At 33.8% G+C, this 120,872-nt stretch overlaps 10 protein-coding genes and 2 pseudogenes across 38 annotated transcripts; 3 read left to right on the top strand and 9 right to left on the bottom strand.

Moving 5' to 3' along the window:
• The first annotated feature begins 2,943 nt into the window (after positions 1-2,943).
• Positions 2,944-7,232, top strand: LOC101248170 (uncharacterized). Its single transcript, XM_004251214.5, has 6 exons — positions 2,944-3,610; positions 4,621-4,812; positions 4,989-5,228; positions 5,788-6,005; positions 6,271-6,525; positions 6,640-7,232. Exons 1-6 carry the CDS (start codon positions 3,205-3,207, stop codon positions 6,952-6,954), a joined length of 1,626 nt encoding a protein of 541 aa, XP_004251262.2. The 5' UTR covers positions 2,944-3,204; the 3' UTR covers positions 6,955-7,232.
• A 1,300-nt stretch (positions 7,233-8,532) lies between these two features.
• Positions 8,533-36,366, top strand: LOC101247886 (tRNA ligase 1). The gene is made up of 27 exons (XM_004251213.5): positions 8,533-8,810; positions 10,230-10,670; positions 10,754-10,804; positions 11,229-11,311; positions 12,574-12,673; positions 15,215-15,293; positions 15,960-16,083; positions 17,880-17,986; positions 18,954-19,082; positions 19,857-19,918; positions 19,998-20,162; positions 22,103-22,263; positions 22,368-22,399; positions 23,527-23,684; positions 25,236-25,315; positions 25,961-26,026; positions 26,107-26,393; positions 26,537-26,644; positions 27,483-27,580; positions 27,909-27,969; positions 28,646-28,722; positions 28,832-28,903; positions 29,192-29,268; positions 33,039-33,119; positions 33,978-34,080; positions 35,131-35,289; positions 35,711-36,366. Exons 1-27 carry the CDS (start codon positions 8,649-8,651, stop codon positions 36,101-36,103), a joined length of 3,516 nt encoding a protein of 1,171 aa, XP_004251261.2. The 5' UTR covers positions 8,533-8,648; the 3' UTR covers positions 36,104-36,366.
• Positions 36,367-36,668: 302 nt separating this feature from the next.
• LOC101055607 (Hop-interacting protein THI105) lies at positions 36,669-39,076 on the bottom strand. Its single transcript, NM_001279312.1, is given in 3 exon segments — positions 36,669-36,855; positions 36,948-37,093; positions 38,876-39,076. Coding segments are annotated over 3 exon segments (534 nt in total).
• Positions 39,077-39,858: 782 nt separating this feature from the next.
• On the bottom strand, positions 39,859-45,575 carry LOC101247290 (exonuclease V, chloroplastic). The gene is made up of 7 exons (XM_004251211.5): positions 45,022-45,575; positions 43,350-43,454; positions 42,961-43,082; positions 42,107-42,256; positions 41,813-41,966; positions 41,011-41,087; positions 39,859-40,387 (listed from the first exon to the last, which is right to left on the bottom strand). Exons 1-7 carry the CDS (start codon positions 45,451-45,453, stop codon positions 40,162-40,164), a joined length of 1,266 nt encoding a protein of 421 aa, XP_004251259.2. The 5' UTR covers positions 45,454-45,575; the 3' UTR covers positions 39,859-40,161.
• A 728-nt stretch (positions 45,576-46,303) lies between these two features.
• On the bottom strand, positions 46,304-55,260 carry LOC101245920 (protein THALLO-like). 2 transcript variants are annotated; one of them, XM_004251206.5, is made up of 16 exons: positions 54,927-55,260; positions 54,357-54,448; positions 54,150-54,219; positions 53,319-53,452; positions 52,956-53,087; positions 52,726-52,865; positions 50,974-51,061; positions 50,358-50,534; positions 49,230-49,394; positions 49,011-49,085; positions 48,702-48,841; positions 48,474-48,591; positions 47,146-47,396; positions 46,924-46,987; positions 46,771-46,839; positions 46,304-46,689 (listed from the first exon to the last, which is right to left on the bottom strand). In XM_004251206.5, the coding sequence occupies exons 1-16, from the start codon at positions 55,036-55,038 to the stop codon at positions 46,558-46,560; spliced, it is 1,959 nt and encodes a 652-aa protein (XP_004251254.2). In that variant the 5' UTR covers positions 55,039-55,260; the 3' UTR covers positions 46,304-46,557. The 2 variants fall into 2 exon arrangements, with proteins under 2 accessions (XP_004251254.2, XP_010313518.2); XM_010315216.4 differs by having other exon boundaries at positions 49,011-49,079.
• A 176-nt stretch (positions 55,261-55,436) lies between these two features.
• On the top strand, positions 55,437-59,547 carry LOC101246214 (vicilin-like seed storage protein At2g28490). The gene is made up of 5 exons (XM_004251207.5): positions 55,437-56,489; positions 57,301-57,482; positions 57,587-57,667; positions 57,994-58,434; positions 58,932-59,547. Exons 1-5 carry the CDS (start codon positions 56,183-56,185, stop codon positions 59,454-59,456), a joined length of 1,536 nt encoding a protein of 511 aa, XP_004251255.2. The 5' UTR covers positions 55,437-56,182; the 3' UTR covers positions 59,457-59,547.
• A 1,120-nt stretch (positions 59,548-60,667) lies between these two features.
• LOC101263973 (putative disease resistance RPP13-like protein 1) lies at positions 60,668-65,025 on the bottom strand (annotated as a pseudogene).
• Positions 65,026-67,331: 2,306 nt separating this feature from the next.
• LOC101246991 (serine/arginine-rich splicing factor RS31) lies at positions 67,332-72,696 on the bottom strand. 2 transcript variants are annotated; one of them, XM_010315214.4, is made up of 7 exons: positions 72,541-72,600; positions 70,352-70,492; positions 69,115-69,430; positions 68,808-68,920; positions 68,484-68,719; positions 67,800-68,372; positions 67,332-67,682 (listed from the first exon to the last, which is right to left on the bottom strand). In XM_010315214.4, exons 4-7 carry the CDS (start codon positions 68,901-68,903, stop codon positions 67,646-67,648), a joined length of 942 nt encoding a protein of 313 aa, XP_010313516.2. In that variant the 5' UTR covers positions 68,904-68,920; positions 69,115-69,430; positions 70,352-70,492; positions 72,541-72,600; the 3' UTR covers positions 67,332-67,645. The 2 variants fall into 2 exon arrangements, with proteins under 2 accessions (XP_010313516.2, XP_004251258.2); XM_004251210.5 differs by lacking the exon at positions 69,115-69,430 and having other exon boundaries at positions 72,541-72,696.
• Positions 72,697-73,953: 1,257 nt separating this feature from the next.
• LOC101246506 (two-component response regulator ARR14) lies at positions 73,954-84,952 on the bottom strand. Of its 26 annotated transcripts, none has more exons than XM_069291299.1 (13): positions 84,778-84,918; positions 84,594-84,687; positions 83,671-83,812; positions 82,148-82,491; positions 80,974-81,113; positions 79,980-80,132; positions 79,600-79,863; positions 79,416-79,492; positions 77,492-77,718; positions 77,268-77,406; positions 75,225-75,394; positions 74,358-74,407; positions 73,954-74,255 (listed from the first exon to the last, which is right to left on the bottom strand). In XM_069291299.1, exons 5-11 carry the CDS (start codon positions 81,092-81,094, stop codon positions 75,389-75,391), a joined length of 987 nt encoding a protein of 328 aa, XP_069147400.1. In that variant the 5' UTR covers positions 81,095-81,113; positions 82,148-82,491; positions 83,671-83,812; positions 84,594-84,687; positions 84,778-84,918; the 3' UTR covers positions 73,954-74,255; positions 74,358-74,407; positions 75,225-75,388. The 26 variants fall into 26 exon arrangements, with proteins under 26 accessions (XP_069147400.1, XP_069147382.1, XP_069147385.1 ...); XM_069291281.1 differs by having other exon boundaries at positions 75,225-75,275; XM_069291284.1 differs by having other exon boundaries at positions 75,225-75,275; positions 83,671-84,138; positions 84,594-84,684.
• On the bottom strand, positions 74,935-75,048 carry LOC112940402 (U1 spliceosomal RNA; annotated as a pseudogene).
• Positions 84,953-91,158: 6,206 nt separating the features above from the next.
• LOC101245621 (protein THALLO) lies at positions 91,159-103,118 on the bottom strand. Of its 2 annotated transcripts, none has more exons than XM_004251205.5 (17): positions 102,654-103,118; positions 101,261-101,373; positions 100,760-100,851; positions 100,556-100,625; positions 99,770-99,903; positions 99,058-99,189; positions 98,828-98,967; positions 97,118-97,205; positions 96,511-96,687; positions 94,847-95,011; positions 94,629-94,703; positions 94,251-94,390; positions 94,027-94,144; positions 92,198-92,448; positions 91,978-92,041; positions 91,826-91,894; positions 91,159-91,742 (listed from the first exon to the last, which is right to left on the bottom strand). In XM_004251205.5, exons 2-17 carry the CDS (start codon positions 101,370-101,372, stop codon positions 91,611-91,613), a joined length of 1,959 nt encoding a protein of 652 aa, XP_004251253.2. In that variant the 5' UTR covers position 101,373; positions 102,654-103,118; the 3' UTR covers positions 91,159-91,610. The 2 variants fall into 2 exon arrangements, with proteins under 2 accessions (XP_004251253.2, XP_019066634.2); XM_019211089.3 differs by having other exon boundaries at positions 101,261-101,408; positions 102,654-102,826.
• Positions 103,119-108,724: 5,606 nt separating this feature from the next.
• 20ox-3 (gibberellin 20-oxidase-3) lies at positions 108,725-111,359 on the bottom strand. Its single transcript, NM_001247650.2, is given in 3 exon segments — positions 108,725-109,154; positions 109,724-110,045; positions 110,734-111,359. Coding segments are annotated over 3 exon segments (1,140 nt in total). The 5' UTR covers positions 111,288-111,359; the 3' UTR covers positions 108,725-108,890.
• Between the last annotated feature and the right edge of the window lie 9,513 nt (positions 111,360-120,872).

Raw genomic sequence — 120,872 nt, 5'->3', positions numbered from 1 at the left:
TAACAAGTTAATTAATTCTTCTATTATTTTTTTTCAAACTTCAAATAGGTAGGGCCTAAGATTCAACAAAGTTATCATCTTAGCTTAGGATAGAGACTATACTACAATTATTTTTTTGGCCAAACCATACTAGTACAACTTCTCCCCTATATGAGAACAAAGCTTACCATTTTATCATGTATAAAATTGATGAATAACATTAATAAGTGAATTAACTCATGTTTTTTTCTTTTTAAAAAAATAATTAGAAAATTTATTTCTTAAAAAAACATTTTTAATGACTGAAAAAGGATGGCTGGTTTTCTTATATTGTCATTAATATATTTTTGTCTCATGAAATAGTATTTGGAGATGAGGTAGATTTAAAATTTATTACTTTATATGGTATCACATCAGAGCTTAATCAATTATTGTTATCAATATTGAGCTTCATAATATATTATCTACTTTTCATTTATTCAATCGTAAGAATAAGATGGAATATTGAATTTTCTCATGTGGGACAAAAAATCGATTAGATCGTTTTTTAATATACATGAATTAACTTTCATAGATCCCTAATTCATTTATTTGTGGTTTCTTTATCAATTTCTTATTTTCAGAAGATTTTTCGTTCAATGTTTGGTATCTGCATTGAAGCTCAAGTCACGCTACGTGAGATCTCATTCGAAAAACTCTTTCTACCAAGAATCGTTTTATTATTTAGAGTTCAAATCCAAAATATTCGATTAAAAAAGAAACAATCACATCTACTACACCATATTCTTTCGTAATCTTTTTTTTTATCATTTTTTTACTTCACATGAATTGTGTGAAGTATTTATTGGTATATCAAAATGAGTTGTGAGATTTAATGTAATGTTTATTATTTACAGTCTGTGTTTGGCATCACTTATGCTGGACCACTACACCAACTAATATAATTCATTTTTTTTGGGGCCAATTATTATATCATGGGTATTAGATTCCACGTGCAATTTTTTTTTTTCCAATTATTCTCCTTTTTTATTTTTTTATTCTTTATTAAAAAAAAAGTGCATTTCTTTTTCTTAATTCTCTAATTATTATTTTCATTTTACTCCCCAAAAGTTAACATTCTTTACAATATATACATTCCAGTTTTTTAAGCATGCGCCACACTTTCATTTTAATTGTTGCAACTTTTTTTTAAAAAAATAAATAATTTCACCTATATATATATTATAAGTCGTTCGATAAGGTGCATAAAAATAATATTACATGTATACAAGTTATTAATTTTATTGATACTATTTATCTAAATAGTATGTTCTAATTATATATTATTTGATTTGATATTTTAAAAATGACATGCATTATTTAATATATTTTTAAAAATAATATGTTTATGAATTCCAATCCACAAATATCGTAGAAAAGACGTGAAAAATGTTTTAAGGGACAATTATATCTTTTATCATGCTTGCAACACTAACACTTGCACTTTCTCGGTCCTTTTTTTTAATTGTCATTTTAAACAAATCAAGAAAATACAATATATTTTTTTTATCCATTATATCCTCAATTAATAAGTAAATTGATTCTACAAGTCTATCAATTAATAGGGATAAACTCGTTATGTCAAATTATTTTCTTACGAGTTGTGTCAAGTAAAAAATAGCCAAATAAATGGGACAAGGAGTACTAGTTATGCATGTTTATATTAATTATACATAAATTATTTTAAATTAATTATATAAGAATTATTACTTATGTTTTGTTTAATTTAATATTAAAAATAACATGCACGACATAAACGTATTAATTCACAATGATATCCTCAACAATCATGATGAAAAATATGTAAAAAAGATTTTAAAAAATATTTAAGTCTTATACTAATTCATGCATTAAATTCTCTGTATTACTAATACATAAAAATTTATAATACTTATAACACGTACCTTAATACGCGATAAAATATATAACTAAATAAAAACACAAACCCCCATGCTACGACCCATTTTAGGACGCCGGGAGGAATGGTTTTGGTGGGGCATGGAGGGGACCATATTATTCTTCCATGGTTATAATATTTCAATTTCGAAAATTAGATACGTAGATATTTTAATATATTTTTATCGTATTAATTAAAATATTTAAATTTATAAAATAATTATTTTTTATATATTAATATCGAAAAATTACAAGATATAATACAATTGACTTAAAATATTTTATTATCAGTTAACATCAAGTTGAGATTTTAGACGTACACCATCAAAATTAAAATACTTATTTATTAACTTAAATTAAGTTTGAGTGTTTTGTAATATATTATATTATATATATATACAAAAGCACAATAACAATATTTACCATTCAATATTAATTATAGTATAATAATCGAGATCCTCCGTCCTTAATACAAAGGTTTTGCATTTTGAGAGGTAAATTATACGGATAATTAAATATATACTAATTAATTGCTAATATAATTAGAGTTTAAATTAGTTACCACTCACAATTTCTTTTTAGCTATAATTATGTGTATTTTTCTTTCGTTTTTCTCCTTTCGCATATATAAATACAAAATTATAATATACAAATATATAATAGATATATAAATACAATTCGTTTTTCTCCTTTTTCTAACATACAACTACAAATCGTAACAACAAATTATAATTACATAACCTAATTAAGTTATTTTTAAAGACTACTTATAAATTTCTCAAAATAAAATATGACTTCAATTATTTATTATTATAATGTTAAATTTAAAATTTAATCGAGTTCTAATACAATACGAAAACAACCAAACAATCACTCGGCCCCACCATTTACCCCACCCCCCTCAACTATTACCACCTCACTCTACTCCACTTTCTTCTTTTGCCGTTCTTCGTTACGTGGCTTAATCTCAACCCTTTATCTCTTTTATCTATCACCCCTCTATTTTCCTATAATTACACTTTGATCCCCATACAATTTTCTTCTACATAATAAAACTTCAAACTTTTTCATCATCAATGGCGAAAACAAAATCCAGAAAAAAACTGACTCCATTTCTCTCAATACATAGATGAAAATGAAAAATATATATACATTTTTTGATCATTCATACAGAGGAATCTATGCATATTTGTAGTAGTATGTATTGTATAGTGAGAGAAAGTGAAATAGGAAGAGAGAGAAAGCTCATAGTTTAGTTGTTGAAGTTTTTTTTTTTTTTTTAATTTGGTAATGTCAGAAGTCAACGATTCGTCGGCGGCATGGAGAGAAGGTACAGGTAGTGTTGTTGGTGATACTGAAGTTCGGTATAATTCGAGGTATTCTGCAGTAGGAGGTGGTTACGGAGGTGGGCCGGCGGGGGTGGAGGTGAAAGGTAAAGATGGTGAGAACTGGAAATTTCATGCGTTGGAATTTGCTAAAGGATTTGCAGAGATGAGTGTGGAGTTTGGGAAGGGAGTGAGGGATGTATTGAAGCAGAGTGTGATAAGAGAGGATTCGATACTTGTGAGGAAAGTTGGACCGCTGTGTTGTAATGTTTGCCGGAGATTGAGTTTTTTGAATGAATATTTGCCGGAAGATCGCGATCCGGCACATGCTTGGAGTGTGATATTTTTTGTTCTTTTTCTGGCTTCTGCAGGTACTGTGATTTTAGCTTCTATCCTTAAGGGAATGTAGGATGAATTTTGGTGAACTTGAGCTTACAAAATTTCAAATAGTTTTGATTTTTGAAGTAATACAGAGTCATGCTCTTCCCCTTATTAGTTGTACTATTACTTAGTAGTAGCTTAGTCTCTTATTCTCCAATATATATTACTATATGTTGCTTCATTTGCCTTGTATCTTGTTATTTGATGTCATAAAAGAATTTCTTCTGAGCCGTCGGAATAAGCAAGGTCTGCATACAATCTAACTCCCGTGGACTCCACTTGTGAGATCACACTGAGTATGTTGTTGAGGTTGGTTTGAAGTTAGGCTGTGCAACATGGTGTTGCTTTAGTTATCTGGATACTGATATGTTGTTAGTTTGGATCTGAAAATGGTTCTAGGACTTGTTAAATTGGTCCAAGGGGACAAATTCTGGCCACAGTTGGGTCTGTAATGTTACAAGTTTTGAATCTTTAGTGGTTGTGCTTGGCCTTTCTTACTCATTATTTACTATGTTGATGCGAAAAACAAGACTTATAGGAGTGCATTTAGAAACCATCCTGCTTCTTGAATTCCGAGGGGTGGTAAAATGGGAAGAGAATAATTTACATTATCTCAGCTTAGAGAATTGATTAATCTCATTTGACTTTTATAAGTCTTTGCTGGTTATAATTTCAGAAACTACGTTATTCAGTTGGTGAGAGATTGTCTAGAGGGTTGTTTCTCTGACTGTAGATTTAGGGAACTTTGGTCAGGGGTCTGATATATGTGGATGGAGAAAGGCTTGTCTGCATAAATCAGTCATCCACAGCTTCTCCTTTCAACTTTTAACACCCGAGCTTGTGAAAATTTGATTACTGAGTGGGTTGATAATTTGGCACCCTTTAATTGTTGATCAACTCACCTATGTTCGTAAATGTCCTGATTTTCTTCAGACTGGTTGCTCATGTTCTCCTTTCTACACCTCTACTTATACAATTACTGATAAAGGCTAATCTACAGTGCTTATTGCAAGTAATGATAATATATATCCAACTACATCGGTCAAGAAAGTGTGTGTACATCCTCCAAGTGCTAGTCGAATTTCTCTTCCAGACGGTAGACATTTGGCTTATCAGCAGCAGGGTGTTCCTGCTGAGCTGGCTAGATTTTCAATGATTGCTCCGCATTCTTTTGTCTCGTCTCGGATTGCAGGTATTGTACTAATTATTAACCGTTAAACCTTTCCAATCAATTCTATGTGTCCGTCTTCCTATTCTCTGCTTTCACCTCGAACAAACAGAGATTAAAATGGTTAATTTTGGCAAGTCAGTTATACAAGCTTTTGCATGTGTATTAATGGTGTGTGTTTGTCTCCCCAAAACAAGCAGGAATACCTGGCATTAAGGATTCTCTACTGCAAGAATATGGTATTCGCTTGGTAACATATGATCTTCCAGGATTTGGAGAAAGTGATCCTCATCCTTCCAGGAACCTTGAGTCATCAGCCATGGATATGCTACACTTATCCTATGCAGTCAATGTTACTGACAAATTCTGGGTGGTGGGATTCTCAGGTGGATGCATGCATGCTTGGGCCGCCCTTAGATACATCCCTGACAGGATTGCAGGTAAGATGGTCTTTTTCTTTGTTTTTACAAATTGTTTGCCATTCCGTCTCCAGTTCACATGCAAGGTTCCTTAGAGAAATCATTCTAGCCACCTAGCTGGCTGTTGTCAGCCTGTCAAAGTCAACGTGTTTGATGTTTATCACCGAGATTTGGAAACTGTACAACTCTATAGCATCTTCTCAGGGGAAAATGGACACAATAAAATTTGCCCAAGAATAAGAAGTATTGACCAAGTCTGTGAATCCTGCCAAATGAGTGATACACTACAACTAACATAATGCTTATATTAAGAGAAGTGCCACAAACGCCTAAACATACTTTTGCAGTTGGAAAGGTCACTAGTCTGCTACAGTGGGTGAAAGAAGGCCTCATGATACTGTTGGTGCTCTTTCTTGATTCTGGGTCCTTAGGGTTCTTCAAACACTTCATTGCATCTGTGATTTATGGCGAAGATTTCAAAGCCCCATTATACTTTATCTATTAAACTCAACATGCAAAACAACATTTAGATTCGGTTCATATTCTCTCAGTTGAATCTAATTCCTGAGTGGATTTGCAGGTGCCGTCATGGTCGCTCCAATGGTTAGTCCATATGAACCAAGAATGACCAAGGAGGAGAAAAGTAAAATGTGGAAGAAATGGACAACAAAGAAGAAAAACATGTATATATTAGCTAGGAAGTTTCCAAGACTACTTCCTTACTTTTACCGTAGAAGCTTTCTTAGTGGAGTCCATGGCCAGATTGAAACACGGCTTGCCTTGTCTCTTGGAATAAGAGTAAGTAACCTTGATGCTTGACCAACAACTATGAAATAGTTAACAAGAGTTACACCGCTAAATTGATTGTGCACATCTTATTATTATTCATGAATGGAACAAAGCTAAAGAGAAATCAAATCACGAAAATGCTGTTTACCCCTTTATTTGTAGTTAAAAGAAGAACATTGTTTTGTAAGAGATTTTGTGGAGGTTGAGTGGCTTTGGTATATTTATTTTCCCAGATCAACATTTGCCTAATCAACAGAATGACTAACCTTTCCAGGATAAAGCTTTGCTGGAGCATCCATTGTTTGAAAAGTCCTGGCAGAGAGATGTAGAAGAATCTGTTCGACAAAAGAATGCAAAACCATTTGTAGAGGAAGCTGTCTTACAGGTTTCCAATTGGGGATTTAGTCCTGCAGACCTCAAAGTACAGAGGACACGCACTGGGAAGGGTATTATGCATTGGATTAAATCTCTATTTGGTCAAACAGACGAAATCTTGACTGGATTCCTTGGTCAAATACATGTATGGCAGGTTAGTTCACATCCTCCTTTACCTGTTTTCGTTCCCCTTATTCAAGATAATTCCTCATGATTTATAAACATATTTACGAACAACATGTGTAAAGTAACCAAATTTTATCATCAGGGAATGGAAGATATGGTGGTACCGCCATCCACAAGTGATTTCTTGCAGCGAGTCCTACCAGATGCAATGGTACATAGGCTCTTATACGAGGGTCATTTTACTTATTTTTACTTTTGTGATGAATGCCATAGACACATATTTAGCACTGTTTTTGGAAATCCTCAAGGACCTCTTACCCCAGAACCAGAACCAGATCAATCTCCCATCCAAAACGATGACGTAGAGATGCAAGATACAATTCTGGGTGATGTTGCCACTGATGAAGAAAATGTATCTATTGTAGTTAATCCTGATAAAGAGGATTACATCGACTAGCTTGGTCGCGAAGATTGTCCAACTGTCCATTATCTATATGGACAGTGTAGTTCCTTCCTAGCTTTGTGAATAATACGAAGCATAGATTACCTAGGAGGAAATAGTTACTGGAAAGATCAGTTATTAATACAATTTTATGTAGTGTCTGATCTACTTATTATTATTACAAGATCACAGCTATAAAGATGAGAGTCTCATTATAGTTTTCTTTTAAACATTTTTGTATTAAAAGGTCCAAGAAAGTTTGGAATAAAAGACATTATTTCCACTGTTTCTAATTATGGTGTACTGAATGTTGAAAAACTATTATTTTCCTTGGCTGATATTAGAAGGTTCGAGTTTGGATACCGAGTTGTCTTTGTTAGAGAGCGATTTATCCTATCGTGGAATTTTTTCGTGCGAATTTGGATTTTATCAAGCTTTTAATGTGAATATCAAAACGGCCTGAAAAAAAAAGAAAAGAGAATGAGTCAACTAAAAGAAAGGTCAATTTTATTGGTGAATGATGAAAACATGCCACATTCACACACAAGAATGAATCAACTAAATTAATGATAAATCCTTGAAGCAACTCATGTTATAAACTTCATAAATTGCAACATTTTAAAACCATTAAAATCTTTTTTCTAGCAAATGAATCATTAATCTCCTCTGAAACTAATCAAGTTGCTTTTTAAAGAATTAATAATTTAAACAACGAAGATAAGACAATTATAATCCTTTCTTATTAAAAGGAAAATGGCTCAAATATGTCATCGAATTTTTAAAAAAGGTTTGACTCATTTATGTCATTACCGTTAAATAAAAGATTTATTCATGCCATGATTTTTTAACTGTGGTTTTGTAAAATCATTTTTGACACGTGACCAATTATAATTTGGCCACGTCAATAATAAAATCAAAATTTTGAAGAAAATTGACTTAATTTTTTTTAAATTAAATAAATTGATGACGTGACCGAATTATAATTGGCCATGTCATCAATTTTTTAATAAAAAAATAAAATAAAAAATCAAAATAATTTTTAAAAAATCAAAATAATTTTTTTTTGATTTTTTTATTAAAAAAATTGATTTGTGGCCGAATCAGAATTGGCTATTTGTCAAAAATGGTTTTGCAAAATCACCATTAAAAAATAATGACATGAATGTGCCTTTTCTTTAACGATAATAACATAAATGAATCAAACTTTTAACTGATGATATAAATGAACCTTTTTTAAAAGTTCAATAGCATATTTGAGCGTTTTTCTTTAATAAAATATGAAAAAGTAATGGACACAAAAATAACAAGGTCGATAAATTTTACATTTAGTGGATAATTTTGTTCTTTTTCACTAAATTTAATGGAAATTACCAAAAAAAAATTCTCTTTAACATATTTAGCCGCTGATTCGTCTACAACATCATCTACCGAATATTGAAATTGCACATAAAATTGTCGAGTAATGGAGCATTAATTATAAATTAAAATAAAAGAAATAATTTACATCTATGATTTCTTTTTTTTTCCATTATTTATTTTGATAAAACATTTTTAATAGTTTAAAAATATTTTTAATCCTTTTTCGTTTATCGCATCATATTGTATTGTATTTGTGTATATGGAACCCAATTGGAGAGTGCCGGTTCCCCCTGAAATTTTCTGGCTTCATCTGTATACAACAGTTGAGTCTTCCTTTTCTATAGCACTGAATGTCGGTTTTCGTTCACTCTTTCACTGCTAAACTCCATCTCCCTCACAATCTCTCTTCTTCTTCTTCCTCATATTTCCCTTCTAGAATCTTCTTTCGCTTTCAATCTCGTTCCCTCACACACAGTACCTCGCTATTCTCTTCACTCATGCCAAACAATCAGGTATGTTATTACTCCTTTTATCTCAATTTATGTTATACTTGTGTATTGAGAGTTGATTAAATGTTAAAAAAAATTATACGAGCATGTTAATGTGATGGAAGAATTACTTTTTAAAATATTAGGTTGAAGTTCACCCAGTTTTGAATCTGTGAGAAATGAAAAATGTTGTGTGAATTGGAATGAAGAGAGTATGATTTTATATATTTATTGGATCATTGATGTAAGTTTTGATATTGGTATATTGGTTCGAAATGTTTAGTTTTGAGATTGTATTATAAAAAGAACAATTTTTTCTCCACATAAATTGGGGGAGGGATAGAGGGAGTATTACATTTGTTGGGTTATTGATCAAGTTCTGATATTGGTATGTTCATCTTCTTTTTTGAGTTTTTGGGTACGATTCTTTTCACATAAATTGGGAGGGACAGAGGGTATATTGTCCTTTTTGTTTTTGTTTTTGGTTCTGAATGTCCAATTTTGAGATTGCATTCTAAAAGAACGAGTCGATTCTGTGATAATCTTCGGTGTTGTCACTATGATCTTGTTGGTTAAATTTTAAATATTCTAATTCCTCAAATGCACATGGAAAGGTTGAGCTCGTCGCACGTGGCTTGCCTAGTGTGGTTTACCTCTCATGTATAGTTTGCGAGCTATTGCACAAGAGCTGGGTTTACCTTTTCCGCACCTAAAGGGTAGTGACTGCGGGTTCCCTTGTCATAGAAAATAATAATTAGGGAGTGGTATAGCTGATTCAATTCGTTCAGGAGTGAGGGATAAATTGTTGTAGTTTCCTTAACTATTAATCTTGGATGTTGCCGTTACTATCTTTTTGGTTAATTTTAAGCTTTTCTATTTCTGTGAATGCAAATGGAGAGAGACATATATTGAGGATTGGTATAGCTGATTCAACTAGTTCGGAATTGAGGGGTAATTGTTGTTGCTCCTTATGTGTCAATATTTTTCATTAAGAAATCCAATAGTTTCTTGAAAATGGAAGTCAAATAACTACTGGCTAACTAGGAAGGAGAGTTAAACACCACGGTGCAGTGTGTTCTGTTTTAAAGCTTTGTTCTTGTTTTGTGCTTATATGATCACCAAAGCTAGAAATGCCTTTTTTATATTTGCTTTGCTGATTTTATCTAAATCTTGCTACTTCCTAGTGGAGTTTCAGACCATGGCAGTTGTGTTAAACCTTTTCTTTTTTTTGTAATTGTTTCTCTTTGTGACATCATCACACCACCTTACATCTGTGCTTCTTGTGCCACTACACATGTGTTTGTAGTTTAGTTGATTAGGTGGGACTGAGATAGTTGTAGAGTATGCACTCTGTCAATCTTTTTCTATCTTTTTTGTTATGTGTTTGTAAATGCATCTAAAATTTGGATCTAGTTTAATAAACTTTAATTTTCTGATTTGCAGAGAAAGGGTGGTTATAAAGAAAAAAAATGGCAAGTGAGAAGTTCCAATAGGGTACCCGGTTCGTCTTCAAATGTCGAACCTGCATCTCCTGCAACTACTGGAGCCATTGCTGACCGTCTAAGTTCCTTGAATATTACTGAAAGTGGTGCACAGTGTAGTGTTCCAGTTGCATCTCTTCAGTTTGGCAGCGTTGGATTAGCACCCCAATCACCTGTGCAGCATCAAAAAGTCATCTGGAAACCCAAGTCATATGGAACAGTGTCTGGAGCCCCAAAGATTGAAGCTGTAAAAACACCAAATGAACAAAAAAGTGCTCTTTTGAGCAAATTATTTAAGGGTAGTTTATTGGAAAATTTTACTGTAGATAATTCCACATTCTCAAAAGCCCAAATAAGGGCCACTTTCTACCCAAAATTTGAGAATGAGAAATCAGATCAGGAGGTAGTGATCTCTCCAACTTCTCTTTCTCTGAGGTTCGTGACACTTAAATGTGGAAATTCAAGCATTGTAGTATGGTTTTTCAGATTAGGACAAGGATGATAGAGATGGTCTCCAAAGGCTTGGCTACGGTGGAGGTAGGACTCAGGCTTGTTTGGCTTTTGATGTTATGCTAATTTAAATTCCGTTTATTCTTTTTATTGAGAAGGTACATTTTCCTTGAACAGGTCTGATTTTGAGTTAAAGTTTATCTTACAGTTCTCGGTCCTTCATCAAAACATCACTTTAGGAAGTTAGATTTTTTTGATAACCGAGAAATCCGTCTGTGACCCGCCCTTTGGACCAATCACATCCTTCTAAACTCGGTAGATAGTGGGCCCGCCCCTTACCCTAGGAAGTTTAGATTTTTATAAGATGAAGGCACCATTTTCACTACCTTGGTCGTTGTTCTAGCTGGGGTATCTAGTCATAATCTCTTTTTATATTCTGTTCTTCAATTTTTAGAACTTGTTTCTTATAGGTGTTTTTTACGCTGCTTATGCGGGAGCTTTTTTTTTTCAGGTCTCTCTTAAGCATTCTGGATCTCTTTTTATGTATGCTGGGCATGAGGGTGGAGCATATGCCAAGAATAGCTTTGGAAATATGTATGTTTTGCTTATTAGCACGGCATATATTTTTGGTTTTAACATGTTCTATTTTTTTGAAACTGGTAAATGTCTATTCCTCAGCATTGAGGACATGCTGGGCACCATCAAAAAGTGTTAGATAAAAAAAAATAAAATAGAGATCTTGATAAATCTACAAAAAGATCTATATCCTCTAAAGCTACTTCTTTACATCAAAACTAGAAAGATACTATACAATTCCATTTAACTTTCTAAATGGGATTAGATCTATCTTCATAAAGCATCCCATTTCTCTCTCTAAACTGTCCACCAGATGCATTGTGGTATGATCCTCCACCACATCTTTTGACTTTTGCTGCCTCTTCTTTTCATCTAGCAGCTAAGCAAATCTGCAGTATGCTCCAGCATAATCCAACCTGTCTTTGTTATGTTGAGAAATAGAGACCAAAGCTAAAAGTGCCGTGTAAAAACAGATGACTAACATTTCTCATTGCATAAGAAGCACCTGGAAACTGTAATGGCCCTCTTTTTCTTCAAAACTTCTTGTGTCAGGCATGCTCTTTTAACCACCAGCCAAGTAAAGCATTTTACCTTGGTTGGGGCTGGACTGTGCCATAAGTTTCTCCATATTTTTGGTTGCCCCTATACTGTACCCTTGCTATAGGAGGTAAGGTCTATGTCCCCTTCTTATGTATTTCTATGTTGTTATAATAAACATGGTTTAAAAAAAAAGTAGTTGAATACCTGCACGCCACCATGTTTTGTATACAAAGATATTGGTGTAACTTTTGTTTTTTTGTTACTCTTAATTGTACGCTCAGTGGTTGTTGGTTCAAACAATCTTGTCGAGTTATGGCTGTGCTATTGTTAAAAAGCAATGGAGCTCAAGAGTGACTTCATATGACATTCATCTTCTGCTTTGTAATGTGATAAACTGATCAACTACATTCTTGATGGTTTATATTGTGCACTGATGCTTCTTATGTTGTGCAGAGAATGATATAGGCCTGTGGGCTATGTCGCTCGGACTCTTCAAAATGCTTCCCTGGGTGCACATCCGATCCTCCAAAAGTAGTGCATTTTTGGAGGACCGACTTGGGTGCGGCAACTTTTTGACGAGTCTGAACAACGTAGCCTGTGGTACCATTTACAGCAAAATCATCCATTCTACACTTCCGTGGCCTTCTATATTGTTGGATCATCTAGTACCTGGCAATCATTATGGTGGTTAAACTCTTTGAATCTCAACTAAGACTTGCTGTAATATTTTCATTTTGTAGCTATACTGCCGTTGGTGTCTTTGTTCTTGGACGGATGTTTCGTGAGACATGGGGTACTCAAGCAAGTAAGAAGCAAGCAGAGTTCAATGAGTTTCTTGAGGTATTGAACTAAAAATTAGTCCTTATGTAGGAGAATTCATTGGACATACTATATAAACATTGCTGATTTTTTTAGTTCAATGTTTTCTGATCACGAATGAGCCTCAAGAAACTCATCAATGATAAATATAGTCTGAACTAAAAGAGCTTGCTGCTGTACAGTTTCAAGGAAGACTTGGTGTAGTTTATCTGGAGAAAATAAATATGGCGTTTAGTTTATTTTCAAAAACTTCAGCTTTGTTCAACCTCATGCTTTTTTTTTTTGAGAATGATAACTTTTTTTCCTATTTATCCACAGGTATACTACATCAAAGTAGCCCCCCTTCCAAAAATATTACAGACTAGACTGACTCCATTTGTGCTTTTTGTCACAAATAGTCTATAACATCAAAAAGTTCTTCTGCCTGTACTAAAACTTTTTGTTTACACCAAAAATAATAAAGAGCTATACAATTCATCTTAAAGTTCTGCAAATTGTTCTTCTTTCCCTCGAAACATCTTTGATTCCGTTCTTTCCACACTGTCCACCATATACAAGCTGGGACAATCCTTCATCTCTCCTCCTTAATTGTAGTATTACCTATATTGATCCAACAATTTAGGAGTTGTGCTACCTCATGCACTTGAAAATCCTCTTTATCTGACTATTACAGAAGTGATTTTTACTGTTTTCTTCCTTTGGTTTTTACTTGTAGTAGTTTTTGTCCCTCAAATTTCTTGTCTTTCCTGATCTCCTATCTTGTTCTATCTTTTTTCTTTCTGGCCTTTGTTCTGTTTTTTTTCCCCAAAAGAAACAACAACAGGATCCTCCTTTCTGTTACGATTAACAACAACATCGACAAGTCACTGTTTTTTTATCACATATAAACTAGACAATCAAGTCAAGCAAAGCCAACCTACATCCTTTTGCTAAAGTTGCAGTAGTATGCCAGTGTTTCAACAAAGAAAGACAAGTATCAAAATTAAGTTCTAATAAATTGGAGTTGATAGCCTCAGATGTATACACGGACCAGTATCGTCTGTTTGATGTGCAGAATTAATTTGATTCACTGACTGATTACAAATTATATGCGTGCCTATTGTTTAGACCAGATGGAGAGTCCAACCCTGTTTTTCCTTACTTACGCAAAATGTTATATAGTCATAAAATTAGATTAAAAAGGATGTGCTGCCAAAAACTGGAATGGAGTCTAGGATTTGTCATCATGGACAGAAAAAAATTCTGCACCTTCACCATCATTTAAACACAATTGTCCATGTGTAGATGAATCCATATAACCCAGACAACTGAAACTTTTTGTAAAATGAATCCTGGTGATCATCTAGTACTTCTTAACAAGCCTTGGATCTACAGGGTTGACACAAAAAGGGGAACGGTTGAAAGAGTTTGTTTAATCGAGAGGAAGAAAGTGAAACCAAAATTTTGGGTGAAGGTAGAAGATAGTTTCTTAGTTGATGGAAACACATCCTCAATGGTTCAAAATGCTATAGAATATGGGTGAAGGATAGAAAATCGTTGGATCAAGTGCTTCTGGGTAATAGCTTGTGTGGAGAACTTTGAGCATGAATAGGGTATGCAGCGATAAGCGAGGTGGAATTGGATTGGGAAAAACCTAGTTTTGTATGAGAAAAAAGAACAAAAAGAAAAAGACTGCGGATTAGCTTGATAACATGTAAAGCCAGAAAACTATTCCCATGCTTGTCGGAGTGAATGGCAAGTTGGCAACCATATCCTCTTTTTTGATCACAAGAAGTGAAATTATCTGCCCCCAGGGCTTTGGCCAGTAGTAACCAGATTTGTCTACTGACAAAAGTGTGTTATTTAAAGGGTATACGGGCAGACCCATTATCCATTGATTTTCAAATCGTGACTATGCCCCACATAAAGTTTCTCTGGTTAGTAAAAAGAGAAGTTTGAGAATTAGTCTATGCAACTAGGAGTTGGGCACTCAATTCATTTTTTAAACAAATTCGAATTTCTAAACTGTGTCGAGACCAGAATCAAACTGCCTTTTCCAGGATTTTACCTAACTATGTTACTCTGTAAAATCATTGAAAATGTCGACGAACTTGAATACTAGGAGATGATGGTTGTTAGAAAAAAAAATAATAAAGGAGTCTGAGATGAGACTTTAAATAGTTCACGGGATTTGGTTAACCTCTATGTGTGAGCAGCTGCTTAGAGTAGATCTTGCACTAGATTCTGGGGGAATAGTTCTGTTCCCTATATTTTAAATTTTGATAGTGCAAATCATTTTATTGGTGCGATCATCTCTTTAGTGTGGTTGACTAGGTTGCATACAATCACTGTTAAGATGACATCACTTAGTTGGAACAATCACCCCTGAGAATATTACTAGGATGTAATGCCAATTTTCAGAGCATTGTCCATTTCATCCTCAACAGGTGTTAATTTTACTCTCTTGCATCATTTTTCATTTTTGACTCTACATTTTGTCACTCTAGTGCAAAACCATTGTGAAAAAACTCTTGCTATGAGTTCTTATAGAAGATCCAAATTAATAAACCTTGGATGTTGCAGCGCAATCGCATGTGTATATCAATGGAGTTGGTCACGGCGGTGTTGGGGGACCACGGACAACGCCCACGAGATGATTATGGTAAGGTTTCAAAGGAAGCCTAACAATTCCATGAAATTATATCTTTAGAGTTGTCATATTTCTTCAGTTCCAAAAAAATAAATATTTGCAGTTTCAAAAAAGGAAGTGGTCATATGTCTTGGTTTCAACGCCCAGCCTGCAGCCTGGCGCACACCTTGACTAATTCCATGGGTACAATACCTCCCACTAGTACGAGGTATCGAGTAACTCTGTCCCCCAAAGCTGGGACAGATGGGAAGAAATCACCTAGTTTTTTTGCTTCCGATGGGATTTGAGCCTGAAGCCTCATCTCCGCAACCCACTTTATTGACCACTAGGCCACACCGTTGGGTGCTCTTTAGCATTTGAAAAGAGTACTTGACTATCTTTTTGGGTGAAACTGGCTATGTGTTGGTCTTGAGAGATGACAATATTAGTTGTGTTGAACTTTAAAAACTTAAGGATCTGTAGGTGCTTTCTGTGTAGGAGAATCCTCCATAGTTTTGGAGGCTACATGAGAACGTGGATTTATGTACAGTCTGAGCACCACATTCTGATTGTCTAAAATGTACTTGTTTGTTGGCTAGGTTGTTTATGGTCATGTGTTTGTAATTGACTGTTGCGGCTTGCGACATCTATCAGATTGCCACCTTTTGCTGATACTTTTTCTGATCTTTCTTTGAACAGCGGTTGTGACTGCAGTCACGGAGTTGGGAAGTGGAAAACCAAATTTCTATTCAACTCCCGATGTAATTGCTTTTTGCAGAGAATGGAGATTACCAACAAATCATATATGGCTGTTCTCAACAAGGTATGCGTTTAAGTGTGTGCTGGTTTCATTCTTATTGTGGAAAATATTTGTGTCACAGTTGATACAAGCAACCATTGGGTTTATGAACTTTTAGTTTGGCAGTTAAAGTACAGCAATATGGAACTGACTTGTGGCAGGAACATTGTAAAGTAGTTAACAGGATATTGAAGGTTATCTAGCAGCTGCAAAAAACAAAATATCAAGGATAATAAGTAAGACTTGAAGTATGTTCGCCTTAGACATGGATCTTTTTTGTGGTATAGCAATGTAAACAGTAGGGCATAGGAGGAGTAGGTCTATGAATACTTGCTAGTTTCCCGAAAAAGCAGAATTTATAACCTCATAGCAGCAGGTTTGCAATAGGAGTTGGCTAGCCAGGTATCACTTTGAGGCCCTGTACGAGGTTGACCGTGAGTAGCGTAAGAACAAAAGCTGTGAGACTATTGGTTGATGAACAGTCCCATGCAGCATGATGGTTTTTTGCTGTTGATACTGGTTATGGAGCTATCTTTATGCTATGTTATATGGCTGTTCAGATACAAGTACTTCAAATCTTAATAGTATAGGTGCCTTTTAAAGGACTCGGACAATGCAGCCATGTCTATGTTGCACTCATTTGACACAAGTCCATCAAGATAAATCAAAAGTGAAGAGTACATATATTTTAGGCTATAAGAAATGGAAGTTAGCAGTACACCAGACTTTTAAAGGACATACATTTTTTCCCAAGAAATATGCTGGATGTGTTGTATTATACCAATTAAAGGACATACATTTAAAGATATCAAGATGCAGATTGTCTTCGCATTCTTGTTAGTGTTTTACTATTATGAGGAGTAAACTTCCTTTCTCTCAGTTTGTAACACTGTTCAGGAACATTTGTCATAGATGCTTGTAACTACAATTTCTTTCAACCTTCAAGGTTAACCTAGCTACGTCGTGTTGCTTTGGTTTCAAATCTTTTTTATATGGTCATTGTTTTATTGATATAGATGAGATAATCTGGCATAAAAATAGTATATTAGAAGTAGAAAGTGCCACACCAAGATATGATTTTCCACAAACCAGATCCAAGTTATTTCCACACCATTTGCCATGGCAATAATTTAGAGGTGCTTCACTCCTTTCTCAAACTTTTTTCGAATATAACTCCAAGCAAAGTAAATTGTTTTCATGTTTCTCTAATTCTTAGCTTTAATGATAATTTCTCTCACTGCCAACCAATCCCCCCACAAAATAAATTGTGGGAGCTCTAAGAAACCACTGCCCTAGTAAATCGTGCTCATATTTTCTGTCCTCAATATTCTATGGTAGAATGAGTTCACTGAGAAGAAGAAACTGTTTCAGTCTGCCTACTTCGAGGTGTTATCAGTCATCTGTGTTCTCTTCTTAGATAGCTCAAGAAGAGTATTGAATTCCCACACCTACTGAATACAGCAAACTTCTTCTGATTTTAAGGTCTCAGCAGACTTGTCGTTTCCCATTAATGGATACCTGTGAAATGGTCGTCAATGTTGACAAAATATACACAAGATAACAGGCTGTTGGGTGTTTGTCGCTGGCTTCTGTGAAAAGCTAGGTCATGTGACAACTCTAATACCCATTCTGAATGGCTTTCTTACTAATTGAAGATGGTAGTTTATCCATTTGTTTGCTCTCGGTGTCAATTTCATTGGTGATTGTTCCACACTGCCTCTTTTCGATTAAAAAGAACACATAAAATTTGGGTATGTTTCTTTGTAATTGGAGTAGGAGAACTGTCTATTTCTGAAAAATTCCTTGGTTTCCGTGTGAAGGAAATCAGTTACTTCCTTCTTTGCTGCGTTTGATGCACTCTGTGAGGAAGGTACAGCAACCTCCGTTTGCCAGGCTCTTGCTGAAGTTGCTGACATTTCTGTACCTGGTAAGTTTAGCATTGTGCAAAACATTATTTGAATTGTTCAACTGATTTCACTCGATTGGTTATCTTTTGTGTGACTTCTAATTGTTTTGGTTAGGTGGTTTGCCATATGAGTGTATTCTGTGTTACCCTCCCTCCACTGAGATAATGTAATTTGACCAAGAGTGATGCAGAACTGCTTGGGACATTAGTTTGAACTCTTAAAAAAGTGGAGTAGGTAGTTAAAAAAATATGTCAGATGATCATCATTATGTAAAGTAGTTGTTATTAAGATGTCAGATGATCATCAGGATATAATATTGTAGTTATACTAATGAATGTTGCTGCACTTCTAGAGAAGGACACGGTTTTTAAAGTAATGAAGTAACTTGTATTTAAGTAATCTGGAGGAAGAGTTTGGTTGGATGCAGTGCCATGCATATTCCAATTTCCTTCATATGCCATATTGTCGTCATGGCACCCATAATCGACCAAGGAAATCACTGCTGTAGAGTGCTGTTTCTATCCCTCAGGCCTTTGCTTTTGGTACAACTCGTCTAAGGTTTTACCCTGGATTTTCATATTATGTGCTTAGATTCTCCCTTCACTCTCTTTTGCTCTTTAAAGGCTTTATCTCTATCATCAATTCTTGCCCAATGGGTATGTCGCCAAATTCATTCTCCTACTGCAGACAATTGCCACGATTCATCTTTTTCTGTTTACTTCTTTCAATGAGTAGTTTCATTTGTTTGTTTCCTTTATGGATCTCTAAGAGCATTGTCGTGTTGTTAAAAGCAAAATGCTTCATGTGCTTCTAAACTTCGATTGCTGCTAAAAGCTTACATCACTTTGGGAAGTGCAATGACAATCTGAAATTAGCCATTCCTTCATGCTATTATCTGTATAATAGCCTCTACATTGTTTGTTTATGTTGTTTGTACTCGTCCTTGAAGTAGTGTTTTTCTCCTACATACTTTGGTTCGACGTGCAGGATCAAAAGACCATATAAAAGTGCAGGGTGAAATTTTGGAGGGCCTCGTGGCGCGCATTGTAAAACGTGAGAGCTCAGAGCATATGGAGCGCGTTCTAAGAGATTTTCCTCCTCCTCCATTAGAGGGTGGTAAGATCTTTTCTTATATGATCCTACTAAATACTCTACGTTATTTGTTGGGGTTAACATGTTTTATTTGTATGCTTCAATGGAGTAGTGAGAAGAGATTGTTTATTCATGGTGCGATTAAATGGTTAAAGAAGCCTAAATGACAATATGAGTGACCCACATCACCTTGTGACTGAGTTTTGAAATGAATCTTCTAATCAGCAACTAATCGTCTTAGTCTCCTGTAATACACCCCCTCAAGTAAGTACATCTAAAATATGCTTCATCAAGCGCACAAATAAATGCATGATATCAATGTTTGAAGTGGCTTAAGTGAATTAAGGCATCAGATGAACTAAAGAAAGAAGACATACCAAGTAAATAGAAATAGCTAGTAGAAATATCCTCTCTTGAATAATTCATGTGAGGAAGCTACCACAAGTTCAACTCTTTCAGTTTCTTTGTTTGTGTGTGCTTTTTATCTTTTTTTTTTTTTTTACTTTTCTGTGCTCTTGATGTGAATCAATAGTTTATATTTTGCTAGATATTTGGAACATAGTTCCTTCCGCCTTCGACGGGAAAATTTAGGGAATTAGTCGATAAGTCCTGCCAGAGATGTAAAGAGCTCCTAGTGTACTTTTTATTTTTATTTTGTTTAGTATTGGTCTAAGCCTGAATGGAGAGGCATTGTCAATGAGGCATACCCCAATTCAATTGGGGTTCAGGCATTGTAGTTGTGGGACAATTGGGTTTATTACTCCTTTTGATGTTCATAAGTGTTCTTGCCTTTTCCAGAGGGTTTGGACTTGGGACCTACGCTGCGTGAGGTTTGTGCTGCAAATAGATCAGAAAAGCAGGTACATGTCGATGTGATTCAGCAACAAAGAGTAGTTTCATGTAACAAAAGTACCAAACTCCGTTTCTCTGTATGTGCAGCAAATCAAGGCGCTTCTTCAGAGTGCTGGCACGGCTTTCTGCCCGAATTATTTGGACTGGTTTGGAGATGATGATTCTGGCTCACATTCAAGAAATGCTGATCGCTCTGTTGTGTCAAAGTTCTTACAATCACACCCTGCTGATTTTTCTACAGGAAAATTACAGGTTTGGGAAAATTTCTGAAGTGATTCAATCAAAATATCTCCTAATTAATTTGTTGATGTTACTGTTGGTTGTTTATTTCTTGATAGTCATCACTGACCTAACCAAATTAGTTTCTTCTTATATGTTACTGCAATTTTCTTATATTGGTAGCGGTTTTTAGAAAGAGGAGCTAGCTAACTTGCTACCCAGTTGTATATTTACCCTAGTTTTCTTCCCTAATCATCAACTTTTCAGATCACCCTCTTTTTGTAGCATGCTCAACAAAACCTCATTTTAGCATAATTGCTTTCATGATGATCATTGCTAATTACTTCATGTTGACGGAGATTTACCCTAGTTTTCTTCCCTAATCATCAACTTTTCAGGTCACCCTCTTTTTGTAGCATGTTCAACAAAACCTCATTTTAGCATAATTGCTTTCATGATGATCACTGCTAATTGCTTCATGTTGACAGAGATTTCATATCCTCTACCAGGTGTTTCATCCTAACAACTATTTATTAGGCTAAAGAAGTGCTACTACACATGAAATTTTTTATTAAAGGGCACAAACGACAAAGGTCAACACATTGATTGAAGAGGGGGGCAAAGAGATATTCACCCTTGACTTCTTCTCCGCCTAGTTGGGTATCTTTTTGCTAAAGCAGATGAAGTATGAATACAAAAACCATGGTTGGTAGTGTCGGAGAAATAAATTGTAGTACAGGAGATAATCCAAAATAGAAGATGTGTGAGAAAAATTCACCAGAGCTTATTATAAAGGTGGTTATTTTACTTATAAAAGAAATTGAGGGCGATAATACATCCTTAAGGGAAGATATAATAGTTTAAGTATCAAGTTTAAAGAGTTTACAGTATTTTGGATTAACATGTCACACCCGAATCTAGTTACTCATAGAATACTCTTGTGTTCTGTTTCGGTTTTAGAAGACAAAATCATACTGCAACCGCAACTTTTGCTTAGTCCCTGGCATTCTTGTGGTGATTAATAACAGTAGTGGGAACATGGAGAAACATCGCAATTCAAGTAATTTTGGAGACATGAGAAAGTGAGAATAACTACCTCTCGAAGGAAATATTGTGTAACTTGGAAATTAAGCTTGTTTAGATTTGTGGTGCTCTCAATGGATTTCAAATACCTGACTTCGTATTTCATGTTTTCCTGTCACAAAATCCTATATTTTTACTTCAATGTTCACTCTTCTTAAAATACGTTGTGGTTTAATTTGACTTTGAGTTTTAAATTGCAAACCATTTTAGTGTAGGGGTACCCTGAGTGTGATGATGAGTCGTTAGTTTTTTGTTGTTGTGAAGGAGCAAGAGTTGAATATGCAGGTTTTCATTGTCCTATTGGTGGAGTTTTCCATTGAGAACGTGAGCTTTGTTTACAATCAAAAAATGAAAGCACGTCGCCCAATTTTCTGTTGTCTTTTAAATTTTTATGTATGTCTGATTCTCTATCTTACGCCTTACTTGGTTGAGGTGAAAATGAATGATTGCCAGAGGGGAAGTAATATTCTTTTAGCTGCACAAATCATCAGGAGGGATGAATGAGTAACTTCCCAAAAGTAAATCAATGGTCCCGTCTCTTCTTCACATCATCTTTCCATCTCTCTGAGAGGTTGAACAATAATTGTGATGTTCACTAATTATATGCATCTTTTATTTCATACATGAAAGAGTTTTGGTTTCTTCCTCTCTCTGGCTAAATAGGTACTGTCTTATGTCATTGCTTTTGGCTGTCCCCACCCCCACCTTATTGTTTGGAAAATACACCGACCTTCTGATTGTGCTCATGGAACTACGTGAATTAGTCTTGGTGTGTGGCTTAATTGTTTTCTGACTTTTTTTTTGAAGAACCTGATAGATAGTTGTCAGATTTTAGTTATCTCTTTTGTCTCAACTCTGTTAACCATCATTTGGGATATATTCATCTTCAGGAAATGGTTCGTTTGATGAGGGAAAAACGCTTTCCTGCTGCTTTCAAGTGTTACTATAACTTCCATAAAATTAATGATTTATCGAGTGACAACCTGCCTTTTAAAATGGTGATCCACGTACATAGTGATTCAGGCTTCCGCCGGTACCAGAAAGAGATGAGGTTGATTTTTAACTATTTCAACAGACTTTTTTAATGTTAAGCTATTGGGTTTTTCTGCATATCTTGTGTGATTTCTTTGATTAAAATAATTCTTTTCATGTCAGACACAAACCAGGACTGTGGCCTTTGTATCGAGGTAATATTTGTTCATTTATTATTCTCAGCCAAAACTGGAACTGATCTGTTAGCTGCAGTTGTATATAGCCTTTAACCTTGCTAACTTGTAAAGCTATTATTTTGAAGTGAGAAACCATGTATAACATTGAAATCGACTCTTTGGTTAGTCTTTGAGTCCTGCATAGTTAATCATGTACAATTTAGTACACCAATTGCCAATTGGTATCATTTTATACCTAATAAAACACGGATAACAGTATATAGACTAAACATCAAAATATAAAATTAACCTTTATCTTTTTCTTTAATCCATCATCAACACCCTTTCAATTTATTAAGTTCAGATATAAATACTCACTCCGTCCCATTTTATGCGAGGTAGTTTGACTTGGCACAGAGTTCAAGAAAGAAAGGAAGACTTTTAAAATTTCTGGTCCAAAATGAATGATAGAAATATGTGTGGCGGTAAATAATTTCATTAAGGGTAAACTAGACATTTTATAGTTAAATTGTTACTTAATATAGAAACACTAAAAAGGAAAGTAAGTCACAGAGGGAGTACATATTTTAAATCTTTCCCTATATATCCCCTTTTTAGTACAAGTAACCAAATAGCACGACGCTTCAGTCCCAAACATGTTGGGGTCGGCTATATGGATCCTCACTTCTCCATTTAAGCTCATTTCATATCATCGTCATACTAAATAAAGTTTGAAGTAAGAAGTTTCATATACATACATATATATATATATATATGTATATCAGCTTTATTTCTTCCTCTTCTGGGAGTAAATGAGTGGTTTCTTGCTGGTGCTTGAGGTGAAACTTCTGTTACTCCTATTTGAGAACAAAGTTATGGCATTTAGAAAGTCATATAAAATTTGGATGCAAGACAATTTTGAAAGTCTCCTTTGGGGGAACACAAAAAGTTACATAGTCATGTCCCGTCTGAATGATCTATAGTCATGTCCCATCTGAATGATCTATAGTAGTGCCCCCTATAGATCCTTGAGTTCTAGTCTTCACCTGCTATCTTCTGCTTTGTTAATTCAAAAAAGTGTAGTCTTCATTCAGTGAGAGCCTCCGTCCCTCCTTACTCATCCTATCATCTTTTGCACGCTGAGTTGCTGATGTAGCTGTTCACAGGCTTTTTTGTTGACCTGGATTTATTCAAGGTCAATGAGAAGAAAACTGCCGAAATGGTAGGAAGTAGCAATCAAATGGTAAAAAATGAGGAAGAGGATAGCCGTTTAGCTGATGAAGATGCAAATCTGATGGTCAAGATGAAATTCCTTCCTTACAAGGTAATGCAGTTACCAGATAAGCTTTCTCTAACAGAGACTTCATGTGACTTGCCTGTTTGTGAGTTGAATCTGGTTGTTCTGCTGCTACTAGGGGCACACTTTTTCAAGTTTTCGTTATTCTTTTAAATTATTTTATTTCTTTGATGCATGACTCATGCAGAATAGAGCAGTGCATGAAATAATTGCCCATTATTTCATGCTTATTAATTATAACCAAAACAATAAGCTTATTTGATACTGGAACCAATATTGGCCGCTAGAAGATGGCGAGATACCATCCTAGATTTTACCATAAACGACACGGACTAGGGATCGATAGATGTTGCTTTTAGGATCCTTTCACCCTCTCATGAGAAATCAAAGTTTGTGGTATAGAGTATATCTATAAGGCTAAAGTCAAAGGAGTTGGGAGAGCCACTGGCCCACCAGATGTCAAGCCTGCTGCTTAATTTTATTTTAAAGAACACTTCGGTGATACTACATCAATCATGTTAAGAAAGGATAATCTTTTGGTTTTGTTATAAAGATTTTAGAAAGATGGCTATATAGAAGTAGGGTTTTTGGTGTAAACCGGAGTACATGGTAAATCTAGAATCAATTAAAGATGTTTTAGGTTCCTTGTAAATTTTGCTATAGATTAAAGATCTTCCTGGTACTCTCCATAACTGTAATTAGGAATCTGTGACTTGTTGTGGCAGGTTCTGGTTTTTGTTTTGGAATAAAATACAAGTTGTTACTGTCTAAAAAACAGAAAAAAAAAAGAACTCCAATATCTGAATTTTTTTGCTAGAATCTATTAGTATGGATTACACAGTACCAAGACTGCTGTGGAGCCTTTTACAACCTGTTCAATCTGCCAGTAATGTTATGTCCTTATTTCCACTCTGCCGTGTGAAATAGAATCTGGACAAGGTCAAAGTATTGTTTTGTGGAATCGAAGCAAAGAAAAGCGAGTGGTGTAAAACAAGAATTCTTAGAATATCCCGAATCTATTTATGATGTACTAGAATCCTTGTGAATACTTGAGTTGAGGGTCTATTTCAAACAACCTCTCTACTTTCACAAGGTAGGGGTAACGCTGCTGATATACCAGCTTCCCCAGACCCCACTTGTGGGATTACACCTGGTATGTTGTTGTTAGAATCCTTGTGAGAAGACAAAGGATTAGGAGTTATTTTTCCCTTTATTTATTTTGTAATTATGGTTGATTACTACACCCTTTGTGTAGTTTATTATTATATAAATATGTTACCTTTTCGAACAAAAAAATTGGGATGAGATACAGAGTTCATAGGTGGAACTTTGATGAGCTTAACACTTTTTCTGTGAGGTTCTTTATATGTTAAGCTTGAGCTTGAGCTTGCAAATTGAATTAAAATAGTGAAAGTGACTGCTGTGGAAAACACTCTTTTTTTGGTGGAGTAATATGATACTCAGTTATTTTTCCACTAAATAAGATCTAAATTTGGAACATAATTAGTTAGCATGTTGCTTTGAAATTCATCACGTATTGGTCTGAGAAATTGCATCTTAATTTTGTTTACTGTGCAGTTGAGAACTTTTTTGATCCGTAATGGCTTGTCGACTCTTTTCAAAGAAGGCCCTTCTGCGTATAAGGCTTATTACCTGAGGTAAGGTTTATCTGGTTGGTTCTTTGTTCTTCAATGGACAAGTTCTAGTTGAACTCCTTGGTGCCTTCATATGCATTGTGTTTCAATTTTTTCAATAAGGAGCTGCTCTGACATTGTAGTCGACATAATTCAATAATTATATGTTGTTCCAGCCACATCATAATAGTTCTCTGAGGAGTTGTTTATTGTCATATAATGACGTGCTACAGTTCTAATGAATTATCTAAGTTTTCTGAGATGCTCATAATGATTTCATTATCAGCCTTCAAATTATGGTTTTGAACAGACACTTGATTAAAAAAAGTGATATATTCATTGAATCTATTAGCCTATTAAACTATTTTCAGAGTTCTAGTTATCAGTTCTTATAGATACTGTCTGGCAAGTGTAACTACTTTGAATCTAGACCTTAATATTTTTTAGTAGTTGTTCTTTTTACACAAGTTTGAGGTTATCTAACATATTTCTGTATTCTTACATTCTCAAGCTTGTATTTTTATGACCTACCTAATTCAGTGATACAAGGACATGTTTCTCATACATTTCCTCTTAAAATGAGAGTGATATTTTGGCTGCACTGTCTTATAAATTCTGAAGGATAAATTCTATAGTATATTGATCTCTATAACAATATGATTGATCTAGGCAAATGAAAATATGGAATACTTCAGCAGCCAAGCAACGAGAACTCAGCAAGATGCTTGATGAATGGTAATACTAAATGAACTTGTGATTTCCTACGATGAGTCACTTTTATCTTCTGAGTGCAGCTTACATAAACTAATTTTCAGGGCAGTATATATACGCAGAAAATATGGGAACAAACCATTGTCATCATCCACATACCTAAGTGAAGCTGAGCCCTTCCTTGAGCAATATGCAAAGCGTAGTCCACAAAATCAGGCGTTGATAGGATCTGCTGGAAATTTTGTCAAAGTTGAAGACTTCATGGCTATTGTTGAAGGAGAAGATGTAGAGGGTGATCTTGAGCTGACCAAAGACGTTGCTCCTTCAAGCCCTAGTATTTCCAGCAAAGACATGGTCGCAAAGAATGAGGGTCTCATCGTTTTTTTTCCAGGTAAGATTGAACTGGTTTTGGATATTCAGATTGTATACGATATCTGAAGTCTTGTATGTTTTGAATATGTAATTAACCTCTTCTAGAACCTCCTGCAACTATTGAAGTAAGCATTCTTTTTGATATGCAATGTGAAAATGCAGGAATACCAGGTTGTGCTAAATCTGCACTTTGTAAGGAAATACTGAATGCTCCAGGAGGGCTTGAAGATGATCGGCCAATTCATAGTTTAATGGGTGATCTTATCAAAGGTATGAGGTGCTTTTCAACATCATTTTGGTATGTTCCTTATTTACAAAAGAATTTTATTTTGCATGTCCATGTATCTTGTGCCTTTAGGTTGTTGTCGGCATATCATTTACTCACTTCGTCTCGTCCTGTATGATGGTGTTTGACAACCTCACAAGCACAGGGATTAATATTTTCCTTGTATATCGAAGCAGTGGTAGTGGAAGAATATCTTTAAATGGTTGGAGGTTAGTTAACTGAAAACAACCACATCAGAGCTTTAAAAAAATTGAAATAGTTTGATGAAATTGAATTCTTAGAAGTTGTGAAATAGAAGGGGATTAAAGATTTTTCGACATCCCATATTGGAAGGAGTTCTATATATTATTGGGACAGGGAGTATTGATTAGTTTTCTGACATGCATTTGCTCTTTTATTTAGGTTGGAACCAATTGACAAAGTTGTACTTAGAACTAAATGCGTTTTCATCATGTTCTCTCTTACCACAAACATCTGCACCTGAAACTTCTATTACTCCCTCTGTTTCATTCTAGGTGTCTTAGTTTCATTTCTAATTTGTTTAAAAAGAATGCCTCTTTGTATATATTGTTACTCTCTGATTCCAACATTCTACATGGCTTGTTCACAAGATTCGAATGGATTTTGGTACAATGCACACATCTTTAGTTTAAGACGACAAGATTCAATAGTCTCTGTTATTTTTCTAAATTCTGTGCCTTGTCAAAGTAAGATAGCTTAATTGAAATGGAGAGAGTAATAATCTGCCTCTTTTCCTTGCTTGAAGAACTTAACATCTCTCAGATAATAAAGTTGATCTCTGTATGTCCATCATATTAATAGGTAGATATTGGCAAAAAGTTGCTGATGAACGTCGAAGAAAACCTTACTCGATCATGCTTGCTGACAAGAATGCACCAAATGAGGAAGTATGGAAACAAGTAAGTTTAACTGTTCCCGGAGTAGTACAAGTCCTCTGATACAATTTTTTTTCATATACGGCCATCTTCTTAAGGTTATTTTCAGTTCCAAATTTTCATAAGAGCAGTGGTAGTGTTTCAGATCTTGATATTAAACATTCTATTTGTAGCATCAGTTCTCTGTACTTTGTGTTCTATTTATAATGGCACAGAATGCATCTTCTAGTTTTAGAGTGACGTGGAATGCATATAAAGAACTTGAGTTTTAGGATTATTTTGTTTCAGGAATAACTTAAGATTTAGTAGTAGTGCTTCATTGCCTCACCGGGTTTTATTCTCATCTTTGCAGATTGAGAACATGTGTCTAAGCACCAAAGCATCTGCTATTCCAGTTATACCTGATTCAGAAGGTATAAAGATAGTTCCTTTTTAGTTTCTGTTTTGATCTATGATGCTCAGTTTTTTTAAAAATGTAGCTGGATGTGCTGGATCCTCCAAAAGTAGTGCATTTTGGAGGATCCGACATGGGTGTGGCAGCAGTTTTAGTGAGTTGGAGCAACATAGGTTTAATAATCTGTTATGCTTCTTCTCATGCAAGTTTGCTTTAATTTATGCAATTGATTTGGTTGTTCACTCAATGGCTTTATTTTGCATTTCTTACAATGCTATTTGTGTTATTGACAATTCTTGTTTTTTGCCGAGTGAAATGTCATGTTCGATTCAGGTGGAACTCTGACTTTGCAGTTCTCTTGTCTGTTTAACTTATAGTGGTGACCTCATCATCTTTTTATATGCCTTTCTTTCTTGGAGATCAGACGTATACTTCCCGCCTACATTCCTGGCATTGCAGATGAAGCTCTGTATCATCTTGTTATATGCTTTTGTTTCTTGGAGAACAATTGTAGGCTAATATGCTTAATGATGCTTGCACAAATGATGTTTGACATTACCTTTCTGTATGGTTGGTGATGTTGGTCCTGGTAGTACAAATTGATTGTTAGAAAGTTTATTTGCTTTTTCCTTGAGTCATACTCATCGATGTGTGCACTAAATGGGGTCTTAGTTACTGTTGAATTAATCATGCAGGAACTGAAATCAATCCATTCTCTATTGATGCACTGGCGGTTTTTATATTCCGAGTACTTCAGCGTGTTAATCATCCGGTACTTAATTCTTCATGTTACTCCATCTTTGTGAATGCTCTTCACCCATTTACTCCATTCAACTTGGATATTGATGCCTTAGTCCTCTCTTTTCTGGTCGATCCTGAAGGGAAATCTTGACAAGTCATCTCCAAATGCTGGATATGTGATGTTAATGTTTTATCACCTTTATGATGGAAAGGTACGAAGTGTTATTCAGCTAATAAGATTATCTGAGTTCTTATCCTGTATTTTGTTAGTCTCAAAAAGTAAATATACATGTCATTTGTATCTGACTCTTTCAGCTAACAAGATTATCTGAGTTCTTATCCCGTATTTTGTTAGTCTCAAAAAGTAAATATACATGTCATTTGTATCTGACTCATTCAGCTAACAAGATTATCTGAGTTCTTATCCCGTATTTTTTTAGTCTTCAAAAGTAAATATATGAGCCATATGTATCTGATTCTGTTGGTACACTTTCACCCAGAGCCATCAGGAGTTCGAAAGTGAACTTATTGAACGTTTTGGATCGCTTGTCAGAATTCCTCTACTGAAACCTGAAAGGTTAGTAAGATATCTTTCTTATGAACCCCCACCCCCTACTTCATTACTGGTTTAAGTGACTTTTTACTTTCTCTTTTAGTTGGTTATGTTAGATTGGAGTTCAAACTTTCGTCATAATTCACCAAATTTTCAATCGTGACTGGTCCTTTGGGATTTCTCTGATATAAAGATAGTGTTAGTGTTGGAATCCCATATCATATTTATTGAAGACATAACCAAGCAAATAAAAGTGTGCTCCCTCTAATAGCTTAAGCTCTTAAATGAGATGGTCACACGATTCAATATAGAGCAGATAGAGGATCCCGAGTTCTATTATCATCATCACCCGTTTTCATGGAAGAATTTTGACGTGCTTTACATCAGGCTTGCATATGATGGGGGCTTGTTGAAGACATAATTATGTAGATAAAAGTGTGCTAAGTGTTCTCTCTAATAGCTTAAGTTCTTAGATGGTATGGTCACACACTTCAACAGTTAACTTGGAATTAGTCACGAACAGACACGTGAATATATGTATTAGTGTCCCGTGTAGGACAAGTATCATAAATGCCGTATTTGACACCTATAACTTATAAGTACATTTTCTACAAGTCATAAATAGATCTCTCATTTCCTCTTATTTTGCAGTATTGTACTTCTATATGCTATTTGTCTCCTTATGTTTCTGTCTCCTCTTGAACTTCATCTTTGCTATTGGTATATATCTGAGTTGAATGACAGTGAATATTGGGCTGTTTTCTTGTTTGGTTGCTATACTCTGCTAATAGACTAGTGGGAAACAGTAGTTTGGGACTTTCGGGTAATTTATGGATATTTTTCTCTTGTTTAGCACTCTGCTTAGTTTATTTAAAGGATGTATGAGGCCCCTTACTAAGATTATGTCCATTTGTATCCAAGGATGAATACGTCATGTGCAACTCTTCTCTTGTTTATCGCTCAGCAAATGAAAATTAGATCGACGAGGCTCCTTATTAGGTTTTGGCTATTCAATTTGAGTAGATCATGTCCAAGGAAAAATACACTCGTTAACTTGGGTGTTTTTTTAATTTGGCCTTGGAATCACTCCTCATTCCTGAATTTTGTCCCAAAGAACTCCTTATGGCCTACGGATCGGTTGTGATGTCAACTCCTTTTGGCTCGAGCTTGAGATATTGTAATCTGGCAATCATTGTTTCTACTGTGCTCTCCGACCACTTGTGATTAAAAATCAAGATCAGCTTATATGTCTTGCCTTGAAAGTGTTGTTACTTTTGCTACTGAAATCTACTGATCCTTTAATATATTCCTCCTGAGACCGCACCCAAGTGAAGTATGACATGTTTACTTCTCTATCCCTCTTTCACAATTCTGCACTTCTACTACCACCTCACTTTGTAGAGTATGAAGTATGCTCCTTACTAACAGGCCTTGATGAAAACTTGAAGGTTCTTGTCTGCTACGTCTCATAAGAAATTCCTTTGGAGGGTTGTCAATTTACTCATGAAAGTGCTATCTGCAGTATTAGAATAGTAATAGGTACACACAATCCTACTTAGAATTAAAATAGGAATAGTTTATAGTGTCTTACTTTGAAAAGGATTGTATTGTAGTGTCCTAGTTGGAAATTGTGTCTAATTGTAGTGTATATAAATAGGGTCTCTCTGTAATAATGTAGAAAAACAATTCAAGAATATTCTTTTCCTATATTCTCACATGTATGAAGCAATACATGGAGTCTGGGGATACTTAATCATGTACTCTTGTCAATTCTTCCTTCCCTCAAGATGAGTATCTCTTCTGACAGTAGTATATGACATGAAGTGTGTGAAGGATAGGATACTCTACAATGTACTCTCTTGTTAATGCTTCCTTCTCGTTAAGACAAGTAGTTCTTCTGCTATCTTCTAGCCTCTTCTGATCTCTTTTAATTATTGCGTTTCATGTTGATTCTTCATTGTTTAAGTGTAACAGTAAAACTGAGAAAAACAGTACGGAGAACATTAATCCTGGAATTGAGCATTTGTATCAATTCTCAATATTGTCCACTTCACCAACAATGATCTGACATTTTCTGAGGTTGATTTGAGGCTCCGACGATGTTGTAATCAAATGAAATTGTGTAAAAAATCAACTGATTAATGTGTGCATCACAGAGAACTTAAGTGTTGTCTGCGAACCCGAGATGTGAAACCTTCACTGTACATTGTCCTTTGTAGTTTCTGAAAATCCCCTCAAGTAACCATCTATCACAGCTCAGTCCATCAATGTAGTGAACATTTTCATTTAGATGAGAAGCCTAAGAGATGATACCCGTGACTCAATCACTTGAGCTGCCAAAGGATCAGATGGATTGTAATACACTGTGATTGGAAGTCTAATGATAGATATGAAAAACACGATTCACTTCCACCACCTATCTTGAATCCATCTTTAGCATTAAAAGTTCAGAAACTTTAGGTCACATGGTTGTATGTCCTATTTAGGCCCACTTACATACTTTACTAGCTCTTCCTTTTGTGGTTTTTGGAGCCGACTACTTCATTTTTCACCAAAGTCGCGCCTCAGTTTTGTCTTCCATGAGAGCATCTTGAAAGATAATGTTAAAGATAGATTTTTTGAGAATTTGTAAAAAGAAAAAGTTGGCAAAGGCAAAATTGGTGGAGAAGGGGAAGTGTAAATAATTAGTATATTATAGTTGAATCTTCTTCATAATCTTTCTTAGTGCTTTGGTGTTTGTAATTCAATTTAGAACAAGAGGGTGTTGTTATTATTTCTTATGCAAGTGGAAGTGTATGCTGAACTAGAGAAAGTAGTAGTTATTTCCTCTGAATTTATTTCAAATAGAAGACTTAAAAGGTTTGTTCCTCATATTTCTTGATTAACAACAAACTAAAGTCGTTCAACACTGTGATGAACATTTGTGAAGTATCTAAAGTGGTTTAAGAGCTAAACTAATAACCCCAAACATTGAATGTCTTCATCTACTAATGAAGTCTTTCCAATTTAGGGCTAGGTTGTTCGATATTGAAGTATTTGTTTGATCATAAGTCATTTACTTAGAAGAAAATGAAATTTGTTTTCTAAAATTCTATTTTCAAGCAAGTTGTTGTCTAATTAAGACATGATGAATAGTGTCATCACTTATTCTTGTTTGACATGTGTCTAACTGGCATCCAATTAGCAAGTATGATTTCAGTGTAGCCAATTGTATGTGCTTTCACCTGGTCGCTAATTTTCATTAAGTAGAGTGAAGATAGATCTAATTTAGTTAAGCTAAAATTCTAACGCATGCATTTAATAAAACAGATTTCCAGAATTCTGAAGGAGATCGCCAATTTTGAAGATTCCAATGCTTGTAACCTTGTATTCTTCGTGACCAAAAAAGGAAAAGGGAAGAAAAAGAACGAAAAGAAGAAAGTTGGTGTTGTCTATAAATCCAATTGTTTTTCTTATGAAGCTGCACTTCTGAATTCATGTATTCTAATTACAGCAAAGCTACTTGGTCCAAAATATTCAACCTAGAGGATGTTAGACAACTAGAGCTTTTCAGTGATATAACTGATTGATAGTAATGAAACCAACAGCATGCCATTGGTAGTCATTGCACATATATCTATCACGACAGATGGATTTTTGCCTTACTGTTGTTAATGTTTTTTCTGTTTCCACTGTGGGGCAGTATTTATTATTTGACCTGTATAGTTTGGAAGTGTCTCAATTCTACGACATGTAGGTCTTCCCTAGTTCTATTTGCTTTACTTGCTGCTAATATTGTTTATGATCATATGAAGGTCTCCTCTTCCGGATTCTGTGAGGTCTATTGTTGAGGAGGGAATCAATCTGTACAGGCTTCATACTAACAAACATGGAAGGTCGGTTTTGATTCTTTAGTTCAAGAATTTTCAATTTCTTTCTTCTGTTGAAATTGTCAGCCCCTTCTATTTTGTTGTTTATCTTTTAATTACTGTTTTGGTGTCAACTTTTGGATGGATTGAATGGTTCAAAGTAGCTCAGATTTGTGGTTGATCAGTGTAATGAAATTTAGGGCTGAGGATTCTATGATTTGTAATGACATTTGGAACTTTCCAGCATCATATAGTTGGGAAAAGATGGATATGAGGGGGCTCTTATTGTCTGTCAAAGCATTATGAAACTCCGAATATTCATTGATTTCCAGTGTCTTGACTGTACTGCATAAATTTGAGCATGATCTGGATCTATGGAACTCATTTTCACTCTTTGGATATATAATTCTTGTTGTGTTACGTTGCCTAGTAATAACTTTATATTCACATATATGTGCTATACTAAATTAAGTGCAATATGAATATGAATTGCACTTCTCTGCATGTTAAAATAGGGTTCCAAACAACTTATATGCCGTTTCTTTTGGGGTTAAGATGTCTTTTCTCAACCTTGTAATATCCACCTACCAAAGTTTGGGTTGGGGCTGGGGGTATATATATCGGTATGACCGGGTTTTTTTTTCTAGCAAAATCATGTCGTTTTTCTAGTAATATTTGGTAATTGGAGGACAAGACTGATGTTCAGTTAACGTTGACAAGGTTCTATTTTTGTGTATTTGAGTGATATGTTCATGAAAAAAAGCTGAGGTTGCCATCTTATATATATAAGTTTCCACTCCATGAATAATGTTTTGAGGTAGGCGTGTTTTCAACTGATTGTGACTGATAATTGTTTTTCCTTGTGTGTGATTTTCTCTCTGGTAGACTGGAGTCTACAAAAGGGACTTTTGTAAAAGAGTGGGTTAAATGGGAGAAGCAATTGAGGGATATTCTACATGGAAATGCGGACTATCTCAATTCAATACAGGTAAGTCTGTATAGCTTAGCGCAGTCCTTTTAGATCTCTTAAGGCATGGAATATCTGATCTTACTTTGCACTGGAAATACAATTTTAATTGCTATAATGTTAAACAAGTCCTTCACAAATATTAGCCATGGCATGCAGCGGTAGTACATGCATACTTTATTTAAATTGTCATACCTGTGTAGGAATTGTATGTTAAAGACTGGAGTAGTTCACACGGGCACTTCAAATACACTAATGTGTCGTTTGGTTGAGTGTATAAAAATAATGCTAAATATAGTGTATTAGCAATACTTGCATTAGTAATGCTTGTATTTGTTATGTTTGCATTAGTTGTACATACATTATTTTAATGCATTGTTTGGTTTGGTGTATTAAAAATAACATGTATTGTACAAAAATATTCTTCACAATTATGGTGAAAAAGATGTTAAAGTGCTTTTGAGGGATATTTGTGTCTTTAAAGTCCTAAGGCATGCATTATATCCCTTTGCATTACTAATACCCAGAAATCTATGGTATAAGTAATGCACTCCCCAATACACAATAGAGTGTATAAATAATGCAAGCATTAGTTACACATAGCATGAAAAAAGATACCAAACAAGATACTACTAATATTCAGAGCTAATGCAAACATTATTTTTGTTAATACTACCAAGTGACCCCTGATTATCTGTAACAAATTTTGATGTGCCCATAATAGATACTTATGCACACCCCTATAGGATATATGTATACTATGTATCTTTGACATGGCAAGGATGCATGTATTCGGGGGAAAGAGTGGCTTCAAGTAGGAAGTCATGTTTGTAGAAAACGAATGAGTTACTTTTCCTTAAATGAGCTAGTATGCCAAAGAAGATCACAAGTGCTGCATTAACAATACCTTTCTCGTCGGAGGGGCTTGTTGGATGGTTCAGTATTCCATGATCAGCAATCCCCCGAAACCCCCTGGTTCTGTGTGAATAGAGAGAGTAGTGACAGTTCTAAAGAAAGTTATCACATTGTGGTAGGAGAGCTTTGAAGTGATTCTGTGAAGTTCTATTTCAGGTTCCATTTGAATTTGCTGTTAAAAAAGTCCTTGAACAACTGAAAGCTATTGCGAGGGGCGAATATGCAGCTCCTTCTTCTGAGAAGAGGAAGCTAGGATCCATTGTGTTTGCCGCTATCAGCCTGCCAGTTCCAGAAATTCTAGGTCTTCTGAATGATGTAAGTTAATGATGCAAATTTATAATTATGAAGTCTTGATGGCTGCAGATTTTATGTCTTGATGGTTGTAGTTAGTGGTCTTTGTTCTTATCGTACTTGTTAGTTCATGCACAATACATATAATTCCTTGTGGCTGGATTATTTTCTTGGCAGGTCTAAGAGACTGATAATAATTCTTGTTTATCTGTTTGCTGCCTTCTTTTTCTTTCAATTGACAATTTCTTTATCCGTGAAAAAAAAAAAGAAGACTGCATTCGCTCTTTTGTCCTTCCAATCTTTAATGATTTCCAATCATCTGAAATTTCTGCATTTGGTTTATAATTCTTTGGGTGAACATTGAAGGGACTAAGGAGAGGAACTATAGTGTTGCATAAAGGCACTCAACTATTTTATCTCATTCTCCTCATTATTTTGTGGACAGCTAGCCAAGAAAGATCCGAAGGTTGGTGATTTCTTGAAGGACAAAAGCCTGGAGAGCTGCATTCAGAAGGCCCATTTGACCCTAGCTCACAAGAGAAGTCATGGTGTCACTGCAGTTGCCAATTACGGTTCCTTTCTTCATCAAAACGTCCCAGTAGACGTGGCTGCTTTGTTGTTCTCCGATAAATTGGCTGCCCTAGAAGCTGAGCCTGGTTCTGTCGAAGGTGAAAAGGTCGATTCTAAAAACCCATGGCCCCACGTCACAATATGGACTGGGGCAGGAGCTACAGCCAAAGATGCCAATACACTACCACAGTTACTTTCTCAAGGGAAGGCTATCCGCATTGATATTAATCCACCCGTCACTATAACTGGCACTCTCGAATTCTTTTGAACTCTACATGTAATTCCTCATCTTGTGTGGATTTACCTAATGTAAACCCTACATGGGTTCTGAGTGAATATCATGTAATGACACTCCTGAGTTGTAGGAACAATTTTGTAGGATCGTGCGCTTTGGCTATATAGCAGTCTTGCAGTTGCAGGATAGAAATAGATTTAGAGAAAATGTAAAGATGTTGAGGCAATCAAGGTCTTAAGTCGTGGGCGTTTTGAAATCCCCGATAGCATTTCTTGAATAAAGCACACCATTTTCTACCCTTTGTTTGATGTACTGGTTGTGACTATTGTGTCATGTGAACAAAATTGTGTGTGAATCTGCAAAAACTACCATTGAAGAGTGATTGTGGTAGTGCTAATCACTGTTCAAACATTTAACTTTCTGGAGAAACTTGTGTAGTTCAGAAATGAATGATTAATGAAAAGCATAATAATGCATTTCTGCAGAAGTTCTGTAACATAAATAAGAGCATCTTCATAAAACAACCAAAACCATTACAATCTTTGAGTACAACAAAATAATATCTAAGCAATGGGAAATTCATTTGTGATTAGTTCAATCACACGACTGGGTTCCAACTGCTGATCCAATTGGACATCATCTCCACATTTTTGCTAATATCTTCAATAGAATCACTTCTCAGTGCCACAACTATATCCTCTGGATAACTGTCTTTTGCCTCCTCTAGCAAAATTTGAAATATTTCGCATTCGATATTATTGGTGAGCTTTTGGCCTGTGTAACCCCTGGGACAGTCGAGCAAGTCAAGACGGATCTGTGTGAGCAACTGGAGAGGTATATATGAGAGACAATCAAAGATGTCAATTGACAGTGTTACCTTCTACTTAATCTATCATACAAGACAGTATTGTCGGTTTGAAGAACCACAACCCTGTCGAACCAACGTTCAGGAAAGAAATCACAACCATGATGATCAACAATGTTTCCACCTGTTTCCATCATGTCCTCGAGCTCATCACATACCTACAGCAGCCACATCATGAAACTTGTAACACCACAATTTCTTCATCATTTATTGTAGGAAATACAAGGTTAAAACTTCTTTAGAACTAGCAAATAGCTTTTGATTGCATTAACAATAAATCTAAAACTCAAAGCAATAAAAGCAAAGATAAGAAGTGCAATTTTAGTATCTTTGCAAATATCAGTTGACCACATAGGAGCAATATGAACATAAACTATTTGCAAAACACCAACTATGTAAAAGTTTCATCAAGCAGCTGTATCGTAATTGGCAAAGAGCATTCATTTGATTTCCTATCAATTGAATAGGATATGGTGGGGTGACTAATTGGAAGATCAAAGCTGGAGTAACTGGTATACTATATTCTGAAAGTGCTAACAAGAGTGAGACAAATAGTAAAGAACATCCAGAGGGTAGAGATGCTGCAAAAGCTTAAGCTGCACCAGTAACACACAAAAATGCTCTGTATTCTGTGATGGAAAATCCGATGCATCTTATCCTTTCTTCTTTATTTTGTTTTGATAAGTAAACTTGTTAATACAGAAACTAGGCATATGGTTTATAAACCATGTAGGAAAGCTATATGCAAACCAACCAATGTATTACCAAAGAAACCGATAACTTTATATCAAGGCTCTACTGTCCCAACAAAAGTTCTCATTTTTACTGCTAATCTTCAATTACCATAGTTTATCCCGCATTCAGCCATCTCATCTCCTTCCTTGTCAGTGGGTTATTGAACTTCCCCTTTTCTCTGGCACTTCCCTCCAACCAGGTATATGTTAATGTTATGATGTTTGGGGGCAAATACCTTACAGCATTAAAGCACCAGAAGGGAAGCAATGAAGAAGAAATGGCTACCATAACTAAAACTGAACCACCTAATCCAAAGGGATAATGACTTATACTCTATCAATAAAGTTTTATATCTTTGAAACCAATAATAGCTTAAGTGAAGGTCCAGTTAACACCACCATTTCATTTCTTAAAACCACTTGGACACACTGAATCAAGTTCTCTAAAACTGCTCATAAATAAAGAGAGTTAATACAGATTTTCAACTTTTTAACATTATAAACAATCAAGAGCAGTTTAAGAACCTCATTAGATGTTCCAACACCTTAATAGTCATTTTCGCATTCAATCCTATTCACCACAACAAAATTTGAGGTCATTTACAAGAGCACCTTTATGGATTGGAACCACAAGTTACTCAAAACTTGACAATAATAATGACTATACTAGAGGTTTTCTGTACTTTTAACTTGAATATAATTCTCTAAATAAATTTATCTTCTCTTCAGAGAACTCACTCGATGTGATTTTAAGTATACCTTCTCCCGAAAAGAGACTCAAGTATACCTCAACCTCTAAATAACTCTTAACCTTTAAACCCTCTAAACTTAAATGTCAAAATAGTACATGGCCAAACTATCTCACACGACCTTTCCCATTTTATCTTAATGGATGAGCTACATGTACCCTACAGAAGGGAGCCTTGCCGTAACTGGTAAAATCATTGTCATGTGATCAAGAGGCACGGTTGTAAAACAGAAATGCAGGTACAAAAAAAAAAAGTTAAACAGCAATAATTCTCTCAATTGCCACTCTATAAGAATGGCAACACCAATACAAAAATTGAAAAGAAAAAATAAGAACAGCGGATTCTCTAACAGTTATTATAATTCTCCTATTGAATTGAAATCAAATCAAAATAAAAATCGGAACTTTCCATCCTTAGATTAAGAACTAGGGTTTAGTATTTTCACTAAAAGACTTACAAGGTCTTCATTGATGATGTAACAGTCCAAGGTATCGTCCCATCCGTCGTGCAACTTCTTCTCTTTCACCAGTTCACCGATGTTGATATGCCGGAGCTGCGTCGCCTCCGCCAGTGCAGACGACGTCGTCGTTTTTCCGGTGCCCGGCGTTCCGGTTATCAGTATGTTAGGTCTTCTCCTGCTACTGCTATTGTGCGCCATGGTAATTAATGTGTTCACAGAAAATAGTGGTAAAATAAGTAGACAAAAATCCAATTAATGAGGATATAAACAGAATATACTCTAATTTAACTATTTATTAATTAATTTATTTAATTTTGTCTGATATTTAAAATTTACGTAAATAAATTAATACTTATATTAATGTCAGATTAAATTTAATTGAAACGCAAAAAGAAAAAATATTTTAATCTATTTATATTATATTATACTAAAAGATAAAATATACATTTATTTTCTTTTAATCTTTGAAACTATAATTTTTTTTCTCTTAGTATTCAGGAGTTCGAAACCAAATAAATATTGTTTATTAATACTCTTTTTCCTTATTTGATCATCCAATTTAGAACTTTCAAACCAACTAATATTGTGTATTTCTTTTTTTTCTTTGATATTTTATGTTGTGAATTTTGATGGTATCTAATTTTTGATGATATTTTTCAATTTTCTTCGATATTGTCATCTTTTACTTTATAAGTAAACTTTTTTTTTATTATAAATAGTTAGTGTTATATTATCACAAAAATTTTTAGAAACATAACATCCGAGCAATTTGAAGTTGAGCTACAATTTCGTCACAACAATATCAATTCAATATATGGAATTGACATAGCATCCAATTCCATTTATTTGCTATATCTATTTGTTCTGATCAATCAAAATTACTCCTGTGTCTTATAGTTTGAATTATATACTTTTGATTTCCAATATGAATCTCAGTATCTATTAAGAGAATCAATACAATGAAGCAAAAGCGATAGATATAGGCATAAAACAACATTTTATTGGTGTGATTATTCTGAGATAAACTATGAGACGAGAAAATGAGTATTACATTTGTTATGGTTCAGTGTGAGATCATGTCAATAGCTTTGACATTACAAATATCAACAATGACAATTACAACATAAAATGAATTTATTTACATACAATGAATTTTCAGGTTCAGAATGTACCTACAGCTATACTAATAGATACTGTTTGGCTTGTTCGTGTAATGCCAAGTTTGTTAAAGAGTTTTAAGTTATATTGACAAGCAGTTCAACGCGATTTGCCAAACGTACCAGTTAGCCTTCAGTGTCCTTTCTTCTTGGAGAGCAAGAATTGCTGGCTGGACATTCAGAAGCAAACTTGCAAGACCAGCATTTCCATCGTTCGTCTTCAGGGGTGTAACTGGCTTCTCTTTCTCCTCGCCATACCTCTAACGAACACTTTATTTGACCCTTTACCCAGTTAAGATCATACTCAAACCGATCTTCACCAAGCAACGATTGATCTCCTTGAAATTCATACCTGCAGAAAAGAGAATACAAAAGATTTACTAACATCTAATATGTAAAAGTGTCTTCTAATGCATGAAATGAATGAACTTTCTTGGACCTGTTTGGTTTGGATTATGCAACTGATTCTACTAATTTTGTCACTTTTAAAGGTGAAACTTGTGCATGTATTTAGCTAGGAAGTGATTTTCACACCAAATATTAAATAACACTAATAAACCTATCTAATTGTATAAAAAAGTACTACAAATTAAATATATAGAGAACAGGATGAAAGTATAGAAACATGAGGGAAATCTCCCGAGTCTTCTGAGCTTTTCGTGCAGAAGCAAATACATGATGAGCCATCAGATAATAATCTCTAAAGATCGGGCTTCAATGTAGTCAAACCTTGATTATCTACTTTTTTGCCACAGAACTCTGTTCAAGTTGGGCTTCATATTTCTTTCTAAAATGAAGGATTTCTTTCTAATATGGAAGAGCTATGATTTCACAGGTTAATTTCAGACATCTCAGTAGCCAGAAAAGAGAGACAGAGAAAGATGCCATCAACAAAACGAAGGCAATATTTGGTAGAAGAAGATTAGATCTGAAAAATGCGAAACATTAGTCATAGTATATGAAATTCCAACTCACCTCAATAATAGTTGCTCATGTGCTGGTGGAAGCATGCACCAAGTATTACGAGAGTACCTCAACATATCAGTGAGAGTCTGCATTAACAACCAAGAGTTGGATGTGAACCGACATAAGACATAAATAAAATATTTCCAAAGGCTAAAAACATCAGCAAAATTCTGATAGCAGGAAAAAAGATGAATCTCCAACATCCATAATAAACTAGACGCCTATTCAGTTGTGTGGTGAAAGACTCAGACCCCAATCACAAACTCTTTTCAGTCATATCCACGGAAGTAAAGCTGTATCTATTTTTTATCCTGATATAATTAATCATCATGATCATTTGGAACCTCCAATTCTAGTCTTGATCACACTGGGAAGAAGGATGAAGAAAGGGCTTCTCAGAAAGGGAAAATTTAGAGAAATACAACAGTAACGCCTCTCAGTCCCAAACAAGTAAAGTTTTTGAGATAAAGAAAAGAGAAAATAGATCCTAAGAGAACTCAAGTTTATGCCTTCAAGTAACTGCTAACTGCAAGACAAATATTAAGAGTTTGCTTAGGAGCCAAAGAAATTGTCTGCTTTGGGCTCATGATATTCCACATGCATGAAAAAGGTAGCTTTGCGGCTTGGCTAATAATCCTACAACTTCTTCAAATTATTTACCATTTCTACTCATCTTTTTCATTAAAATATGAAAGAAATAATATAATCCTAAAAAGCTTTCCATACCATTTCTACTTATCTTTTTCATTAAAATATGAAAGAAATAATATAATCCTGAAGAACTTTTCATTCATTTTTTTTTGGGTAATACCTCAGCAGCGAAACCACACTTGGCAGTACGTTCTCTGATTTCTGCAGATAAAATGCGATTAGGATTCAGAGAGAAGAACTCAAAGAACTGCCGCGAGGGGAAGTCATCGGCCACCAAGCTGTCCCACAAATGCTTGTAGCACATTAGCTGAAGCCTTCCATAGAAGGGCATCCGTTCATCAGATTTTGTACCCATAAATACATTTTGAATAGTAAAGAAATTTAGATATGTTGCATCTCTCTTCATCTCAGAGATGCACCATATTACTGTTCAACATTCAGTGGAAAACTATACCTTCCGTTCCTCCGTTGCGGTTCAGGAGGAAGGGTAGCTTTCGCTCGTGTTTTTGTGTCAACTAACATTGGATATGCATCACTTTGTCTTTCTGGCATTCGCATCTCATCAATAACTCCAACCATCCATACACCTTCAGCAAAACCTACTCTGATGAACCAAATGAACTAGCTCAGCAGCTAATGAGGATGCAAATCATAAAGAATATTTCATAATTTCTTTCTACTTTGCAGGAATCAGTGAACTTTATAACAAGGAAGCTCCATCTACATGTGCAGAAGTAAAGGTTGAGGTGGATTAATGTGACATTCAATCACACGCAACTTTGGATGGACATATATGCATCCTAACATGTACGCTTGATTCTTTTTTTCCTTCCCCCGTGAAAATTATTTTAAATAAATAAATAGCAGTGAGACTTGAAAACCTTCATTTAACCTGATTGTATGTTTTCTTGCGTGATTGCTAAAGTTTAAGTTGTTAGACACGAGACATTTATTTTTCTATTTTGGGTCTGCAACAGAACCCAACTAATCTAGTTGGTAGATCAAAAAGTTTTAAGTTGATGAAAAGTTAAAGTAGTGAATCAAATGGTGGTGACTCTTACACCTCCACCATCTTCTTAATTGAGATTAAAGGGGCAAGGTGTTTCATTATTGGGTCATGAAGTTTGTACATGACTCTTAAATATGCAAACACCTCTGTTTGATTAACAAAAAAGAATTACAGAAACACAGTAAATAAGCTCATTAGCTACAATTGATGGTTGATGTGGAACACTGCTATCAACTAACTTACTCCTAGGAATGTTAAAGAATTATTATGAACAAGCAAATGATAAAAAAGAGACTTACAAGGGCAATTCACGTGTCAATCCGTCAAATAGCAATTGATTGGCACCAACTATGAAATTTAAGAACTTTAATGCCCATACATCTTCAGCCGAGTCAACACGAACTCTTACCCTTTTGATCACCTGCACATATTCAAACTCACAGTAAGGTAAGAACAGGAAATCTGAGAAATAAGAGGACACTAAAGAATCACTTTGAAAATGGAAATGTTTTAAACATTTTGGAATTTGGCATGAGTCTTGATATTCTCTCTTCATCTCCATTCACCAAACGGACATACAGAACAATACGAAATATATGTCCTATCAAATTACTTTTGCCTTGACCACTTGAACTGAGATAGTTAAAATATAAAATAAATGGATGTCTAAACTCTCTATAGGAAATACCTCTTCTTCAAGTTCTTCATGACGACTGCTACCAGCTTTCATAGCTTTGGTCTTTTCGGGTTTGCCACAAAGAAGAGTATACTCCATCTTCTTTTCACACCATTCCTGAAGGCAACATGCGATTACAAGGATAAAGAATCAGTAAAATCATGTTTCAGGGGAACTTTCTCCTCGCACAATGACTAGCAAATATAAACAAAACAAATGCAAGAACATGATAAAAAAAAGAATGTTTACATCAAAAAGGCTCAAGCAAGTACTTCTGCTTGCACTAGCCAAACTCTCACATAAAATATATAGAATAGTTCTGTTCCTAGTACTGTATCTCTGTAGGGTAACCTAAGGAAGTTTATCCACAATGAGAGGGTATTGAAGAGAAACCAAATAAAATAAATTAGAACTACAAGTTCTAGATTTCGAGGAAGTCCAGTAACTCATATTGGTCAAAGCTCAACAGGACTGATTTGCTTCCTGAGACCGAAAGAACAACAAAATCAGAGTTGTTACAGAGAAATATTAGAATTGAGACATATGATCTTTTGAATTGTGTAACCATCTCATTTAAACAGTTTAAGAGAAAAACACCACTTTAATTTACATAATTATGTCTTCAACATGCCCTGTCACATGTAAACCTGATTTTCTTATTTTGTGGGCCAAACACCTGAAAATTCCTTTTGATAATGGATGATGGTTAGACTCAAATTCTGACCTCTTCCTACTCTGATACTGGGTTGAATTATGTGACCATCCCATCTAAAACTTGAGTTGTTAGAGAGAACATCATTTTTATTTCTTAGTTATTTCTTCTAGTCAACGGATTCAACATATTCTGGTCATGTTACAAAAGCCAATTCTCACTGCAGTAGAGGCATAAAGAACCAGCTAGAAGTTCAACAGGCCATTTGTCTGATCTAGATTCAAAATCATGCAGTCTCACGCAATATCTCAAGTGATTCTATAATGAAATACATCTTTTGCATTAAACATCATACTACATCCTATAACTTTAATAATAAATCAGACGAGTACTCTTACTTCAGACCCCTCCATCTCAATACTCAAGTCTGTCTGTGAAACAACTCAGATAACATGTCCTACCAATATCTATCTGTGCCAAGATGACTAGATAATTCACAACTTCAATAATTCAAGTTCATTAGGCTATTCAATAGTTGAAATCTATCAAATCACACTTTTACTTCGATTTTTTCGTCCACTATACCCCTCTAAGAAAGGAAGTCAAATTAATATCTTAAACTATATAATCATTCAAATAAAGTCATATAAAATAGGAGGTCTGATGATAATAAGCCCTCAGATTCAAAGCAATAATTCAGCAAGCAATTCAAAATTTCTCTGAACATTCAAAAAATGGAACATCAGGAAACCACAGCTTTTCAAATTACAACATCAAAAGACACCAACTTGTAAACATCACCACACCAAATTGTATTTCCATTTTCCCAATTTATGTGACAATTTGCTCATGAGAGTCGATTTTTAACTAATCTTTGAAAGCTAAATTGCATTAGATCAAGTTAATATTTTAAAATAAAGATTCTAGCATTCGTAAACAATAGAAAAGAACTATAAGTAGCAACTTCACAGAATCGGAAAAAAATGTCACATAAATTGCAATACAGGGAGTATAAAGTTTCGAAATTCATACTGTAGCAGTAATATCAGTAACAGCCAATCCTCTTTTCCTCCGATACCGACTCAACAACGAAGCGACAACTCTATTCCTCTTCTGACTACTCATTAAACTTCCAGAATCTTCTAAATCAACCTCTAACGAATCACTTTGTGAAGAACACCTCGATGAACTCCGCTTCGATAACAGAGTAATCGACTGTATCGACCTAACGTTGTTCTGAAAATGCGCCGGCGATGAAGAAACACGTAACGGTGACTTAACCAGAGATCGCGTGGCTGCAAAGGCAGCTTCTATTATCCCCATTTCTTCTTCACTGATGATTTCTAATGGAATTTCGGGAACTATGTTGTTAGAGTTTTGCGATGTTTGTACTTCTTCAGGAGGTGTGTCAATCGGCGATCCTGGCTCAGTCATTTCCGGCGAGTGGGCAGCGAGTCGCGGCATGTGACCGTTGGTAACGGCACAAATGGAGGGTCGTGAGATGATGGAGTTAAATTTTTTTTAATTTTTTTTTTTTTGACATATCAACTAAACTTCAAAAGGAAGATTCAAAATTCAAAAAAGAAAAAAAAATTCAAAAAAGAAATAACCTCAAAAATAAACAATAAATATTTTTTGTTTCTCTCTTAATTATCATTAATTTTGTATCAAAAATATATTTACCTTATTAATTTACTGATACATATGTATATTCGATTTTTTAATTTAAAAATAACACTTCATAGTCAATTTTTGTGAATTTTCTATCTAAACAATATGATATATCAATTTTCTATTTGGACTTTCCCTAATAATCAATCGTAACACGCCATGAAATTAATGAGTTAGTTGTCCCTTGCAAAAAAATCGTTCAAAAATCAAAGCACTAAAATATCCATGGATTAACACACATGAAAAACTATAAAAATTACATAATTCTTGTAATCCCCTAACGTCTAAAATAGACTTTGAAAATTGTGAGACTTTAAATAATGCTCCCCAACACTCTGCGGAGGGTTCTATAAAGGTTATGCAATTTTTTTTAAAAATCATATCACTAAAATATTTTGAGAAATATTTTAAACGATATTGAATTATTTTCCTCGAAACATCTCCGTTATTCCCGTTCCTAAAGAATTGAAATTGTTCTGATGCCTTTCATTTCAGTTTATGAACTAGAATGAACTCTTGAGCTTTTGCTTTTTTTCATCATCAATTAATCTTTTTCTGAAAAAGATTCATTTTACAGATGTTTATAGCATTCATTTAAATAGAGGTTTGATAATAATGTACACAGAATTTGTTGTAAGCTAAGTTATTCTTTTAAAAAATGTAGATATAAATTAGAGATAAAAAATAAGATACGATTTATGTATATCGATGTAACATCAATTACTTCTCTTTAGAAAGATTCATCTAAAGAAGTACGAACAAATTAGATATGCAAGGTTTTGAACTCGGTGAATAACGAGTACACAACTCTACCATTCTCCACTTAAATACTAAGCTTTTGTCTATTGAAGCACTTGAACTTTGAGACGTGTGTCTAAACCACACATCACACGACTTCTATCCCTTAAATCGGATACTTCGACTAATACCAACATTAATTCCTGTAGTTTCTCCACCATAAGGACCACTTGGTTTCTTAATTTTTTGAACTTGTCCTTCTCTACGTTTCTGAGCCTTTTCATGTTTCCCCTGAGAGACATACAGTTTGTTAACATTGTTATATAAGAAAACTGGTTCTTTCAAGCACAAGTAATTCTGTTTGTCACTTACCCTGTATTTCTTCCTTGGGTTTTTATCTTGCTTCTTACGGTTACGAGTAAGGCCTCTGTTTTTCTCCATCTAGAAAATAACGAAACGATGAGCTCAGTGAGAGAAAAAGGAATGTCATGATTGCAATAGGCAGCAAAAACTGATATGTCATACCTGGTAATTTATCTGGCGCTTCCCATCCACAACGGTTTCTGGTGTTGACAGCATAGCTGGGGATCTACAGTGGCAAATTGTGGTGAATTAAGTGAAACAATTGCAGGACGTAAAAGGATGTACATAATAATTGATATTGTCAAGGCATTCTCGAAATCTTTCACATGAAAGAAGTTTATAGCATGCTTGTTTTAACAATCTTAAAACAATATTGAGTCTAACCTGGAATACATCTTTTCTTTAGCAGCAAGCTTAGCTGAATGTTGTTTTTCGACTTCTCTGTAGAATTCCATATCTGAGTCCATTTCACTATCGTCAGAAGTAGCAACATCATCGCTTGCATGGTCACCAGTCTCATGGTTGACATCATCAGTAGGTTCAACGCCAGCTCCAGCTAGAACTCTCAGTTCATGCTTTCTTCTCCTTTCTCCAATGTCATCTCGTTTAGGTAAATCATCATCACCAGAAATTATCTTCCAAAAGGAAAAAGACTTATTATAATACATCTAATTAGGTTAAATCACAGGAGACATACTAGACGAATTCCGAAAGCAGAAAAAGATTCCATGCAAGGAAAATGATTAACAGAAGTCCACTTTAACAGAAGCAAAATACACACACATGACACATGTAGTCGTCAAGTTCGAGCTCTGGGATTTGGAGAAATTCCTAGTAAGGAGTGATTCCCCCTTTAATGGCCCCTAAGCAATTACTGATTGGTTTCAAATACCAGGCGATTAAGCAAAAAAAATATATCCATATATCTGTTTTTTTGATAAAGCAAAAAAGTGAATATATGTACACACTCATATGACTAAAAGACCGAGGAAACAGGAAGGAGAAGAAGTGTTTGTAACAAAACAAAGTTTGCAGTAATTTAATATCGTCAGTTGTTACTCCTTGCACAATTATTCAACCACACTGTATTTCTTTGATCTCGTTATACAGATCTTCGTGAGGGGTGATTTTGACAGCACAGAACCTTAGGAAAGTGAAAGGTTGTCTACATGAGCTGGTGTTTCTTATGTAAGATGCTGGTGAGGCATTTCATGGAGTATGCCTAGTAAGATTGATGAGACTCTTTTCAGTTGGGAGGAGGTTGGAGTTGGGGCTACAAACAGAGAAAGATGGAGTCTGATCCCTGCTTGTATATGGTGGACTACATGGAGAGAGAGAAATGATAGATGTTATGAAAATAGGGACGACAACCTGCAGGAAGTCGAGCTTAAATGTATTTTGTTGTTCTGTTTTTGGTGTACAAATGTCTACTACAATGAGACTGAGTCAATCATAGATGTTTTAGGGTCCATCTAGACCTTGGTTTAGCATTGGAAAGGCAATAATCTTTTTATTCTTTTTTGTAAATATGGTTTTTCAGTACTACCTAAGTACTGACTGAAATACAAATGTTACTAGTGTCAAAAAGACCGTCAAATTCCATAAGTTCAGAGAATCAATCTCAATGCAGTTGCATACACACATAAAAGACATACTTCTTTACAAGAAAACCAACAAAATGAAGACAAAATTAAAGCATTTGTGATCCACACCTTGGGTCTTGCTACTTGCGGAGTTAGAAGCCTAGATAGCTTGTTTAAACTTCGCATCTCGCGATCATCTTCAGCACCCATGGCATCATCATCAAAATCATCAGGAGTTGCCAACAGCCTGCATATATAATTCATTGCACTTCCCATCAGTAATTTCATGTTTGCATTATGTTATGAAGACTAACAGAAAAGGAAGGTGGAGCAATAAATTGCGAAGCAAATTGATACCTATTCAGTAGCCGTGAGCGCTTGTTTTGTTTTTCAGTTTTCCGTGCAATGGAACTTAAGACACCTGTCTGCTTCAGTTTTTCCTCAAGGGAAGCTCTCACTTTCAACATTTCCATGCTTTGGATACCAACTTGATCATCCTGCCACAATTCTTTAACGTTAGTTAATTTGATCTACATCTTACTGGTAAAAAAAGAAGACAATGACACTAGTATGGTGACACTTTCGTATAGAAACAGTGACAATGGACTCGCCTGCTGATGGTTGATAAGCAAAACAGAGGTGTGCTTAGATACATGCACCATTTACCTGGCGTTTGCGTTTTGATTCCTTTTTCCGTTGAATATTTAAACCATTTGCGTCCACCAACTCAGCTTCCTGAGGCTAAAACAATAGAAAAAATTACACTAAATTTTACAGAGTTGCTCCGTAAGAACAACAAAAGGATTCATTCAAAATCAGCCCATAAAAGAAGGAAAAAAATTAAGCTTTGAGCAACAAAATAAGACGAATAAAACTGAAAATTACCTCTGCTTCTTTAATATCAGTTGATACCACAGAAGGCTTGTCACTACTGGGAAGAGATTCAGAATCCAAGTTCCTTCCCACCAACTCTACACCAGTTATATTATCAACATTCTTGTGTAACAAGTCTTCTAGTTTAGAAGGAAGATATCCATCAAGTTCTTTCATCTGCAAACATTAATTTGTTAACACCTATAAAAAGAGGAAGAGAGGAACAAGTATACGCAATGAAGCTAACCAAGAATTGAATAAAGCAGAAGAACAAGGAGAGGACTTATCAACTATTTGGCAGCTAAATATACGCAATGAAGCTAGCCAAGAATCGAATAAAACAGAAGAACAACGAGAGGACTTATCAACTATTTGGCAACATCATTTAGCATTTAAACAAGCTAAAAATGTTAAGTCGGTACATGATTGACAAATTTGATACGTTAGGTTATGATCACTTAGCATATTATTTCAACTTCAAATTCTCCAAGACTCAAGAAAACATGATTAAAGAATTACAGAATCCTTCCAGGGATATCCACGTATTTAACTTAATTGACAAATGAGTTTAGCTATGCTAGACAGACATTTATCAAACAAATTAAGAAGAAGGCTGGAAAATATTTTTATGGGGTATTCACTTAGAATAATTATGCAAGAGGCACCCAAGGGTTTGGCCTAGTGGTTATGAAGTGAATGGCCTAGTGGTTAATGAAGTGGATTGAGAACCATGAGAACTTGAGGTCCCAAGTTCAACTGCTAGTGAGGCAAAAAACTAGGCAATTGACTGATTTCTTCCTCTCTGTCTAAGCCTTGATGGACAGAGTGACCCAATACTTGTGTTAACCTTTTCCATTTTTACAAGCTAGTGGTAGTACCTTTTATTGAAAGTCTGCTGATATTACCATATGAGGTGGTCGGCAAGTAAATGTTTTCAACGTGTATGTGGGAACACAATTTGCTTAGCATATATCTCAAAGACTAGATAAAGCAGTCTTATCTCATAAATTATGCATATACCATATAATCAAGTGACTGATCTTTCAGCAAATAATATCTTCGTTAACAGAATTAACAAAAACTGGCAAGCAGTAATTTGGTCAAGTTTAGTTATTTGAATCCTATGATAAGAGTTGTAACCTTATTCAACAGATTCTTGATCTCCACAAGGCGTGAAATGACTGGATGATCACGAACTGGCTGCCCCTCAGATTTGAGAAGAAGGTAGAAAGTTATAGCTTGACAATATGACAGCAGCAGCAGCTTCTTCACCTCAATGTAGTGCATCCCGCCTTTTATCATATTCTTTCCATCAATCTTTATAGAGAAAAATGGAAGTTAAATGCTGACAGGTGTAATATTACCAAAAACTGCATTCAGTTTCTAACTAGGAGAATGACTAATTGCATTGTTATATGAATCAATACTCACTATTTTAACTATACTTGTCAGTTATACTACCCTAAGCAATCATTTCTAAACCTTCACTATTTCAACCTTTCAGCTGAGAATCTTTATATCGCTAACATAGCCCGAGTTACTAACTACAAAGATTGTCACCAAAGAACCCCAAAACTGTTTAAAGGGAACCACAGAAAGCAGGTCTAAAATGTAGGTGTGGATTTCACAAGGTAAACAAAATTTGGCATTTGGCGAGAACCGAGAAGCAGTTAGACAAGTATCTTCCACAGCACCCTCAGATTTGAATAGCATAATAGTAACTGCCTGTAGTTAGTGAAATTTCCAACGCACATACCTTGTTGAATAGGGGATTAACTTTGTTATCGAGCTGCTCATGCGCTTCACCAAGCTCAGACAGCAAACCAACCAATTCAGGTGCAGAACTGTAACCACAAGAAGATCATAGATCAGAAGCATAACTTCGAGTTAGAAGCATCATATAACCTGCATAAGTAAATGTTCGCAACTTACCAGATATATCTAGCTAAGGACAGTAGAAGCAGACACACATCGAAGATTCTTATTTTTTATTTGAATTAATCACAAGCATGCAATGTAGAATTCCATAAACGAAGGCCACTGCGCCGTGACAGACTGACATCTCAACTGAACATTTCTGATCATGTACAATAAATTCGGACAGGAGGCTAACTACATATATAGAGATCTCGTCCAGGGGATAACTATATATTTGGTAATCTCATCTATATCATGGACTGAACTCCAAAGTGAATCCTCAAATCTTGTGAAGCTCCATTTCATTCTCCCTTGTTGACCCTCTGAAGTAGCTCCCTGACTCCCATACCTTTGTATAGCTAGCTACCTTTGACTACTATTTTTAATAACCATGGTGTCCAGGAAATTTCAAGGGGTACATGCTACCTCCTGCCAACAAAGGTATTGGGTAACCCAGTCCCCCCAAGACAGATGAGAAGAAATCAAATTACATAGTGTTTTTGCCTTTGTTGGGGTTTGAACCTCAGTTAACTACCCTTGAATATTCAACATCTTGATCTTGTGACTCAATTACGACCCACAAGCCACTTTTCTCCTTGTTCTACGTGATCTAAATACAAATAAAAGCTAGTGAGGCACATTTAAGAAAATAGATGCAGTGGTTACTAACATTCAGTGGCCCACTTCTCAAGATCTTCTGGCATTGCACTCTTGACCTGCCACTTTGCCGCAAGACTAAATTGTACTTCCTAGAAATAGAATTACTTCATCATAATTAATGTGAAGCCATTGATAAAAATGTGACACAAGGCATGCACCTTCTGGCTTTCTTTTATTGCATGATCATCAGTCCCCCACAATGCATTATCAGAAATGTGTCACTGAGATCCAATTTCCTTATCTACATCAGTAAGATTCTCTGCTTAGCATGGTATTCAATATCCTGAAGTCTTCTATCTCCATGCAGATCAGACATCTAACAGGGACAGCTGCCAATTATTGGAACTTCCTACTGAAACCTCTGACACTAAACATACCATGATCTATTTTTCTATAACCGAGAAATCCGTCTGTGACCCGCCCTTTGGACCAATCACAGCCTTCTAAACTCACTGGATAATAGGCCCGCCCCTCTACCATACCATGATCCATTTTTAAATGGTCAGAGGATATTGCAGGAATGGGTCCTCAAATATCATTGTCATATTGGAGTCTGAACTGAGCAACACATAGAGTTTTGTTCTGTTGTCAAACTTCCACAACAAAGGTAGGAGGGGTGAGGTCGGCGTACATCCTACCCTCCCCAGACGCCACTTGTGGGACTAACCTTTAGCCATAAAATTAAGCATATACTATTCTGTAGGAAAACTTAGTTCATCACCTGCTTTTTTCTCTTCTATTTTGTTTTCCCGATTATTGAGAATGTACTGATATCTATTTAATTTAAACTTGTGTGACTCCCTTTCCCTATACTGATATTATCATGATGCTTGGTGACATTACATAACATCGTCGACCATGACAGGCAATTGGACTTAAAAGAAGCAACATTTTGCCATGAAACTAGTATATGCAGGACAGAGAACCTCACCTATAGACAACATCCATTTGCTCTTCTTTTGTCAAAGCATTCAAATCCTTCTGCACTTCCTCATAAGCAGTACCAGTTTCATTTTTAGCTTCTTCATCTGCAGAAACTGCTGATCCAGGTTTTCCTTGGACCAAAATTTCCTGCAATGTTGCCCATAAGATTCCACTTCCAACCTCAAAATATAAGAAAAACCCATCGAATAAACACTGTATGAAAATTGAATTTCTCACCTCAAATGTGAGTTCATCATCTTCAATACCAAAATCTGCTGCAGATAAGGATTTAGCTTTTTTCTGCTGCATTCTCAATACCTCTGCCTCCTCCTCGGCGATAAGGTCCTCATCACTTGACTCTTCAACATTCTAACAAACAAAAGTGTTCAAGCGACGTCAAGTATTGGATGCAAATGACGACATGATTGAAGAACTATGTTACAGCATACAGGTACTGTTGAAACAGTAAGGACAGGATAATCCTCTGGAATCACATTGTTTGTTTTTAAAGCCAGTAAAGTATTGGCTTCTCCAAGCGTACTGTATATAATTATGTCATAAAAGAACAAAAATTAAGCAAATAATTAGGTGAAATGCTACCTCTTTATTTTGATAATAACTTTTCTTTGCTCTTCCCCACAGAGACGCCTCTTCTTTCTCCTGCTCAGCTTCATCATGCATTTCATCCTCAACCCCACCCATTGTAGCTTGTAGATATTTCTGTGTCCTTGCAACTAAAGCAAAAATGGTACTCAAAAATTATACATTAAAAGACCGCCCCAAGCAGAAGATCCAAGGTAATACAGCCAAAAAGGGGCATATAGTAAAAGATCAAGAACCAAAAGAAATGTACAAGCCAGAATTGGAAGGAAACAAATTACCTTATTATTTCAACAAATATACGAGTATGAAATGTTTTATTAAAAAAAAAATATATACGAGTATGAAACGAGTCTTCCTTCTGCCGTCTATGTGTAGAAGCTCAGTTCAGAGAAACTCAAAAACCAGGAGCCACAGTAGAAATAGTAACTTAGTGGTTAGACCTACTGAGCTTCGTGCAATATTACACAGTTCGAACACACCATTAATATTTAGTCTCCAGCCTAATTAGCCTCAATTCAATAATAAAACACTGGGAATTCTTCTCACCACCACCCCACATGCATTTGCAAAATCTTAATGAGAAGTTAAAATAGTAAAAGCTGCTATATTTCTCATCTGTTTCTTTTCTTTTTTTTGAGAGAGAGAGAGGAAACTCCTTAAAAAAATATAAACCAATCTTATGCTCTATGTTGCCTTAAGAAGCACTAAAAGGGAATATCAGAGAAGAATTTCATAACAAACAAACAGGATAGGCAATTCAGCTAAAGTATTACATTTAGATAACAACAGGCAGTTACAAGTTTGAATAGTTTGAATTTAATTGCATACTTTTAGCACCAAGGCCAGTAAGTTCAGCATCATCAAAGTCGTCATCTTCATCCTCCTCATCTTCATCCTCCTATACAATTGAAACAGTTCCCCAACCTTGAGTAATTAGTTGACTTGCTTCACATCAAATTAGAACTCTAATCTCTTAATACATTTTATAAGCCTTCAGTATGAAGATAAAAGTTGCAAAAGAAAAACCAATATCACCTTAAGATCATACACGGGATGCTCATTATCCTCATCCGACTCTGCAGAATCTTCATTAACATTCAGTGGAATGATATCTCTCTTTTCATGAACTACAATCAACCAAAACAGATAAAATCTTTAACATAAACAAGCAATTTTTTCTAACACTCTCTCTCTCTTGTGCTCGTGCTGGTCCTCGCCCCTAGCCATCACCCTCACGGAGCTATAGCTTTGCCTATGGGTTCAGCAGAACCAATAGGTTTGGCTCAAACCGCGTATTTGTATTTAAAACACCACTTAATATGTATAACACTGTATCAACAACCAAGTAAGCTGCATTTTTTAAAAATTTAGAATCCATAAAAACTCAAAATACCAGCTCAATCATTGCTATAATGCTCTCCCTCCATCCAAGAACTCAAAAAAAAGTAAATTTCTCTCTATAAAGAACCCTTTTTGCATATATATTCTTGTATCTAATGCTACAACAACAACATACTAAGTATAATCCCACAAATGGGGTCTGAAATTTTTGTATCTTATGCTAACTTTGCTAGTACATAAAGTTTAAAAAAGGGAAAAACTTACAGACATCAATAGCATCATTCATCATATCATCATCTTCATTGTAAAAATCACTTTTTGATTTCTTTGAAGAGTTGTTTTCCTTCTTCTTGAACTTCCCTGATTTCTTTCCCATTCTGTTTATTGGAGAAATTGAAGCAAAGGGTTTTAGCTTAAACCCCAAAAGGTTAAATCTTTATCAAGAGAAACTATTTTCTTGAACAAACACAGAACAGCTTCAATGGACTTAAGGAAAGTGAAGAGTTGCGGCGGCTACAAGGTAAGAACTTTTTCCTTTTTTTTTGGAATAAATTAAAAAAAAAACTCGCAGACAAGAATAATAAAAGTGATGGAAAATAATTATTCACACATAGGATTAACTACTTAAAATTAATTACTGTCTTTTTTATAATAATAATTTTTCAATTTATTATGGTTAGTAAATAATTAATATTAATGCACAAAGTGCATATGGTTAATTATTAACTTTGTGTTTCTTTTTCTTTTATATTATTTTTATTTTGTTTTGTGGATATGTTTTTATAATTTAATTATTTATTTTGTTTTCTCCCTTTTTATTTTGTTTTCTTTTTTCTCAACAAAAGCCAAAGCTTTGAACCTAATTTTTTTTTAAAAAAAACTTTATAGTTTATACACCTTATTAGCTTACTAGCTTACGTGATATTTAAATACCTCTAACGTATTTTAATAAAGTGGAGTTACTGATTACGTCATGTGAGCCACAAGATTTATATAATTATAAAACAAAATGAGTTTAAAATAATAATATTTTAATTTAATTAAAATATATTTTTAAAATTTCGATCATAATAAAGTACTACTTGTGTTTCATTTTTGAAATCAAATTAGTTATGATAATACACATATTCTATTCATCGCATCTCCACCTTTGTTTCTCGTATTTTTATAGTATGACTTAGTAGCTTGATAACGAATATGTATAAATGTAAAGGTTTTTTTTTTTAATTTAAATCTTAATTTTTTATTAAATATATATATATAAATTTTTAGTGGTAAATGGACAAAAGCTCAATTTGTACAATATCTTAGAAAACTCGTGTCAACATTTCCAAACTTTTGCTTACAAAAATGTTGAAGGAAAAACAAAGCTATGCCAGCAAATTCTTCAAATCTTGCATGCACGCCATCTGTTCGACTAAAGTCCTTCTCTTTCTTCTACATAAACTCTTTCAAATCCCCTGCAATTTTCCAACACCATTTGAGAAGCAGAGAAAAAAACAATCTTTTTTTGTTAAGTGATGATAATGGGAAGTTACAGGGAGTTTCTTTTGATCTTACTGTTATTTGTGGTGGTTTCTGTTGGTACTTCTTATGAAGTGGAAGAAGAGGAAAAATGGGGAGAAGGGTTGTTTTTGTTGCATGATTCAAAGGAGATAGTGAGGACTGATGCTGGAGTTATGAGAGTTGTGAGTAAAGGTGGATTTGGTGGTGGTGGGGTTTCTATATTTCAAAGTCCAATGCATATTGGTTTTATCACCATGGAACCTAATACTCTTTTCATCCCTCAGTATATGAATGCTCATCTTACACTCTTTGTTCGTAGAGGTAAAGTTTTTATCCATTTTCTTTGTTTTGTTCTTATAGTTCTTGTATGATAAAAAAGGTGCCATCTTGTTTACTCATGAGCTGGTAAGTTCAAGATTTAGTGTTGGTTGTCAATTTTCTTGGGAAATTATCAGGGGTCAGAGTTAGTTGGCCATCTAAATTTTCACAGGTTTGAATTCTTGGAGTACATGAGGTGAAGTTTTCAGCTTTTTGTTGTATTTGTTCTTATAGTTCTTGTATAATTAGAAAGGGAGCAGGATTGTGTACTCATTAGCTGGCAAATTCAAGATTTAGTGTTGGTTTTTCAATTGACTTGTGAATATATAGGAGTAGAGTTAGTCGGCTATCTGAATTTTCACTGCGAGGTTCACCCTGAGCCCCTTGTGTTTCACTTCCCCATCCCCAGTGTGTAGTTATAAAAGATTCTTGGAAGAAAGCATGAGATAAAATTTTGATTGAATTTTCACTAATGTTCATGAGTTTCACATATGTATATGGTCTAAATGAGAAATTAATGGTTTAAATTGAACCATCCCTCAAGACATATCTCCTTCTGTATGGGAAGGATCAGACCACATTGGGTTTATCCTACTCAAAGTTTATCTTGCATTTATGTAATAAGTAATAGGTTGTTTTCACTATTGGAACGTGTAATGTGCTTGTAATATGACAATGATAAACTTCTATTCTTCCTCTTAAGGAAGGCGGAGCTAAGACTTTTAGTTTATATGGCTTATAGTTCTTGAAAATGGATTTTATTTAGTAGAAATTTCGTTGGAGAATTTACTTTGGAGTTTGTTGAGTTTGCCAGGGGAAACAAGAATTGGGCATATCTACAAGGATGATTTTACTGAAAGGCGATTGAAGGAAGGCGATATATACAGCATCCGTGCAGGATCTGCTTTTTATTTGGTTAATCCAGCTGAAGGGCAAAGACTTCATATCATTTGCAGCATTAGCAACTCCAACAACTTAGGATTGTATGGTTTTCAGGTACATTTTTGCAATTTCTTGTTTAAACAATTGGATCTGTGATGAAAGATATTCTCTTTGGACTGTTGAATTTTGTGAGTAACAATTAACAAATTTCTCTGCAGTCTTTCTTCATTGGTGGTGGAATCTATCCAACGTCTATTCTGAGTGGATTCGACACTCTTACCTTATCAACAGCATTCAATGTAAGTGATGAAAACTTATGTGTAGAGTTCACTGTTAATCTGTATTGTGTTTATCTGAACTTAGTACTTCTGTTCCAATGAGAGAATTCATTTAAAATGCAACGAATTTTCTGTCACATGATCTTTAGGATAGGAGTAAGGACTGGTACATTGTCCTCCCCAAACCAACTTATGGGATTACACGGGTTATGGTGTTGTCGTTGTACTAAGAATAGAAAGAATTATTGATATGAGCTCATAATTTCAAAGATTTGGTGGGTTCTATTAACCTCAAGTAATCGAAGGAATAGAAGTAGTTAATTTCAAGTTCTGTTAACACATGACAGGTATCATCAGAAGAAGTGAGTGAGATCTTGACAAGACAACTTTCCGGTGCAATTGTACCTCTGAACACTACTCAGTCTCCTACACCAAGCATATGGGCAAATTTCTTGAATCTTGAGCAGCATCAGAGACATGATCACCTAAAGAGAGTAGTGCATTTGGAGGAAGAAGCTAGTTCAGAAGAAGAAGATGAGGGAAGGGAGCAACAGCCAACATGGTCTTTGAGGAAGTTCATGATTAATCTTTTTGGTCATGAAGGAAATAAAAGAAAGAAAGGCGATGAAGGACGTAGAGGCAGCAGCAAAGGTCCAGATTCCTACAACCTGTTCGATAGGAAGCCAGATTACAAGAACGATTACGGGTGGAGCTTAGCCTTGGATCGATCGGAGTATTCTCCATTGAAACACTCTGACATTGGCGTCTATCTCGTCAACCTTTCAGCGGTAACTCACTTGCACCATACACCATTCTTATAAAAAATATGATGTTTGATCCATGTTCATTGTTCTCATAGGGTTAGAATTGTTGGTTCCACGTATCATAACTAAACTTTATCCGCTATAGTGCCTGTGATCACTGAAATTTGTCCACTGTACGTCTGTACTAAGCATCCACCATAGTTTGTGATCAATTAGATAAACTTGATCCACTATAACCTATGGTGGAAGCTAAGTTGCATGTAGGGAATGCAATTGTATTCTTCCCTTCTGAAAATTATAAAATTATACAGTCGACGGATGAACTGGAAGCGAGTGGTAAATAGTGTTTAAGGGTTCAAAACTTTGCTTCAGGTCACGAGTTCAAATCGTAGATGTTACTTTGTGAGTTTCTTCTAATCCTAGGGGCGATATTTATGGATCTTGATTTTTTTTTTTAGGATTCCTAAACTAAGCTTACAAGACAGCAGTCTTTACATAGTACTACCATTTTTTTCATGTAGGGAGCTATGATGGCACCACACATTAATCCAACAGCAACAGAGTATGGGATAGTGTTGAGAGGAAGCGGCAGCATCCAGATAGTGTATCCAAATGGGACACTTGCAATGAACGCTGTAGTAAACGAAGGAGACGTGTTCTGGGTGCCAAGGTACTTCCCCTTCTGTCAAATTGCGTCAAGAACAGGGCCGTTCGAGTTCTTCGGATTCACAACGACAGGAAGGAAGAACATGCCACAGTTCTTGGTGGGTCAGAATTCAATACTTCAGAGCATGAGAGGACCTGAATTTGCAGCTGCATTTGGTGTAAGTGAAGAGAGGTTAAGGAGGATTCTGGATGCTCAGCGTGAGGCAGTTATTTTGCCGTCTGCCTCCATTGCTCCCTCGGAGCCAATGGATCCGAGAGGGGAGGAGGAAGAGGGAGAAAGAGGAGAGAAGGGAAAAGAGAAGAAGAAAATGAAGGATGTGATGAAGATGCCAGAAGTGATTAAGAGCTTAGGCGATGACATAATGATGGGACTTGCTTAGATTTATTTTGAAGCTTTTTGTTCATCTTGTATGTTGCCTGCTTCTTTGCTGTCTTTTTGTGTATATGAACAAATTAGTTTTTTTCTCTTTTTGTCTATGTGTTTAGTTATCCTCTTGATAATTTCTATTTATGAATTTTAAGTACTCAATAAATTTTATTATCATGGCTCCTACAGAGGGTGATCTGTAGTTAGAGATGTATTCAAATCTGACTTCTATCTTGTGAAGATAGTAGAGATATTATTTGTAACAATAAAATAGTTGTGTCAACTGAGTGGTCGGAAGTATCATGCGATAGAGTGCATTATAATCATGATTCATGTGCATGGAGGCCAGTGCTTCTTCTTGATGTTGGACTGAGCCACCTGCACTTCACTAGACTGTACCATACTCTGGCTCGAATTTTTCAAAAATGTCGATAGATTCAAATAGAAGAACAAAAGCTATCTCATAGAGATTTCATTTTTGTGAACATTATGTTCTTCCTAGAGATTTTACAATTGATTGAACATTTCAGGAAGAACAAAGCATGTCCTAGACAGATGAAAACTGAAGGCTGGGATCATGAATCAAACCAGATGAAGTGATCATCCATCCACAAGCTGAGGGTCTGATTGATCCGACACGGTCTGTGTGTGGGTGAATGATGAGTACCAAATTTGGTCAATTCACCAAAGTATGTATTAGACTACATCAATAACAAACAGGTATAGGTTAGTCAGGTTTTTAGTTTCAGTTTTTCAGTCTATATACACAGAAACACAAAAGCTATTGTGCTAAAGATCCAAGTACTAACAGAAGTTCAGTATTTGCTATCTAATGTAAGTCACATTAAACCTGAAATCAACACGATATATATATATATATAACATGCCTTAAACAAGTAACCTGCATACCAGATTAAGTAACCATCAATCCAAAGGGTGTGGCTTAAAGCAATCCTGAGTCAGTCTCACCTTTGCGCAGATGCATACTCTCAGTTAGCAAAGGCAGATGATGGTCATGAGGTGGACACCACTTCACACCATTACTGGTATTCCCCATCAATATTTATGGTGGAAATATGAGCAATTTTTGGCCAGTATTCTCCTTTGTCAAGTTCTAGGAGTGGTTTAAGCGATGGACAGTCGTAAATAGATAGTGAAGAGATTGAAGTGCGCATTCCTTTTACCAGAAGGTATTGGAGTTTGTGGCAATTCTGGAAGGTCAGCTCAGAGAGAAAGAGAGGAGGGAAGTGCTGATTCTGGAACAGATTGGAGTTGATCACAGGAGGAAATGAATAGATCCCGAAGTGAAGTGAGTTTTCGTAGACCTTCAATTGGTAGGGAATGGAGCTCATGATTGCCAAATAATGTTAGACGAGTAAGAGAGGTAGGAAGCCCTTCTTCCAGCAGTGACTGAATTTGAAGTGATCTACCAGTAGATAAACATTCAAGGGAGGTAAGACTTTTGAAAATGTGGCTGCTTAATGTTTTCAGATTGGATATGGTAACCCTTCGAATAGCGCAAGGCAACTCCCAGTTGTCACCAGCAAGGTCACTGCCATCATGTAAGATGGTTAACTCTCTAAGACAGGATAGTCTTTGTAAATGCCACACCTTTCGCGCATTTACCAGTTTCTTACAATCATTGATCAAAAGGACTTGTAAATTGAAGGGCAATCCTCCTTCAGGAAATGGCACTATTTCTGTACAAAACCATAGTTCTAGTTCCTTAAGAGATGGAATGAGTTCCTGCATACATTCTGGCAGCCACTTCAGCTTCTCACAATCACGAATACTCAAATTACGCAACATCGTCTGAGTTCCAGATGCCACTGAAAGTATTTCAAGATTCTTACAATGCCAAATATAGAATTTTTCAGTCTCAGTAGGAATCAAAAGCCTAGTAAGGTTGGGGCAACTGTTTACACTCAAATAGTGTGATCTTGGGACAATATCTGATGATATATCATCTATTTAATCACATCCATATATTACCAAATTCTCCAGGAACATGTTACAATCTCCTCTACAAATCATTGACGCCTCCAATTTCAGTTTCCTGCAATGATATATCTCTATTTTCTTCAAGGTAATGGGAAGGATGCTAATAGGTAAGAAGGTAAGAGAGTGACAATCATGAATACATAATTCAACAATCTGTTTCATTCCCTGAAGTTGAGATGTAAACAGTTGAGCATCATCAAAAAGAAACTCCAACTTTAGGAGAAGCAACAACTTTAAACTCTTTCAAATTTGAAAGTTGGATAGGTGTCTCCGTGCTGAGTTCAGGACATTTTGAAATTCTCAATCCTCTCAGAGAGCAAAGTTTTTCAGGCAACTTGGCTATCAGCTTGGGGCAATCATCAATAAACAAGTCATGAAGTGCAGGGGACTCTCCCTTCCCCAGTACATGCCACTGCTTCCACTCTGGCATCTCTGCAAACTCAAGCTTCTCAAGAGAGTTAAATGGCTTTTTGGAGGACAACGTACCATAGAACTCTTCTCTCACTTCTGTTATTCGATGCATCCCTCTAACGGTAAGGAATTTCAAAGAAGAAAGTTGTCCTAGTGCTGGCAAGGAAGCACAGTTGTTGCATTGCTAAGAGACACTCCTACCAGTTTAAGAAATGAATGATCAGCCACGTCCACAAAAAAATTTGGCATTTTTGACGTCGGAATCGGATCACCCAAAAAATGGTTTGCTATAGCACACGAAAATCGTCGAAATGAGGGGTATGCTCGCTTCGGGGCTCGTTTGACCTTCAAAATGGGTCGGAAGGGCCGTGAGGGCCAACCGGATGCATAGACAAGGTCTTGAAGGACATCCACAAAAAAATTTGACATTTTTGACGTCGGAATCTGGATCACCCAAAAAATGGTTTGCTATAGCACACGAAAATCGTCGAAATAAAGGGTATGCTCGCTTCATGGCCCGTTTGACCTTCAAAATGAGTCGGAAGGGCCGTGAGGGCAAACTGGATGCATAGACAAGGTCTTGACGGACGTCCACAAAAAAATTTGGCATTTTTGACGTCGGAATCCGGATCACCCAAAAAATGGTTTGCTATAGCACACGAAAATCATCAAAATGAGGGGTATGCTCGCTTCGGGGCTCGTTTGACCTGCCAAATGGGTCGGAAGGGCCGTGAGGGCCAACCGGATGCATAGACAAGGTTTTGACGGACGTCCACAAAAAAATTTAGCATTTTTGACGTCGGAATCCGGATAACCCAAAAAATGGTTTGCTATAGCACACGAAAATCGTCGAAATGAGGGTATGCTCGCTTCGGGGCTCGTTTGACCTTCAAAACGGGTCAGAAGGGCCGTGAGGGTCAACCGGATGCATAGACAAGGTCTTGACAGACGTCCACAAAAAAATTTGGCATTTTTGACTTCGGAATCCATATCACCCAAAAAATGGTTTGCTATAGCACACGAAAATCGTGGAAATGAAGGGTATGCTCGCTTCGGGGCTCGTTTGACCTTTAAAATGGGTCTGAAGGGCCGTGAGGGCCAACCGAATTCATAGACAAGGTCTTGACGGACGTCCACAAAAATTTTGGCATTTTTGACGTCGGAATCCGGATCATCCAAAAAAACGGTTTGCTATAGCACACAAAAATCGTCGAAATGAGGGGTATGCTCGCTTGGGGCTCGTTTGACCTTCAAAATGGGTCAAAAGGGCCGTGAGGCCAACCGGATGCATAGACAAGGTCTTGACGGACGTCCACAAATTTTTTTTGCATTTTTGACGTCGGAATCCGGATCACCCAAAAAACGGTTTGCTTTAGCACATGAAAATCGTCGAAATGAGGGGTATGCTCGCTTCGTGGCTCGTTTTACCTTCAAAATGGGTCGGAAGGGCCGTGAGGGCCAACTAGATGCATAGACAAGGTCTTGACAGACGTCCACAATAAATTTTGCATTTTTAACGTCAGAATTCGAATCACCCAAAAAATGGTTTGCTATAGCACACGAAAATCGTCAAAATGAGGGGTATGCTCTCTTCAGGGCTCGTTTGAACTTCAAAATGGGTCGGAAGGGCCGTGAGGGCCAACCGGATGCATAGACAAGGTCTTGACGGACGTCCACAAAAAATTTTGGCATTTTTTACGTTGGAATCCGGATCACCCAAAAAATGGTTTGCTATATCACACGAAAATCGTCGAAATGAGGGGTATGCTCGCTTCGGGGCTCGTTTGACCTTCAAAATGGGTCTGAAGGGCCGTGAGGGCCAACCGAATGCATAGACAAGGTCTTGACGGACGTACAAAAAAAAATATGGCATTTTTGACGTCGGAATCCGGATCACCCAAAAAATGGTTTGCTATAGCACACGAAAATCATTGAAATGAGGGGTATGCTCGCTTCGGGGCTCGTTTGACATTCAAAATGGGTCGGAAGGGCCGTGAGGGCCAACCGGATGCATAGACAAGGTCTTGACGGACGTCCACAAAAAAATTGGCATTTTTGACGTCGGAATCCGGATCACCCAAAAAATGGTTTGCTATAGCAAACGAAAATCGTTGAAATGAGGGGTATGCTCGCTTCGGGGCTCGTTTGACCTTCAAAATGGGTTGGAAGGTCTGTGAGGGCCAACCGGATGCATAGACAAGGTCTTGACGGACGTCCACAAAAATATTTGGAATTTTTGACGTTGGAATCCGGATCACCTAAAAAATGGTTTGCTATAGCACACGAAAATCATTGAAATGAGGGGTATGCTCGCTTCGGGGCTCGTTTTACCTTCAAAATGGGTCGGAAGGGCCGTGAGGGCCAAACGGATGCATAAACAAGGTCTTGATGGACGTCCACAAAAAATTTTGGCATTTTTGACGTCGGAATTCGGATCACCCAAAAAATGGTTCGTTATAGCACACGAAAATCGTCGAAATGAGGGGTATGCTCGCTTCGGGGCTCGTTTGACCTTCAAAATGGGTCGGAAGGGCCGTGAGGGCCAACCGGATGCATAGACAAGGTCTTGAGGGACGTCCACAAAAAAATTTGGCATTTTTGACGTCGGAACCCGGATCACCCAAAAAATTGTTTGCTATAGCACACAAAAATCGTCGAAATGAGGGGTATGCTCGCTTCGGGGCTCGTTTGACCTTAAAATGGGTCGGAAGGGCCGTGAGGGCCAACCGGATGCATAGACAAGGTCTTGACGGACGTCCACAAACAAATTTTCAATTTGGAAGTTTGGTCCCTCCATATCCAGCGATTTCCAGGTGCTTTATGTTTGTATTTGGTTGAAGTTTTTCGAGTATGTCTCCTTCAGTTTGTGAACTGTCAGCAATACTCTCACTCCACTCCAACGATAACATCTCAACATGTTCCTTTTTCATCATGTTTGCCTTCAGAGCTTCCCTTCTATCAAACACATTCTGCAACTCTAGAACTGATATAAATCCATGCAAATTGCGTACTTCACCTAAATCCACCATTCTCAAATCATTGCAGCCACCTAGAATAAACTCAAATCCTACTAGCACATGGAGGTTTTTCAACTTGCTTGGATGTAGTGGCATCTTCAAGAGAGAAGTGCCAGTATTGTCAAGGTGACGCAAGTTGATCAAATTTTCCATATATATAAATTACGTTGCTAAAAGGTAGTATCTGTGGGTCGAAACTAAAAAAGACGCAAAAACACATAAAAGAGTTACCACTAAAAGTTGGTGTTATTGGCAACTAAAATCGCCACTACACCATAGAAGAGTTGTTGCTAAAGTGGAAACTTTAACAGCCAATTATTGATCTAAGAATCACTGCTAAACGCAACTCAAAAACAACCACTGATTGATATAAGAGACGATGCTAAAGAAGTATAGTTGCAAAAGAAATAAGCCACTAATTCTTATTATAGTCGCCGCTAAAAGAAAGAACTAATGGAACAAAAATGTGCCAAGAATTCGCATAACAAACCTCGCTAAAAGTTCATATTCATGTCACCAAAACCGCCACTAAATCATATGACAATTATCGCTACAAGATTGTATCAATGACAACTAAAATAACGACTAAATCATTAAACTATTGACGCTAAAAGATTGTATTTGTGGTATCTAAAATTGTCGTCGCCTAAAATAAATTTTCGCAACTAAAATTAAAGGCTTTAGCGGCGGTTTCAGTCGCCGCTAAAAGTCCCTTTTCGTAACAACAGTTGAAAGTTTTAGCGACCAAAATTAAAAGTTTTAAAGTCGCCGCAAAAGTCTTTAGTCACAAAAATTAAAGGCTAAAGTATAGTTTTAGCAACAAAAATTAAAAGTTTTAAAGTCGTCACTAAAAGTCACTATTAGTGGCGACTTTAACCGCCGCTAAAGCCTCTGAATATCGTCACCAAAGTCACTATTAGTGGCGACAACAACCGCCGCTAAAAGTTATAAATGTCGTCGCTAATAGTCTTTTTAGCGACAACTTTAACCGCCACTAATAGTTATGAATGTCGTCGCTAAAAGTAACTATTAGTGGCGACTCCAGCCGCCGCTAAAAGTTATAAATATCGTCGCTAAAAGTTATGAATTTGGTCGCTAAAAGTTATGAATTTGGCCGCTAAAAGTCTCTTTTAGTGGCGACTACCACCGCCGCTAAAAGTTATAAATGTCGTCGCTAATAGTGCCTTTTAGTGGCAACTTTTACCGCCACTAAAACTTATAAATTTGGTCGCTAAAACTGGCTTTTAGGCGACAAAAATTTAAGGTTTTAGTGGCGGTAAAAGTCGCCACTAAAAAGGACTTTTAGAGGAAAAAGTTGATGTTTTGGTGGTGTTTACAGTCGCCAATTAAAGAGACTATTAGTGACAAAGATTAAAGGTTTTATCGCCCACTAAAAAGCCACTTGTAGTGACAAAAATAAAGAGTTTTAACGACAGTTGTGGTCGCCACTAAATCATATAAATTAGCCATTAAAAGAAAGAATAAGTGGAAACTAAACCCGCCACTAATTCTTATAAAGGCACCGCAAAAAGTACATTTTAATGGCATTAGAAATTGCCACTAAATCATATAATATTCACAGCAAAAAATATGCATTTGGGGCAACTATAATCGTCACTAAAATTGTCGCTAGTTATTCAAAACGTGACAAATATTTTGAGATAAATATAATATTAATTTTGATGATAACATATCAATATAATCAAATCTCAATATGGACTTGATTCATTTTTAATCAAACAATATTTACTTGTAATGAATTTGAGTTATCCTTATACTGTGATTTAATTATAGATAGACCCTTATGAACTTCAAATCAAATGTTAAAACCTTATAACAATGAAAAAAAAAATCATACATTTACTCCTCTTACGATATTCTTCCTAGTAATATTAAAATGCATGTCATTTAATTTGATTTTAGCTAGTATTTATTTTCTTCAATGTTAGACGTGCACAAAAATACACTTAAACTTATATAAAATTGAACAAATATAGACGCGCATATCAAAAATTAAAATGCATTTTTTAACTATACTTATTATAACATATTTAATTGGTGGACATATTGCCTCAATCTGGCTAGATAACTCAAACAACACAGTGGACACTGAAAAAGTTTGGATATTCATTATCAAAAATACACATTATTGGCCTTTGGATTTTGACTGTACATCAGAGATTTAAGTACATATGATGAGCTAATAACATTTATTCTAACGAGTCTGAAACATATGTCACATTTCTAGTTGTGGTTCGAGCAACGGGCAGTTGTAAATATGTAGTATAGAGAGGGAAGAGGGCAGCAGAGTTGATTCTGCAAGAGATCTACAAGTGAAGTGAGGTGTCAAAGACCTTTGGTTTATATTATGATACGAAAATATAAACTACCTTAGTGATTTTTATTTTTTCGTGACGAGGTGATAAAAATTAAAGACCAACACAAACCAAGGACAGAAGTGCAAATAACCCATCATCTTCAGTACATATTCTGAGAATATGATATTCAAGATAGTTCAGCCCAACTAGACCAAAGTATTACCAAGGAGTTATCAACTTTAAAACAGAATCACCTAATACAGTAGCAAGTCTATTAAGAACAAATTGTCAAAAAAACCATACTATAGTGACTGGAATTTTGAACATATTGTAGCAAAAACAGACACTGGAATTTTGAGGCTCCAGCAACTTAAAAGCATACTTCTACAGCACCCACTAGCAATGTGACTGTCCACGAAAAATATGACTCAGGTCAGAGGCTGATACAGAGCAAACTAGGAGCGGGATCTTTCTCGAGTTGGAGGTGAAAGGCTGCATTGTAAACAAAATAATATAAGCTTATAAAGCAAGAGAGTAATTTGTTGCAACTATATCGTGGAGAACAGATAAGCGAGAGCTAAAAGAAAAAAGAGTGAATAAGCTGTGAACCTCCTGTGTCGTTCTGGAAGAGGACTTTCTGCTGCACCATATCTAGGACTACCTATTTCTTCAGGTTTAGACCTTGGGCTACGGCTACGGCTACAGCCACGATAATCATCCGGGCTATATTTCCCTCTCCTCCCCACCCTAGGGGGACTAGGGCCAGATTCCAGAAGTCCTTCCTCTGGTGGACTGTGCACCTCACCATTTTCAGAACCAGCTCTCAACCTACGAGGGTTTGGACTATGGCCATTTCCATGATCAGGGTTCCTCTCCTTTCTCATGTTTGGACTACGGCCACTGCCATACTCAGAATCCCTTTCCCTATGATTGGGATTAGGACTAGGTCGACGACCATAATCAGGGCTTGACCTACCTTGACGGATCGGACTTGGGCTACGGGCCCGCCCACGACCATAATCAGGACTCCCCCTCTCTCTTCCATAAGGACTCCGAGATCGACCTCGGTCATAACCTCTCTTAAGACCCCTATCTCGGTTTCTATCAGGGCTAAACCCATTTCTCCTGTCATCATCATCTTTATTTGCATATTCAACTGTAATGACTTGATCCATCAGTTTACTGCATCAGAAAGAAAAAGACGAGCAACAAACAATGTCACCTATGGAAGTGGAAAACTACAAAAAAGTTTGATCAAAATAACCACATCACAACAAATCATCAAGAAAATACCTCATGTTTGTAGCATCCAAGGCTCTAGTAGCATCCTCCTGAGTTTCATATTGAACAAATGCAAAATTTCTTCTAATCCTTATATTGAGTATTTTTCCATATGGATCAAAGTGCCTCTCTATATCCCTGCTCCTAGTACTATATGGATCAAAATTTATGACAAACAAAGTTTTTGAAGGTTTGACACTAGATGAAGATTTCCTTGAAGTCTCTGGCCTCCTACCATTACGCTCTTCCTGCAGCATATCCATTTAAGAACACCAAATGAATTTGAGGATTTTTTAAGGGAAGAGATGGATCTCTGGACCAAAAAAAAAGGATTACCTTTGACCATTCAATGCGAAGTCTGCGTCCCTTTCTGCCAAACTCTATACGGTCGAGTCCACGAATAGCATCCTCGGCATCTCTTTCATCATCCATGTACACAAAAGCAAAACCTGAAAACACACCACCAAGATAAGTTAAATTAAAACTTAAAAGCAAATGGAACAAGACTCCAGTGAAACATTCTTCAGTATTAAAATATACAATATTCCATCCAACAGAGATGTAAACCATCTTAACTTAACATCTCAATTACAAAACCACTGTCAAATCTATAAATTTTTTACGAGTAAAATCAGCAACAGACCTTTGGTGGTGGACTAACAGATTTCAAGTAAAGGTGCATGTCACATGAGGGAACAATGTAAAGAAAGTGCCTTCTCCATTTTATCTGCTGCCTCAGCATCGAGGTCGGTATTGTGAGTTGTGACTAGTCTGTAAAATGAAGACTGGGGAAAACTCTGGATTGGAAAGCAATAATGACGGAGGAAAACATATGATTGTGATGCCATGATGGATCAGAGAGCTCTTCTTGGAGACAAGAAGAGAACACTTGTCACAGCTAGGAAATGAAATGAGACTACGTCCATCAGCCATGATAGTATGGACATTGCAATGTTATCCTGCGCCAAAGAATAATTGAGTATGGTGGTTCATACTTAAAAACACTTCTTTGTAAACATATCCTAACACCCATAAAAAGCTACATCTTCTGTTATTGAGTCAAATGATCTGAACAGATCTTCGGCCCAATGCTATCACAATGTGAAGAATGATCACGGTGTCCCAAAGCAGACCAAATTTCAGTTATTCAAGTCCTTTGACAGTTGAAACTATCAGATAAGGAAGGATAAGTGCAGGCGAGGACTTCTGAATCTCTTGAATCATCAATACTCAGAAGAAAATGAACTGCCGAGTACGTCAAGATTTGCCATCATATATCAACTGCTTCGCCACCACATCAGCTTTACTGCTTGCTAGTTATCAAAATATCTAGAGCCGCAGAACGATCATTCTCAGATTCAATGCAACATGTGTGCTGTATGTCAAGGCGTGAGCAATGGGTGGAACAATCACTTTGCACAACTCAGTTCATGTCTCAGTTTGCAGTTGCATGGAGGTAAAACTCTCAAATAAAAGAACTGTCCTGACCACTGGAAGTGAAAAATTCCAGCATCCTACTAAACGGTCTATTCAGGCACCTTGCTGGAGGATGATAAGATGCATGATCCAAACTCATCCGCAATATAGGAGGATCATATATTAAATTCACAAAGTAAAAAGAAAATAAATAAATAAACATAAGACCACCACAGCAGGAAAGCTCTAATTGGAGTTCGTTGGCCATATAACCAATTCATCTCACAAAAAAACTTTTTTTGGTATAGCTAGCATGTATAATCTTGTAGGAATGAGATTCAGGACAAGAAAGGTCGATGTGGATAGATAGTTCTGGACACGAAGTAAACCCAACCAGAAGACCAATTAGCACCTCCAATATCAAGTAAGAAATAACACATAAAACCAAGATTTTCGAGGCTTACCAGATTTCATATCCACTCTATCCACTCTCCCATATCTTCTGAAAAGCCTCTCCAACTCTGACTGTCTGGCATTATACTCAACATTCCCACAGAAAATTGGCCTCATCCCACCTGAGTAGAAGATCTCAAAACTCTTTCCACCTTGAGATCAGACAAGAAAATTACTCGCGATCAGGGAAGAGAAACAAATTAATTTAGTCCAACTCAACAAACATAATGTACTTCATCAGTACAGGTACAACAAGAGCCACACACACACATCATAAGTAAACCACTCGAGAAACATTTGTGCCTCCTTTTAAGAACTTGTTTCTTTATACTAGTCATAATATGATTAGTGAAGTAAACATGACAAAATGTTTGACAATTTGGCATAATAGTTGCTAATATGTTCCGCTTAAAATGCTAAATTAGTACCAAAAGCTGAAGACAATCAATAAACAGATAGTACTTCTAATGTATTACAATTTCTTGTTTCAAAAGTTAACATAGCCAAAGAGTTTAGGAATTGTGGCTTTTCCAAAGACAATTTAGATATATATGGTCACTGTTTCAACAGAATGAAATGACAGAGGGAGATGATAATTGTACAATTACAAACTAATTATTGAAATGGAGAAACACTACCGAAGCATTATGAGATAGCAGGATAACTACCGAAGTGAAGGGTAAGTCCAGAAAATTTATAGGACCGGTAATGTTATCTGGTGGCGAATGTTGGACCGCTAGAGTTCAACATATCAACAAGATGAATGTTGCAATCATACAAGATTACATCAGATTAAAAATGGACACAATTGCCATATGATGCAAATAGCACGCCTGAGGATAAAATGAAGAACATCACTTGAGTTGTTTGGTCACAGCCTACAAATGCACCGGTGACTAGGTGTCATACTATGGCGAGCAAAGCTGTATGAGATAGACCTAAAAACCACATTACTTTTAGAGACCTACAATTTCTTGAAAACAATTTAGTGTAGCTAAATATAGGGCACAATGGACTAATAGTTGATTTTGAACCTACTGCTTTTCTTCAAGTATTTTGACCTTATTTAGGATCAACTCCGTGAATCCTTTATGATGGATTTGATCAATTTGAACATGGTACTAAATAATTTGCATATCAGCATAGACTTAGTGTTTCTCTAATTCTCGCACTTATCTCTATACAACACACAAGTCTCTCCACACAAAACATCATAAAAGAAATTGTTTTTTCTTCCACCTAAATATTTCCTCTCCATTTTTTATACTCATGGTGTCTGGGCTAGTTTCGCGCACCTCAACATAGTTCTACGGGATAACCGCCACCTCCCACCAGTCAAAGATACTAGAAATTGTCCGCCAATGCTTGAGCACATGGAAAGAAATGACCTAGTATTTTTTTTTATCTCGGCTAGAATTTTGATCCTTCAACCTCATAGTTCTCAACCCACTTCATTGACCACAATGACACACTTGGTTGCTCCACCTAATATATCCTCATGTTATGCTAAAACCTTAAAAGTTACACTCCATCTTCTTTTGTAGAATTCAAGCACCAAAAATGCTAGTAGACAAAGCTGACAATTCTCTTTTTTTCAGTGACGATGATCTGCAAGCTACCTACGGAAACCTCAACTATTCCACCAAGTACCAGCTACCTCAAGCATAGAAAGGAAAACAAAACACCTAGTAGCATCTTTTGCCAAACTTGAGACCTAGGGTTCTCCCCCCACTTAATTGACCATAAGGCCTCACCCTTGAGTACCCATAACTGAATAACCATTCATCAAACTTATTAGTGCTAAGGTAGGTTGAAACAGCTCAAGGTCAACTTTAACAACCCTAATCTACAACTTTCAGTTTCATTTTTACTTATATAACACTTCAAGCATCAAAACCCTTCAATTTCCAATCTTAACACCAACACAAACAAATCAATTTCTTAACCTAAAAAACACAGATCCTCAACAAAAACCTCAACTTTATAATTTTTTAGTACATCATTTAACCAAGCTAACCAACAATCAAAAAGTCCATTCCTCCACACAGAATATAAACCTTGATGATTAAAAAAAAAACTCAGATTCAACATTTCCCTATTTACTTTACTGATTTCTACAAAATTTAAACAGATCTGAGAAAAAAACAGTATAAATTAGAAGATCTGATTGATAAATTAGAGAGCGATGAAGAACTGTTACCTCTTTCGAAAGTTGAAGAAATGGTGAAGTACAGCGAGAGCTTCGAGGCTGAGTGAAAATATCTTTCTCGACGCTATCTTACAGAGTTATAAACAGCAGCGGCGAGTTTTCTTGTTGACCAAAATACCCTTCTTGTAATAATTTTATTTATAATCTATAATTTTCGTCATGTTTTATTGAAAATATATATTTGAAAAATGTACGAGTATTGATTATTTTTTTAAAATTAATATAATTTTAATGTGTCATACGGTTGTAAAATTTATTATTAAAGGTATAATGAAAAGTTAATTGTATAATTTTTGTTCTATTTCATACTACAAAAATAAAATATTATAAAGAATACACCATATGATATAATTTGACGGAGAAATAATTGGATGGACATGTAATTATACTTATATGAGTTCATATTCTAAACTATTTTGCTCAACTATTTGGCAACTGAACCGTTAAGCTCAATAAAACTCATATTTTAATTGGCAAAAGTTAAGTAAAAGAATTCAAAATGCAAATTCATAGGGCTGTTTGGATGGGCTTAATAAAGTACTTTTGAAAGTGCTGAAACTTATTTTTAAAATAAACAGTTATGTGTTTGGATAAAAGTGCTGAAGTTGTTATGCCAAACGTGAAAAGGGAAAAATGGAAGAAAGAGATGTTAGGGTTATGTGGGTAATTTGGAGATTGTATAAAAATATTAAGGGCAAAAAGATAAAAATATGGTTAACTTAAAATAGCTTATAAGCTAAAAAAAAACATCCCTACCTCAGTTTTTAAATTTTGGCTTAAAATATTTTTTTTTAACTTAAAATAAGTTATTTTGAGTATTGTCAAACAACTTGTCCTTCTCCTTCCCTTTTTTCGGAAGAAGGGTGGGATCCGGACAAAATCGATGAAACAGAAGAAATCCGAGTGAATGAAAAGGACAAAATAAAGGATAAATTCCACTCTCACCTTACAAAGACAGGCTATAACAATATTAATACTAGTAATAGTCCAATTTATGATTATCAGGATTCTTATCTGAATAATAATAACACGGGGAATCTAGAAAATTGTCAAAAACCAGCTTTTAAGTCAGTTTGACCAGATTTTAAACTGAGCCAAACAGGCTCATAGTCTATTAGTATCATTTTTTAAAAATAAATTTTAAAAAATATCACATAAATCAAACGGAGGAATCATTTAATTTGATATGAAATATAAACCCCTTCATTTTTAATTAAAAAATTTGCATTCGAGCCTTTATATGAACTCGTGTTTATCTATATGAGACTTCATCATCACTTTAATAATAGGTTTTGCGTTCGATCCGTTATATGAAATATTTATCCCAAAAATGAGACTTCATCACATGAACTCAAATTACTCTAACCTCAAAACTAATACCAAAAATCGAAAATGACATACTAATTTAAGCAAAATGTAATATATTGATTCATTAAAACTTAATGAATCAATTTCTTAAAAGTAAGAACATATCATAATCCAGAAAGTACCATAAAAAGAAATACATCAAGCAACACACTGATTTGTCTCTAGTACCAATAGTTTTTGTTGCTATATTGAACTAAAGGTGCTTTGTTCATCTTCGTAAGGACTTGAAGAACACACCAATAACAAAAACAGCAATATATCAAAGCGCAATCCCACAAGTGGAGTTTACGGGAAACTTAAAGTATACACCATATCCAAAACAAATCACCCTTAGGCTGCTGAAAAAAATGTACAGAAAACGTTTAGTTAGTGTACATTTGACATCTAATAATTCATAAATTCGTTTGAAACGAAATTAACTAAAACTAAAGAAATCATACCTGAGTAGTAGGTTTGGCGAAACTCCCCATCAATCTACAGTCAGCACAGCCTGCGTAAATTATTTCCAAATAAATTTAACAAAAGAAGGATATGATAGGACTTTATGAAGTTGAGATACGTCACCCTCCAAGATATAGTAAATTTCTACGTATTTAGTGTACTTTCGCCAAGGTGTTTTCGAAAATAGTTCCCCTAGAAAGTAACAACGTTGGCTAATCAATATGGAAAAACATGTTTCTCAATAATAGAGCAGCAATTTGTGTTTGGTCAAACTTTCAAAAGTGAATCCTCCTCAAAAACACTTTAATTTCCCTTAGAAGTTTGGTAAAGCACCTTAATTCTATAAAAATAAGCAATTTTGACCTCGACAAGCTTTGGCCGAACAAGCTATAAGTTGGTCATTTGCAAAAAACAGATTTAAAATTTAAATAATCCAGTTGAATGGTGCAAAGTCTAGGATTAGAAATATTCTAAAGTACAAGGAGAATAGATGCAAAAATGCATAAAGACGTTAACTTCTTGTCATCAAACTATCGTTCAGCTGATCTATCACTTTCTTTTATTCTTTTTTATTTTTCATTATGACGTAGGGTCAACCACTTGGGCTGACCTTAGGCGAGCACCCCTCCAAAGTGCAAGCCTAGACCATGGGCCTTCATGATCGCCCATTGACCCTGTCCAGGTAAGTCTATCACTTTCTTTTTAAAAAAAAAATGATTCTAAGCATTGGTGAGTTTTCAATGAACAATTGAATATGATAGTACTTGTTAATTATTAATTGTATGTGCAAATGAGAATCTACAATGAGCAAAACAATACATCTCACCGCTCATATTCTTTATATGGATGATGAAAAAGAAACTTGCCTTGAATGGTATTTGATTGAATCATTGCAAATTGTCCTCTGTCTCCATGTCCTGATTAAAACCACCATCAAAGTTGACATGGTGATGATGTGAAAAGTAATATTATAAAAAGGATCATCCCCCAAATTGTTACGAGGATCAATCATGAGCTTCAACAAGCATATTCAACTCTGAGAAAAATTTAAGTTGCATTAATATTATGATGTAATATCTAGATCTCTAAATTCGAATTCATTCCCTACTAGCTTTCTTGGTCTTCCTTTGGGTGCAAAACTAAAATCTCCTGGAGTTTGGAATGGTGTCATAGAAAAGGTTGAAAGGAGATTGGCAACTTGGCAATCACAGTCCTTGGTAGCATTCCCACATACTTCATTTCTTTTTTGAACTTGGTAACTTTGTATTATATCACAAAACAGTAAATGGGCCGTACTGTAACCTTATATACAAGTGTACTCCTGATTTCACTTCTCTACGTCTAAATTGAGTCTAACACATACTTCATTTCAGTTTTCACTGTACTCTATGCCTAGTTCAGTGTTGAAGCAGACAGACAAATGGAGGATTTTCTTATGGCCTATGAGAGGGTAATTGTCAGACTCAAAAGTGTTCATTAGTAAAGTAGGTCAAAGTCACTCAGCCAAAATCACAAGTGGATCTTAGAATAAAAAATTTGAGTCTACACAACAAGAGCATGCCAATGAAATGGTTATGGAGATATGGTCATGAAGATACAACACTATGGAGGACGGTAATTGATGCCAAGTTTGGAACCCACAGTCATTGGTATTCTAAAACAGACACAGGAACTCATGGAGTTGGGCTATGGAAACATTTTATTTTATGTTAACGAAAGAAAAAAATAGTTGGCCTATGAAACATATTAGTAGCCACCAAGCATGCTTTTTCAAGAATATCTCCTATAAAGTGGCAATGGATCTCAAACAAAATTCTGGAAGGATAAATGGCTTGGCAACAATGCTCTTAAAGACTCTTATCCCGGACTACTCCTGATAGAAACCAAGAAAGACCTAGAGTCATATATCATACAGAGATAGATAATTCTTGGAGCCCTCTATTCAGAAGGAACCTTTTGATACGGGAACTAAATGACCTCCTCACATTATTAGCCACTCTGAAACGGTACACAATTGAAGGACAGCACTGAGACAGTATGGTATGGGGGAACTCCATAAATGGCAGTTTACAGTCAAGGACAACTACAATATCATGTGCTCTCAAAATGGTATATTTGACAAGTGGCCTTGGAAGCATGTCTGGAGGATCAAAACAACTCCAGACTCCAAACTCACCTGCCTCAACTGGATTGCTTTAAATGAAGCATCTCTAACACAGGAAAATCTCAATATAGGAAAAACTGTCGTTGTCAATTGATGCTACATGTGCCTATAGGATCAGCAAGTGTCAATCATCTGCTTCTACCTAGCCCATTTGCAGCAGTATCTGGAGTTTTTTTCTGTTTATTTTCAGGCTACAGTGGGGTCATTCCACATTCTACCAAGGATGTTTTCTCAAGTTGGACTTTTTGAAGAGTTGACAAATCCATCAAGAAGATCTGAAGAATGATTCCAGCAGTAACTTTTGGTACGTGTAGAATGAGAGGAACCGCAGGTGATTTGATGGGATTTCAACTCCAACTCACTCACTGAAATCTAGATGTCTAGTTCATTTGTTGAGTTGGTACTATAACTCCACCATAAATAGTATTGACAGTTTTTTGGACTTCGAAAACTCTTGGTTTTAGTTTAAACTTAATTGTAATGGAGCTAACCCACTTTAGTACCTTTTTGCTCACGTAGCATCTTACTGGTGGTTTTCAATGACAACTCTTTACTTCAATTAGAAAAGTTGATCTGTAAATAGTATTTTTAAATCGTCCCATATCTACTTTAAAATTGAGGGAAGATCAAGTTCAAACACGAAATTTGAAAATACATGAACTATCAGACAATAAAAAAAAGTATAGTTTTTACTTTTGATTGCATAATTGCAAAGAATAAAGAAAAATGCTCAAAAAGTATATACCTGATGAGGTTGATCATTCCCTTGATTCATGGAAGAAGCACTAAGATCACCAATGCCTTGTAATCCTTGCATAGCACTAACCTTGTGAAAGACAGAAAAATTACGAACTGGATCGAGCACAACATCAACTTCTTTCCCCCTGAAAACATCATTAACAAATATAGATACAGCTTTAAGCTAAGATTAATGCCTGAAGAAGTGGTTATTAGGTGAATCATACGTACTTATTCTTAAGATGTTGCAGATTGCCTGTCAGATAACCTGTTGAAGTGTGAATCAATGAGCTGGGGACACTAGACTGCACTCCAAAATTCTCTTGATGAACTTGTCTATGTTTAACAAGCATTCCAGACGCAATGGTCGATTGATTAGCTCTACTGGCTAAGTTTTTGTCAGGAACTTTGTTAATAGAGCTTGAATCAATAACTCGGTGCAAGTAATTACGATATTTCTGCAAAATTAGAACAAATTGCTTGAAATGAATGGAAGAACTGATGATTAGGACAGAGCAAATTAAAAGCGCTACCTAAGTTTTAGTAATGAGGATTTAGAGTCAGCAATTCCGTAATCAGCAAACAAAGTTGCTAAAGTATGGAAGCAGTTTATAGAAATACTAAGTCAAAGACATGCATCTACCAGTATCCCCGCTATTCAAGCCAATGTCGTAAAAGAGGGACACATTTTGAATACTCCCTCCATCCCATTTTATATGAGGTACTTTGGCTTGGCACAAACTTTAAGAAAAATGGAAAGACTCTACAATGTTCCGAAAATACCCTTATTAGCAAAGTGGTGAAAAGAAAGAAAAGGTTATGACGAAGTATTGAAAAAAAGTGTTTAAAGTACTGTTGATTGTCAGAAAAAGAGAAAAGTATTTGTACTTTACTGCATTTCAATAACTTTTTCTTTAAATAAAAGAGTGCAACTATTGAAATAATGTGATTCAAGAAGGGTAAAATAGGAATAATGTCATTAAATATTTACCAAATAAGGAAATGTGTCATTCTTTTTGGGACAAACCAAAAAAGAAAATGAGACACATAAATTGGGACAGATGGAGTAGTAAATTAGAGAGGAGTTCTCCGAGCACTAAATGGAATAGAATACATAAAAGCCCCAGGACATGATGGATTTAATGCCTTATTCTTCAAAAAGACATGGTCAATAATTGGAGAAGAAATACAGATGCAGTATTGGAGTTTTTCAGAAGACAGAAACTTCACAAACCTGTAAATTGTACCAGTGTGAAACTCATACCAAAAGTAAGGAAATCCAACCAATGTAAGAGAATTTGAACCTTTATCCTGTTGTACTATCCTATACAAAATTATATCAAAGATAATCACTACTAGACCAAAGGAAGTCATGTCTCAGCTGATCAAAAGGTATGAAAGAAAAGGGATGTCTCCAAGAAGCATGGTCAAGGTGGTATGTAGAAGACATATGATTCAATGGAGCAGGAATTTACGAAGCAGGTTATCACGACCCTGAACTTTCCAGAGAACTTCATAGGGTGGATCATGGAATGTCTTACAATAGTCTCCTATGGGCTAATCAAGCAAAGAACAGATTGAGATCATGCAGTATCTTACAACAGTATGCAGAACAATCTTGAAAGGCAGCATTTACTTTAGTTCTACGTTTCTCAGACTCTTCAAAAATGTCGATGGGTATGTGTCAGATCCTCCAAAAGTAGAGCATTTTTGGAGGATGCCACAATATTTTGGAGAGTCCTAGCAAGATAGATTTATTTGGCAAGAAAGGAATTTGAGAGTCCCCCAACAGAAGAGATGAACCCTGAGGTGATCATACGTTGATAATACAATAATCCATCAATAGAATAGCTATGAAGCCAAAGCTAGCAAGGAAGAATCCATCAATAATTAAGTGTTATGTTGTCATTATATAAAAATCAAAGCAAGATTCTAAAGACGAAAGCTAATTGATGATTAATATTGCATATAGATAGTCAAGAATCAAGAATATCTTAATAATTAAAGTAAACAAATACAAAAATCTGATTTATCTTATTCTATAAGAGTATGAACTAGTTCAAGCAACGTAATACAGAAATTAAACATTGCTTCAACTATTTTATATGTGAAAACCATAGCAATAATAGTTAAACATATGTATTTAGAAGTAGACCTGCCAATGACTGGAGACATTTTCTCTAGTTAATCCAGGGACATTCATGTGTTCATGAATCTTCTTTGGCACAGCTTCTGCATGAAAATTGAGGTAACAAATTATTGGCAATTTAACATTCCTTTCTGTTTGACACCTCAGAAAAACTATTTTCAATAATGTGAATATGCTAGCAACAACTTACTGCTAAACCCAATGTCGTGAATGGCTTCCAGGAATGCGTGGTGAAGTGAATCTGTCCATATAATCTGAGGCTTCGTTGGTAGAACAAGATCGCCACTGTTATCTTTGCCCCTTTTCCTCTGTTTCATTGCAGATTTCCCAGGGACAGCTCTTTTACCTTTCTTCTCCTGCAACACTGTGCAGAGTCCTTTATCTCTTTGATCGTCCACTGATAGACCCTTCAGTCCTTTCAAGATTGCACCTTCCTTTTGGTCAGCTGACATTGCTGGCATTTAGTACATAAGCTTAAATCATAAACTTGTCTCTAACGACCAATGAATAGAATACTGACCATTTTACGGAGAAAAAAAACTGGAAAGAAAGAAGAAGAAATCAACTCACACAAAACAGGTATTTCAAATGCTTCGGCTATCATTTCTTGAAGTTTACAGCCATTCATATCAGACTTGTGCACATCAATGACAATGAGATCACAAGAGTCGACTTTGATCTGAAGTTTAGGCAAAGCATCTATTGGATATTTGACAGCCACAGCTGAAAGAAAACAAAATAGTTTATTGATTAGATGTATTATGAAGGGGAAATGACAAACATTCCATATAGAAACATTTAAAAATCCAAATACCAATATCCTACGCGACGTTGCTTATAAAAGCTCTGACATTAGGATTATTAGCCAAAACAAGGGAACTACTTTTTCCATACATATGCTTATCTAAGATCTATTCTTGTGGCTATAGCAAAGATAATTCCATAAATACAGATGCACTTAATGTTCTTATCAGATTCATTAAATCATTTTTTCTGCTTTGTGTGGTTCTTGTACACAAAATTCTTCTTACTTACCGAAAAAGAAAAAAGAAATTTTGATTTGAAAATTCTCACAATATCAGTTAAATAGGAATTAGTGAAGTGGGGGAGTTTGAGAAGGGTAGGCAAGGGCCAAGGCCTATGTTGATGATCTGAGAACATTTTAACCAATCTATTGATAGACTCCTCTACATCTTTCGCTAACAATAAAAAAAAACTGAGAGCAACTATATTCAAAAAGTGGTTTGTCATTGTGATTCCTCTTCATTCTTCATCAAGTCAAACACACATGGGATCCAATGAAGATCTAACGAAGTAAAGTGGAACCTAAAATTAATTGTTCCATTCCTATTCCTAAAAAGGAAGTACAAACAATTTTGGTACATTCGATAGGTAATTTGAATTCATACATCATGCTACTTGAAGATCTAAAGCTTACCACTTTCAACTCTAGGATCTATCAAATTAGGGGAAGAAAAAAGCAATCATTGCATTCCAGAATCTACACCAAATAGGGAATGAAAAAAAAAAGACAAAGACATCACCAAAGATCTGGTAAAAGTACCTTGGTAGTTGCATTTCTTGAGTAGCTCAGCAACAACCTGAAGATAAGCAGCATTATCATCCACAACCAAAATGCTGATTTTTTGAGCAGTTTTGGAAGACATATGTGTCTCAACTTCCATCGGTAAGCAAGGTATGACTCTGCGGCAAAGATTTAATCTGTTAATGCAAATGAAGATCTATTAGGTCAAACTGAATAATGACAATTGCCGCAGGTGTTGTAGATGGTTTTGTTCTTGATAGAGCTGTCAATATGGGCCGATTCAGCCCATTCGGGGTAACCCTTACAGGCTTTAGTTTTACGAGTCACTGGCTCATTATTTTGGTGGGCCAAAAAACAGTCAGCCCAACCTTTCATTATGCGGCTCGCAGCCCACGCCAGGCCAGCTCACTTTTTTAAAAGAACATATTTTATATAATTTAAACTTTAATTTAAAAAATGTTAACATAAATATTGACAAGATAATATTACATGCAGGGTCCACCTATACTTCTGAAAGTGCAATAGGCATCGCAAACCAAATTTCTAAGCTAAAGTCAACAAACCGCAATGTTGACAAATAAGACATTATAAGGTTTTCGTTACTACTGTTTTGCATCTTTCGATAGCTATAATGAATTAGAAAACATCACCACAGTTTATTGAATTTGCATTTCGTCAACCCACCTTAGCAATGCAACTTTATTGAGATGACCAACAAATCTATATTCAAACGTTGATACTCAATCTGATATAGTCAACAGACCATTATAGTACCCTTCGGGGTGGTCCAGTGGTTTGAGCTTGGGACTTCCATGTTGGGTCTCAAGTTCGAAACCCCTTGCCAGCGAAAGCAAGGGATTTGCCTTCTGGGTCGAGCTCGTCGCACCAAGCTTGCCTAGTGCGGTTCTCTCTTCATGTGGTTTGCTAGCTATTGCATAGGAGCGGGGGTTTTATTGTACGCACCCAAAGGATAGCGACTACGGGTTTCCCTTGTCATAAAAAAAGAACGACCATTATAGAAGGTTCATCTCGGTTGAATCTTATGCAATACTGAAACTAGAGTAAGAATGTTACAATAATAATATTGGCCAAACTAACATAACATTGAAAAAACATAAGTATATCATAAATGTATCAATAAATATAAGAGACAAAAAGAAAAAGGATCAACAGTAGGGGAAGGGAGATTTACTAGCTAGTGGCGACCACAAGAGAGGAGTGGTGAGCGTCAATGTCGATGGGGACCGGATGGAAAGATCGTTAGATCTAAATGGAGAAACTCAAGCAAAGGATGTGGTGTAGTGGATGGGGTTGTTCCTCTCTTAATCAAAGGGCTTGGATTCGATCCCTCGGTATGAAAAAATCCTTGGTAGGGAGCGATTCCCCCCGAATGGAGCCCTACACAGCGTGAATCAGGAATAGGCAAGCTCCAATGTTGGTATCGGAAAATGGATATGAAACCAAAAAAAAGTACCAAAAATCAATCAGAAGTAGAAATATTTTCCTTTATTAGAAGTTGAGCTCCCAACGACCAACCTGCCAAAAAGTAATGAACTATGAAATCGTCTTCTGAAGTCAGGCTTCAACTAAAATTAATTTGACTGATGGAAGCCCTAAAAAAATTTATTTGTCAAGAATTGCGATAGACATGTTCCTACCAACAGAGAAGGAAATGTCCTCTAAAACATCTTCCTACAAAATGGTACAAACAATCTTTGATGGATTGCAATGCCCTTTCAATCGAAAATCAAATCACATTAGAAATTAAGAAAAATAACTTTTTGACGACTTCTAGTTGATGTATAAGTTGATGTCTTGACAGCATCTTGGTCCATCGAAGGTCATCAAAAATCGACCAATTTCTTAAAGTGTGAAATCTCAAGGCATAAACTGTCATATGAATAGCATTTTTTATGCTGAGATGATACAACTCGACCAAAGGTAGGTGTGAAGGACTGTCAGACCGTTGTTAAGGGTCACATGGGATAACCTTTGACCATAAATCCAGTCTATCACAATCTAAAAGAGCTCAACATCTAATCAGTCACATTTATTCTTTAAAAGAACATAACTGGAGCAGGAAATCCTACAATGCAGATCTCTCTAGTAACCAAATCACCAAATATGGGCTATCTTGCATTCAAATTTACAGCTAAAGATTACTTGATAACTTGGTGCACAATTGTAGATTCACTCTAATTGTGAAGTTCTAATGGATGAAACTTATTTGGTGCAATTAGAAAATTGTTGTTACACATCCCACTTAGAGGTTGTTTGGTACAAGAGACAAGGGAAAATAATCTCGAGATAAAATGCACGATTATTTTATCCTGTGTTTGGTTAGGGGTATTAGTTAGTCCCTGGATTATCCCACCGTTTGTACTACAATGATGGGCTAAGTTATTCCATATATATAGTGGGATAACTAATTCCCCACCCTTCATACCATACAACCCCTTACGTTTAATGTTGTTCATCCATTCTAAAATGTAGACAGTGAAAACAAGATCATCAATTAACTCGTATTGCATCACATATGAGACCAGATGGTCTATCCATTTTATATATAGAAGTCACGACGATCATCGTTCATATATTGCAAGAGCAGTTTGAGCCCCTCCCCCCCCCCCCCGGTTGACATAGATATTTGATAAAGAGTAATCTATAGACTTGTGTAACCACCACACAAGAAAAAGGTTAGCACTTAGTACATACCAAAGCTTATAATGCAACCAACAGAATCAAAGAACTCGGTCCCCATCAGAGAAAACATGTTGTAATAAGGTTGCTTGAGACCATCATCATCAAACGTGTGCCCAATGTCTGCCATGAACTCAGTAGCAACTGAAGCAACAAACTGGACAGAGAAAATATGTTTAGGAGCATCATCTATTTTGGGAAGATAGAAGTGAGAAGGTGGGACGACATGAAGCAATCCAACACCACAAAAGCAACTGGGCTATCAAAGGAAAAAAAATCCAAAGAATGACTGACTACATGGTTAGCAGTGAAAAAATAATCATCCCTTTAGATTAAAAAAAATGGTGGGGATTATACTGCAAGCAAGATGCTTATAGTAAATTCTAACGAAAAAGTACACTATCGGATGTCATTGTTTCCGCGAGACAAGATTTACAGTTTTCATATATGAAATAATCTCCGTGTCCCAGCTTACAACATCCTCTACACAAAAAAGGAACTAAGTCAACAAGTTGATGAATTCACTTCGACCTTCAAGTAGAGATATCATATTAACATGCTTGATTGTCAGTGTAAGAAGTGTTGTTGAGCAATATATTGAATTGAAAAGTATTATGAAGCTGAGATTATCAAAAACTTGATTGTGGTAAAAAGAATATAAGCACCAAACCCAAATCTCAATACAAAATCTCTAATATCTCATCTTAGATCACCTTCAAAGAGAATCAATTCTACAAATTAAATAGCTAAAACAAAACTTAACACCTTTCTAAATAGAATATAACCATCAATGTTCAAACCAAACAGGAGACAATGTCGAAAAAAATCTCAATTAAACCAATAGTAACACTAACACCGTCTTGTTAACTATTAGTCTGTATTGTTCTGATGAATACAATATTGCTATTACAAAGAAAAAGTAACATATGGAGTAAAACCTTTTCAATTATACGTGTCACCGTTTGAATTTCGAGAGTCGGACCAAACTCGGCAAGCAATGGAACATAATGAAACCCTGCTTCTGCAAAGCTGCTACATTCATATGAAATGAGTAATACAAAGCTAGATAATCGATAACAAACCAAAATTCAACCATTAATGAAGCTATATTGATGAAAATACCATATTTGCTGCTCGGAGATGGGTTGATAAATCCAGTCGTATGGTGGCGGTGGGGCTGATTGTCCGTCGCCGGTGAAACTTTTTACACTATACCAAAGCAACGAAAAAATGACAAAAATGCCCTTATCTTTGTGTATAAACTATAGTTTTAGTCCTTCAAATTTCTCAAAAATATAATTTAGCTTGTTGGTTTGTAAATAAGTTATATTGAGATTAGTTATTTTGAAATTGTTATTTTATTATAATGTTGAATAAAATAATAAAAATATAACTTCAATATAATTACAGAAACTAAGTTATCCTACGATTTTATTCTAATTAAATATAGGATTAAGTTATCCTAAAATAAGTTTCTTATTTCACGTATCAAACGAGCTCGAGCTCTTTTGGTATTACTTATGAGGAATGAGGATGATAACTTCGGGATAATCATTAAAATTATTTTATCTTTATTTAGTTAGGAATATTAATTATTATTTGTCTCATCATTTATCCTATAATGATTGAAATAAATTATTATATTAACGTGGACAATTTACTTATCTTTATTTATGGATTGTCACGACCCAAAAATGGACGTAATGGCACTCGTCTTATCCCACCAAGACAAGTTAGCCTAAAACTCAACCATTACAATAAAATGCGAAAAATTTATTATCAACTTAAATTATACCCAAAATCTGGTTGTCACGTGTACAAGCATCTAAAATATTACAATTGAAACAAAAGAAAATGTAAGTCTCTGATATTGTTTCTAGAGTAAAACAAAATTATAAACAGGAGTAAGAATGCATGCTGAGATGACCAACAACTACCTCACAAATCTCCAGAAAGCATCGGAATATAAGAGAATGTATCATAAAGGTGCGGGCTAGTAACCTACAAAAAAAATTGTAGAAGCAAGGGGTGAGTGTAAAACCACACGGTACTCAGCAAGTAAACCTCTAAACACAAGCTAAGGAGATGAAATACGGGTACTCCTACCACCCCAACCAAACCTCCACAACTACAATCTGCATAAAAATCAGTCAACCTAACAGCTCAAAGTTTACATAGCACATAGTTCAACAAGAACATTTAAACAAATTACATATCCTCAACATCAACACTTTGACAAATTACATGTTCTCAACAACAACACTTTAACAAATTGCATGTCCTCAACAACAATACTTTAACAAATTACATATCCTCAATAATGATGCTTTGACAAATTGCATATCCCCAACAACAACACTTTGACAAATTATATATCCTCAACAACAAGCTCAATATTCATCAATCACCAGTTCCACAGAAAGACATTCACAAAATCAGCAAAACACAATATCAAGTTCACTAATGATAAGTATGTGCAATGCAATAGAATGCAATGTTAAATATAATGATGCATGTCTGACCTAGTGATACACACCCGCTGTCTCTCAGTCCGGGACCCATGGGGGACATATCTGTCCATGCATCTGTCGCGGCGCACGACACGACCCTCGATAATAGTAACCATCGCGACGCGCGATACGTCCCTCGAAATATAGTATCCATCGCGGCACGCGATACGTCCCTCGAAATGGTACATCCTCTTTAAGTTTTCATTCTTTCTCAATGCACATAACACTTGCCACAACCTTGTCTTAAAATAATACAAATGACATGTTACAACCATTTTCATAACACTGCATGATTTACACCAACATCAATAATGATTCAACAAGCCTTTCAAACCATTCTTTATTATCAACACATCACACACAACAATTATTCACATTGTCTTTTATTACCCTTTGTTTTCATCATTAGAATAAAGCTAGCGTTTGGCCATAGATATTGAAATATTTTTGGCAAATATTATTTGGATGAAAATTTGGGTGAAATTTTACCATGTGTTTGGCCATAGAATTTGAGAAACATATTTCATTTTTTTAAGAAATATGATTTATACCCATAAGTTTTTAAAACTATCAAACTAACCATAAATTTGTATTACATAGCACAATAGAAATCTCATGTAACAATATTTATGACTTCCGCAACAAATTAACAAGAATCATTATAGTAAATATTCGTATAGTGAAAAGGTCTTGGTACTAATCATGATAATGAAAATACAACTAATATAAATTCGGGAAAAAAAAGAGAAGAAAACAAAAGGAAATAAATATTGCAATCACTGAAGAACCTATGCTTTCTCTCTGAAAGAGCTCAACCTATTCTTTAATATAATCTTCCCATATTTTATGAACAATCTCTTCTCGATGAGCTTGCATTTCCGAATCAGATGATCGAGAAGATGAAGCGATGTTGTTTCCCTGAGCCAATAGTTCGTCACTTTCATCAACAACCATATCATCATTTTCATATTCATTGAATATTCCATCACTACTTTGGTGTTCACGTAAAAAATTATGCAATACAGCGCAAGCAATTACTATTTTCACTTGCATGTCACATTCATAGTTGTTCATGCCTTGTCTTAGTATTCTGAATCTACTTTTCCACGCACCAAAAGTTCTTTCAATTACATTGCGCAGAGAAGCATGTCTATAGTTAAATAGCTCTTTTCCATTCTTAGGCTCTCTTTCACTTCCTCGGTAGTCCTGCAAATGATAGCGCATTCCTTTGAATGGAGCTAAAAATCCTCTTGTGTTCCGTAGACCAGCATCAACAACGTAATATTTATCTACCAAAATAAAATATTGAGTAAATTTTCTTATATTGAATAAAAATAGAACTACTAATTTATATACCATGTGATGGGAGATAAATGAATTAGTTGGTATTAATAAATATTATTATTTTTGTAAAATAAAAAGTTAAGGGTAAAAATTGAATTTTTAAAACTTTCCAAATAATGGAATTTGTCCCAAATACTAGTTTTTTCTAGTATTTGGGAATTTGGAAAATTTGCCAAATAATAGAAATGTGTATGGACAAACAAAATTTGCCAAGTTTTTTCCCAAGTTTAATGTGCAAAATCTATGGCCAAACGGGCCCTAATTAATGTGGACAAGTCTACCCATCACCAAGTTCCATTACTTCCAAACATATACCACCAGAAAACACACGCATTTCATACACTTAGCAAGAGTTTACAAATTCACTTGCCTCAAATACTCAAACCATCACTCAGGAATCTTCCCTTTCGTTGAACTTCCAACTCAAAGCAATCTATTCACAATAATAATCACAATAAGGTTAAGAAACTAACAACACTCATATTACTATAGGTCTAGCCTAAATCCAAAAACTCACTTAAAATATATAATTAAATTCCTAAGTTTCAAGTCTAGAGTTTAGTCTCAATATTTTCAAACAACATAATTTTAATGATTTTTATATATCACAATACACCCACTACTTAATACATATTTCAATATATTAAAACTTGAATCCTAATATGATAATTGAATGAAAATAATTTAAATCGAAACTAATTGCCCAACACACTAATGACGAATTGCAAAACTAATTGCTGAAACAATCTAATTTCAATGTTCCAATCAATATTCCTCGTTCACTATTAGTAATCCAAATCTGGGTCTAGTGATTAGGAGTAATCATTGTCCAATAATTGGACAATACTACTTCATATATTTATAACCCCACGTTCAGAACATCAAACCAGTATATTAATTTTTAATTTCTTTATTATTATATTTTTTTTCCCACTATTAAATTTCGGTTTCTTCTTGTTCTTTAACAACTATGATGATGATGATAATAATAATAATAATAATAATAATAAATAAAAAATATATATTTCTATGGCATCTACCATCATATGCATATGTATACAACAATACAAAGGTGAATGCAGTTAATTTCTTTCCCTTTTTTCTCTTTTATCTCCTTTTTGTTGTTAAATAAAATAATTCGGTATTCAAGTGGTAAATATTACTAACTTAATTAATTTTATGAAATAAGTGGTATAAGATTTTAAAATAAATGATATTTTAGTGTATTAACTATTAATTAAGTCAATTATTCATAATTACTCATTAAATAATTAACTAAAATCAATAAATAGTTCGAAATTATAAAAAATGGTCTTCGAGAGTCATTACATGGACAATTTTATTTATCTTATTCTGATACCAAACAATCCTCAAATCTACCATTTCTACCAAACTTGTAGTTAAATTTGATGCAAACTATGGAAATTAATATTATTATTTTTTCTCATAAATTCATATTTAGAGATACAAATTTTTGGTAGTTCTAAATTTATTTTTAGAAATTGGTGCAACTTTGACGCATAATTCTTGTTTTTTTAAATATTCTTTTAGTGTCGAGTTCAACTTTTTGTGTTGCTTTTTTCCTTGGAATTTGATTAATCTTCTTGGTGGTTAGGGTTAAATCATTTTTTTCATCAAAATAATAATAATTATAATAATAATAATAATAATTCGTTCATACTTAAATATTTAGTAAATTTTTAATTATATAAACAAGGTAATAATAATAGGTTTATATATAAATATTTAGTGAATTTTTATTATTATTATTATATATACAAAGTGTGAATAAAAATTACAATATTAAAAAAAAAAGGCGAAACTATATATTGAAGGAAAATGTTCTTTTAATGAAGCTTTAACTAATTTGAAATCGAGTGAGTTACATGATGCTGTGATTTGAAAGGCGAAATCAAAAATTATACTCATGATTGAGGTAGATTATACCATAGTGCACCTTCGCCTGGCTTTTATTAACGTAAATTCGCCCCTTTTTAAAGAATTTTTGGATTCGTGGGAAGATTTTCTTTCTTCGGACATCGGTTTGCTCGAACAAAATGTGATCACACCTAGGACATAGATTCTATGTAACCCAATGGATCGTGACAAGTCCTTACTACTAGCATTGACTTCCTCTTTGATTACTTTACTTCACTAAGTTTTCTACTTTTGGTTGGAGCCGCCTCGGACTCCCCGACACTTGAATATCCTTTCATAATTACTTAACGATATTTTTATAAATAAAACTACACAATAAATTAGTGAAGAAGATAAACAATTATGAAAAATAGTTTTTTTCTTCTTCTAATAAAATTAATAAAAACATTCAAAGAATATTGTAATGAAACTGAATATAGAGACAACATGTAATGCAATAACAAAAAGATAACACTTTGGGGGCACTTTTCTATTAACGTGAGATTTTTTATGCAAATTTAAATTTAATTAAACTTCAATATAGATATTGGACTTCAGATTAAAAGTACAAAAAAAGGATATAACCATTGTATTATCTTTTTAAAAAAGTTAAATATTAAATATATGATAGATATATATTGTTTTTTATATAAATTTTTTTTAATTCTTTAATTAATCATCTCCAAATTATTGCGATCCACTTATCCTCAAAAATTATACATCTGTATAAAGAATGTTTTTACTTAACGATTTCTTTTATAAATAAAACTACGCAATCAAATTAGTGAAGAAGATAAACAATTATAAAAACAGTATTTTTATTCTTCTAATAAAATTAATAAAAACATTCAAGAGAATATTGTAATGAAACTAAATATAGAAACAACGTATAATGCAACAGAAAAAAGTAATACTTTGGGAGCACTTTACTTATCAACGTGAGAATTTCTACGCAAATTCAAATTTAACAAAGCTTCAATATGGATACTGAACTCCGGATAAAAAATTTTAAAAAAATGAAGATAATGATTTAGTGACCATAAGTTAAATCCCCTCTAAATGTCTTCGCAATAGATTTTCTTTATATTAAAGAATAAATCGCGTTTGACAAATGCGATTTACTAATTAATTGGATTAGAGATATAACATTCTTTAACTTTTCTTTTTAGTTGTAAGATGCAACTCCAAATGGGTTCTCAAAATCATTATCCATTTTTTTTTATAAAAAAAAAGTCCAAGTTTCTAACCTAACAAATTTATCTATTTTTTAAAAAATAAATTGTTAAAGTCCAACGAGAGAAACTAATTTATTTTCATGAGTTAGAAATGAAGTTGAGCTAATAAATCGATATGCATATTCATAACCAAACATGAATGGACTAGACGGACTGAGTTAATTATAAACAAGAAAAATTATTTAAATACACGACTTATTTTACCATGTTTTTTAAAAATTTCTACCATTTGAAAAAATATAAAAATTTCTAATCGTTCCTATTTCCTAATTCATCACTTTACGTGATATATCCAAACGTACACGATTATATCAAGACGTTGTGTGATATTTCAAATCGAGATGTGATGTTTCATGATGTTGAGTTATGTATTTAAAACTGAGACACGATGTATCGGAATCTTTTAAGATGCATCCGGATTTCTCCAAATTTAAGAAAATTTTGTAATCTAGAAAATAGTATGAACAAAAGGTAATTAACTCTTTAACACTATGTAATTTGATCATTAACACATCTTGAAATTAATGAGTCAGTTAAATAAATTAAGTTGTCATACAAATTTGATGAAGGTAGTCAAATACTTTATCTAGTCAACTACAGCTCAAGATAGTTTAGCCAACTTCAAGAAGTAGAAAACAAGAAAATTATAATTACAAAACTATGCAAGTTGACACCAATACAACATAGACATTCCACTCCCCTCCTCTTTCAAGGGTGACAAAATTGTAAGGAAGAAGGAAACACTAATTTTAACCAAAAAAAAAAAGAGAATATCAACTCTTTAAACCTCTTACTCGTAACCGAGAAATTCTCGAGGGTCAGTGTGATTCAGCGTTTGAAACTCGGTGAATAATGGGTAGCTCTATCCTTCTCCATTTGAAATCTTGAATACTGAGGTCTGTGGAAGCATTTGAACTTGGACGTGTGTCTGACCCACACATCACATGACTTACCCCTTGAATCGGATACTTCGACTAATACCTACATTAATTCCTGTAGTCTCTCCACCATAAGGACCACTTGGTTTCTTAATTTTTTGAACTTGTCCTTCTCTACGTTTCTGAGCCTTTTCATGTTTCCCCTGAGAGACACACAGCTTGTTAACATTGTTATATAAGGAAACTGGTTCTTTCAAGCACATGTAATTCTGTTTTAGTCACTTACCCTGTATTTCTTCCTTGGATTTTTATCTTGCTTCTTACGATTACGAGTAAGGCCTCTGTTTTTCTCCATCTAGAAAATAAGGGAACGACGAGTTTAGTGAAAGAAAAAGTAATGTCATGATTGCAATTGGCAGTAAAGCTAATATGTCATACCTGGTAATTTATCTGGCGTTTCCCATCCACAACAGTTTCTGGCGTTGACAGCATAGCTGGGGATCTACAGTGGCAAATTGTGGTGAATTAAGTGAAATAATTGCAGGACTTAAAAAGGATATACATAATAATCCATATTAACGAGTCATCCTCGAAATTTTTTCATGAAAGTTGTTTAGCATGCTTTCATTAACAATCTTAAAACAATATTGAGTCTAACCTGGAATACATCTTTTCTTTAGCAGCAAGCTTAGCTGAATGTTGTTTTTCGACTTCTCTGTAGAATTCCATATCTGAGTCTAATTCACTGTCGTCAGAAGTAGCAACATCGTCACTTGCATGGTCACCAGGCTCATCATTGACATCATCAGTAGGTTCAACTCCAGCTCCGGCTAGAACTCTCAGTTCATGCTTTCTTCTCCTTTCTCCAATGTCATCTCGTTTAGGTAAATCATCATCACCAGAAATTATCTTCCAAAAGGAACAAAACTTGTTATAATTTAATAATACATCCAATTAGTTTAATTACGGGAGACATACTAGACGAATTTTGAAAGCAGAAAAAGGATTCCATGCAACGAAAATTATTGCAACAGAAATCCAATTTAACATGAGCAAAATAGACACACATGTAGTCGTCAAGTTCGAGCCCTAGAAATGGAGAAATTCCTAGTAATGAGTACTTCCCCCTATAATGGCCCCTACACGATTACCAATTGGTTTCAAATTCTAGACGATTAAGCAAAAATGTATCCATGTATATTCCTTTATTAAACAAAAAGGTGAATATATGTGCACACACACACATATAGGAATATAATACCCGAGGAAACAGGAAAGTAGAAGAATTGTCAAAGCAAATTCTGCAGTACCTCAATATTGTCAGCACTAACTGCTTGCACAATTATTTAACCACACTGCATTTATTTGATCTTGTAATACAGATATTTGTGAGGGGTGATTTTGACAGAACAGAACCTTAGAAAGCGAAAGGTTGTCTACATGAGCTGGTGTTTCTTATGTAAGGATGCTGGTGAGGACGTGGATCGTATTTTGTTACATTGAAAAATTGGCCACCAGGTTATGGGAGGATATGTTTACATGGTTTGGCGTCACTTAGGTAATGCCAAGATCTGTGAGGAGCTGGGAGAAAGAAGGCACAAGGCGTGGAATGTTACTCAGTAGCTCTAAGCATTTGGAAAGATTGAAATAGGAGAGCTTTTGAAGGGGTGTGGTTGAGCTTTGCTCAATTGAGAAGTAGTCTCCGATCCCTTATTCTCTTTTGGTGCACCCATGAAGTTCTTATTTGTATAGAGGATTGGTGTCTTTTGGAGAGAACCATATTTTGTAGGTTTCTACTTTTTTGGTATGACTCGTGTATACAGCCAAGTTGGCCTTGTTATTATCAGTGATAACTTGCTTGATCAAAAAAATAATTTGGAACTCGGAAATGAAGAGCAGCTAAACGCAACATGTGCCAACATGAAGGCTTCAAAATAATCCTAATTGCCACAAATTTGAGAACTGTGACATCAAACAGTAGAAACTAGAAACACAGTTGTAGTCACTCTGATAAGCACACTGGAGAACTAAAAACTTCACAATAGCATCCAGTCAAAATACTGAATACGACTCAAATAACATAAATTATGACCTCATTCAATTGCAACATCTAAAGATGCAACTTCTTGAAAATATGTGCAAAGATATACTGCTCCGTCACAAATCAATTGTCCATTTATAATATCAAGGTCAAAGAAGGTTCCCTTTTTTTTTTTGTTCACACACTTGCGAATTGCTGTAAGAGAAGCAAGAAGGAATAAGGGAAAAATATTAGAGCGACCACCGATAAAGGAAAAGGGGGCATGGCAACCCTATAGCGAAAGAGAGCCATCCACAGAGACAGAAGTTGAAAAGACTGTCACATTCCACAAGTTCAGAGAATCATAACTCAATGCAGTTGCATACACTCACATAAAAGACATGGGATATTTATTTACAAGAAAATCAGCAAAATGGAGACAGAATTAAAGCAGTTGCGATCCACACCTTGGGTCTTGCTACTTGAGGAGTTAGAAGCCTAGACAGCTTGTTTAAACTTTGTGTCTCACGATCATCTTCAGCAGCCATAGAATCATCATCAAAATCATCAGGAGTTGCCAACATCCTGCATATAATTCATTAGACTTCCCATTAGTGACATGTTTGCATTAATTTATGTTGACTAACATAAGAGGTAGATGGAGAAATAATTTGAGAAGCAAAATTGATACCCATTCAGAAGTCGTGAGCGCTTGTTTCGTTTTTCATTTTTCCGTGCAATGGAACTTAAAACACCTGTCTGCTTCAATTTTTCCTCAAGGGAAGCTCTCACTTTTAACATTTCCATGCTCTGGATACCAACTTGATCATCCTGCCAAAATTCTTTAATGTTAGTTAATTTGATCTACATCTTACTGGTTAAAAAAGAAGAGATCTGGTGATCTTGCAACACATCAGAACATGGGTGAAAGAGTTGCCAGAATAAAAATGACAATGACACTGGCACTAGTCAGGTGACACTTGATTCGTATTGTAACAGTGACAGTGGACTCGCCTGCTGATGGCTGATAAGCAAAACAGAGGTGTGCTTAGATATATACACCATTTACCTGGCGTTTGCGTTTTGATTCCTTTTTCCGCAGACCATTTACACCACTTGCCTCCGCCAACTCAGCTTCATGAGACTAAAACAATAGAAAAAATTACACTAGATTTTACAGAGCTGCTCAGTAAAAACGACAAAAGGTTTTAATTCAAAATCAGCCCATAAAAGAAGGGAAAAATTACGCTTTTAGCAACAAATAAGATAAATCAAACAGAAAATTACCTCTGCTTCTTGAATATCAGTTGATACCACAGAAGGCTTGTCAGAAATGGGGAAAGATTCAGAATCCAAGTTCCTTCCCAACAACTTTACACCAGTTACATTATCAACATTCTTGTGTAACAAGTCTTCTAGTTTAGAAGGAAGATATCCATCAAGTTCTGTCATCTGCAAAAATTAATTTGTTAACACCTATAAAGATAGGAAGAGAGAAGCAGGATATACGCAATGAAGCTAGCCAAGAATCAAATAAAGCAGAAGAACAAGGAGAAGACTTAGCAACTATTTCACAACATCACTAAGCATCTAAACAAGCTAAAAATGTTTAATCAGTACACGTGATTAACAAATTTGATACATTAGGTTATGATCAGTTAGCATACTATTTCCACTTCAAATTCTCTAAGACTCAAGAAAACTTGATTAAAAAATTACATAATCCTTCCACGGAAATCCACGTATTTAACTTATTTGACAAATGAGTTTAGCTATGCTAGACAGATATATTTATCAAACAAATTAAGGAGGCTGGAGAATACTTTTATGGGGTATTCACTTGGAATAAATATGCAAGAGGCACCCAAGGGTTTGGCCTAGTGATTAATGAAGTAGACAAGGTGTGCAGGTATGTGTGGAGTTAGTCATGGGGGACACAAGGTGAGAAAGACATCATAGAGCTTCTAATTTAGTGGAAAAGAGTTGTTTGAACTGCAGATTGAGGTTCTATTTTTTGTATGATTGGGAATGAAGGGGAACCAATAGAGAAGAATCAGTACAAAGAATTCATAACTAGACCATAAGCCCTCAACTAGATTAGAATTGAGGTGTTGTTGATTGATGATCGTTAGATATTTGGTACATACATAACATCCAGGATGTATAGATGATTAAGCAATTACTGTATAGAAGGCTTGATCTTGTAGGTATTTCCCAAACACCATCAAAAAAGGTTGTTCGCTTATTTACACAAACGTATAGAATTGAAAAAACATATCATGAAAAAACATAATAAACCTTATCTGGGTGATGCAATTTACACTTAAAGATACCACACTGCTAAACTCAATAATGAAAAAGCACTTTGATGTTGGATTCGGCTTCATCAAGCTCCATATAGAAAAGGGGAAGGGAGGAAGAAGCTGATGATGGATGAATAAGCAAGTTCAGATTTGCACTAAGATACTTTTTACACTAAACTAAAGAAGAAACAAACCATATGCAGACAGAGTAGCATAGGCTTCTACAAAGAGGGTGAGTTAAAGAATTGAAACCTTATCAAACATATAGATATATTTTATAAGATCAACGAGATAATAAAGTGTCCTCTAGCTTTCTCCATGAGCAAAAAAACTGCACTAATTATAGTTTGTGTTAACCTTTTCCATTTTTAATAGCTAATGGTAGTACATTTATATTAAAAGTCTGCTGATTACCATTAGAGGTGGCCAGCAAATAAATGTTTTCAACATGTGTATGTGAACACAATTTGCTTGGCATATATCTCAAAGATTAGATAAAGCAGTTTTATCTCATCAATTATGCATATACCACATAAACAAGTAACTGATTTTCCAGTAAACAATGTCATCATTAACAGAATTAACAAAAACTGGCAAGCAGTATTTGGCCATGTTTCGTTGTTTGAATCCTGTGATATGAGTTGTAACCTTATTCAACAGATTTTTTATCTCCACAAGGCGTGAAATGACTGGATGATCACGCACTGGCTGCCCCTCAGATTTGAGAAGAAGGTAGAAAGATATAGCCTGGCAATATGACAGCAGAAGCAGCTTCTTCACCTCAATGTAGCGCATCCCGCCTTTTATCATACTGTTTCCAGTAATCTTAATAGAGAAAAACAGAAGTTAAATGCTGAGGTGCAATATTACCAAAACTGCATTCAGTTTATAACTAGAAGAACGACTAATTCCATTGTTATGTGAGTAAACTCTCACTGTTTTAAGTAAAATTGTCAGTTACACTACCCCAAGCAATCATTTCTAAACCTTCATTGTTTCATCCTTTCAGCTAAGCATCTTTATATCAGTAACAGAGCCCAAATAACTAACTACAAAGACTGTCACCGAAGAACTCCAAAACTGTTTAAAGGGAACCATAGCAAGCAGGTCCAAAATGTATGTATGGATTTAATAGAATTTGGCATTTGGCGAGAATGCCGATATGCAGTTAGACTAGTTTTTTCCACAGCAGACTCGGGTTTGAATAGCATAATAGCGACCGACCTGTAGCTGGTGGAATTTCCAATGCACATACCTTGCTGAATAGGGGATTGACTTTGTTATCGAGCTGCTCAAGCGCTTCACCAAGCTCAGACAGCAAACCAACCAATTCAGGTGCAGAACTGTAATCACAAGAAGATCATAGATCAGAAGCACAACTTCTTTAATTTATTGAGAAACAAGTCAGAAGCATCATATAACCTGCAAAGTAAATGTTAGCAACCTACCAGACAATATCTAGACAATGACATTAGAAGCAGACAACACACGTTGAAGATTCTTACTTTTGATTCGAAAATCACAAGCATGCAATGTAGAATTCCGTAAAAGAAGGCCACTGTGCTGTGACGGACGGACATTTCAACTTAACACTTCTGATCCTGTACAATAAATTTGGACAGGGGGCTAACTACATATTTAGTGATCTTGTCCAGGGGATAACTAGATATTTGGTAACCTCATCTATATATCATGGACTGAACTCCATAGTGAATCCTCAGATCTTATGAAAGCTCTATGTCGTTCTTCCTTGTTGAAATAAACACATCGACACCTCTGAAGTAGCTCCCTGACTCCCATGCCTCCATATAGCTAGCTACGTATGACTACTCCTTTTAATAAGCATGGAGTCTGGGAAATTTCACGGGGTACATGCTACCTCCCGCCAACAGAGGTGTACTGATTAACCTTGTCCACCTAGACAGATGGGAAGAAATCAAATTATGTAGTGTTTTTGCCTTTGTTGGGGTTTAACCTGAGACAACTACCCTTGAATACTCGACATCTTGATCTTGTTATGCCAATTGCGACCCACAACCCTACTTTTCTCCTTGTTCTACATGATTTTAATACAAATAAAACCTTTTTATGAGGCACATTTAAGAAAATAGATGCAGTGGTTACTAACATCCAGTGGCCACACTTCTCAAGATCTTCTGGTATTGCACTCTTGACCTACCACTTTGCCTCGCTAATAAATTTTACTTCCAAGACATAGAATCAACTTCCTCATAAAAAATGTGAAGCCATTTATAACAAATGTGACACAAGGCATGCTCCTTCTGACTTTCTTCTATTGCACGATTATGATTTATGAGTTGCATTATCAAAAAAGTGTCATTGAGATCCAATTTCCTTATCTTCATCAGTAAGCTTCTCTGCCTGGCATGGTATTCAATATCCTGAAGTCCGCCATCTCCGTGCAGATCAGACATGTAAGAGGGACAGCTGCTAACTATCGGAACTTCCTACTGAAGCCTCTGACACTAACATACCATGATCCATTTTAAATGGTCAAATTGAGTATATTGCAGAAAACGGTCCTCATATTATCTCTGAACCAAGCAACCATAGAGTTTTTGTTTTTTTGTCAACTTCCACAACAAAGGTAGGGTTAAGGTTTGTGTACATCCTACCATTCCCAGAACCCACTTGTGGAACTACAGTAGGTACGTTGTTGTTGTTGTTGTTGTTGTCAACTTCCACAACCTTTAGCTGTAAAATTAAGCATAAACTATTTTATAGGAAAACTTAGTTCATCACCTGCCTTTTTCTCTTCTATTTTGTTTTCCCGATTATTGATAATGTGCTGATATCTATTTAATTGTAACTTATGTGCCTCTATTTTTATATACTGATATTATCATGATACATTACATAACATCATCGACGATAACAGGCAACAGAACTAAAAATAAGCAACATTTTGCCCTGAAATTAGCACATGCTGGACTGTGAAGCTCACCTATAGACAACATCCATTTGCTCTTCTTTTGTCAAAGCATTCAAATCCTTCTGCACTTCCTCATAAGCAGTGTCAGTTTCATTTTTGGCTTCTTCATCTGCAGAAACTGCTGATCCAGGTTTTCCTTGGACCAAAATTTCCTGCAATGTTACCCATAAGATTCCACTTACAACCTCAAAATATAAGAAAAAATCATTAAACGAACACTGTATATAAATTGAATTTCTCACCTCAAATGTGAGTTCATCATCTTCAATCCCAAAATCCGCTGCAGATAAGGATCTAGCTTTTTTCTGCTGCATTCTCAATACCTCTGCCTCCTCCTCGGCGATAAGGTCCTCGTCACTTGACTCTTCAACAGTCTAACAAACAAAAATGTTCAAGTGACATCAAGTATTGCATGTTGTTAAAAGAATAACAAAAGTCTCATATCAGTGGTTAATGAGATGGGTGAACTTCTTATAAGGCTTGGACAATCCTCCTCTCTTTGAGCTAGCTTTTGGGGTGTGAGTTAGGCCTAAGACCTAATTTCACATGGTATCAGAACAGGGCCTGTCTCACCCGATGTTGAGGCCCCAAAATCAAAATTGTGCACGCACCAGATGCTAAGCACAGGGCATGAGGTGGGGGTTAAAAGAATAACAAAAGTCCCACATCGGCAGTTGATGAGATGGGTGGACTTCTTATAAGGCTTAGGCAATCCTCCTCCCTTTGAGCTAGCTTTGGGGTGTGAGTTAGGCTTAAGACCTAATTTTACACATGAAATCGAAGAACTATGTTACAGCCTAAACGTACTGTTGAAACAGTAAGAAGAGGAAAATCCTCTGACATCATATTGTTGTCTCTAAAGCCAATAAAGTATTGGTTTCTCCAAGCGTGCCATATATAATTATGTCATAAAAGAATTAAAAGTTTTAAGCAAATAATTAGGTGAAAAGCTACCTCTTTATTTTGATAATAAATGTTTTTTCCTCTTCCCCACATAGACTTCTCTTCTTTCTCCTGTTCAGTGTCATCATGCATTTCATCCTCAACCCCACCCATAGTAGCTTGTAAATATTTTTGCGTCCTTGCAACTAAAGCAAAAATAGGTACTCAAAAAAATTATATATTAAAAGCCAGAAGATCCAAGGAAATATGGCAAAAAAGAGGCATATATAAATAGATCAAGAACCAAAAGAAATGTAAAATCTAGAAACCAAAGGAAACAACTTTGCTTATTATTCAACAAAGAAGTATGGAAGGATTCTTCCTTCTGTCATCTATGTGTAGAAGCTCAGTTCAGAGAAACGTAAGAACTAGGAGTCAAAGTAGAAATAGTAACTTAGTGGTTAGAGCTACTGAGCTTCATGCAATATTACACAGTTCGAACACACCATTAAATATTAATATCTAGTCTCCAGCCTAATTAGCCTCAATTCAATAATCAAACACTAGGAATTCCTCACACCACCACTCCACATGCATTTTCAAAATCTTAATGAGAGTAAAGGCTGCTGTATTCTTCTTCTGCTTCTTTTTTTCTTTTTCTTTTTCTTTTCCATTTTTTTGGGAGAGGAAACTCCTTAAATAAATCTAAACCGATCTTATGCTCTATGTTGCCTTCAGAAGCACTAAAAGGGAATATCAGAGAAGAATTTCATAACAAACAAACAGGATAGGCAATTCAGCTTAAAGCATTTCATTCCAATAACAAAAGGCAGTTACAAGTTCGAATTAATTGCATACTTTTAGCACCAAGGCCAGTAAGCTCAGCATCATCAATGTCGTCATCTTCATCCTCCTCATCTTCATCCTCCTATACAAAGAAAACAGTTCCCCAACCTTGAGTAATTAGTTGACTTGCTTTACATCAAATTAGTACTCTAAGTTCTTACAGTTTATAAGCCTTCAGTATGAAAATAAAAGTAGCAAAAGAAAACTCATTATCACCTTAAGATCATACACGGGATGCTCATTATCCTCATCTGACTCTGCAGAATCTTCATTAACATTCAGTGGAATGATATCTCTCTTTTCATGAACTACAAATTAACCAAAAAGATTAGTAACTAACAGTAAATTCTCTAACATGTAAAAACATTTTTTTATAACACACTCCCTCGCCCCCCTCGCCCAGCGATAGCTTTGCGTACAGGTTTGGCAGAATCCAATAAGTTTGGCTCAAACCTTATAAAGCTACATTTTTTTAAGATTAGAATCCATAAAACTCAAAATACTAGCTCAATCTTTGCTCTAATGCTCTCTCTCCATCCATGGACTCAAAAAAGTTCTCTCTAAAAGAACCAACTTTTTGCATATATAGTCTTGTATCTAATGCGACAACAACAAAATACCAAGTATGATCCCACATATGGGGTCTGAGGTTTTTGTATCTTATGCTAACTTTGATAAGAAGATAAGTAGATAGAGTTTATAAAAGGAAAAACTTACAGGCATCAATAGCATCATTCATCATATCATCATCTTCATTGTAGGAATCATTTTTTGATTTCTTTGGAGGGTTGTTTTCCTTCTTCTTGAACTTTCCTGATTTCTTTCCCATCCTGTAAATTGGAGGAATTGAAGCAAAGGGTTCAACCTAAATCTCCAAAAGGTTAAACCTTTATTAAGAGAAACTGTTTTGTTGAACAAATACACAAGAGTTTCAATGGCCTTAAGGAGCTAAACCTTTATAAGATTATAGTCTCTCTTTTTTTTTTTTTGGTTTTCTCCCTTTTCATTTTTATTTGTTTTCTCATCAAAGTTTTTCAATGATTTGTGTTTACGACAAATAATACTATTTTTTTATGACTATGTATAATATAATAATATAAAATATATATTAAATAATCATTCGTGAAAAATCTTATGACTATACATGTCATATATTTAAGGATTTTTGACCCGATCCAAATAAGAAAAAAAATTAAGAAAAAAGAAAACTTGAAGCAAAAAAGAAAAATTATTTACAAGCAGCTACCTCTTACTTTCATACCTCCTTTTTTTTAAATTTCTAATGCACCTTTAATGGTTGATACTATTAGAGTATGAGTATATGTATATATATGCATTCATGGTACATATTAATATTCCGGTTTTCTAGTTTCATACTTGAACTATAAGGTGCTTCAGTTTCCTATCATCAATAATTTATCAAAACCCAATACTAACTATTTCGAGTTTCATAACTGAACTATAGGTATGTGTGAGTTTCATACTTGACCTATAAGGTGTGTTAGTTTCCTATTGAAACTATCAGCGATAATTATCAAAACACACTTTTAATTATTTTGAGTTCCATACCTGAACTATAGCTAATGAACCTTTAATGTTTGATACTATCAAAGTATATATGTATATAGCATGGTATAAATTAATATTCTGATTTTCTATAAGTTGTGCGTCAATTTCCTATTGAAACTATCATCTATAATTTATCAAAACAAACTTCTAACTATTTCGAATTTCATACCTTGAACTATGCGTGAATTTCCTACTTGAACTATCATCAATTATTTATCAAAACATACCTCAGCTCTAAGTTGGTGATATTTCGAATTTCATACTTGAATTATCATCAACTATTTATCAAAATGTACCTCAGCTCTAGTTCCTATTGAAACTATCATCTATAATTTATCAAAAAACACTTCTATCTATTTCGAATTTCATACCTTGAACTATAGGTATGCGTGAATTTCCTACTTTGAACTATAATCAACTATTTATCAGAACTTACCTTAGCTCTAAAAAAACTAAATACTCATAATTTTAATCCTTCCCTCCATTTGAAAAATAGACAAAAGCACTAATGGACTGAACATACAATTTCAGTGATGTTTACCTTAGTGAGTACAACGAAGTAAACAAATGAGCAGCGTCAGGCGAGGCGGAAACCGGCGGCAGCAGTGCCGTGGCGGCTCTGAGCAGCAGCTAGCGGTAGCAGCCGGCGATTAAAATTTGTCGATTTATTGGGTATTTGCAATTTGGAACCCTACAACTTGTTTGAATGTTTGTAATTTTAGTTTTTATACCTAATTTAAAATTAATATAACTTTTGATATCTTTATGAAAAAAATAGAAAAAAAAAATGTTTCCACCAAAATTAAATAATAAATCTAATGTACCGAAAACACTTTTAAATTTGACACAAATTATTAGTTTTATCAATTTTAAAAATACTATTACTTAGTTAACTGAATTTAAATACAGATCCTATCTTTCAACAAGAAGGAAAAACATTTATAATTCTCGTCAAGTGGTGTTCAACACTTTTCTCGATAAATGTCATATACTCCTACAAAAGCTTGAGATTATTTGTCATGCCATGTGGGAGATCAAAGATATATCTTAATTCAATTAACCGTAGTAAAATATTTTTAAGACTATCAATAATTCAAAACTCAAACTAATAATTTGCGTCTCAAACTCTTATATGGCTATATATCTCTTAATTTGTCTTGGCTAACCTTGAAGCAACTCTTTTAAAGCATTTATTTGGGCCAAAATTTTATTTTTAGGGAAATTTTTCAAAATGTCAATATTTTAGCATTTAAGAGGACTCATTAGCAACAACTTCAATATTTAGTAAAAATGTCATTTTAGTTTGTTATGTATGTTTTTATTATTTATTTTTATTTAAAGAATATAATTATTTAATAAGAGAAAATTAAGGGGGGGAATATTTTTTAAAAAAAGGCAAGCATCCTTAATTTTCTCATCAGTTACATTTTCAAATAAAATTTAAATTTTGTTTTTTTTTCTTCAGAATTTTTACCTTTTTAAATTATATTCATTCCACAATATATTCTATTTATATTTATTATAGTTTTTTATTAGTTTGTATTCATTTCAATAGGTATGCCGAATTTATCCATATAGTCATTTAAAAAATATATTTGTATTTTCATATATCTTTTCCCTATATAGTTATTTTTTTCTTCAAAAATCCTGTATGTATTCATTTCAATATGTATTTTATTTGTATTTCTATTTATTCTAGTTTTTATTTAGAATTTTGTATAATAATATATAAAATACAAAAAATTAGTATGATGAAAAAGTGAATGAAATATAAAATTGAAAAGAAATAATTGAATATTTTGTGTACTCATTCTTAAATAAAATACATAACTAGTTGACATACCTTTAGAATAAATACAAATTAGAAAAAAAATGTCAAATTCAGTTGACATACCTTTATTAGTTTGTATTCATTCCAATATGTATGTCAAATAAATATAGTTATTTAAGAAATACATTTGTATTCGTATATATTTTTCACTGTGTATTTATTTTTCTTTTCAAGATCTTGTTTCCTTTTCTAAGTCGTATTCATTTCAATATGTCTATTATTTGTATTTGTATTCGAATACAAATAAACTAGTTGACATACATTTGGATGAATACAAATTAGGGACAAATACAAGATTCATAAACCATGCAACATGAAATTTTTAATAAATACAAATATTGATAGTATACATAGTGATTTGAATACAAATTAAGAAAGCATACCAAATTCTAAAAAAGAACTATAAATACAAAACAAACTAATAGAAAATTGTTCACGATCTTCGTCGTCTTTTTCAAGATCCTCATGAGTAGACAAAGATTCTACATTTGCGTTCTAAATTTGAGGAAGGTTTTGCACACCAATGAGTCTTGTAAATGTTTTTACCCTCTTTCTTCCCTTACTTTAGCAGTGGATCATACATTATACACTATTTGTTAAGTAATAAATAAATTAAAGGATGAAAAATCACCAGAAATTGGTTGATTAAGATGAATACCTCTAGTAAGCCTCTTGGATTCAGCCATTGGAGAGTAAATCATAACGGAAATTGAAAAATACAAATAACATTTTTTTAATATTTAAACAAAAATAAAATTGAAAAAGAAATCTGAAAATAGGATAAAGATTAGAGATACCTTAATCAAAGGGATTCTTTTTTATTCAATTTTGGATTAAAAAAACAACCAAAATATATGGCAAAAAGATATTTGCAACTTGAATGTTGGAGGAAAATCATAAAAGATAACCATGAGAGAGAGAGAAAATTAAATGGGAGAGAGAATTAACAATTTGAAAAGATAAATATGAGAGAGAATAATTTTTTTTTAAAAAAAAAGATATATAGAATTAATTGAAAAAGAGAGATAAAATAGGAAGAAAATTGGGACACATAAATTTTTTAAAATAATGACATTTTTGACATTATTGCTAATATTTATACAGTATGGATATTTTTACTAAATATATTATTTATTTTGACTAGTTTACTAATTTTTCCTTAATTTTAAGGAGAAATGTTGGGCTACATACAACTAGGCCTCTTGGACTTTACTTATGGGTCTATTGGACTGTTTATTTTGGGGTCATTCACACAAATGCTCCTCGTTAAAATGGGTTTATTCAAAATCGAATCGAAATCAATAATCTGAATTGAATTAAAGTTATTGATTTATGAGTATTAAATTATTAGTTTAGTGATTATAATGATAATTTTAATTATTTTTTTATCATCAATTATTGATTCTTAATGATTTGAAGTTTTTTCTTAACAGGTTAACCAATAACTCGATAGTAAATTAAAAAATTATATTTATACAATTGTGTGTATAAATTACGCCTCAAGAAAAAAAACATATTAAAGTGGAAATTTAAAAGAAAAATAAAAGGATCTTAACATTTTTAGTCAACCATTAAATTTCTATTTATCTGCTTAACTGTAATAGATTTTAGCCGTTGCTGCGTGCTGGTATATGATTCGTGTATAACAAATATATAGCCAATTTATACATGATTAAAATTGATAAAAAGACAAAAATAAATATTTATCAGATTAATTTAAAAAACACCAAAAAAAATATATAATCTCCTTATCCCCCTTCATCCTCTACAACAACACACGTTGAATTTATCATATCTCTATTTCTTACATCAGACGATCTTAATATTTTATTACGTTTAATTATTGCTACGCTAAAATAAAAGATTTCACAATTCATATAAGCTTTCATTCTTTTACGATCAAATTATTAAAAGTAATTCCGAAAATAGATAAGATTAAATATATAATGACAAAAAAGGTTGCTTAGAAAGGAACATTTTTGTTTTATTTTTTGTCCAATAAACAATCGATGACAAAACATATACATGAAGAGACTCGAGTCATATTCATGCACTAAATTTGATATAACAATTAATAACAAAACAAAATTGAAATAGAAAGTTGACACCACAAACTACAATTTAGTTGCTTTCATTATAAAAAAATAAAAATAAAATTCATAAGAAATTTATACGATTGTATTTTTTTAATTTTTTTTATAAAAACAACGTGTCAAATCCTAATTCTAGCCAAGACAAATTAAGAGATATAGTCATATAGGTGTTAGTGTTCTTGTTTTAATTATTACAAATAATTTTGTCATTTTCCTTAATTATATATGAATAATTTCATTTCATTATCAAAATAAAATGTTGGAAGAAAAGACAAATTAAGGAAAATGTAAGGAGATAATTATAAAGATTATCCACGTCATGTGTGATAACTAAAACCACTACTTTAATAAAGTAATTAGGAACTTTATCCCAAGATAGTCATTAATTATATGTATAAAAAAAACTTATATATTTATCTACGTAATATAAATTTTATTAATAAATATTTTTCGCTATTTTTTTAAGAATTTGTTTTTTATAACGTATTTTTCTAGTAAACTATTTTAATGGAAAATTAATAGAAAAATCATACTCTATAATATAAATTTTTAACTGATTCGTGATAAAAATTATTTATTTCTAATAACAATTTAATTTTTTTAAAAAATTATTTCTCTAAATTTATATTATCTTGCTTTTCTCAATTTCATTTATAAAATTACATTGAACGATTATTTGTGTAGTTGTATGCTCACTACAGAATTATTGTCTTTGTTTGGTTTTATATATGATTATTTTTACTAGTATAATTGATAATTCATAACACAACAAAATAATACTACAAGACAGAATTTTGATTATATTTTTTAGAAGTATCTTTTTTTTTAACGATTAGTCGTTTTTTTGTCATGTCAATTTATATTTGCTTATGAATATCAAAAAAATTGTAGAGTTAACGAACATTTTGCGATTTAATTATTCATGTATTATAATGATTTTTTTTTTTACTTTTATCTATTCTAGGCCCTATTTCGTCATGTTCTTCGATATATATATATATATATATATATATATATATATATATATATGTAAAAAAAATATTATCAAAATTTCAGATAAATTGTTTGATTTCATCATTGTCAGGCTATATTTATTTGTTTTAGTAGACAACTTTTTTTTTTTTTTATAGATTGTAATCCCCTCTTTTTATTGAGAATTGTTTGTAATTTACCTTTTAAATGATTTTATTATAACATAAAAATCCTTTATATTTATTAGCAAACACTAATTAATGTTCATCATCTATCTATATTAATTAAAAAAAAATTGCAACAGGTGTTAATTATGAGGTAATTAGAGTTGCATGGGGTCAAACTTACTCTCCATAATATTTATTTATTTATTGTTGCTAGGGCAAGAATTAATGTATAGTTTTGATAATATTGTTTTTAAACTTTGAATAACCTAAATTAGTAAAAATAAATACGTAATTCTCCTAACACATAAAACTCAAAATAAATTTATATTTGTCAAATTTAAGTGTTGTATTGACTTTTTTTTTCTTTTTCCATGATGTTTGATTCTCATTTGGAGACCTAGATTAATACAAAGTTGCTTCACATATGATTAATTAAAACAAAAAAATGGATCCCTAACATTATTTTAAAAATAATTTATGTGTTAGTGGCGTAATATTTTAAGAAGTTTATATCTTGATGGATTCAGATATTATTAAATTATTTTTTAGTTTCTCACTCAATATAAAAGAGAGAGTACATTACACATCACTGAGTCATAGACGTGTGTTTTTCAAATTAAAAAATGATAGTGTAAGTATGAAATCCACACTTTCAATAATTAAAATATAACATAAAAAATATTAAATTTATTTTCGACATTAATCTATATGTAATATTAAATATAATAAATGGAAAAATGCTCCCAAGCAAGATAGGGAGGAGAGGAGTGTTGCTCCATACAAAGACAAGGAGCAAGACAATGCCCTAAGTGTTGTTTTGGTATTTTTCATGAAGTCACAAAATTCCAAATTTGCAGATGTAAATTAATTCCTAATTATAAATAAATGAAATTATATAAAATAAAATAAAATAAAACCAGACATATCATACACTTGCACAAAAATCCACATTAAAAAATATTGAAAGAATTGTCAATTTCTTGTACCACTCTACTACTAATGTTTTCTTCCTCAGAGAGAGATTACTATTTCTATTTTCTAATAATATATATTATTTCCTAAATGATTTATTCCTCTTTGGATTTTTAAAAAACTTATACAACAAAAAAATAACATATACTTATTATATAATCTATTTCTTAAATTTGTCAGCATATTTTTTTTTGAGACATTTGAATAAATAAGTCTTGTTTTACTTAAATATCTTGATTTCTAATAAAATATTATTTCAATTAGACACGATCGACTTAAATTTTCTAAATTTTTCTTTTTTGCATGTGTTCATATTCGACTCTTAATCAGTTAACTATCAAATAGATGCATGAAAGCAAGTGTAATTTTTTTTCTTCAAAATTTGAATAAAAGAATATCTAAATGAATTACTTTATTAAGAATTGATGTGTTCAATGAAAACAAGTCTTCCTCCATTTCATGTTAATCTAGAAAATATATTTAAAAATATAATGTTTCTGTTCTCGATAAATTTAAACCATGTCATTATATGAAGATATGTAAAACTAATCATAGTTTATCGAACCATGTCATTATATAAAGATATAAAACTACTCATAGTTTTTATTTCATGAGTCAAATAAATTACAAAATTGATCATTCATACAATTACTAACCCCCCACCCCTCTCCATGAGGTTCCATTTCTATGTCCACATCAAAGCATGTACAACAAGTTTACAAAGATGTTTGTTGATGATATATTTAAGATTGTGTTTTTTTAAGCCAATTTGAGAAAGTTTGTAGGGTGTTCATATCAGCTCTATATTGTTTTTGTGTAAATTCTAATAAGGTTGGCCATGTGAAATCTGGATAAATTCTTGGATTGTTAGAATCCACTAATTCATTTGGTGGAGTAATCACCTTATCTTTCTTGGGACAAAGAAAAAAAGCAAGTGATTTCCTAGGTATTTTGTTGTTTACCACTGCTCTATGCAAGCAACTTTTGTATCTTCCGTTTGATAGTGCCTACAAATAATAATTAGTATATGAGTATATATGTATGAACATTATGAGTAAAATTCACAACTAGTTAGACATGCATGCATCACTACTAAAAATTCGCGATTTTTTTACGGACGTTCTTGTCAAAATGACATTAATGATTTGAGATTTTCAATAAAAAATTATATTTTCGAGATCACTTTTAATGAGCTTATAGATATCGTTGGAATTACTTCTGTGGGAAGTATGTGTATTCAACTAGGTGTATGACAAGAATAACTAAAGTCATCATGTTGTTGAAAGTGTTGTGCATCGTCACTACTTTAAAAAAACGTGAATTTTTGTTAGATTTTTATATTGGAAATTGTCTTGTATGAAATGTTTCATATTTTTTATTGAAAAACCTCATATCAATGAGAGAGGAACGGAAATTTACTTTTTTTTTGTAAAGCATCTAATCATTTGAAAATTAGAAAATGAATTTTAGATATGATAATCACACATTTAATCTGATGTCAGTATACGTATGAACAATGATCAGGACTTATAATCTCAATACTAGCATATGAAGGAGTGTGTTGAAGATACGTTACCATAAATGTGTCGCCTATGTTAACAACAAAAGCGTTGAAATTTGGAGTGATGGTGTGCCACTCATTATCCACAAAAACTTGAAGCCCACCAACACTATCTTGATGGAGAATGGTTAATGATGTGGGATCACAATGAGGCCCTGTCCCTAAAGTGAGTTCAGGTTTTTGACATGTTGGATAATAATTTAGTCTCATTATGGACTCATTTCCTTGAAAGAATTCTTTGAAGTGGTACTTGCTCACACCTAGGCTCAATCCCAAAAGTTCCATGATCCCTAGAGAAAGGGTGCTCACGGCATTGCAATATTCTTGATAAACCTTCCTATAAAAACAAAATAATAAGATTAATTAATATAATTCACGACAGGAAAAAACTTTCATTTTATTTGATGATCTTCAACTTGACACGAAATTATTTTATTTGATAATCTTCAACTTGACACGAAATTGAAAAAAGAACAGTGACATTGACATATACTGTTAAAATTATCTTTTAAATTTGATGTTTTAAACATGAAATTATATTTTCATGACTTATTAAGGGTGACATAAAAAACTTTGAAGTTAAAAGTATTTGTCAATATAGAAAAGGAGCGCATCATTCTTTTTAAATCAAACTAATATATAAGGAGTGTTGTAAGATTGGCATGTACATACTATTGAAAATATTGTTAAAAACTTATTATTTTAAATATGATATGATATTTTTATGACTATAAACTATTTCACTAAGAATAAAATTAAAAATTAACAATATAAAAGATGTCATTATTTATAATTAGTATGAAAAGTAAAAAGTGTTATGGGTATGAAATATGAGAAAGAAAAATATCTTCTTGACTCATACCAAAGTACCCTTAAATTATTTTAAATATAGCATGACATTTCTATGACTATAAATATGTCAAAAGCTATATGAAATTAAACTTGTGAGTTTTCAAATATAAAAAGTTTATCATACTTCTGAAACAGACTAAAAAGCAAAAACATAATTTTGCGTTAACTCTTACCCAATATAACTAAATTTTTCACCGAGTGTCCTTTGAAAATAATCTTCAACTATGTGTGATGAGCCTTTCTGATCAGAGTATTGAAACGAGAGTGTTTCTTTCCAAGGCAACTTAGATGAAAACCTTCCAACAAAGCTACTAGCATAACCACAATGTTCACCAACTTTTCTTTGTGCTTTTTGCTTCTCACAAAGTGGCAATTGAAAGAACTTGTCTATGTAAACATGTGCATTTTTTATGAGATTTGTGTCAACCCCATGGTTAACCACTAAGAAAAAACCATGTTTTGTACATGCTTCATTAACAAGTCTAGTTGCTTTCTTGATTTCAATAGGGTCATTTGAAAGTACCCCACTTAAGTCTATTAGTGGAACTTGTAGTTCTCTAGTAACACTAGCATAATTTGGCTTCTCATGGTCCGGCCATATGAATTGGCTTGGTATATTTGACTCGTTTTTCATCAATGATGCATCAAAACTCAACGACTTATTTGATACTTGATCTTCTTTGGATATCATGTTGTTATTTCTCGTGATCATATAATCAATTGCCATTATGTTGCATGTAACTTATAAAATTTTCTTGATCTTTGATATAGTAATAAGGGGGGAAAATGTAGAAAATAGTTGTAGTTGTAATAGTAGTATTAAAGAGATAAAAGGAATGATAAGTTAAACAAAATTTGGAATCTTATATAGGCCTTTTTTGTCATGGTGTCATTAGCACAAAAAATAAAATAATATTTCAAAAAAATTGACTACTTTGCTTAGAAGGGCTTATAAATGTCTAAAATTAAATTTTGGTCCATAAAGTATTTTGTCTTTTGTACATGTTTGATAGGAAAGTAATTACCAATAGTGTGCTTTGTCGTTTCTATTGGTGACTCTATATCTTCATCTATTCTCTGTTGGCGATTTGGCGGATTTAAAATTTAAACTTTACGTGTTAAAATTTAAAATTCTAACATAACAATAATAATATATTCAAAATTTGAATATTCTCACGTGTTTAAATTTGAAATTTGAAATTTGAAATTCTGACATAACAATAATAATATATTCAGAATTTGAACATTATATTACGTGATATTGTTTATACATCTATTCTCTCTTTGCATGATTCAGAATTTGAACATTACGTATTTAAATTTGAAATTCTAATATATCAATAACAATATATAATAATATTTGTAGAGATAAGATGTATAAATACCTTATCTTTATCTTTATAAAAGTAAAATATTATTTTCAATAGAATCTCAATTCAAAAATGAAATTTTGATATAGCTTATATAATTTAATGGTGTGAATTCTATTACTTCATCCATCCTATTTTATATAATACGGTTGAGTATATGCAAAAGTGTGTAAACACTTTAATTTTGAATGTAAGTTCATAAAATGAATATAAAAAAAAAAATTATATAAATTTTTAGGTGTTAAAACCTTCACAAAAAAATTACTATAAATCTCTCAACCTAAATCATATATATATAATTGTATTTCCATTTTGATATATATAAATATTCGATAGCTAAGATTCAGAAAACATATAATAACTAATTAGTTTAATGTATTTTTTTTTATCATTATCTTTTAATTAAATGTTGAAATTAAAAGAGTTTTAAATTTATATCTTATTGAGTATTGATTTTGTTTAAGAAAATAGACACAAGAATCCAAATAATGCAAACGTGTAAATCAATACACATTTTGTGTATTTTATTTTATTTTAATTGAGATACTCATAATTATTCCTCTCTTATAATTAGCATTTCAAAAACGTGTGTGGACTGAAAAAGTTAAACAAATTAAGACGACAGTAATCACATAATAATATCTGATCATTCAAAAGAATATCTATAATTATATATATTTTATTTTAGAATACTGAATTTATATTTTTAAAATTAAGATACATTATTTGTCATAAAATAGATATACGGAATTTTAATGACAAATAAAAATAATCGATATATTAAATCAAAAGATATATTGATATCAGTTATCAATTGAATGAAATTTTAGATAGTTTATCATCTAAATCGATAATTCAAATTATAAACGCCCAATAATTGATAATTGAATTTCTATTAATTCGTTCCTCAATTTAACATATTTACACTATTAATAATTTACAAATTAAATTAATAAAATTTAATTTCTTTTGTGTGAATCTAGATTAGTAAGATCATCATATATACAAATAGATATTAAAACTCCAGATATAAGATTAAAAAAAATAATATTGAGGGTGTTGTTTTCTTAATAAAAAGTTATAAATATATAATGTCCAGCCAAGTAGTTTATTAACATGGCCAAAAAATACACAATATAGTTAGTGTGTATATATATGTATATTTAATATAAATTATACACAATCTATATATTTTCTACATATTTTGTGAAGTAGAGCACTTCAAAGTTAAAATATGTGAATTTAGCATGTAATAGCAGATCAATTACATGTTTAGTAAATTATGAATTATCTCTTATTATCTTATAAGTAATTTAATTAAATATAACTTAATCTTTTCATCACATCGAGCATCTTTTTGTCTGAATTTTGAATGATAAAGTGAAAATTACGCTTGATATCAAACATCTTCGAATTACAAAGTTCAAGAAAACTCTAAGGTAGGCTTGAGTTGTCCTTGAATAATTATTCACAAGTATATATGATAATATTTATTCATTATCTTATAAGTAATTTGATTAAATATAACTTAATCTTTTCTTCACATCGAGCATCTTTATATTTGAATTTTGAATGATAAAGTAAAAATTACGCTTAGTATCGAACATCTTCGAATTACAAAATTCAAGAAAACTCTAAGGTAGGGTTGAGTTGTCCTTGAATAATTATCACAAATATAGATGATAATATTTATTCTAAAGAATTAGGTGCTTGCTAAAAGAAAATGGAATGAGTCGATGAGATATAAAGAGAATTTTCAATGTCTTTTTTTTTTTAAGAATAAATTTCTATTTTTATAAATACAAGTGTCAATTGATAAGTAGAGTTGAGAGTTTGACTTAAATTCAAAACTTAGGGAATTAGTTTTGTGTCAGTTGATAAATATTATTTAATTTACATCGAATTTATAAATTGAAAATTTTACTAAAAGTGTTAAAAGATTTACTATATATACACTCTAAATATACAGTGTCAAGTAACAAGTAATGTCAAGTTTGAATATGAAATCGAAAATTTTATTAAAAGTGTTTATAAAGGTTAAATATATATGAAAAATAATTTTTGACTTACACAATTTCATCATCGTTATGCATGCACGCCGCACAATTGTCTATATATAAGTTCTAACTAAAATGATTGAAAAAGATTCAATCAATTTGAACGCTTAATTTAGTATTTAGACGTCATAACTCATAATATAAAATTATTACTTTCACGCCTCTCTTTATATCTTTTTTTTTGTTTGATCAATTCGATTGTGTCTTACATATGTTGTACATGTTGCAATCCACACCTTTATGCATGTATTTCGGCATAAGTGTAGCGTACAAGTTACGATCTTTGAAAAAAAAATCACCTAATTTAAATCGTTTCATATCATAATAATCCCCTCAACCTATGTCCGAAATTCCAGAGACACATTTATATTATACTAAGGTCCTATTACCCCTTGAACTTATTTTATAAGTAATTTTCTACCCCTTTTAAGCCTACGTGACACTAGTTTTACAAAAAAAATCAACCATCGTTGGGCCCACAAGATAGTGCCACGTAGGTCGAAAAGGGGTAACAAATTATTAATAAAATAAGTTCAGGGAGTTAATAGGACCTTAATATAGTATAAGTGTGTCTCTGAGATTTCAGGCATAGATTGAGGAGGTACTTGAGCATTATCCCTAATAATAATAATAATAATAATAATAATAATAATAATAATAATAATTTATAGGCGTAAGTCTAAGGTGTTTGTAACATAATATTATAACTTATTTTGCATCTGTATTTATCAATCTATAGACAGAGATTTATATCGCGAGCAATCGAATTGGACCTACTTATAAATAATATAATTTTTCAATAAAAAGAAGTATTCGGTTATAATTTTACTATAATAAAAATAATTTTTAGCGGCATTAAATATTGACACTAATAAAGAGTGCTAACGTCTTTAGCGACATTAGTAAAGTGTCATTATAACCAATGTCGCTAAAGGCTTTAGGGACATATACAAAAGTTTCAATTGCCGCTAAAAATACATATTTGACGGCAATTAAAAATTAAGGGAAAAAGGTCAAATATATCCTCGAACTTTCAAAAATGATACGTATATATCCTTCGTTATACTTTTGGATCATAAATATCATTACCATCATAATTTTAGATCGTATATACCCTTTGATTAAACGAAAAAACACGTGACATGATTTCAAATATTTACCATATTGAAAGTTTGAGAATGGAAAGAAATACCGCTAATAATTATTTTGTTGTAATGTCCGTCTATTCTAAGTCAGGCCTAAAACTAGACATTTCTAGAGCACACCCCACCTATTTCTGTTGGGGTAATGGGGAATAGTCTAGATGATTCATTTATTTTTTGTCCAATAATAAATCTTTGATGTTGGGATTATTACCATGTCTACCTTGTGAAGCAAAGTAATGTAAGAAAATTGAAATATCAATCTAAATCTCACTATTAGAAATACAAGTTTTTTTCCCTAGTAAATTAATAAGAAATTAGTGATCCAATATGATTTTTTCCTTCATTTTTCTTGAATCACTTAATTGAAAAAATACGCAGCGCATAAAAAAAACAAATTCTTAAAACCTCATGATTTTTTCATGTGAAAACATTATTTTTTTTCTTTTCTCTTGATGCAATCAAAATTCACGTGATAGTAATCACCTGAACATTTTTTAGCGACAAATAATGAAACAATAGTAACTTTGTAATACTAAATAGTTACTCATTCAATTATTTAAACTAAAAATCGATGAATGAGAAAATGATATATATATATATATATATATATATATATAAAAAAGAAAATTGAAGTAAAGTAATGTAAGAAAATTGAAATATTAATCTAAATCACTATTAGATTTATAAGTTTTTTCCCCTAGTAAATTAATAAGAAATTAGTGATTCAATATGATTTTTTCGAACATTTTTCTTGAATCATTTAATTGGAAAAACATGTGGTGCATAAAAAAATAAAAATTGAAAACCTCATGATTTTTTAATGTGAAAACACTATTTTTTTTTCTTTTCTCTTGATGCAATCAAAATATATATGGTAATAATCACTCGAATATTTTTTAGCGATAAATAATGAGAAAATAATAACTTTGTAATACTGAATAGTCACTCATTCAATTATTTAAATTAAAAATCGATGAATGAAAAAATGATATATATATATATAAAAGAAAATTGAAGTAAAGTAATGTAAGAAAATTGAAATATTAATCTAAATCACTATTAGATTTATAAGTTTTTTCCCCTAGTAAATTAATAAGAAATTAGTGATTCAATCTGATTTTTTCGTTCATTTTTCTCGAATCACTTAATTGGAAAAACACGTGGCGCATAAAAAAACAAAAATTTAAAACCTCATGATTTTTTAGTGTGAAAACACTATTTTTTTTTCTTTTCACTTGATGCAATCAAAATATACATGGTAATAATCACTCGAATATTTTTTAGCGATAAATAATGAGACAATAGTAACTTTGTAATACTGAATAGTTGCTCATTCAATTATTTAAACTAAAAATAGTCAGATGAATATGAAAACATGATATATATATATATACTATTTGTGTGAGATTCAAAAATAGTTTGCAACCACTAAGAATTAGATGATACATCCTTGATTATGGAACCTATCAATGAAGCACAAACACAATACCAAACATAATCTACTTGACTAAAATGGAATCATCCCACTTGTGTTATTGCAATATGTTTGTGTATTTCAATGTGTCTAATATCACTAACTTGAATTTCTTTAGAAAAATAATTACTTTCCTAATTGGTAGAGCTTTCAACACATTTTGTTTGAGTATTACAACATTATTTTGGGTATTGTATTTTATGGGGGTGGGGGTGGGGTTTCAAAGTATAACTATTGGGTTAATAGTTTCTTTTCGAAGTCATACGATTGTTTGCGCGAGTGCTATATATAATCACGAAAAGAGTAAGGACAACCTGTCGAGAATTTTCTCATTTTTTAATATTAAATTTAAAAATTTTAATTGTGAGTGAAAAGTTCATATTCTTCCGTAACAGACATATATGTTATCTCAAGCGATGTAAAATACAATTTTTTATCGAAATATTATACAATATTTCGTATATGTGTATAGATAGATAATAAATAAACAAAACTATTCAGTATAAAAAAAAATGACACCACTTGTGATTTTTGTAATTAATTCACTTTTTAAAATATTGATATTATAATAGTGGCATATGTTAACACATAATTAAGTAACACAAATAGTTAGTGTCTTGACATATTATGGACATATCTTTCTTAGCTTTGCTTATATTTTGAATTCTTCCATTATCCACAACAACATATATTCATCACTTTCATGTATATAACAATATGTTATAAATTTAGTGGCCATTTGGTTTAATTTTGTCCAATTCCAACATTAACTTTGACAAAGTTTAATTAAATCAAATACAAATGTTTTCTTAAAAAAGAAAAGTAAAAAAAAAGTTTGAATAATGATATATTGTTTAACTTGACATCAAGCAGAGTCTAGTCAACATCATGAAAAGATGACAATATTCAAAATATTTTTGTAGGGACAAATGTTGGTGGAGCAGTTACATGTATTACATATGAGTTTCGAGTTTGAACATTGCAACTGATGAAAGTATAGTATTTAAATAAAGAAAAATATATAAAAAAAGAGCGTTTATCTAACAAGCATTAAGACGTGCCCTCAAACGACTGTCGCAAATTTTATTAATTATATTTTGTTGTGATCGCTAGCTCTATATTAGTTTCACATGAGTCAACCTACTCAATTTATACTACTATTTAACTTGAATACCAATCACTAAGCAGAGTCTAGTCAGCATCATAAAAAGATGACAATAATTAGAAAATCTCTCTGGACAAGATTTTGATTGAGTGGTAAAAGTCCAATAGTGAATTAGATGTGTGTTACGAATTTGAACATTGCGATGAATGAAAATCTAGTATTTAAATGGAGAAGAATAAAGAAAGAACTCGTAACCTGTCAAGTATTGGATCGTGCCTTTAATTAATCACCCTCAGAAATTTCTAGTTATATTTTGTTGTGTTCACTCAGTCTTAATTTTAAATGATTTGACACACACTAAATATTATTCAACTTAACACGCAATATATGAATTAGACATACTTACAAGTTTGAACTCTACATAACTAACAAAGGTTCTGTATTTTAGTGCAAAAACTTCAAGTTTTGAACCGTACCCTAACTAGTCCTCAAAAACTTCATGACTGTAATTTTTTTCGTAACATTTAAATCAATCGAATATAAAAAATTAAAAAATATTTTCCTTTGTTCAAAATATATACACCCGTTAGTGTTCATATCACATGGAGTTGACATAGCCTAATATATATATACATATATATTTTTCCATTATATAGAAATGATATCCAAATATAGCAACATACAAAATTCAGGTGGGGGTAAGCGTGAGGTAACAAGTTCCATCAATGAAGGCAACTAACATGATAGTGGAATGGTCACCATTCACCAATTATATATGCCATTGATAACAAAAATGTAGGGCTAAAGTGTTTTGTTTTATTGGTCTCGTGGTTCAGTAGTATTCAGTATTCGTATAAAAATTTTATTATATTTATATTATATATTGCAAGGCTTATTCTGGAGACAATACATGCAACGTAATTTTTCTATACTCAAAACTCCAAAATGAAAAGTCGAGTAAAGAATCGAAGGACGTCAATCATTCCACCGCTACTCACCGAAAAAAAAAAGTTGTTCCCAAAGGGCAAAATTTCGTTGAAAACTAACACGTGAAGTAGTTCTCCAATTGCAACTATTTTATAACTTGATATGTGTGACATTGTCTTCAAATTAGGACAAAATACAATTTCACTTCAAGATCAAACTCATTTCTTTAGCCATCATCATCATAATTCAATGGTGGGTCTCCTCAAGAACTTTGATTTTATCAAAATGGGGAGCAAACACTATCTTATTTTGATTTTGGTTTTGGAACTTCTTGGGATAAGAACTAAAGAAAGATTTGTTAGAAGGACAAAATACTTTCAAAAGTTTCTCCACTCGTCTCAGAAGAAGCAGATTCAAAATTTAAAATTTATCTATATAGACATGGTAAAATAACAATCTCAATATTAATAATTGAATCTCAATAAATAAATATAACATTATTTTGTAAAACTATAGAGTTTAGATCAAAACTATATATTCAGTTCGACTAAACTCGTATAGCTCTATGACTTTATATACATATATAAATTCAATCAAAAACCCTTAATTTACACTATGGATCCCTCAAAAAAATGATTGATGGATCCCCCCAGGGTCCTTATCTTTTGCTTTAACATTTTGTTGGATCTTATGCGATACAAAGAGGAATTTTCTCTTTTAATTTTTACTTAACGTTTGATATTCATATTGAATTTCAACTCTTTTGAATTCACGTTGTGTAGAGTTTCAATCGGGGAAAGTGCTACCATAAAAAAAATTATACCCAACCCTCAAGACTTTTGCTTAAAAAAAAATAAACTCAACATTATTCACTGCATCACATTCTTTGATAGCAGAAAGAAGAAACTTTTCACCCACATTATTAGTTCGACTTGTCAATAACACAAATTTGCTTGTATTTTCTACCTAAACACTCTAACAAAATCTAAAATAAAGTAGTTTCTAAATCCTCACTAGTGTCCAAAACAAATAAACATTTATCTTTAATCGTGCCTAATCTAATCATGTTTGCCATTTGTTTTATATAATAATGTCTTTGTCTTCTATTTATTTTTCAACGTTTTCATAGTTATTTCGTTTCAAATATGTCCCTTTTTGCACCAACCAATTCGTTTCCAACAAATTTAATTCTCAAATATGAAAGATATATTGCAATTACAAAACAGATAATAAAGAAAAATTTTATTCATCGAAGATTGTGAATATAAAATTCTTGTCAGTGATGTATTTCTCGAATTATGACAATTTGTCGATTTTGAAGTATTTTGATATATATTTTGATCTCTTTTTGAATAATTCAAAGTTTATGAAAGATTCGAGATGTCTCGTGAATAAAAATCTCCAAGGAGACACCTCTATCTTGACAAATTAATTAGTTCATGTTTGAGGTATGATCATGTGCTAAGATATATCACTTCATTAAGTCGGAAATTTTAGAATAGTTTTCACCTATAAATACACACAAAATTTAAAGGTATAATAAATAATTATGCCCTTTAATTTGACTTCAAATCATATTTATGTCTTTCAATTTTGGGTGTGCACAATTAGACACTTAAACTTGTATAAAATTGAATAAATAACACACATGTCCTATATGTCATTTTTTGTCCTACATGGTGTCCTACGTGAATTTTGCCATGTAGGATTCATGTGTTTATTTATTTAAAAGTTGGATAGTTAAAATGTTTGTTTATGCATTATGAAAGTTGAAGGTTAAAGTTAAAATCTGAAGCTAAGTTTAAGGTCTAATATATATATTACGCCAATTTTAATAATGAATGGGGACACAAACTATATAGTTTACTTACATGTGGTAATGGGGACCTACACCTACCATTGCATACATAGGTAGAGATAGCTAGAGAAGTTGATCGCATCGAAAAATTACATTGTATATTATATATAAGATTATAATAATTATGAATAACAATTGTCGACTTTTATATTATTGGCAAGGTGAAAGTTGCAAGCTCAATTTTTGATACACTCCTCATACAAGCATGCACCAAAGGTCATTTGATGAAAGTTCTACATTCGATGTTGATCATGATAATTGATATAAATAATCAGAAAAATACGAATGATGAATACATATTATTTCTCCATAGGTATCGTAGCAAATATTTCGTATTTTTTCTCTACTTTAGTTTACCGTAGCAACTTCTGGTCCA

Source organism: Solanum lycopersicum, chromosome 11, assembly GCF_036512215.1.
Source record: "Solanum lycopersicum chromosome 11, SLM_r2.1".
NCBI classification, from domain to species: Eukaryota; Viridiplantae; Streptophyta; class Magnoliopsida; order Solanales; family Solanaceae; genus Solanum; species Solanum lycopersicum.
The sequence above is the reverse complement of the archived record's forward strand: the minus strand, read 5'-3'. Positions and strand labels throughout refer to the sequence as shown.

Coding starts and splice junctions, on each gene's coding strand:
- LOC101248170 (XM_004251214.5), top strand. CDS start 3,205: ATGTCAGAAGTCAACGATTCGTCGGCGGCATGGAGAGAAGGTACAGGT. Junction 3,611..4,620: donor TCTTTTTCTGGCTTCTGCAG/GTACTGTGATTT, acceptor GCTAATCTACAG/TGCTTATTGCAAGTAATGAT. Junction 5,229..5,787: donor CATCCCTGACAGGATTGCAG/GTAAGATGGTCT, acceptor GTGGATTTGCAG/GTGCCGTCATGGTCGCTCCA.
- LOC101247886 (XM_004251213.5), top strand. CDS start 8,649: ATGTCGGTTTTCGTTCACTCTTTCACTGCTAAACTCCATCTCCCTCAC. Junction 15,294..15,959: donor ACGCCCACGAGATGATTATG/GTAAGGTTTCAA, acceptor TTCTTTGAACAG/CGGTTGTGACTGCAGTCACG. Junction 19,083..19,856: donor TCCTCCTCCATTAGAGGGTG/GTAAGATCTTTT, acceptor TGCCTTTTCCAG/AGGGTTTGGACTTGGGACCT.
- LOC101247290 (XM_004251211.5), bottom strand. CDS start 45,453: ATGCCGCGACTCGCTGCCCACTCGCCGGAAATGACTGAGCCAGGATCG. Junction 43,083..43,349: donor ATGAAGAACTTGAAGAAGAG/GTATTTCCTATA, acceptor GAATATGTGCAG/GTGATCAAAAGGGTAAGAGT. Junction 41,088..41,812: donor AGTGTGGTTTCGCTGCTGAG/GTATTACCCAAA, acceptor TTGTTAATGCAG/ACTCTCACTGATATGTTGAG.
- LOC101245920 (XM_004251206.5), bottom strand. CDS start 55,038: ATGGGAAAGAAATCAGGGAAGTTCAAGAAGAAGGAAAACAACTCTTCA. Junction 52,866..52,955: donor ATGATGAACTCACATTTGAG/GTGAGAAATTCA, acceptor GCAACATTGCAG/GAAATTTTGGTCCAAGGAAA. Junction 46,690..46,770: donor ACCCAAGGAAGAAATACAGG/GTAAGTGACAAA, acceptor TATGTCTCTCAG/GGGAAACATGAAAAGGCTCA.
- LOC101246214 (XM_004251207.5), top strand. CDS start 56,183: ATGATAATGGGAAGTTACAGGGAGTTTCTTTTGATCTTACTGTTATTT. Junction 57,483..57,586: donor TAGGATTGTATGGTTTTCAG/GTACATTTTTGC, acceptor ATTTCTCTGCAG/TCTTTCTTCATTGGTGGTGG. Junction 57,668..57,993: donor CCTTATCAACAGCATTCAAT/GTAAGTGATGAA, acceptor AACACATGACAG/GTATCATCAGAAGAAGTGAG.
- LOC101246991 (XM_004251210.5), bottom strand. CDS start 70,457: ATGAGGCCAATTTTCTGTGGGAATGTTGAGTATAATGCCAGACAGTCA. Junction 68,720..68,807: donor TTCGCATTGAATGGTCAAAG/GTAATCCTTTTT, acceptor GATATGCTGCAG/GAAGAGCGTAATGGTAGGAG. Junction 67,683..67,799: donor CTTCCAGAACGACACAGGAG/GTTCACAGCTTA, acceptor TTTACAATGCAG/CCTTTCACCTCCAACTCGAG.
- LOC101246506 (XM_069291294.1), bottom strand. CDS start 81,094: ATGGAAGTTGAGACACATATGTCTTCCAAAACTGCTCAAAAAATCAGC. Junction 80,133..80,973: donor CAAGAAATGCAACTACCAAG/GTACTTTTACCA, acceptor GTTTTCTTTCAG/CTGTGGCTGTCAAATATCCA. Junction 77,719..79,415: donor ATGTCTCCAGTCATTGGCAG/GTCTACTTCTAA, acceptor CTAATTTTGCAG/AAATATCGTAATTACTTGCA.
- LOC101245621 (XM_004251205.5), bottom strand. CDS start 101,372: ATGGGAAAGAAATCAGGAAAGTTCAAGAAGAAGGAAAACAACCCTCCA. Junction 94,391..94,628: donor AATCAAAACGCAAACGCCAG/GTAAATGGTGTA, acceptor GAATTTTGGCAG/GATGATCAAGTTGGTATCCA. Junction 92,042..92,197: donor AAAGAAAAGATGTATTCCAG/GTTAGACTCAAT, acceptor TTGCCACTGTAG/ATCCCCAGCTATGCTGTCAA.